The sequence below is a fragment of the Phoenix dactylifera genome, unplaced genomic scaffold (genome assembly GCF_009389715.1).
Source record: "Phoenix dactylifera cultivar Barhee BC4 unplaced genomic scaffold, palm_55x_up_171113_PBpolish2nd_filt_p 000146F, whole genome shotgun sequence".
In the NCBI taxonomy this organism is placed as follows: domain Eukaryota; kingdom Viridiplantae; phylum Streptophyta; class Magnoliopsida; order Arecales; family Arecaceae; genus Phoenix; species Phoenix dactylifera.
Genome location: NW_024067700.1, coordinates 904657 through 1031653, shown reverse-complemented (window position 1 = coordinate 1031653; position 126997 = coordinate 904657). Strand labels below are relative to the sequence as shown.

The 126997-nt window shown below is 38.0% G+C and overlaps 3 protein-coding genes across 8 annotated transcripts; 2 read left to right on the top strand and 1 right to left on the bottom strand.

Annotated features, from left to right (window-relative positions):
- The first annotated feature begins 26057 nt into the window (after positions 1-26057).
- LOC103698726 lies at positions 26058-35677 on the top strand. 4 transcript variants are annotated; one of them, XM_039116955.1, is made up of 5 exons: positions 26058-28548; positions 28743-28812; positions 28919-29051; positions 34367-34461; positions 35261-35677. In XM_039116955.1, exon 1 carries the CDS (start codon positions 27242-27244, stop codon positions 28214-28216), a length of 975 nt encoding a protein of 324 aa, XP_038972883.1. In that variant the 5' UTR covers positions 26058-27241; the 3' UTR covers positions 28217-28548; positions 28743-28812; positions 28919-29051; positions 34367-34461; positions 35261-35677. The 4 variants fall into 4 exon arrangements, with proteins under 4 accessions (XP_038972883.1, XP_038972885.1, XP_038972884.1 ...); XM_039116957.1 differs by lacking the exon at positions 34367-34461; XM_039116956.1 differs by lacking the exon at positions 34367-34461 and having other exon boundaries at positions 34799-35677.
- Positions 35678-47000: 11323 nt separating this feature from the next.
- Positions 47001-55429, top strand: LOC103697000 (U4/U6 small nuclear ribonucleoprotein PRP4-like protein). Of its 3 annotated transcripts, none has more exons than XR_003383430.2 (6): positions 47001-47858; positions 53142-53595; positions 53723-53920; positions 54026-54107; positions 54555-54886; positions 55169-55429. XR_003383430.2 is itself a non-coding variant. In XM_008778761.4 (5 exons), the coding sequence occupies exons 1-5, from the start codon at positions 47098-47100 to the stop codon at positions 54647-54649; spliced, it is 1590 nt and encodes a 529-aa protein (XP_008776983.2). In that variant the 5' UTR covers positions 47001-47097; the 3' UTR covers positions 54650-55030. The 3 variants fall into 3 exon arrangements, 1 of the variants encoding a protein (XP_008776983.2); XR_003383431.2 differs by having other exon boundaries at positions 54555-54895; XM_008778761.4 differs by lacking the exon at positions 55169-55429 and having other exon boundaries at positions 54555-55030.
- A 1269-nt stretch (positions 55430-56698) lies between these two features.
- Positions 56699-68855, bottom strand: LOC103696999 (UDP-N-acetylglucosamine--dolichyl-phosphate N-acetylglucosaminephosphotransferase). The gene is made up of 11 exons (XM_008778760.4): positions 68447-68855; positions 67799-67886; positions 66502-66593; positions 66259-66377; positions 62860-62975; positions 62614-62741; positions 62414-62500; positions 58188-58248; positions 58066-58106; positions 57869-57989; positions 56699-56999 (listed from the first exon to the last, which is right to left on the bottom strand). The coding sequence occupies exons 1-11, from the start codon at positions 68788-68790 to the stop codon at positions 56940-56942; spliced, it is 1257 nt and encodes a 418-aa protein (XP_008776982.1). The 5' UTR covers positions 68791-68855; the 3' UTR covers positions 56699-56939.
- Between the last annotated feature and the right edge of the window lie 58142 nt (positions 68856-126997).

The window sequence follows — 126997 nt, the reverse complement described above, 5'->3', positions numbered from 1 at the left end:
GAACAATAATAGATGTTATGGATTTTTACAAGCTTTATGTATGTAGATAATGACTATTTATTTGTAATAAAATTCAATTCATCAGAAATTATAGTTATAAATGGTCATAAAATATTTTCGTCACTATATTGTTGTCTTAAGTTTTGCTAATGAAATTTATTCTTGAAAACTCAATAGTTGATGATTAAACATGATGCATTACGAAATTATCATTATATTTAATGACAAAACATTCTTGTCACCAAATGTTCAGCATAAACGTAGATCTATGTAATGAAGCTTTTTTGGTACTAAATTCAATATTTAGCGACATAATTTGACTCATCACTAAATCACCATGATATTTTGTAACAAAGAAAAGTTTATCACCATATGATCATGAAAAATTCAATATTTTAGTGAAAAACTTAGTTCATCATCAAATTCAACATTCTATGATGAAAACTCGCTCGTCACAAAATTACAATAACATTCAATAAAAAGTATTTTCGCCACCAAATCCAAACCATTGCATCATATAAACTTCACAAAAGATTTATTATTGAATCTTTTAATGGTGATGGTATACCCTTTACAGACGAATTTCTTCTATTTTTTTTCTTTTAATTCTTTTAATTTTCATGATGAATAATTTTATCACAAAAATATGACATCTTTGATGACAAATTTGTTTACCACACCAAAATTTAATCTTTGGTATTGAAAAATATGTCATATCGTGACAAAATTTGCAATTTTTTGTGATGGAAAATATCATCACCAAATATTTTACCATTTGGCAATTATATAGTTTTGTTGTAATTAGTATATATTTGTTGACGAAATATTTCTGTTGTTACCTTATACATTTAACGACACATTTTTTCTGATGAGTGTCGTGATAATTTTTTTCATTACCAAAAGTTTTCTATGACAAAATTAATTTTTTGGGTGATGATTTTTTAATCAAAAATATTGTTTTTGTTTGTAGTGAGCCACCACTATTGCCACTGTCATAGATGCTATTACCATCACCACACCTCCGTTACCATTATCATCACTATCAAATAGAATTGAAGTAACTGCCAAACAAGTTTTGGGTTTCGTTTTCAATAAAAACTAGAAATTGGTTTCAAATTTCATAACTAAAAACTAGAAGTGATGCCACATGCAACCCAAACCTTACTTGATTAGCAACATTTAGAAATCAACTTGAATCCAAAATTCCTACATAAGCTTACGAAATGTATTAGTCTAACTTAATCCACAATATAGACAATCTTTGTGAGACCGAATATAAGTCCAAAATCAAGCATACAATTCCTCCTTTTCCATGTTAAATAGCATCTACTTGAAATCCAAAAACAATCTAGAGAAAATAATTAAGAAAAATCATTCCTCTCATTCAAACTCAAGTTTCTTTCTAGAGGTGTGGTTTGGGACTTGAGCAAATCAAGGCCAACCCAGCCTAACCTGATCAATAAAATATGCAACATAGCCATACATGACCTGACAACAAACCTGATTAACAAAACTAGAACCCAACTTAGATCCCTGATTTTGAATCTATATAGTATTCAAACTGAGCCAAATTAGGTCAAGTTGAAACGAAATTAAAATTTGGAGGGGTAAAGGAGTTCATATTTTACAAAATACATATTTACACCTCATCCTGACAACCTGAATAATTGCCTCGAGTATTTGTCATGCGGACAAACCTGAGGACCAAGACAGGTTAGTAGAGTTGCCACATGATTTTGTTAGGCCAAATGGAGCTCGCTGAATGACCACAAGAGGTATTGATGTGCAGATCAAACAATACCAGGACTTTCATGAGTCAATTTAGTCCAATAATGATTGAAAATCAATTATTTGGCTTGCAAGTGTGTAGCATGGGAAGCGCATGACCTGTTATTGAAACAAGTGGAATCATGGAAGGTAACCAACAAAACTGCTAGGGATACACGATGAACCGATATGGGCAGTTATGTGTATTGAAAAGCAGTGGCTACTTAATATATTAGAGTTACATTGTATAAATAATCACTACAACAAATGTTGGTTTTGCCGACTGATTTTTTCCGACGCTAGGGGAAAGCGTCGGTAAAGTTTGGCCCAGCGCCAACCTTTGCCTACGCTTTGCGTTAGCGTCGGGAAATCTCAACAAACAACGATGCTCTAAAGCGTCGTTAAAAGTTTAAGAAACAACGATGCTTATAAGTGTCGTTAGAAAACTTAAAACCCCCAACCCCTCGCTCAGCCCCCTCTCCTCATTTCCTATCGGTCGATGCCCTAGCTGCGAGCGCGCCGACTTCCCCGCTGCCGTCGACCTCTCCTTCTGAGGTAAGCCACCTCCTCCTCCTTCTCCTCCTCCTCCTCCTCCTCAAACTAATCTCACCTCCATCCCTAGCCCCGATCGGCGATCGAAAATTCCGCTACTCCGCCGCCGTCGACCTTGCCGTCATCTGAGGTAAGCCTCCTACTCCTTCTCTTCCTTCTCCTCCTCCTCCTCCTCCTCTTTGTTTTCTTCTTGTCTTTAACTCTCGCCCGGCCCCGTCTCCTTATCCTCTGCCGGTCGATGCCCTAGCTGCGCGCCGACATCTCACCTCCATCCCGAGCGAGCCAAAGCTACTCCGCCGCCGTCAACATCGCCGTCGTTTGAGGTAAGTGATCCTCATACTCTCCGTATAGAAATTTTCCAAGCCATTCAAAGAATATGCCAATGTTTAGGCTAAGGCTAATTTATGAGTTAAGAGTGCTTGGAACTCTTAACTCGGGAACCAAATTTATCTAATAACCAGTTTAAGTAGGATTGAACATTACCTGTATCTATTTATGCCAAATCAAAATTTGCTTATTTTAGTTTAGCTATCTGTCAGATTGATAGATTAGATCATAAATTACCCCTCCCAATCCATATGTCAACCTTGTGGATAAGGTAGTTCAGCTGGATCAGCAACTGTTGAAAGTGAATCAGTTACCAAACATGAACGTCATGGCCTGACAAGTTTTACATTCGTATATTTTTGAAGTATAGGTTTATCACAGCAATGTAACATTCATGTTAATATTCATAATTTCATCTATATGAATGTCTTACAATTTTTTTTTTGTTTTAAATATCTCTTCTAATGTCAATTCAGGACGTTGACCAATACGATTCAAAAGTCATGACAGCAATTGCTTGTAATTAGGGGACCTGTTTAGTAATCTTCTGTTGAAGTAAATAATTCCAGTTTTCATGTTACTAGCAGAATTCATTACTATTTGTATGGTATTTCTGATGATTCTGTCATAATAATGGAGTCTATTTCATTCCTTAGCATCAGGTGGTCTATTTTATCCAATTATTTCATTGACAGTCTGATTTGGGTCCTAACATAAAATTAAAATATGTGGGAGAATAGATGGTGTTTTCTTCGAGAGGTAGATTTCTACCTTTTATTTGCCATGCTTGGGGCTTGCAAATTTAGGGCATTGGTTGAAAAGTTGCTTTGGAACAAGGTTACCACTCCGATCAGGGATATCCTAGGTTGGGTGCTATACTGTGCAAGCGATTGAGAAGTTTGGTTTTTATACTTGATGGAAGTGTAATACTAAGGAAAATGTAATGCAACCTTCAATTCTTTTCTTCTGGCTAAATGGAAGTGTGTGTCTATATATATATATATACACACACTACAGTAAAAGAGGAAAAGGACGACGCTTAACTGCCGACGCTAGGAGAAAGCGTCGGCAATATCTGCTCCCGCGCCAACTTTTCCCGACGCGTTTTATGAGTGTTGGTAGGTAGAAGCAGTGAACGACGCTTAGAAGCGTCGTCGTAGACCAAACACCAAACGACGCTTTAAAGTGTCGTTCGTTTGACCTAAGATGACGTTTATAACCGTGGTCAATTGAAAGCTAATACGACGTTTATAAGCGTCGCCGAAGCCCCCTTAAAACCCAGCGGCCGAACCCGAGCCCGCATACTTGTCCTAGCTACTCCCGAGCCCCCCATTCTCCTCTCTGGCGCTGCCCTATGGCCTTCGTCTTCCTCGTCTCCAGCGCTGCCTTAGCCCCCATCTTCCTCCTCTCCGGCGCGGACCGTCCGACTTCTACCTCCCTCCTCTCCAGCGTCGACTGACCGACCCCAAGCCGCTCTGCTCGAGGTAGTTTTCTCCTCCTCCCTCCTCTCATTTCGTCTCGCTTGTTCTCCTCCTCCTATTGTTCAGGTGTTCGTGGGTTTTTCTCCTTCTTTAATTTGTTCGAGGTAGTCCCGATCGATCCAGGCCCGCCTCCGCCCCGCCTACGCCCGAGGTATTTTCTAAAACTAGTCTGTCATGTTTCTATTGCAATTTAAGGTTCTATAGCACTTCATGTGTCCCTTCTCTCTGATTACATCTTAGATCTTTCTATTTATTTTTGTTTGATTAAATGTTCTGTTATTCATGTAATCATCGACTGTAATACATTGCATCAAACCTGCTAAACTATTCTAAACAATTAAAACTACGGATTGTCAAAGTTAGGTGAGATTCTTGATTTAGTAGAAATGACTTCGATCATTTCTTACACGTTCTGCTCTCCGGTTAAATGAAGAAAAGAAAAGAATGCTACATATAAAATACATAGTTTTGTACATAATTATCTATGGTAAAAGAGCAAAGTTATAACAGAACATAACTTAAAAAATCCTGCACTAATCTATGCATATCCACCTAGAATCTTGTTGGTAATACGTCACAGGAGTATAATCTCGGATCATGTCACAGGAGTATGAGTTTAACTCTTCTGCATACATCTAGCTTAACTTGAGCAGTCCCTTAATCATGTTGCTAAACAGTGAAGTTACATCCCAGCCATTAAATAATGACTATTTGGATTGCACTAGACACTATTGAGTCACAAGGAGAGAGAAAATATCTTGGTTAAGTCCTTGACCACTTCAAAATCTTCAAATCTCAGCTTGCCAATACAATCACCTCTGTCTCTCTCTCTCTCTGTTCTTTTTTTTGGTTTAAAACATTTTACTTTATCCCTAGTGTATTTTGCAATGTTCTTCTGTATCCAACTACTTATGTTTTGGCTTAGATGCATACTTGACTAATTGAAAGCCATTTTATTGATCATGAACTAGTAATTGGTGAGTTTTTACAAAAAAAAAAAAAAAAGGAAAACAACTGAACAACTTAATTATGCCAGTGTTGGTAGGAGTTCTGCACATGCTATGCATGCATGGAGGGAAGATAGACAAAGGCTTTGCACAAGTATGTAAAAGCAGACATAAGAAATAATTATACAAACATAAACTATAAAAAGTTTACTTATTAGAGTTGCGAGTTTCTACGTAATCTTGTCTCTCTAGTTTTCTTAAATTGCCTTCCTCCCCAATATTTTGAAAATTACAAAATTATCTATCTTCAAGCATATAGAACCCTCCATTTGGTTAAATTAAAATGGGATCACTGACATGGCTTTTTTTTTTTTTGATGTTAACGACCCTTTTAGCCTTATTATGGGATCGATCATATGATTCATAGGTGAGGGCATGAGAAAATTTTTTGGTTGTTTTACAAAAATCAAGGAGATAGACTGTAATTTTGAAAAGCCGAATACATCCCTGACATAATTTTAATATTTAGTTTTAGATAGTAGAATCAAAGAGATTTCAAAGTTACTTGGACAAGTCGTCGAATTAATAGGCAAACCATACAGAATGTATTTACAGTCTAGAATGTCAAGGGATTTTCTAATACCATTATTTTAGGGTATGTTGCTTAAAAATATTCAAGTAGCTTATGACTACCATTTTAAAGTACATTGTTTCATATGAATATGCTGCTGGAGTTTGAACTTTGAAGTTTGAACATGTAGACTGATATGCAACTATTGTACTTGTATTGGGATTAGATTATAGATTGAAGGTGACAGCGTTTTGTCTCTTTGCATGTTTTAATCTCTTGCAAGCTAGAATGCTGAAATGAGATATCAATGACCAATTAGGATAGACATAGTTAGAATAGCCGTAGAAAATTTTGCACCACTTTTTCAAATTGAATTTAGTATTATATCTTTCAAAGACTTCAGGTCAAGAAAAACTTTGAAGTTTGAACATGTAGACTGATATGAATATACTTTGAAGTTTGAACATGTAGACAGATATGCATATACTTTAAAGTTTGAACATGTAGACTGATATGCATATGAAGTTTGAAGATGATATAGTTGTATGATGATCCATGTTCTAAATGCCTTAAAAATCAGAATGATTGTGATGATCAGCTTGATATGGCTGGTTGGTGTCATATTGTCCTAAGAAAAATATCTCTGGCGATCTTCTAAAGTAAAATTTGATCTTCTCTTTTATTAGCCCTTTATTTAGTATAAATTTATCATTTAACCAAATATTGATTCTTTTTTGTGCATACCAGGTAACAATATGCCCCGAGAGAGACGATTTAGAGATGTGGAGTTCCAGCATTCTTAAGTGGGATCTACTTCTGAGCAGTCCCTGCAGTCCCAGCAGCCATGTGATCACCAGCAGCACGAGTCAGGATCTCAGCGCGAGCCTCCTGCTGATTGTCCGGAGAATGAGCTCCGGATCCAGGGTAATTCGATTTAAAGTTCATATTTTATGTTCATATTTGTCTTCAACTTTTTAAGACATTTTATTTAATTTGAATAGATGGACAAGGGACAGTGAGGACGAGACGGGGACCCACTCAAGCAAAGGATGTGTGGAAGCTTTCTCCGGGTGAGAAGATCATCATCCGATGCAACGAATTAGGGCAGCCCATCAATAGAGCTGGAAGTCTACTATCAAACTTTTTAGGATCGGTTGCACGCAATGACATGCTTCCTTTGTATAAGGTTGAGCTTCTTAGACTTATACAGATAATGAATTGAATTTATTCTTTTTAATTCGACACCTCATGTATGTTAATTTGCTTAGTATCATAATTTTATTTTAGATGTTTAATATTATTATAACATTCTGTATCTTGTTGTAGGGTAAGTTTGTACTCCCTCCAAAGAGCCATGATTGGGTGCTAAAGTCCCTCAATCGCAAATGGAAAGAATATAAAGCAAAATTGAAGACGGACTTCAAGCGCGAGGGTATGACAGAGGAGGAGGTTGCTCGTGTGACTCCTCCTGATGTATACCCTCAGCAGTGGAGGGAGCTTGTTCACTACTGGTTTTCTGAAAGAGGACAGGTCATGTATATTGTTTCAATATCTTCTATTATCTTTATTATTAATATAGATTGCAAATATATACATTGAATCATATTATACTGTGTGCTTTTATTTTGGCAGACATATTCTAATATTGGTAGAGCTGCACGAGCATCTCAAGCAGTTCCTCATACTTCAGGCTCGAAGAGTTATGCGAGACGTAGAAATGAATTCGTAAGTTCTTTTGAAACTATTTGAAACTCTACTAACATATAGCACGTATCATGATATATAGTTTGCCCATATACTTTCCGTATGTGTAGATAGTAGAGCATGGAAGGGAGCCTGGTGAGGTAGAGTTTTATAAGATGACCCACACTCACCGAAATGGCAGCTTTGTCCGGGACGAGTCGAGAGATATAGTTGTATGTATTCATTTTTTATTTGATCATAATTTTTTAATTAATTTTACTTCATTCAAATTATTAATGTGACTGTTTATTTTTTTTAAGAGAGATATAGGAAAGAGCTACAAATCTTATTTCAGAGCGCGTCGGGGAGTCATCATCATCCGACGCGGCCAGTCGCGTCGAGGCTCAGGTCTATGCCGAATTGATGGGCCCAGAACGTTATGGTTGCATGAGGGGTTACGGTATCGGAGTTACTCCCACTCAGCTGTCTGCAGTGAACCGATATACCCAAGATGCCAGACAAGGTACTAGCACTGCAGAGGTTTGTAGTTTGAAGACAGAGATGGCACAGATAAAGCAGTCATATGAGACAAGGATAGAGGAGATGAGGCAGAGTCATATGACTGATATGGCGGAGTTGAAGCAGAGCCAAGAGTTGAAGATATAATCTTTGCAGGATCAGCTTGACCATATTTCATCTTTTTTGCAGAGATTTGCTCCTCCGGTATATAACTAAATATATTTGAATATTTTATATAATTATAATGTATTCTTGTATTAGCGTGATGATTTTCGTATTTTTAGTTTCTAAAGTATTTTTTTTCTTGTAGGTTGCTGATACTTCATCTACTCGTAGAGATGATGCCGTCGACTCTTGATACATCGTAGATTGTGTACTTAGGAATTTGAGATGGATGTTTTTAGAATGTTTTTGAAGTACAATGTAATCAAATATGATAATATTGAGATTTTGAATGAAAAGTTCTTGTCTGTGTTGTGTATTTTGTTATCTATGTGATTTAGTGTATGTGTTTTGTTAGAAATTAATGTATACAGAATATTAAAAATTGCATATACAAAATTTTTTTTAAAAAAAATGCCATTGCGGACGCTATTTAGCGTCGAAAATACCAACCGGCACGGAATGTGAAACGCCTTTAACGACGCTTTATTACGTCGGTAAAGTCACATAGGCCGACGCTTTTAAGCGTCGGCATAGTCCAACGGAAACTACGGTGGGAAGCGTCGGTTGAGGTACGCTGACGCTTTTAAGCGTCGGATTCCTATAAGAGGAACGACGCTTAAAAGCATCGGCATAGACCGACGACGCTTTTTTGACGCGTCGGGTTAAACCCGACCCATGCCCACCTGCCCGACGTCTGACCCACGCTTTGCGATGCGTGGGCTGGAAATTCGCCGACGCTTAAAAGCGTCGGTAGAGACAAAAAAAACCGCTGGAAGATATTCTTTCTTTTGTAGTGAATAAGATGTAACTAGAAGAGAAAATCCTTTAGCCAATCCAATATACTTCCTCTTTATCTTCATCTTTATTTTATCATTGTATTTATCTTTAATTTTCTTACTTTAGTTACCTTGTTTTACTCTAGTTTATTCGTAGCTATTAGAATAGAATTGTAGCCTCAGCTACATCCTGCCTCCTCTTCCTTCGGGCATAGTGAAAGTCTTTAAAAGTTAAGGCATTAGGATCCGCTCTATCAACCTTTCATTCTATCTTCTTTTCGATTATCCACACACGTGGCATGCCTATGAACTAGCACGAATCTGCCTGAGGGACGTAGGTGCCACTCATCCTTCCTCCCTTGTAGAGATTCCGATGGCTAATAATGTGGATCAGGTATCAAATCATATAATGTTAGAAACTTTGGAAATATGAGCTAAACAAGAATTAGGCCAGCTTAAAGTTTGAAATATGGACTCAATTTGTCTTATGTTGCTCGAAAGCTCTATCACAAGAGTTTAGTTGCGCGAACTAGGCTTCTAAAGCCAGCACCAGCAAGAGCCCACTTTGGGAGTTTTGGTTCGCTTGATGCGTGTTAGAGATAGTTTCATTGTCCACAATTGGGAGAAATGGCTCAAAGTGACAGGCCCAAGGGAGCTGAGGTCAGTTCAATGAACTGGGCGCCACTCATCCCACTTACAACAAAACAAACATGCCTATAATATGATAGGCTTGTTTGGATTTTAGTCAATCATGATCCAACTTGGCATGCAGTTAGGTTGACATGCTCCGACAGAAGCCCCACCATATTTTTATGTCATCTCGTGTATTTAGTGCCAAATCTTAATTTTATGCAACTTCGTATCCCTTTACAATACTTAAATCCATGACGTAGCAATGAAGGATGGGTAATGCATGGATTATTAAATTATAGAAGAGTTTGCATGCCAAGCAAAAGAACATGATCATGTAAATTTACCACAACTGTCTCCATTAGACATTACATATCGAAGCATGTAAATATAGATTGTCACGTTAATTTATTAGAATCTTTGGCTGCTTTTTGAAATTTTCATTTTGGTTCAAGGATTTTTTTTTCTTCTAAATTGTATTTAGCAACTTTTTTGTAATATGTGGGTTTTAAACGTAAAAATTTATATTTATTATTTTCTTTTTTCTATTTTTTTAATTTTGGACTTTTTCTTCTTCGTCTTCCTCACTATGCATTAGAGGGGCATTTTACTTCTTATCGTACAAGTGGAATATTGATGCACTTTCATGTTTAGTTGGTGCACTCTTTTTTTACTCTCTCTTATAGAAAGGCATGAAGTGTATTTTTAGTCGAAAAGCAAAATGTATATAGCACCTCATAGGCAGGTAATTACACTTTGCGAGTGATTGAGAAAATATGCGTTACAAAAATAGTGGAGGTGGTTGAAGCTTAATAGTACTTTAATGCACTATATTTTGGCATTTTTCTTTTTCGGCCATGCCCATACATTGCATGTGAGACACATAAAAAAAACTCAGTACAAGCAATCACTCAATTGATTTCTTTGTGTGATTACTGGGTCCAAACTAGCATTTAATAGAGGGGTCCTAAAAATAAAACTCATTTATGAGTTATAAATTCAAAACGGAATGATACAATGGTTTTATAAAGTCCTAATAAATTTGGTTATGATAATTAAAGGATCATGTGATTGAATAAAAGGTTTCTTTTATTGTTGTTTTTGTTCTCATTTGGTTGCATTTATAAGTGTAAGAAGTATAGAAAATTGGAAAGTGAGTTTACAGGGAAGTAAATAATGGGGGAAACATTTTTTTGTTTTTAACTACTCAATGTGTTAGAAGTAATACTAGACATGAATAAAATTTTAACATGGATCCTCATGAATAAAATTTTGACATATATCCAATCTTACTCTTCCTTTAATAGATATGTTAGAAGTGATACTAGCCGAAAACCCTTTAGGCAATCCGTCCACTTAATTGCGCGAAGGTTGTATGAACCTTTAATCAAGCCATGTCTAACATATGTCATTGAAGAGTAGCAGTATTAAATTATCCATACAACAATTGAATTACATCCATTCTAAATCAAAAATCACTTATAATATATGTTTGTTATTAGCAACAAATAACCTTTTCTAGCTTGTTAAAAATGTATTATACTCAAATAGTAATATCAAATATAATTATTAATCAATATTCACGTGCCCCGATGAATGTTTCTAGACAACCATATCTAATTTAGGTTCCCTTGCTGCGCATGTATTAGTCCAACAAATGTTTTGTATCTCATAGTGTCCAACATCGAATAATAACAGCACGATATATATTAAAGTGACCGGTCAAGCTAAAATAATATTTTTAAGCTTGTTATTTCTTGATAAAGCCTCATCAACTAATAATATAGGATTAGAAAAAGTAGAGAGAGTTTTACTAAATATAACATCCAAAGGACTTTGACATCCATGTTGGAACCCAAGATGATAACCAGTATATCAATCTCTTTATTTTTCTTTTAGCATATAATGTAAGATTATCTTTTCAAACATGAATTTTCAATTGATAAAATCTTATGTCATGTCTTAAAAACTATGAAGCTTAAAAAAGAACTATTATGCTTAGTATTGTTGCCAACAAATTTTCTCTTGACAATAAATGTCTAATTATCAGGTATTATAGGAGAATCATATCCATTAAATATAACAACCAATTAAGTTTTGGTGTCTTGCTTATTCGGCCTCAACAAAGCTTTACTAGCAAGCAATGATTAATTATCATGAAATAATATGATCATATACATCAAGCACAACGTCAAGATTCACCAATTATGCTTGGTATTGACCTCAACAAACCTTTACTAGCCAATGATGTCTAACTATCAAATAAAAAAAGAATAGCATCCATTAAATATAATGACAATTCAAGATTTACCTAAAGTACTTTATTATCCCCAAAAGACCTCCACTAGTTGTTATTAATTATGATAATTGATCAAAGTTCTCGTATACCACTTGTTATTAGCACCGACAAACCCTTATTAGCGAACAATGCTTGATTATCGGATACTAACAATATTATCATATCTGCTTAGTATGATAATTGATAAAGATTCACATGCCCAACTTGTTATTATTTGTAATGAATATTATTTGATGTTTGTGCAAGTCCAACGATTAGATATAACGTACTCACAACCGATACGAAGCAACATCAATCATGATTCACATCTCATACTTATTATTAGCCATGAGAACTATACTAGCCAATCCTAGATTATCAGGTAATGACATGATGACATCTATTAAATGCGATAAATGATCAAAATTCATATTATGCTTTGTACCATGATAATTAGCTAATATGAGTAAACCTAATGTTACTAAATGCCGCAGTTACTAATATCCAACCCATCCAAGTAACGGGGCCTTGTACTAGAACTTGGTATGCATGATCAAATCTTCATCCCAATCTAATTATCAAGAATTAGATAGCAAGCCTCGACAATTATACTAATTGACGATGTCAAATTATCAGAGAACAAAATCACAATCCTACAAACTAACCAATAATGCTAGATTTTCAAATATAGCAAGAACATATCCACAAAACATAATAACTAGTAAAGATTCACATGTCCAGCTTGTTATAGGTCCCAACATACCTTACTTGCTAATAGCTCATGTTTGACAATTAGATAATGATAAAATCACATCCATTGGAAGCAAATGTCAAATCAAGATTCAGTATCTCACACTTATTATTACCTGTGATTGCCAGACTAATCAATAATCCTAGATTATTGGATAATAATATAATGATATCTATGTGATGATTGCTCGAAATCCACATATCACAAGTTTGACTACAAGAACCAGGCTAACTATAACTAAACTTCACTGAATCTTGCACTTGCCAAAATTCACTGTATCCAAGTAATACAAGCCCTACACTAGAACTTGTCATGCATGCCTGTTTTCCTATTCTTCTTATCGAGATGAGGGGTAACAAGTTTTATGGCTAGGTTGTCGTAGATGTACGGTCGTGCCACCAGCATTGGATTATCCAGAAATAGAAAAAATCAAATGGTGATGATGAAAGTAGCATGGGTCTAAGTGCCTTGACTTTCAAGGACTTTTATTACCATTACACTATCCATTTGAAAGAAAAAAGGATAGAGTGTAATCGGGGCTATAACTAAATTACTCTACTGCTCCTCCTATTGGTAAATTAGAGTCCTATTGAAGAATTAATTTAAAGATAAAGATAAATTAGTTTTATTGATAAGCAAAAAAGCTTTTTGCTCAGATTACAATCCATTAATTATAACAAAAATTGTAGAATAATCGTTGAGTTACTATACTCATCTGTGTTGGCTCATCACGATTTTTAGCAACTGCAGCAATTTGTTCCATGATTTTATTCACTTCATGTGCAGCATAACTACAAGACAAATCCTATTCTAAGATAAAATTAGCATCCTTCAGCTTATGCTTGCATGCATCATAGTTGAGTCCCATTCCTTTAGCCTATATTCCTACACTTATCCAGGTTAGACTGTCATAGCCCAATCATGTTAGGTTTAGTAGGGATCACATGACTTCCATATGTTCTTATCCCTTAACTTCGTCTGTGTGGCACTTGCTCGGGGTTGTCATCTAAGTTGTTGAGATGATGTGTACACAATGCCCTCCACATCTCACTGGCTCATAATTGAAATTCTAATAGAATGTCTATATCATCATCCCCTTGGTAGTGCAAAGTGGAGACCCGCAATTATTGTCTCGATTCGATGACCAATCATTTTCCATTTACCGAAATACCATCATTATCCTAGGCAGTTGGCAATCTACTCATACACTTTTCAATTCATCTAAACTATATGCTTCTGCTATATACTTTTTCTACATTTAATGTTCTCGTACACTCAATTTGCCTACATGCTTCTCAAAAGATCTTCAGGATTTATGGAAATCTTACCTCTATCTCTTGATAAAACATGCTCCTTTATAAATTGGCCTTACATACTTTTCTTGATGCTCATCTCTCACCCTTCTAATCATACTCGTATCTCCCTCCATTCTCCTTCTAGTCACCATAGCGAGTGAAAGTGAGTATTGGTCAGAACAACCTAGCTGCTTTGATCTGTTGGCTTCTAGTTGGCTCACTATATTGGAACGTCATCAAAATTGAATTCCTCTAACCCAAAGCCTCCAATCGATAGGTCAACATCTTTACATCCACCCTTCAAATAATTCTTCACCTTCACCATCTTCAGGCTGATTCATATAGACCCCTCTCCATTTCAACCTTCAATGACTAGGTTTGTGTAGAAGCTCCATGCCTGTTGTGCCATGGCCACTGTCGTTAGCTTACCACCACTACAATTGATGAACTATCGTGGTGGTCAAAATATCTGATCGTCCTAAAGATTATAGGACTTATAGGACAATAGGCCGACAATAGCAAAAGATTGTCTCCAAGTTGTTAGCCATTAGGTCAAAAGAGTTGAGTGTGTACCTTGAGAGTATCAGACAATCGACCTTATATTTGTATTTTCATTATACCATTTTATTAGCGACAAGTGAAAAATGGTGGCCTTCTAAATTTGTACCTTTTGATGTGCTTTTCAAAGATGAGATAATATTTCTTTAAATACTTTCCATTAATGGATTGGCCATAAACTTCACAACCAATATTCCTCAGAGTATAAACTTTTTCAAGCTGTACTTGATGAACGATATATGGTCCTTCTTAATTTAGAGACTACTTCCTAAATCGAGTATCTTGTAGCTTGATAGGGAGTATTCTTTTCCCTAGTAGGTATCCAATGCCCAAAGACTTTGGCTAAACCTTTTTATCATAGGAACAAGCAACTTTAAGCTTCTAAATATGCAATTGGTCTAACACTGCCAACCTCATTTCATCCAACTCCCCCAACTTGGCCATCATGAACTGAGCATAATCCTAACTAGTCAACTCAAACTAATGGGCCACCCTATATGATTTGACAATTTTGTAGTACTACATCATGACTATAAGTTAGGGAATAGGAAGTTGTTTTAGTGGCCAATCTCTTAGAAGTCCTATACACTATAATATTTTAGAAAAGACTTCATGCCAGTCAACGTTTCTCTAACAGATTTGTAAATTTTGGCCACCAATATCTTATTAGTTGATTCGGCCTATCCGTTACCTTAGACGTAATATGGTGTTGAATGAATAATGCGGAAACTAATCTCCACAAATGCCAAGAAGGCTTGACTAGTAAAATAGTCCCTTGATCAGTTATGATAGTTTCTAGTAAATCGAATCTATGACTTATATGATGCTTAATGAAGTTAATGATACCAGACTCATTTGCTAACCTCATAGGCATCAATTCTATCCACTTTGTAATATAGTCTATAATCATGATGATGAACTCATGACCTCTTGATAAAGGTAGATGAATCTAACCAATCAAGTCCATGTCCAAACCTCTGAATGGCCACGATTTGATGATAAGATGCAATGACCCATGTCTTTAGCATACCTAGCACCTCTTAGCATGTCTCATGCAATCTTCCAACATCTTCGACCAGCATTAACCGTATCTAATGATTAACCATCATATTTTTGGACTTACCTAATGGGTCCTACAAATATTTCATGGAGTTCGCCCACTACTAGTATGGATTCCTCTTCATTAAGACACCTCAGTAATGGTTCATTTGGCTACATCTTGTACCATTAGAATATAATTGATGGCCTTTAGCTTTACCTTTCTTTCAGTTTTGGAGAATGGTTCATCAAACACTGGATAAGGGGGCACCTCCAATCCTTCTAGCCGACATCTAAGGCACCCACCTCATATCACAGTTGCATATCAACTTGTCTTTCGAATACAGATGGAAGAAGCCTCTTTTCCATAGTAATGAATTTAACGTAAATATCCACAAAAATCTTAACTCTTGATGTTATCTGTGCCAATTCATTAGCCTCTTCATTCTCAATCTAGTGAATAAATTCAGGGTCACTTTAATGAAGCCCTCCATCAACTTCATAGCCTTCATGTAAAATCACAAAAGTGTAATCTCGGTATAGCTGTTTAATTACTACTTGAGGGTCACCTTCAATTTTAACTATTGTGATCTCCATGTCAAATAGTATTTCTAGAGCAATTATCAAGCTTCATACTTAGCCTAATTGTTTGAATAGAGGAATCCCAATTAGAAGGAGAAAGCTGTTATTTTCTAGTAGGAGAGTTGTTCTTTTTTAGTAGTAGATTTGATAATGACCCTTACTCTAGCAGGCCCTCGATCTTCTAGCTATCGAATGATAACCTCCAAGAGTGAAAGCTGATCTCTCCAATCTCTTTATGCCACATAATATGCTCATCAATAGTTACACATGGGTGATTAGCTAGAAAATCGGTCGAGGCTTGATCCTTTATAGCCTTCTAAGGTGCATACTACTAAGAGAACTAGGATGCCAATCCTTCCATGTATGATCGGTTTAGTCAATATATACTTGATCATATCAATGATACAAATTACTTGAACAGAAACTGAAAGCATATAATATCTTAGCTTTATACAAATATAATATAATACCAAACAAAGCTTGTTGACCAACATATATTTCCATTCAATTTTTGTCAATGTTATGTTCAAATAGTACATGACTTGTTTGCATCCAGCTTCAATGTCATGAGTCAAGAGGAACCTGACAGAATCTTCAGCTGTGCAGATGTATAACTTTTATGGAACTCCCACTCTAGATAGAATTAGGGCAGGAGGGTTGGCAAGATAGTCTTTTATCTTCTTGAATACACACTGATGTTTATCGATCTACCTAAATTCATTTCCAATTTGAAGCTTCAATAGGGGCAAAAATTATCAAATCTTTTCAGCAAAGTTAGATATAAACCTCCATAGAAAATTTATTTGCATAAGTAGCTTTTGTAATTGCTTCTTATTGCATGGTGGTTTTTTTGTTGGGCTTGAATGATTGCCTTTGCGTTATTGTTGTCCATATCTATTCCTCTTTGGTGCACCAATAAACCTAAGAAATTACCACTAATAACTCTGAATGCATACCTTAGCATATTCATCTTTAGATGATGAGATCTCATCCTCTAAAATGATCTTTATAAACACACCAGATGCTCGAGCATACTCTATGACTTTACCACCACATCATCAATATAAATTTTTATAAATCAGCTAGCATTTCATAAAAGATTACATTCATCGCCCTCTGATAAGTGGCTCCTGTGATTTTGAGGTCGAAAGGCATCATCACCTATTCAAAGATTCCAATTGATTCTGGGTACCGAAAAGTGGTCTTGTGCACATCCTTTTTCACAATGAAGATCTGATTATTGCCAGAATGGCCATCCACTAATGATAGGACTTCATATTGACTTGCTGTATTAATCAACATATCTGCGACTAGCATAACATATTGATCCTTTAGGGTGGTCGTGTTCATATCTCAAAAGTCAATGCACATATGTAGCTTTCCATTCTTCTTGATTATCGGTACAAAATTTACCAACCATTTAGTATCTAAAAACTTTCATGAAGTTGGTCTTGAATAATCTCTCAACTTCTTCTTTGACCGTTCAAATTACTTTGGCCGACATCCTCCTTTTTGGGCTATTTATAGGGCTTGATCCCTTTTTTGATTAGCAATCTATGCTCAACTAATTTTTGGTCCAAGCCTAGCATCTCTATATAATCTCGTGCAAAATAATTCAGGTACCTCTAAAGCATGTCTACCATTTTCTCCTTGTCTTCGGAATTCAATAGCCCACTGATAAATATCAATCATGATTGAGAGTTGATGCCCAAATTGACTTCTACCAGGGGATCTTACACCTTGGCATTTGTATCTTCCAAATTTGGTAGAGCATGGCGGAGTTCCTCCATCTAGATTTCATCAAAATTCTCTCCATATATGAATTTAGTTATGCAGGCCAAAGTTCAACTCCGTTCTAACTCTACATAGGCTACTAACCTCACGAGGGTTTCTTTCATAGCCTTAACCCCTTTTGATGCTTCATCCATCGGTCTGGTCTTCAATAGATGGTCGTTCGACACCTATCGATTGTGGCATCTTCAATATGTATGCCAGCCTAAAAGAGTTAGTCCTCATTATACGCGAGGCTATAGGACTTGTTAGACCCTCCTATTTATTTTGCCATAAAAGTTCGATAGAGCCAAGTTTAGGATCATAAAGCTATGTATCGACTATATTAGCACATCAAAAAAGGCTTGTTGATTACAATAACAACCTCCACCTCGTTCTGGCTATCATCTACATCTAAATTCTATCCAATCAATAGTTGGTGTAGGGAAGACGAGATGCAGTAATTGGCATGGATCTAATTTCTTTCTAGTAATATGTTGTAACTAGAGACTGCTTCAATTACAAAAAAGAAATAGTCATTGATACTCTGATTCCCGCCTAAATATGGACTGGTAACATCTCTTTTAGTTTACAAGAGTCACCCATGAAATTGGTCACTATTACATTTGCTGCCAACAAATCTTTCTTCTTCTCAAGCTTTCTCATCATTGAATTCAACATAATATTGAATGCTACCGTATTATCCACCAACACTTGTCTTAGCAGCTTGTCGAATATATGGACATGTTATACAAGGGCTTAATATGTTTTCCATCTCCCTTGTAGATCTCTAAAACACTTCTATGGCGGCCTCAAAATGCTGATCATTAGTAGCAGTCTTCTGACTTGTCAAGTAGAAGTCATCTCTTTGGTGTCTGAGTTAGCCAAGATCTTCAGGCATTCTCCTTGCTCCTTGATATTGCCTTCCATGCTTATCGGTTGACCGATCTTCACTTAAAAGATATAGGGCAATGTAAACACCATGTTCACCTCCACCTTGTTTGGTAAGGAGCCAAACTGGATCTTGGTGTTAGTGTCTTTTATTCCCAAACTTTCAAGAATATTGGCCTTCATGGCCAAAGTATCAATAATTTTAGCTTGAGGGTGCTGGACTTCCTCGATCACCTACACCTTTTCTTCTACTTATTTTCTCTCCAGTACCCTTGGTCTTCATCGTTTCTATGCCTTTGTCATATACTGAGTATAGTAATAGTGATAGAGAAAGTAATACTTAAATTGAACCTTGTACCACTGGTTAGGAAGAGTAACTAGTGGTTTAATAGTCTTGGGCCTCCATTTGAATCTAGGACACTACAATTCTTGGACAACAACTTAATCTTTTGCCATCTCCATCAGCTTGACATTCCCTTGAATGGCCAAGTCAAGAGTTGTCGGCCTTCTTCGGTCATCTAAGTCACTCTCAGACTTAAATAGAGCATTGTCCTTTGATACAGTAATCTTAAGACCGATCTTTCTAGAATGATTGAAAGTCTCCATCACTTGACATTGTTCGGGGGGGGGGGGGGGGGGGGGGGGGGGGGGGGTGGGGGGGGGGGGGCTTCCTTTTATCCTTGAATTTTAGAGACTTGATTGGTTTGGTGTAACCAGTATTCACAATATTAGACCATGATCTTACCTTATGGAAGTTTAATGCTTTCAGCCTCTTGAATCCACTCCAAAAATGCTCCTGCCTAAACTAAATCCTCTAGCCATAATCCATTCCATCTTCTTGTACCCTAGCAATAGCAATGTGCTTCAAAAAACAAAAGGTCTTCACTCTTCGATACTAACAATCTCAAACCTGCCGAAGCCACATTTACCTCTACCTCAAGGAAAGGATCATCATCTATTAGAATGATGCCCTTGTCCTTCTCATAAAACTTCAATCTACCATTCACAATAGCTTTCTAAATGGTATTTCAGAGGACTATGCACTTGGTAGTATGATGGCACCATTTGTGATACCATTTGCAATAATTTTTTTGTCCTTCAACTCCTCGAGCAAAGAGATTTTATTTCCCTCAAGTAGCCATGTTTGCTTGTCCTTGAACAAATGGTCAAAAATCTGTTTCGTTTTCGTGCTTTATAAAAGAATACTTCATATCACGTTTATAAAATGGTAGCCCACTAGCTGATTTTGTGAGGCCAGCTTACTCAATGCCTCGTAGACATACAACTTGCTAGTGAGAATCTCCGCAACATCAATCTTGTTATAGTCATCCCTCTCAAAACTACATTGATCAAAATCATCATCTTCCAAAGCTGAAACTTTATAATTCAAGTTCCTCGTGAATGCCCCTTTGGATGCCCTTCTCTGCTGCTCCTCCCACAAGATGGTCTCATAATTAACTGCTTGAGTAGTCAATTAAAAGAGGTTTGCAAACTCCTTCCTAGAAAACTTCTCTCCCAGTTTCATATTCAAGTCATTTGATGCAATCTTTACATACTTGGCCTTTTTCAGGCAAGTGTAACAATGGCTTCTAGCCCCCTTAAATTTGGCAATAAACTGCTCCACAAACTTGCCAAGCTATTGAACCAATCTAGCCAAATTAGCTACCAATACCTCGAGCTTGATTCGATAGAATTGCACGTAGAACTGAGACTTCAAATCCTGCCATGTGAGGATGGAGTTGGGAGGTAAATTCATGTACTAAGTGAAGGCCAATCCAATTAGTGAATTTGCAAATAAACAAAGCTTTAGGAAGTAGTTGGCACTAGGTTTGCCACACTGGATTGAAAATCGGCCAATATGCTCGATAGTGGATAGATTATCATCTCCTAAAAATCATGAGAATCTAGAACTTTGTAACCTCTTGGGAACTTATAAGCCTATACCACTCTAGGTTTGGTTTCTGGTACATTGACCATAAGAAAAGTTGATAGGCGCATTGTCGTTGGTCTCGACCATCTCAACCAATTGAGCCACATTCAGGAAGTTTTCCCTCTCTACTTCATAATTAGCTAACTAAGTAGGAAAAGTCATCCTCAACAAGTCTGTCTGTTGCATGGAGGGTAGTTCGTCGAATTGAAAAGATAAATGAATGAACGGATGGTTAATCGCCTTCTTTCCATTTTCATTTTTCTCTAGGTTCCCACGAGGAGAGCGCTATGTGCTTTACAAGTGGTCTTTCAGTATCAATCTCCTCCAGCTCGGAAGCATGTTTCTTATAGTGGATGCTCCGCTTGGTCTAGTTTCGATGAAAAATTTATTATCATGGAAGAAAGCTCTGAATGAGAAGAGATCATTTTGGGGCAAGTCATTTATCATAAAGAGGATGATTTTCAAGAGAATGATTCGAAGTTCTTGCAGAGCGGAACCATGCAGTACCAGGCACGAGATAGATCTTTCAATGAATAAGGTCCGGCTACACTCACTTCTATCGGGTCACTATCCTATGGCTAGAAACACAATTGTAAATGACCTCCATCATCACATGCATTGAGTAGGGTAAGGATCAGCAACACAGACCAAAGGCACCGCGCTACCAGTCTCTACTATGAAGTTTAATGCTCTTTGGGCTGCTTCAACATCTGCTGTTGAGTTTGTAAATGGATAAGACCAGAAGGTGTACACATTCAATCCTATCCAACCATTTTGTATAGCCTGCATTTAAGGATGTTAGCAATATTTTGTCTCTTCCTTTCTGATCTAAAGCTTGTGTATGGTGTAACTTTTATCGATAATTACATGGACATGTTCTTCAAATAAGATGGAAATGTTGTCACCACCACCTTTTCTCTTCCCTCCCTTGCTTCGGATAGAGATAGAGATTTTTCTATTCCACCACTTAGAGAGCATATAGTTGCCTAGTCAGACATGTTGCTAAATCGTGGTTGGTTCCTCTTTGCTATTGACTCAAGTCTATTGGACTAAGGGGAGACTGAACTGCAATCAAAAAATCATACTGACTAACTTACGTACCAAACATAGAAGACAACACAAATAGGACAGCTAAAGATAGAGAGATTTCCAACAACACTAGCTATGTTAGGTTCTTCAACCATTGCTGTAACTTACCATATGTATTCCATACCCTCCTATCCATACCCAACTATGATCATAGTATACAACTTTCATTGTTCACATATCACATGCAGTTTGATTTTCAACGAAATAAAAAAGACATATCTAATAGAATTGTAACCATAGAATTCCACCCTACTCAAAATGCACATATTTGTCTCACACACTATGGGGATGGTGATAAGAGATATATTTTACATCCCAGAGGGGCTATAATTGGAGATACTATTGTTTCTGGTACATAAGTTCCAATATCAATAAAAAATGCCCTGCCTTTGAGTGTGGTTTGAATTATTGAACAACTAGAACTGCAGAGGTAACTAATCCTATTTGCTTTCCTAGCTTTCATCTCTCAGTGTCAATGTTGCAGCTCGGATAAGTTGTGACATATCTTAAGGGTACCTTGATTACATTATTGTTTCCCCCCGGTATGGAAGTTCGGTGCCATGGTTGTTAAGGCAGAGGTAGTAGCACCTCCTTGAGGAGGCTGCCTCCTAGCATGGAGATTGAGTGCTACAGACTACTGTAGTGGTAGTGGAGGCAACCATTGAGGAGGTTGCTCCTCAGCCCATGATGCAGGCATGGGTTGGATGATGGATATTTTAAAGTCCTTCATTAGCCCCAACAGGATGACCAACTCTTGTAATCAGGACTAGCATTGGTAAGACTCCACCAATATTTCTTCGAATAGAATTACAAGGATCAAGTTGGCTAGCACCCACCCTAGGCTCAAATGATAGTCGTGAAGGAATCACATTATCACTAGCTATGTGCTCGATTTGGCCATCGGAAGAACTTGCCCTCGGATCAGTTTCTTTGTCACTCTGGTCTTGAAGTCGCAAGGTCCTACCATGATAGAGTTTGGCGTTACCTTTCTCATAGGCCGAAAGTTTCTAATTAGTGATAAATGAAATAAGTCATTTGGCCTATTTTGCCACTGATGCATAACAAACTTCATATTGTTCTATGAATAGCCTTAACACCGTGGCCATCTAATTGATAACAGCCTTCAAAATGTTATGTTGATTCTCATCCATATGAAACTTGATTTGTGCGACCATATCACAAAGAGAACCAGCTGGTGAAGGAGACCTCTCTGCCTAAGGAGTATAGCTTTCATGGTTAAGCTTCCTTGGTGGAGTTGAGCTCTCTTGATCGCCAAAGTCCTCGACTCTCTATGAAGCTAGAGGAGGTAATTCGAATGGCCTTGCCTGAGAGTATGGAGGCTCCTCAACGTGGTATGATGGATTGCTTGGTATTCAGCTACTAGAACATCAATCTTCTTTAATGGTGGCATGATAAGAGTTATGTGACTGTCCCACCAGCCATGCTAGAAACTTTATTGGCCTTTTTTCTCATCGAGATGAGGGTGACAATCCTTGTAGCTAGATTGTGTTTAATGCATGAATGTGCCACTATCATTAGATCAGCTAGAAATAGAATGATCAAAGGATGATGTCGAAAGTAATGCAAGTCTAGATGTTTTGATCTTTAAGTATTTTTATTACTATCACACTATCAGTTTTAAAGAAGGAAGAAGAGGGTATAGCTAAGGCTATGATTAAATTATGCTTTTACTACTCATGCTGGTAAATTAGAATTCTAGTATAAAACTAAAAGCAAGTAATTTAAAGATATATAAAGGTAAAGATATAAATCAACATGTTTCATTGATGGGTGAAACAACTTTTTGTTCAAATTACAATTCATCATTTATAACAAAACTATAGAAAAACCATCGAATTCTTGGCACGTCACTATCTTCAGTGATTTCAACAGTTCGCCCAATGATTCCATGCACTGCACGTTCAGCATGACCACAAGACTATTCATATTCCAAGATAAAATCAACATCCTTCAGCCTATGCCTGCACACATCATGGTCGAGCCCTATTCTTTTGGCCTGCATTTTTTATACTTTTCCTGGTCAAACTATCGTAGCCAAATCTTGTTAGGCCTAACAAAGATCACATAACTTTCATCTGTCCTGATCTCTTAGATTTGTTTATATTGATGGCACCCAGGTTATTGAGATGAGGTGTAAACAATGCCCTAACTATAACCAAACTTAATGCCACTAAATTCTGCAATTGTCAATACTTCATTCTATCTAAGTAATACAAATCCTGCACGAGAACTTTTCATGCATGCCCTAACCATCAGCCCCACACAATGATCAAAAGAGATATCTCAAACCTTAACAGCTATACTAGCCGACAATTCTAGATTATCGAAGAACCAAAAAAAAAATTCTAACAACTATAATAGTAGTTAGTCATATCTAAGTAATAGAAACTTGTACTAGAATTTGTTATTGTCATAACCAACATCTTGATCAAGCCTCAATAACTATGCCGGTTGACAATGGCAAATTATCGAAAAATAATAAAAGTACCAACCCTAACAATTAAAATATACGCTAGCTGGCAATGCCTCACTATCAGAGCAAGGTAGAATCTTGTCCATTAATTATGCAACGACGAATCAAAGTTTACATACGACACCTACCCCTTATAGTAATCAAACATCTTTAAATTTGTAACTAAACCTAATGCTACTATTTACCTAACTACCATGTTCTCACTCCCACGGTATACGGTCACCTGCGGTATCGTTGCCTCTAGTCTGACCTAATTGCACCGCCACCTACCTAGGCTAGCCAACGACGTGTCCTCGAACCTTACCATGGATTGTGATCCTTGGTGCGTAACGTAAAGCGCCACCCCCAACTCTGACAAACTCAAACTAAACTCTCGGATGACGTCTGGTGTCAGAGTGGACCCAGCAGAAAGCGCCGGTCGGTAACAAAATAGAGATAAAAAAAATAAATCAAAACAATGACATTCCACAATTAATTTCCTAGCTCCAAATCCAACTCTCCACCTGCCAATTAACCTTTAAGACAACAATCCTATTAATTCGAGTAATATGTAAAAGGAAAGGAATTAAGGAGGAGAGAGAAATTCTTTTTTAAAGAAGGAAAGAAAATTAATTTAGTGGGAATAAGACGTAGAGAACATTCGCCACGTAATACGGAATACCGCTTCATGAAGCGCCTCGTGTTCGGCCCCGTATTATTCATCTCCCAAAAAATCGAAATATTCGCCACTTTTTTTCCTTTAAATACCACTTAGCTCCTCCATATTCCCTACACAAGACGTCTCTCCACCCTCACTCTCTGAAAATTTTCTCCTCCTTTTCTCTGTACTTCGCTTTCTTGGTTTCTGACAGAGATTATCTGGTTTGAGGAAGGGGGGGTGTTCTTTCTCTTGAACATTTCTCCAAATCCCCCCGTACTCTATCAGTTGTCTCTCTAAAAAAAAATATTTACCTTCTATCTGGCAGATAGAGCGGGGTGGTGGGCCTCTCTTTCTGTCTAAAATATTTGGTGGGTACTGTCATGGGTGGGGGATAATTTTTTCTCTTTTTTTTTATTTTTTTATTTTTGTTTTAGGTATAGAAAGGGACGGGGCTGGGGATGCGGTCCATGCGGAGGAGGGGGGCGTGGCATGGAGGGTACCAGCAGCAGCGTAGGGACAGGGGGTGGGTGGGGGCCACCGCGAGGCCGCCGCCACGGTACGGCAGGCCGCCGCCATCGCCATCGCCTGGTAGTATACGCACTCTTTGCCCCAACTCTCTCTCACACGCGCGCGCGCGCACACACATAAAAATCGCGACTTTGGCGTGCGTTTTCTGGGCTTCATTCGAGGGTTCTTCGTGTTTGCTTTCTCCCAGAAGTGGCAGAGTTTAATACTTTCGTTGCATCTTCTGTTGCATGGACGACTTGCTGGGTTTTTGATACTTAAGTATTTGATCTTGCTTTTGTTTTCTTTCATTTGTTGTCGGTCAAATGAGGGATTTGAATGGGTTTTGCTCTCTCTTGCTTTGTCTTTTTCCTCCAAAGTTCATATTTTGCTTCTACATATATTTTTCCTGCTGCATGGGTGATATGAGCGAAACCTATGGGTTATGAGATGCTTGAAGTTCAGAGTTTTTTTCTTTTTTTCTTTTTTTTTGGATGTTGTTTTCGATCCGGTATAGGCATGTGTGGATGAGTGATTCCTGAGGGGTTTTACCCTCATCAGCTTTTGGTCGTGGGAGTGTTTATCATTTGCCCCCTAGAGCTTCTCTCTTTTTCTGGATTTTTTTCGTTGCTGAGGACAGTGAGCGAATCCTTTGCGTTTATATTCTTAAAGTTTTGGTTTTTATTGATACTGTATTTGATTTGGCTTAAGTAAGTGGAGTTGGGTGACTCTTGGGGTTTTTCTACCTTAAAACAATGGATGTTATACTTTCTTTTCACTCTTTTGCTTCGCAGAGAAGAAAAGTTTGCTCTATTTTTTTGTCCCGAAGTTTTTTTTTTGTACCAAAAAAAAGTTTAGTTTTTGGGATTTGTTTGGGGGTGCTATGACCGAATCCTGTGGGTTTCAGATGCTTAAAGCTCTAATTTTTATTGATGTTGTGCTTGGTTTGGTATAGCTATTTGGAGATGGGGTATTCTCGGGTTTTGATACGGTTTTACTCAATTTATTTATTTCTTTATTCTTTTTTGTGCATGGTATTGTGATGGAATCTTATTCGATTCTGAAAGTTCTATTTTGTTTAATATTGAGTTTTTTTGGGGTATTGGTATGAATTTAATATATCGTTTCTGCATTCTGTTGTGCTTTGTGAATATGGAGTCTGATCTGAATGTCAGGTTTTTCCTCTCCCATTAGGTATTCACTATATGATGTTTAGCTGATTTGTTTATGCTTACACAAAGGGGAAAAATAAAAAGATGTAGAGTCCTTTGATTCATTTCTGTTGTTTATGTATATCTGCATGTAGTTCTTTGCTTATGCCTCTGGCAGTAATTCTTTATATATGGAGAGCTTTCCGGTCTATTTTGATTGTTCCTCTATGTGATTGTGGCCAAGGATCAAGTTCGGGATGGCTATCTTATTAATTGGAGTTGTTTAGGAAATTTGATTTTGTTACGTCGTATTTTAGCTGAAAGCTGAGCTAGTTACTGTTTAGGGACTGAAAATGGAACGTAGTCATTTTGCCACAACTGAATACCATTTAATGTCTTGATGCAACAATAAAGGAGAACGGTGGAAAATGATTGAATTTTTTTTTTTAAACATAAATAATTGTGAATGGTTTCTATCACTTATATATTTTCTTCAATAACCTGAATTATAAGTTAATATCAATGCCTTTGGTTCTCTATTTTCTTTAATCGCTTGAACTGTGGAGGTTCTCTAGAGAAGTATGCTTTCGTATTTGTATTTTATGGTAGTTGTGTCAAGAATTTGGATATATTTTTGGCATTTCAAGTTCAGATGGGTTTGTTCTCTTAGAAAATGGAAATGCTTAATGTTTCCTTAACTGGTTGTGCCTTTTCTTCTATTTTCAGTAAAGTTTATTCCTTTTTGCAAAAAAAATAGGGACATCAGAGTGTTCGGTTCCTCTGTGGGAGAAGAATTTCTGCACTGAGGTGTGCCGAATCCCATGGCATAGGATTTGTGATGTCAAGAATGTGATGGGGTGGTATGATGACATTGTCAAATGGAATGATTCAGCAGGAGAAGAGGCTTTCAGGAATGCAAAGGCCCGGTACTGGGCAGAGATTAATGGTCTCCACTGTAATCTTCCTCTGCCTGATCCTGATATGCATATTGACATGGTTTCTGATGATGCATATATTGATCCTCAGCTAGTAGAGGATCTAGAAGATGTGTATAAACAGCCATCTGGTGCAAGTTCTCCTGGAGGTTCTTCTAGTGTTGCAGATAAACCAATTCTGGCAACTGGATGGTTTCAATCAAAGGATCCAGGTCTGCATGAATGTCGCATTCCATCGGTGGTGGGGGATTCTGATGATCTATTCCCCATGAATGACACCAAACCTGAGCCTCATACTGTAAATGCTGAATGTGGCGATGCATCAAAGTTAGTCAGCAGGGATGAAGGTAGTGGTGAGAATGGTAACTCTCTCAATATGCCCATTCCTACTGTTGCAGATGAACTAGTACCAATGATTGGATGGATTGACATAAAGGATATTGTTCCAGAAGGGTGGGGAGATGACACTGAAGCTGAGCCTGTAAATGGTGATAATAATACTAACTCTGGCAATGCAGCAAATTTCATTGAATGGATTGACATAAAGGATATTGTTCCGGATGGGTGGGGGGATGACACTGAAGCTGAGCCTGTAAATGGTGATAATAATGGCAATGCAGCAAATTCGATCAGTTGGGATAAAGTCTCTGACAATTATGTTGGCTCAAAGAATAGTGGCTGGGGTAGTAGAGCTGTGCAGGATAGTTGCAATGTGTCGAATCAGAGCAGTGTTTGGGATGGTGGAGTTTTGCGGGATGGTTCATGGGTCAATCAAGGGGGATGTTCATGGGGGCATTGGGAGAACAAGACTAATGGCAGAAAGCGGAACAGAAACCGCTTTGGATCAAGATATGCTAATCTAAGATTCCAGGGGGAAGATCGCCGCACATAAAATAACTTGAGAAACTGCAGGGGAAAGAAGTGGACACACTATGGTTATGATAGTGTGAGATAAACCACCTCATGCTATGGGACAATGGAGCTCCATGCATTGTTTTGGTCCAATAAATCATCAAAGATCAGGCGAATCAATCCATGCATGGCAATGAAGAAATATTGTCCGAATATGTTTGATCATGTTTGTTGATTTGTCGATCTTTCTCATGAGAACCTGCATTAAGGGACAAGAAAATTGCTTTACCTTTGACATGGAATTGGGCATACAGTGTCAACCTATGCTGTTATTGAAGCTTTGTATTTTGCTTTCTTGCATGAGAAGTCTATGTAATTCTTCATTTGTTGTAATTTGGTATTATTGTGCTATATAGTATTCAGTGAGCTATTTTGAGTGCCTACTTGTCTGTGATTCACATATTTTTCACTCTTCTTCTTCTTCTTCGTCTTGGCATGCTAGTTTTGCATGTTCAAGTGTTCTTTCACTAATTTATGCACTGAGCTTATCAAATTTCTCAATGCAGATGCTGTTATCTACTGGTCTTTGTTTCTTGATATACATGGATCCCAGAAAACTAACATAAATTTATGAAGGTGCTGTATATCTTACCATATTTATTGGTATCTAAAGGTTGTTTATGATACCAAACTTTGTAGAGTCCCACATTCTTGAGTAATGTCTTCATGCATCTTTTTGCAGGCCATAGTATGCTCTGTTAGTCTGTCTTGTAGCTTCTGCAGTTAGCGCACAGTCAGCCTGAAAGTGCTGGTACAAAGCTGATGAACCTTTTGATGGTCAAACGTTGAAAGATTGACAAGAGGACAAAAAACGGGTAACAGTGTTAAATTATTGGATGACTCTGTCTGTGGTCAAACATTGAATTAAAGATTGGTGAGAAGTGTTTTTTTGCTGCAGGGTATCATGTTTAGTATCATTACAGTGAATACTTGTTACTGACAAAGATTCCCAAAAAAATGTGTCTATAATGTTAATGCATGCCATACATGCATTTTGTTGAAACCAGGCAAATATGATAGAGATAACATATACAATGGATATGTTTTTGTTGAAATTATGAAAATATGGTAAAGCTGTCAACAATTATAAATGTCTGTGGGTGTTATATTGCTTTAATAACAAGTGTTTGGCATTCATTCAGTTGACTGCCTATGTGGATTTTCATTTGCTTTGATGGCAAGTGTTTATGATAAATTCAGTCCCATGTTTAAGCACTTCCTAATCTCATGCCTTTTCCATCCTTTGCATTTGCACATGACAAAGAAGTTATATCTTCTACTATATTTCATGTCTGTGGTCTGCATGTTTATGCTCATCACTACTATTCCCAGTACGAATCATGCATTAGATTTAGTTTTCTGCTATATGTCGTGACTGTGTACTGAATATTTATTCTCATCACTATGATTCCCAATATGAATCATGCATTAGATTTAACCTCTAGACTTGAATGCATATCACGTATATGTAATTACCTATTGGTTTATGTGGTTGTAGGCGAGAATTTTAATTATTACAAGTATAGTGGAGTGGAAGAATTAAGGCTCATAAATATGCTGAAGATGTGGAAGGGGAAATATTCTGCTTCTTGCTTATTATCGAGATGAAGGGATTTTGAGATAGATTAAGGCCAACAGAAGATTGTTGAATTTTAGGATGTGTGGGCTCAAGTCTCCAAAGAGACAAAAGAGTTAGTTCTTTGTGAATTTGATGTGTATGCTGCAATTGTAGCAACCAAACTAGGATAAGGGCTCGTTTTAACCATAGACAGCTTCTTGCTTATTATCGAGATGAAGGGATTTTGAGAAAGATCAAAGCCAACAGAAGATTGTTGAATTTTAGAATGTGTGGGCTCAAAAGTCTCCAAAGACACAAGAGACAAAAGAGTTACTTCTTTGTGAATTTTATGCCTAAGCTGCAATTATAGCAACCAAACTAGGATAAGTGCTCATTTTAAGCATTAGACAGCATGACGCCAGAACCATGGCAAGGATACAAGTGTTGAAAAGCTTAACCACTTGCAGTTAATGTACCATAGCTTAAATACTTCGTTCTCTTTGCTTCGTATTTTGAGAATGAAAATGCTTCATCTTCCCAAAAACCTCCTCAAAATGGCTGTAGACCACATCCCTTTAGGAACTGCCAAGGGCAAAGGTGGCCCCTAATTAACAGGCAAACCCCATGTATCATACCATAGACCAGGATTACACTGCACATTTTCTGGTGGTTCTTCTAGAAACATGGCAGCAATGTTTTGGGAATCTGAAGGGGATTTTTGAAGATGGCAGCTTTTCTAGATGGTAAAATCTGTTCCTGCTATAAAATCCCATATGAGAATAGGCCCAGAGAACTAAAATTATGTCTATGATGGAGGGTTCATGGTTCTAGGATGAGGACGGGGCCAAGCCCAGAATGTATGGGTGACACATCAGCCACAGGAGTACTCCAGCATATACACCAGGGCAACTAATGTCCAGCATATGACGATGTATGGAAGTCCCCGGCAGAGGAAAGGTCTGTAGGTGATGGCGTGTTCTGCTTCCTAGGGCTCAGAAATTGTTCCTATGGGGTGGTGCATGGCAGCTGGTATAGGTGAGGAAAGGCGGGCCACTTGAACCAGGAACCACTCTCTTAACAGGTGGCAAGAAAAGCTGAATAGGAAAGGGGATGATTGATGAAAGCCTTTGTAGTCATAAATAGAAAAAGGGTTCATATGGAGCTAGCATTTTGAGAATAGACCAAGAGACTTAAAATTATCTCAATGATGGAGGGCTTCATGGTTCTAGGTTGAGGATATCCTATGGGCTTTTGTAATCCTGCTGGAATCTTTTTTCGTTTTTAACTACCTGGTATATGGTTCTTTATGGAAAATCGGCTTCTATTATTTTTGCTTGCTGTTTTAATTAAATATTACAATTGCTGAAAATGGGGTAGTCTAGTTTTGTTTAATGAGGAGTGTGGAGGCTGTTGGTTTCATTGCTACATATCTGATCTTCTATATATTGAAGTGATTTAGAAATCATAATTAAAGAGTAGGATTGCTGAAAACATGGTAGTTTTGTTTAATGGGGATTGGAGTTTGTTGATTTCATTGTTGTATATAGAAGGGATTTAAGAATCTTACAGAATCCATATCATTAATAATTGTTCTACCTTTCTAGGTAGAATCTCCAATAATGTTTCTGGCATATTGCACTTGGAATATTTATGCTATTTATCCTGCTTGTAGAGGCCCATATTATCTAATTATAGGGTGCATACATTTGTCTAAGGTTGTTTGCTTGCAAGTTCTCCTCAACGCTTCACCTCAACCCTTCACCCAACACACACTCATGTGTATGCATATGCATGCATGTATGTGGTGCGTGTACATGTCAACTCCAATGGTTAGAGGAGTATCCTATCATTCATATTGCTTTTATATTAGTAGCCCTATGTATACAATAGGGGTGAAAATAGGTCGGGTCAGGTAATGTGTGACCCTGACCAAATCTGATTTCTTGTTCGGGTCCTAATTTTGGACCCAAACCCGACCCGATAGAAGATCGAGTTGGGTCAATTGGGTCCACCGCTATAATTTTTGACCCAACAGGTCATTCGGGTTAGATGGAGTCCATGTATAATCCGGACCCAACCCAAAAAATTTGGGCCTGATTTGGGTCCGGGTTGGGTTAACCCATCTATGGCTTCAAAACTTGTATTTGCACCCTCACGGCCTGCAGCCTGCAGGCCTAAATAAGTTTACAGATTCGGGTTGGGTTGGTTGTAACCCGCGAGCCCAAATAATTTTACAGATTCGGATCGGATCGGGTCAGGTCGTAGAATTGAAAATCCAAAATTATCCAAATTTCAAATGGGTCGAGTCGGGTCGGGTTTGAATTCAATAGACCCAGACCCAATCCGAAAAATGAAACGGGTCCAATTTTAGGACCCTGCCCCACGATTCCTCCAAAATGCGTCGGGTCGGGTCTAAGTGGGTCGGATCGGGTCGGGTCTCGGATCAACCCGACCCAGATGCAGCCTTAGTATACAACTATATGCATATATTGTCATCGTATAGGATTATTGGATCAAACTGCCTAATTTATTCCTTATCGTATCTTCGCAACCACAAACTATTCTAGTTCATGGTCTCTTCATAGGCTGAGAGTTGTTGGAAGCCAAGCGATTCCATGTAGTTCAGCCCGATAAGGGCATAGTTCGGGCCCTTAAACCCTCCCTCCCTTGATTATTGAGGACGAAAAGGTCATCAGACCCTTTTCTCTCTCTATTTCGCTCATGAGCAACATATGAGAGGAGAAAGAGAGCAATACGAGAGGAGAAAGAGCGGAGAGGAGGAGAGGGAGAGAGTGTAAGGGGGAGCAAGGAGAACTTTGGCCAAAATTTTGTATCTTGGCATAATTTCATGATATATCATAGATCTTCGTTAGGTTTACACAATGGTATAACTTTTAAAAATATATTTTGGATTAAAATTAATAAAAAGTAATGGAGATGTTGGATTCCAAAAATTAGTATCATGCTTGAGGTCTAACATGCGATATGGTTATCTATTTATGACAGCAATTTGATTGGTTTTCAATATATTAATTGCTTTTGAATAAAATTTCAATCTTAAAGTAATTTCTAGATTAATTAGGCTATTAATGCTTAATGGCTGAAAAATAAATGTGGTACCTCTTATCAGAGGCTATATTAGCCTTATTTTAAAATTTAATTTTCAAGATTTTATTTAAGTTAACATTATCAATTCAAAAATTCATGCAATTTGAATTGCATGTAAAGATATTCTAAACAATTTTTTTGGAGCATGTATTATATGTTAGTCAACTATACATACTTTTGTAGATTTAATATGAAAATAATACAATAAAGTATTTTGAAAATTTAAAATTATATAATATTGTTTAGAAGTAATTTTTGAGACAAATAGGAATTTCTAGAAATTTGTAAAATTATAAATTAATTAATTTAAATTAAAAAAATAACTCATGAAAGATCATGGATAATTTGCAAATGTATGATGATAATATATGCAGCCTTTTTCTTTTGTTGATAAGGAGTGGTTTTAAAAATTTCAGGATTAGGTGGTTAGTGATGGAGCTGAAAAGCAAGAATTTTAATAAAAGCAAGGATTAGGTGGTGACCCTGTCCACCATGACAAGTGAGAATTTTAAAAGCCATGCTTGCCATTGCTGAGTTCTGAAATGTTAGTCAGCATCTTTAATATTGTCACAGAAACTTCTCCCCCTTGAGGGTAGGAGAACCACTGTCCTATCACTCTTGGAATCCAGCAGATTACGAGGTCTACGACCTAGATGACATGGAGGAGACCAAGTTTCCGGCTGCCATACGGGCTAGTAGGGAGCAATGGGGAATGAATGAGGTGGCTACATGACTAGAAGGCAAATATTGGCAAAACAATTTAGGGATATACCAAGGTTCGCTATTAAAGAGATGGTTTACTAGGTGACCCTGTCCACCATGTCAAGTGAGAATTTTAAAAGCCGTGCTTGCATGCTTACCATTGCTGACTGCCGAAATGGTAGTCTAATGTTGTAACAGAAACTTCTTTCATCTGTGAAGCCAACCCACACACACCCCAAAAAAAAAAGTTGTCAAATATATGATGGTAAGAATGTGTGAACTTAAAGTTCAAAAGTAATTATCAAATCTACGGTAGACTATCTTGGTCGATGGAATCAAGGCCATCCATCAGATGTTTCTTCTTGAATAGAACATAATGTGATAGAATGTTTTGGACGCCTCCAGATGGTGGCTGTTATTGGTCCACTGTTCAGCTGAATATGATAGAACATATTTTAAATTCAAAATTCTATTTTATAATGTGAAAAAGTGGCTTGAGCAAATAATCTGTTAATTTTCAATTATTAGCTTTTATTTTCTGTTATAATGCCTAAAACAACCATCAAAACAGCTGATTTTTATTCTCAAGTGTACCTACTCCAGATTAATCTGGGTAAAAAAGTTATTCTTAATTTCTTGTGTATGGTAAATGATGATCTCAGTGAGGATTCATTCTTTTGAGAATATCAGTGTTATTGAAATATTGTCTTGATAGGCCACTCTAAAATGGTTCTAAAGGTTGTTCTTTTAAACCTTGCGCAGCTATAGAGAGACAAGACTAATAGGCTTCCTTAATCGCTTTTATTGGCTAAATCACAGAGATTGGAGACCGGCCCATTTAGGAGAGTCGAAGCGAGGTGAGTGGTCTAGACTTTATTGTTGTTTTCAGAGGTGTGGAGAAATCTGCTGTTGAGCAGCCTTATATTAGGTTATAGATGAATATTTCGGATTCCTGACTACATATATTTTAGTCTGCTTGCTATCCTTCACCTACATTTTTGATAGTAATTATATAGAAATCGAGTTCTGTTGCTTGACATGTATGTGAGGAGGAATGCAAGATTAGTGTGAGCTTTGCTGATGATACGGTCTAGTATCTTTCCATGTAATCTTAGCTCAGTGTTTACTTTTGTTGCTTTTACCTGTCTTGTCTTGTATTCTGTGGAGTTAGTTTGGATTTATTTTTGTTGATAGGATGGTGGATCTCAGGACATGGTTCTCCAGTTTTATAATTCCTCTATCACCTCAATTATAAGGCAATACTATTATCGTTTAGGTTGTGCTTTTGATGGCGCTTGTTGCTTTCTGGTGCTGCTTTGTACTCGGAATTTTTGTAGCTTATCCTTGTATGAGTCCTAGTGGTATAAAGTTGTATTTCTTTCATTTGATGTTAAGATCACCTCTATTGTCTTGCAAATTTCTGACTTGATTAGAACTACGGTTTATTAATCCAATCCTATCAACTTTTGCAAAGAAGTTTATTCCTGATACACTCAAGTTTTTTCTCATTACATAGATGATTAGATAGTTGCCTCCATTTTGTTTATGTGAATTCAAGTCTACCAACTGACATATAAACTCTGGGCTACGGATTGCTTGCAACCCATGCTTGTGATAACTGTTTGAAGTTTGTCTATGATCTCTTTACTTTTGCAGTAAATGGGCAAGACAAGCATTATATTCATAGGTTAAATTCAATTCTCTTCAGTTAAAGTTAGCAGAGGAGCAGCGGTCTTCAAATTATGTGTTTTTAAGCAGGTGTTTAGAATTCTTTTTTAATGGCACATGAAGCATGGTTTGAACAGTTGTCTGCGCCATCTTATGTGGCATGTACTGATGATGCGAAGAGAAACACAAATGCATATTGGATGATCTATGCCATGGATCTTGGAAACTCTTCACTTTTATCTATATTTTGTTTTGTAAATCCCGTAACTTATATGGATTATTGTTTCAGCCAGGACTGGAGCTAGTATGTAGTTAAATTACTGATGTTCTGTCTGTGCTGGCTATATGTATATGATGTCTCTGTCATTGAAGTTAAGAAAGATCTAAGTATGATTTCATTTGGAAGGGCGGTATCTGATTTTGTTCGGGAGCTTGTAAGTAGGATAGATGGAAGTAATATATTGTGTCGACTACGCAAGTGTAGAAAGCCTGTCAACAAGCGTATCCTGTATATATATAAAAGAATCAATTATCCTCCTGTGTAAAAAATCAAACTCATAGTTTTTTCATGTAAGGAAAAACATATACTGTTTGCTGAGTGTGCCTAACTTATTGCTCTTTTATTTTTTTTCTTTAGGGGAGGACGTTGTTGCATTCATGTTGGAAAATCACAGTTTTCCATATCTCCTTGCATGGAGCATGGTGCGATCATATCAAAACTACCCAATTTATTCGCGCTTTTGTCTCGTTATTTAATAAAGGACGTTGTTGCATTCATGTTAGAAAATCACAGTTGTTAATGCCCCCCTGCATGGAGCATACCAAGTTTATATTAAAACAAGATGGTGGAGAGTTGTAGTAGATGAAAGGTTGGTAATTGCTATGGTTTAGTGCTGGCACCATGGTGAATGTCGCAAGCTACAGAATCAGAATCATCCATCACCAAACTCATTCATGTGCATGCAAAAAATTTCAGTCATTTATAGGAGATAATTGTTCTGAGCCTTAAAATGTTTCTGTTGGTGACAAAATGCCGTTTTGGACTCAGAAATCACACTAATCCCGAGCTGAGTAGCACGAAGAACACCGTTCATGCTCTTTCCAGGCACATTCTGAACAACGTTTATTACCAATTTATGGAATTATGGTCAACCATTATCTTTTTAGGTGGATAAATTCATTTTTCTTGCATGCGAGAAATACTAGCATGGTGAAGGCACCTTGGTTGCTGTACTGAGAAGCAGTTGCAGTCTTTGCTCACGGCTGTATTTCTATTTGAAGTTTCACATTGTGATTGTTTTTAATAAAAAAAATTGTTGGATCAAAATAAGACAAGCCTGTTATTGCTGGTATAAACAGCAAATAATAGTAGCAGCTTGATTAAGCTTTAGAAGTTTCCTCAAGAACATAATTCTTAGCAGAACTTTGTATCATGCCTTGTGGCTCATGGCCTCATGGGTAAGGATGATATTTTCTTATGTAGACTTAACCCGACAGAGTGAGATTGACACACATTGATTACACCATCTGTTTGACTGACTGCAGAGCAGAGGGGATGGTTTCTTTGGGAATTTCGGGGTGTATCCTTGGATCTTTATCTTTTTAACAAAACATACCAACAGAACTGGAAAACTAGATCCATAAATGACAGTTTTGAGATCAGGAAATAGTCTCTTGACTCCATATATCAATTTTTATTCCAAGGGTATGCTTTCTAGTAATTTTAAGAATATGCCAATTATCTTACTAGCTTTCTCACCTTTATAAATATTATAACACCACCCCTAGAAAATTTTTTCAATAAACTGAATCTATTGCTTTTTTTCTAATTCAACTTTCAAATAGATTAGAAACTAAGATTCCTGTTTCTTCCCTCGAATATACATTGCATATGCTTCATTGCTAGTTTTCTAAGAATAATATACCTGATTAGCAAACTATTTTATCTCAAGACTGCGAATGATACTACAATCTTTGTACGGAACTTGGAAAACTTACAAATAATTTGAGATCAATTAGCAGTCCTTTAAGTAATATTTTTAGTTGATAAACTCGATTGTCCCTCAGCCCCTTTTTTTAGTTGATAAACTCTTACAAGAGATTGCAAACTGTTTTAGTCCGTATCAAACTCAGAACTTAGAAAAGCAAGTTTTTATTTTATTCAATAACTAATTATATTTTGAGAAAGGAGTGGATTTTTTTTTTGTAGTCCTTAGAAGAGATTGAGAGACTTCGAGTCCATTTGTGTCAACCAGAATTTTTTGAGCCGAAAAGCGCTTGTGCTAGTTAGAGAAGGTGGTTAGGGCATTTGAGTGGGAAAAAAAAAAAAGGTGAAAATCGCTATGGTTATGATAATTGATGCATTGTGAGATTTTTGAGGTTTTGAAGTTTTTCACCTGTTTCTATTTAAAAGTGTGTATATGAGTATTTATTATTGCTACAAATAGCATATTCGACACAAGCAATAATACACCTCTTGGAAAACCTTTGATTAATTAACTTGGAGTGAGCTCTCAAGGAGGGAGATGAAACCTTACCTTATTTTGTAGAAGGGAAAGTGGAGGACAAGATAGAGATGGAAATGGAGTGGAAAGAAGAGGACAACAATGAGGATGTCGAGGAGATAAGAGAGCTGCATTAGTATCTTGAGAGATGTGTGTTCTGATTGAATGGGAGGCTTCGCCACCTTTGGTTTTACTAAATAAGCATTATGTGTATATTAGGTTGCTTTGTCAGCGATACGATGCTGGCCGAATTCATAGTTATTGAGAGAAGGTGTTGTCAGAAAAATCGAATAACCTTTCCCTCCAACTACTTTTCTGATATTCTTACATGGGCTGAGCGATTCATGTATATCTCCAAGGGTGTGATCAGTCCATGAATCACTCCTAGTTTGTTGTTCTATTAACACTTCTGCCTCCTATATGTACCTCACAGTTCAATAGGAAAGCATAGAGATTTCATCCGCTATATGGTATCAGAGCTCTCTTTCCTCCAACGAGAAGAAAGCGATCTTTTCTTTTTCTCATGGCTTCCAGCGATTCCTTTAATGCTACCCTTGCTGTTGTTAATAACCCCACCACCACTACTCCATAGCTAATCTCAATCAATGAAGCAACCCAACTTCCTTCGAAGCTCACGTCATCTAACTTCCCCTCTTAGCGTGCACAATTTGTCTCCCTCCTCATCGGCTATGATCTCATACGCTATGTTGACGGTACAAACCCATGTCCACCGAAGGAAGACATGTCCTACTTCTCCTCCTCAGCCTCAACATCTCCATCTCCAACGTATCTTCTCTGGTTTCGGCAGGACAAGCTCCTGCTTCATGCAATCTTGGCTTCAGTTTTCAAAGCCGTTATCCCACTGATTGCTATATCGGAGATGTCTCATATAGCTTGGTCAAAACTTACTCGATTCTATGCCAATCGTTCTCGTGCCAGAGTCATGCAGCTAAAAGAGGATCTTACCCATATCCAACGTGGTTCACAATCTGTGATCGACTTCTTGCATGCTGTGAAGATTATTGCTAATGAGTTAGATATTATTGATACTCCTCTCTCAGCAGACGACATCAGTCTTCATGTCCTTAATGGACTCGGACCAAATTATCGAGATATTGGTGCTCCAATCCGTGCTCGTGAGAATCCTCTCACCTTTAAGGAACTGCATGATTTGTTGCTCGGCCATGAGAGCTACCGTCAACTGGAGACATCCATTGCCACTATGGTTGTGACTGCCCATTCCACTCAACGCCGGGCTTCCAACTTCCACAAGTTTCCGAACAAGAAGAACTCTCGGCCTCATTCTGGCAAGTCTAGGCCTCATCATCGTCATGATACGGTCTCCATTACTTGCCAACTTTGTGACATACCAAGACACTCTGCTAAAACATGTCGTGTGAAGCCGCGACCTAGCGCCTCTGTCAACTGCGCATCTCCTACCTCTTCTTCTTCGAACAAGAAATGGCTCGTTGATTCGGCGGCATCCCACAACGTCACTTCCGATCTTACCAATCTCTCAATTCAGTCAGAATATGATGGCACCGATGAGGTTGTCATCGGTGATGGATCAGGTTTAACACATGTTGGCTCTACGACCATCCCCTCCACCACTCGTCCATTCAAACTTTCTAATACTCTTTGCATTCTGTCGATTAATACAAACCTGATTTCATTTCATAGCTTCACTAAAGACAATGATGTCTTCTTGGAATTTCATCCGTTTCATTTTCTTGTGAAGGATCAGAGAACGAAGGTGATGCTCCTTCAAGATAGATGTCAGGACGGGGTTTATCCACCACCGGCATCAGTGAAATCTACTTCTGCTACTTCCCTCGTCTGTAAATGCACCGCCATTGATGTCTGGCATCGTCACTTAGGCCATCCCTCCAACAAAATTCTTTCAAGAGAACTTAGTCGTTTTCCTATTCCCCTTCTATCTTCCTCGCATGGGAACTCTTTATATATTTTCTGTCAGTGCAATAAAAGTCATCGTCTTCCCTTGTGCCAAACTTCTCTGACGAGTACCCGTCCCTTATAATACCTTTACACTAATCTTTGGGGTCCAATGAGCCACTGCTCCATTGATGGCTACCGCTACCATGTGATCTTTGTTGATCACTACACCAAATACTACTGGCTCTTCCCTCTCATTCGTAAACCAGACGTTTTGTCTATCTTTCAACAACTAAAACCTATGCTCGAAAAGCAATTTGGCTTCTCTATCACCAATCTCTACTCTGATAATGGGGGTGAATTTACCAAGCTCCAACCCTATCTCCTGCTCCATGGCATCAGTTGGTATACAACTGCACCCCATACCCCCCAACAAAATGGAACGAGTGAACGTTGTCACCGACAAATAGTCGAAACTAGCCTCACTCTTCTTCATCAAGCCTCTCTCCCATCGTCTTTTTGATCTCATGCTTTTCAAACTACCGTCTACCTCATCAACCAACTGCCTACTCCTCTCCTCGACAATAAATGTCCGTTTGAAGTGCTCTTTGGCCGACCCCCTAATCCAGCCAAACTCAGGATCTTCGGCTATCAGTGTTACCCTTAGCTCAAACCCTATACATCCAGTAAACTTGATCCCAAGTTGAGACCCTGTCTTTTCCTTGGATACTCTATATCCCAAAGTGCCTACAAATGCATGGATCTTGACTCCTCCAAAATATACATCTCTCGGCATGTTGTCTTTGATGAGGCTCTCTACCTGTCTTCCACTGCTTGCTCCTCACCTTCGGCCTCTCCAAGGGAAGCTGTAGCAGATTTTCTGATGCCGCTAGTGCCACCGGTAGTTACACCTTCAACTGACATGTCTTCTCTTGTAGGTTCGCGCTCCACCATTCTCCTTGGCACCTCTACACGACAATCTGAGCCCTTATCTTCTAAGGCTCCCATCCTCGAGTCCAATCCCTGTTCCCGTTCATACTCCTCCACCTCCCACTCCTACTCGTATACACCCAATGATCACCAGATCCTGCAATCATATTTTTAAAACTAAACAACTTTATCTTGTCACCAAGCACCCCCTTCCTCCACCCATCGAGCCCACTTGTGTTACACAAGCACTCAAAGACCCTCACTGGCGACAGGCCATGTTCGATGAGTTCAATGCCCTCATCCGCCATGGGACTTGGGACCTGGTACCACGTCCGGCTTTCGGCAACCTAGTTGGTTGCAAGTGGGTGTTTCGCATCAAACGACCCTGATGGATCCATTGCTCGGTATAAGGCACGACTCGTTGCCAAGGGCTTTCATCAACGCCTGGAGATTGACTACACCAAAACCTTTAGCCCTGTTGGGAAGCTGGTTACAATTCGGACAGCTCTCGCTATTGCAGTTTTGAAGGGTTGGCGTTTACGGCAATTAGATGTTAACAATGCCTTCCTTCATGGCACTCTCACTGAGCAAGTGTATATGGCTCAACCTCTTGGTTTTCTTGACTCCGCTTGTCCTTCTCATGTCTGTCGGTTGAAGAAATCGATCTATGATTTAAAATAGGATCCACATGCCTGGTACCAGGAACTCAGCTCGTGTCTTCTTAATCTTGGTTTCTTCAACTCCAAGGTAGATTCGTCGTTGTTCATCTATCACAAGGACTTCATCATCATATACATCCTTGTATACGTGGATGATATCATCATCACTGGAAGTCACCCAGCAGAGATCTCCCATGTTGTCCACAAGTTAAGCATTCACTTCTTTCTGAAAGATTTAGGACCGCTGCATTTTTTTCTTGGCAGCAAAGTTCTGTCTACTACTCAAGGTCTATTTCTTTCCCAGCACGAATACATTCGGGACCTATTAGATCATTCTCACATGAGTGGCACTAAGGCTATCACCACTCCTCTTAGCACAAAAGAACACCTGTCTTTGGATAATGGCTCCGGTGTCGTGGACAGTACTGCATATCGCCGCATAATTGGAGCTCTTCAATATCTCGGCTTCACCAGACATGATATTACCTTTTCCATGAACAAGCTCGCTCAGTTTATGCACAAACCTACCGTGCAACATTAGATAGAAATGAAGCGAGTCTTGCGCTATCTCAAACACACTATTCATCACGGTATTCTCCTTCGTCGCGACCCAAATTTTACTCTTCATGCGTATTCAGATGCCGACTGGGCTGGTAACTTGGATGATCGAACTTCTACCACAGCTTACATCTTTCTTAGCGACTATCTGATATCCTAGAGCACAAGGAAGCAACAAGCTGTTGCACGCTCTTCTACTGAAGCAGAATACCGGGCTCTTGCTACTGCCTCCTCTGAATTAGTCTGGATCCGATCTCTTTTTTCGGAACTCGGCCTCCAGATTCCAGCTGCACCTACGCTATTATGTGATAATATTGGCGCTACTCAACTCAGCTTTAATCCCATCATGCACTCTCGCATGAAACATATTGCCATTGACTTGCATTTTGTTCGTGATTTGGTCGCCAAGGGAATCCTGAATGTCTCTCATATTAGCACCGTTGATCAGCTCACGTACCTGCTCACCAAGGCTTCCTCGCCAGCAGTTTCACCTGCTTAGTTCCAAGATCGATGCAGCTCATGGTACCAATGTCTTGCAGGGGCGTATCGGGAGCATCGAATAACCTTTCCCTTCAACTACTCTTCCGATATTCCTGCATGGGCTGAGCGATTCATGTATATCTCCAAGGGTGTGATCAGTCCATGAATCACTCCCAGTTTGTTATTCTGTTAACACTTCTTCCTCCTATATGTACCTCGCAGTTCAATAGGAAAGCATCGAGATTTCATCTGCTATAGGTGTAAGGGTCTAAGTGAGGTTTAGAAAGATGGTACGACTAACTTCCAACCTTTATGAGACATAAGTCTGTAGATTTATGACTTCAACTATCTCATTCTTTTAGAGTAATGTGCTTTATTGTCCTTTTTTTTTTATATACATCATGGAACTCGTGCACGCAGGTTTTCCTCTATTGCTTCTGTAATAGTACTGCAAATCTTTACGATTGTTGTTTTTTTCGCTGCACCATTGTAAAAGGATCGAGTGTAGATAAGGGTCTGCAGAAATGCCCTTATCTTAGTGTAGATGGTGGTGGTCCATGGTGGTTTAAATCTGGATCTATTGTGAGAGTTTACCTGCTCCAACAAGCTGGGGAAGTCACACTCCTACCAGGGTTAAGATGAAGAAAGCCGGGTTTTCGAATTCTTGGTGTGATGCAATAAGAGAGAATTGACTTATCCCAGGGAGTCTATGTTCACGAGGCCACCACCATGGACAAGGGAGTAAAAATATTAAGAATATTATTTCTACAAGATCAAAAATATTACGAATATTATTTCCACAAGATCCACTTGCAGGGGTGGATGCAGAGCGGGTATATAACTATGGCATACTACGCGACTTCAAGGAGAGACGAAATGGTTTACCTCGTTGTGCGCACAGCACGTAGATAGAGGAACTGAGGAAGGAGCAAAATCATCATTCAGATGACTATACGGAATCTGAAAACATAAATAGACAATGAAAGTGGCTATTCATGCAAAGATGGCATCTTTTCTAAACTTTTATATAAAACTAATGTATGCGCATGCTATGCTTGTGGAGAATCACTTAAATCATTTAAGATGAAGACTTTTTACCATTTATATTTTAAAACTCTTAAAAAATTATATCTTAATAGCTCTATTAATTATATGTATACAAATATATGTAAATACATATATGTAAATGCACATGTATGCATGCATATATATATATTTAAGTTTATTTATAGGAATGTACGTACATGCTTACTATATACATGTGTGTACATATTTATGTATATATGTATATATACATGTTTGTATATATATATGAATGTATGTATGTATGTATGTTAGAATTATCATAACTAATAACTACATCCAAAAATATAAATTATATAAATAATTTATACATATGAGTATATATGTTTGTGTTGTGTGTGTATATAATGTACACTTATGCTTACTGTGTACATGCATATATACAAACATGTATATATGTATATATATACTCACATATATTTGTGTGTGTGTGCATATTTATATAGTTTGCTCATATAAATTATTTAATAGAATTGTTAAGACTAATAATGGCCATACAAAAACATGAAAAGTACTACTTTTAATTTAATAATATATGATCAAATGATTTACTGTAGTTTTAAATAATTATTATATTATCATTTGATCTCATTGGAAAATATATAATTTGATATACAGCGGGATTTTGCTTGTGAGTTTTGCTCTTGTAATGGAAAGAAGTAGAAGAAGAAAACAATAGTAGTAAATTTAAAAAATATCAATCAAACTAATAATTAATAAAAGTCTCTTATACTTTATTTTCTAACAATTTGAAGAAAAAAAAAGCTTAGTTAACATTAAAAAAAAAACTTTACAGTTTGACGGCAATATATCAGATATTTTCCAAGATTTTTTTTTTCAGGAAAAGACACTATTATTTTGATATAATATTTTTAATATTTTTAGTTTGTTGTTATAAGTTATTAGAGATTGTTACAGTAGTTGGTAATATCTCGTAAAACATAAAATATTATAATCTAAAAATAAAGTACTTTATTTATGAATGAGAAAATATAATAAATTATAACCTTAGAAAACTTATATAATGACTTCTTAACTTTGATCTCGTGATACTTAGTCGCTCATTTTTTCTTAAAATTTTAAATTAAATTCTTGAAATCTATTCTATTGCAATGCGAGCCTTCTACGCTGTTCCCTTCTCATCTTCATCAGATTCTTATGCTACTTGGATTTCATGAAGCTATATGGCTGACTCCGGAGCAACTGTATATATACCATGGGAGTGGGAGTGATACAATTGGATTTTGAGAAGCACCGGCTAATCACGAGTGCAGGAGACTGCTGCCAATCTTTGTGGTTGCAGTGGAAGTATGGAAGCCACTGCGAGGGTTGGCTGCAGCAGCAAGGGAGCAACTGCAGTGGCTAGGGTAGGGTGAAGGCAACACTGGAGGTGGTAGCCTTGGGGTGGCAGGGGCAGGGAGGAGAAAGGAGAAAAGTGCAGCCAATGAAAAAATAAGAAATGTTTCAATAAAGAGGTGGTCGTGGTACCTTGGAAGGTAGTTGTCCTCAGCTCTCTAGATAGGGGCAAACTGCATCATAAGTTGGTTGGTTAGTTGTCCTCCATTAGGAGATGCCTGACTTTAGTAAAAAGGACTAGTGTCAATATGATTCCACCAACATTCCTCCTAACAACTATCTGCAGATAAGGATGACCAAAGCCCACCTCCGAACATTGGTCTGACCGAAGCATTGTTGATTATCTATTTGGCAAAATCTACTCCTACATCCTCTTGTAGGTTAATTTTGTCTTTACCCCAGTGTGTGAATCCTGAGGATTCCATAGGATAGTATTCAGTCTTATCCTCCTAGTAAGCTAAAGCCTGAAGGAAAGATGTCTTAAGAGCTTCAGCATTCTTATGCCGTAGCAATTATAAAACTAATTCATCTGCCATAAAGACAGGATCAACTAATTCTACCACAATATATACTGAAACATGTTATGGTGCATATTACTGGCTTTGAATAACGTAAACAAGTCTTTCGACTTGTTCTACCATCGAAAATGAAGATACCATGTACCTCTTCATAAGTAGCCTTAGCATAGTGGCTATTTTACTCACAACCACTTCGTTAATCTTTGGACGCAACGACATGATAGCAGTTATGCAATAGTATCCTACTAGGTATGCTATGAAACTTGTTTGCGCAAAATGTCTTTCACACCGCCGAAGGAGATGAATGTACTAGAGAATTTGTTAGTATAAGTCAAATGGCAAGTTAAATAAATGTATGGGCGTGCCACTAGCATTAGAGTAGTTAAAAAGATGATGATTGAAGGCAGGATAAGAGAGTAGCGTGTGGGTTCAAGTGCTTTAACCTTCAAGAACTTTCACCACCGTCACACCACTGTTTGAAAGGAGATGATTTTAGACAAGGATGGATCGAGTCTGGGCTACAATGGTAAAGATCTAAATTAAGTTAACACTATTTCTAAGGGAGAAAATAAAGCTAAAAATGGACCGAGCCTCAAGCCTAAACTCTAATTATCTTAGTTGGGCTTCAGGCCAAGCTTATGTAAAATTTGATATTTTCTAGTACTCAAGCTCGACCCAATGATCAACTTTAGTAAAAAATACTGGTAAGCTAAAATAAGATAAAATATATTGATATATTAGATTATTAAAGGGTTCTTTTCAACATTACAATTTGATATTTATAAGTAGCTTTTCGTAAGTGGTAAGACGAGTGCCACTATTCCTGTTGGACATTTGTTTCGCATAAGTAGTGTTATTCCTCTTCTCAGATCATAGACTGTGGGAAGATGGGTGTAACTATTCTACTCCTCCTATACTATGAATAGCAAGATGATGGATGTAACCATCCTCCTTGGGTTCCACTCTATTAAAACCTCATCATATGCCGACAATAAAAGTCACTTAAATTTTATTTTCTAATATTTATGAAAAAGCTAATTTAATATAAAGAACTTTGCAATTTTATAAAAATATATTTAAAATATTTTCAAGATTTTTATTCCAAAGAAGAGATAGTTTTACTTTTACTTAATCTTTTTAGTATTTTTAGTTTGTTATTATAAGTCATTAGATCTCATTACAATAGCTGGTAATGGCTTATAAAAAAAATTATAATCTGAAAATAATTTTAATTGTTAATAAAATATGTAATAAAAGTATAGCCTCCTATAGTTAGTATACCGTAGCTATTAGTAGTTATAAAGTCATTATTATGTTTGATATGGAGTTTTATTTGTATTTTCAGAAAACATAATTTTATAGTAATACATAAATATAATAAAATATTATAAATTTTGAAAGAAAAGCCTGTAAAATATCATTAATTACATTTTTTTACTTTTCTAATAATACTGAAACGATAGGAATTAATGGAAGGGGAGTCCAAATTGTTTGATAAGTTCATGGGGGACTTCTAATATGGATAAATTTAAAAGGATAAGTTATTAAAGAATAATGTAGTGACTTATATTGATATTAGAAGAGGTGAGAAAAATTATTAAAATTTTTGTTTTTAGAAATAAAATATAGATTTTCTAAATAGTTTGAGGTCGAGAGGGAAATTTCTGAAAATGCACTACTGGGATACTCTATTCTATATTTCTATGTGCACAGAACTCAGGAACATATAAATAATTGAGGGTTCCATTCAGTACAAATCGGGGGCTTTTCCTTCCTCTCTCTTCCCTCTTCTCACCAAAACCCTAACAAGTCTCTCCCTCGATTAGCTTTCCCTTCTCGAAGCCATGGAGGAAGACGAACCCCAGACACTAACCTCTTCCCCGGCCCCTGCGGTCGTCCCCCCAGCGGCGGCTCCGCCGCCCATCGCCCCCATCCCGCCGCCCCCCGCCGCCGTCCTCCGCGCCCGCGCCGGCGCCGCCCGCGCGGACTCCGACTCCGACCGCGAGGGCTCCTCTCCTCGCCCCTCCGCTGACGACTACGAGGTCTCCGAGGAGAGCCGCCTCGCCCGGGAGCGCCAGGAGAAGGCCGTCCAAGAGCTCCTGATGAAGCGCCGAGCCTACGCTATGGCCGTCCCCACCAACGACTCCGCCGTCCGCGCCCGCCTCCGCCGCCTCGGCGAGCCCGTCACTCTCTTCGGTGAGCGCGAGATGGAGCGCCGCGACCGCCTACGCTCCATCATGGTCCGACTTGACGCCGAGGGCCAGCTCGAGCGCCTCCTAAAGGCCCACGACGACGAGCAGGCCGCCGCCGCCGCCGCCGCCCCGGCGGAGGAGGAGGGGCCTCAGCAGTACCCTTTCTACACCGAGGGATCTCAGGAGCTTCTCCAGGCGAGGATCGACATTGCGAGGTACTCGCTTGCTAGGGCGGAGTCTAGGATTGAGAGGGCGAGGCGTAGGAGGGATGATCCCGACGAGGACGAGGATGCCGAGGCGGAGTTCGTTGTGAACCAGGCGGGTGGGTTTGCTCTTGAATGCAGTGAGATTGGTGACGACCGGCCTCTCTCCGGGTGTTCCTTCTCCCATGATGGAACAATGCTTGCGATAAGGTAATCATTTCCTCCTTCTTATACTCATCTTATAAGTCAATTCCAATTCTTCACCCCTGAATATTGGTGCTAAATATAATCTTAAAAAAGCAAAGGGATCTAAACTTTCCATTTTGACCCATGAGACGTTTTCACATCTTTCTAATGATATCACTGAATGCATGATGCTCGTCATATTGATCTTGTTCCTAGACACATTGGAGATTGACAAGGAAGATTCATGCAGATTGGGAGCTAGGCAAAGCCTGCCTCTTTGATGGAAAGTTAATGGTGTTGTCAACAGAAAAAGTCTTTTCTTAGTAGACTTATCTGATAGCAGTGTGTTTCATACTTTCTGGTCATATTAACCTACTTCATTATTTCTCTGCTGACTGTTGATAATTGCCACCTACATGCTCTCTAGTTGCTTGAATAACAAGCATGTTGATTTCCATATCCTTTGAATCCTGCCAAAGTAAGCCATTTATAAGCCAATTATCCATGTTTTGGATTAGTTGCCCTTGTTATGGACTTCTTGATAGAGGATTTCATAGGATGTTGTTGTGGCCAATATCATGGAAGTTTTTGTTTCTTTGCATGCTTATGATCACTGTTGTGAAAGGCATGCCTAGGCCTAAAGCACCAGCAAGGTGCACCCCTAGTACCTCACTTTGGCACAGGTGCAACCATTTCAAACAGATGTGGAAAAGGCGCAGAGGCATGCACCTCGTTGAAACCCTAAAGCACCAATCCTTATTTAAAGGAGGCATGGACACAAATCTCAGCTTTCTACCAATCAATTAAGTGGCTTCTTTAGTCGGGGAAAAGGGGAAGAAAGTAGTTCAAATTTAGTGTTGGGTTTGTTATGGCGTTCTCCTTCTCCCACCTCTCCTCTCCGGCAGCTTCTAGCCTGCTCCAACAGTAGCAGGGACTTCTGGTAGTAGCAGGGAATCTTCCTGCAGTAGGGCAGCAAGCCTCTCCTCTATGGCAACTTCTGGACTCTTCCGGTGGTAACAGGTAGCAGGGCCTCTTTGCATAATTTTCTTCACCTCCTCCTCTTCCCTCGTGTTGGAGTAGGGACTAGGTCCCTGTTTCTTTCTCCTTCACGTACTTCTCCGCCTGCTTGAAGGAGTAAATCCTGTGCTTTTTCTCCCTCTCCTTCTCCCCCCTCTTCTATTGGAATAGGGACTGAGTCCCCTGTTTTTCTCCTTTCAGTTCTTCTTCCTCTACTTGAATAGAGTCCTGTATTTTTTTTCTCCATCTTCTTCATGTTCTTCTTCCCTTGTTATAAAGGGACCGAGTCTCCTCTTTCTCCTTCCTCTCCCCCACCAGCCCGGTGTGTTGGAACAAGGACTAAGTCCCCTCTTTTTTTTCTCCTTCTTCTCGTTCTTCTTCAGCTGCTTGAACAGGGACTAGATCCCCTATTTTTTTCCTCCCCTGTCGTGTTCTTCCCATGCTGGACTAGCTCCTCTTCCTCCTCCCTCTGCTACCTGCTGCCTGTTTCTTTTTCAACCTCTTCTTCTTTTTCTTCTTAGTGATGATACCAAAGTTGTTCTGGTACTAGTGTTGATGTGACTGGCAGGGTTTTTCTGCTTAAGTGATGATTCAGACTCATCTTCTTCTTTTGATTCTAAATGATGATTCAAACTTATCTTCTTCTAGTCCTAAGTGATGATTCAAACTTAAGTGTTGATGCTAAAGTTGTTGTGCTGGTACTAAAGTTGATGTAACTGGCAGGCTATCAGGATTTAAGATGTGACGCTACTTATCTGGAATGGAGAAGTGAGAATTGAGGTTGGCTATTCTATAAGTTCAAAGACATAAAACTGACAATGAGTTGTTATTAATCAATATAATTTGAAGAAGTAAGAGTGTTTTCGAGCTCCAAGGAGTTGTTTAACTACAAAGGATGTTTTTGGTTACACATTGCTGAAATGCTACATCGTCCAAGAACTGCAGTTACAACTTTTTGAGTGTTTCTTTTGTTGTAAATGCGACTTCAACTGTAACCAGATCTTAAAACAGTTGCCAAACTTTGCATCCTGTCTTATGACAAAAAGAACTGGCAATTGAGTTGCAATTCTAAGGGCAATTGAGGGCATTTATTAAAACTATTGTCAAATGTAACTAGATTCTCATACTTTTTTAAAAATGTATTTACTTTGCATCTTCAATCGTTGTAATTAGCACATGCAGGTCCAATGAACTAATGAAAGCTCTTTTGATGAATATCTTCCAACCCATTCTAAGGATAATTATATCTTAGAAATAGAGGATCATAAGTTATTTGTTTTCATCATGTGTATATATAGAGCACTATTCTCCAATCCAAGGTCTGCAAAACCGATACTAGATGTCGTACTGGCCAGGAACTAGGTTGATACGGTACCATATCATACCTACTAACATGGTACATAGTTTGGTGTCGCTCTACTAAATCTAAAGAGTGAAGGGGAAGGGATGCCGCCACAATGGGGCCATGGGACTTGGTGGTTGCCATGGCAGTGGGGATCCTATCACCATCGAGCCATCGCTATCGGTGAAAGGCAAGGAGGGCGAAGCAAAGAGATCAGACAAGGAAGGAAGGAGGGTGTCGTCAGACATGATTGCCGAAAGGGAGAGAGGAGGGCATTATTATCAATTGTTGTCGCTAGAAGGGAGAGAGGAGGGTGTCATCGTCGTCAGAAGTTAACGGGCTCAAGAGGAGAGTGAGGTGGAGGGATCAAGGCGAAACAGTGCAAGAGAGAGAGTGGGTGAGGATTAGGGATTGGTATAGGATGGAAGCTCGTGGGGATCAAGAGCTCGAGGTTCGGAGGAGGCATCATAGTGCCAGAGGAGGGGAATGGGATGTGGTGGCTAGGGTTTTGAAGAGGAGAGAAAATAGAGATTGATCAATTGATTGAATCGAATTAGGGGATCAAGAATTTTGTATTAGGGCCCCGATTCAACCTAGGCGATCTTGGTCAAAACCATCTGGAATCGGGCTAAACCAGTTGTTCACCCTTGTTTGGACCTATTCTTACCAATGTACCCTTTACCCCCCTTTTTTAGGTGCCTAAACCATCACGGTTCCTATCTAGTTCAGTTCAGTATGCTCCAAATTGACCAGTTTAGGATGGTTCAAAAATCATTGCTCCCATCAATGTATTATAAAATCAAAATAGTAAAATATTTTGTAATAATTTGGTATCGATATATTGAAGGTTCTAATGCAATAAATGAAAATATAATATGGTTGTAGCAAATCTTGATATTTGGTTGATGAAAATGGTCAGTGGCACATGCATATGTGGTGAATTAGCAAAAATTCAAATGAGCAATCTCTTCCATAGTGCATTGTATTCCCATGATTATAGTGTCCTACCGTAATAGTGCATAATCTTTAAAGGTTTAGTGAACATGGATGTTTACCTATGAGACTAGAGTCCGTTCTGCCCTTACATCTATAAAAATTTCTAATTAAAGGTTTAGTGAACCAAAAAAGGCATAAATAATAATCCCTCCCACCCCCCTCTCTTTCCTTTCCCACAAAAAAAAGCACGAAAGCTGAATTTAGTATTTGAAGTAGCCATGTTCACTGAGTAGCCATCTCAACAACAATATAGAATGTCTTTTCCCTTCTAGGACTACAATTAAAAAGAAATAGCACTATCACTATACTAGTGGTTCACATCTAGGTCTGCAAACTGGTCAAGTTACTAGGCCTGCATGGTCCAGAACCAGCCACCCTTCTGTAGCCAAGGATAGTATTGCAAGGGAGGAATTTAGACCCATCTGGTTGGGCTTTGCCATCAGATCCACACCCAATTTATCAGTGATGTGTTCGGTCAGGTTTGGGTCTAGATAGCTGTTAGAAATTCAGCCAATAATGTCCCACAGAATATACATTTATAGAGTTAGTTGAAATTGTAATAACACTTTAGATTCATGAAACCTCAGAATTTTGAACCTGGCATGAAGACTTGAGAAAAGATAATTCCTAGGGAGCAGGACTATCACCATGTAACTTTTTCCATAATGCCACTTTCAGGGGATGTTTCAGGAAGAAGAAACTTCTGGTTCCCTTAGTTAAATGTATTATATGGACAGTTGCTTTATGCTAAATTTGTGTCATGCCCCTGCTGAGGTTGTTCTGAGAAGGCACATTTGCTCCTGATGATTTAGCTGATGCTCATTAATGTTGCTGATTACAGTTCGTGTACATGGCACATACCCTGTGCTGCACGAACTTTCAATTTCCAAAATGCAATATCTTGGATGATTTTTGGAAGAAATTTGTCCATAGGTTTATAAAAATGGGCATGTATGAAACATGCCCATTTCTATTAAAATGATATAACTCCGGATAGAAATATTGAAAGAGTTAGAAACCTAATTTAGATTCATTTGGATATGCAGATACAAAATTAAACCTGGGAGTCCATGTACATCATATACATTCCCAGGAATTTACTTGCATAAATACCATAGCAGTCAGGAAATTTATATATAAGTTAGGTACGAGTCTGATTCAGATTTTTAGGTCAAGCTGGGTCAGAGCTGATTCTCAACTTCGGGCTTCATCTTACCCATATTATGTTTCAGATAGGCTTCAACTTAATTGAGTAAGGCCTAGATATGACTGAAGCTAGCTTCAGGACTTGATTTTGACTCTGATTTGATAAAGCAGTACATTTTTAGGTTGAATTGCCTAAATTCTGAATTTTATTCCGGATGACCTGGCTTATTTGCTGCTTGACTTGCAATGTATTCTGAAACTGTGGTTTTATTAGTTCCAATAATGATGTTGAGTTGAATATCAACACTGGTTTCCTAGTACAAGGGTTAAAGAGCCACTGAGCCAGCTGGGCTGATAGGCAGGTAGAGGCGCAAAATATGTCCAGGCTTGAACCAGGATGTGGTGTGGCTTCGTGCCTGTGCATGCATGCCAAGCACTGGAATGAAACAGTGGTACCTGCACATCGTAATCAGTTGAAATAATCCATGTTTTGGTTGTTTTCACGTATTTTCTTTACTATTTTCTTCTAGTATGCACAATATGCTGGTAACATTTACTTCTATTTTGGTTAATCAGTATTTGTAGATTCTTAACATGCAAACCATTATGAGATGTTATACAGAGGTTTTATTCTCTTTTTTCGAATTTGCTTTTTGACATGGCTTCTTTTCCTACTTTGCAAGATGTCCTTCTTGATGCCTTTCAGATCTAGCTAGAGTATAATCAAATCCTTTGTAACTTTGATAAAATGTATGCATTTTTTCTCTTTGTTAACTTATATCTATGTCATATGTCTGTTCCTCTAGTTCATGGAGTGGGGTTACTAAGATATGGAGCATGCCAAAGGTAGAAAAAGTTGCAACCTTGAAGGGTCACACGGAGCGTGCAACTGATGTGGCATTCTCTCCTGTGGATAACTGTTTAGCAACTGCATCAGCTGATAGAACTGCGAAATTATGGAACATTGATGGTTCTCTTATTAGATCATTTGATGGTCATCTAGATCGTCTTGCAAGGATTGCCTTTCATCCATCTGGAAAATACCTGGGAACTGCTAGCTTTGATAAGACATGGAGACTGTGGGACATCAATACCGGGACAGAGTTGCTACTTCAGGAGGGACATAGCAGAAGTGTGTATGGGATTTGTTTCCATCCTGATGGATCCTTAGTTGCCTCTTGTGGTCTTGATGCTCTTGCTCGTGTATGGGACCTTCGTACTGGTAGAAGCATTCTTGCCTTTGAAGGCCATGTTAAGCCAGTAAGTTTTTCATGCCCTTCTGATTTTCCTTGATCATGCTAATTGACTTGTGGGTGAAAATGGTTTCCTAATGTTAAATGAGTACCCTTTTTAACCAATTTTTTTACTGTCTTGTGCATGTTTGCAGGTCCTTGGCATTAGCTTCTCTCCTAATGGTTATCGTTTAGCCACTGGCAGTGAAGATAATACATGCCGAATATGGGATCTGAGGAAAAGAAAGAGTTTGTATACTATGCCAGCTCATTCGCACCTTATTTCACAAGTGAAGTTTGAACCCCAGGAAGGGTATTTTCTGGCAACTGCATCGTATGACACCAAAGCAATGGTATGCTTCTCCCATCTCAACTAATTGAAAATGATAGACTTGCACTTCCCTCTGTTTTTATTATTTATACTGCAGTCTTACCTATGATACATCTGTCTGTATCAGGTATGGTCAGCTCAAGATTTTAAACCTGTCAAAACTTTGGCTGGACATGAAGCTAAAGTTACCAGTTTGGATATTACAGGAGGTGAGTGGCATATGCTTATTTGACTATGTTACAAGCAGGGGCACTGGAGAACATGTTCCCATTTACGTCATTTAGTTGTCTGTCAGTTTTATTACAACTGGTAACTATAAAATGATTGCGTACAACAGGTTTCATAAAGAACAGTCTAGACATCTTTTGCATAAATTGATTTTTTTTTTGAAACTTCCAAACCAGATTTTATGAGAACTGAGAAGTAAATGACGAAACAATTCCATAAAACTGATCTATTTTAGGTTTTGCATGAACTTGTTTTAATAAATACCTGGTGACCAGACAAGCCTTCAATGTTCTTCTTTGGCAAGCACTTTGGAAAGACATATTCTATCCCTTCAAGCGGTTCCCATTTTTTCATTTTTCTTTTTCCGTTTTTTGACATCTCTGGGCATTCTTTGTCCCTCACTTTATGTTGGTATTGTGTGCATGCAGATGGACAACAGATAGCAACTGTTTCACACGATCGGACTATCAAGATTTGGACCAGCCGATGCAAAGAAAAGGAGAAGGCTATGGACATCGATTAAAATCAACTCAATCTTGGGATTCTTTTCTCATTATGTTTTGGCTGGAGCGCTCTTTGCTTCCCTGTTTGCTTGAGCTATGGATACAACTCTAATCTGTTGCTGCATGAGCAAATCTTGGAGTAGCTCTTAGCTTTGTTTCTTAATATGTATACTGGAACTGATTACATGCAATGCATATGAAGGACCAGGTGGATTCCTAGATCTCAGCGAAGAAATCATATGGTTGGACTCTGTTAGGTTTGTCATGTGACCACCAGCATGTCTTCTTTCTTTAGATTTCTTTCCCAAAAGATGAGCTCTAGATGGATGGTTATGACCTTCCATGAAAGAAATTATAGTTGGACTCTGGATTTTTAACATGTTTTTCTTTTGATTTTCTGATGAGACGTTTCTAACATGTTTTTCCTATTACACCTTTTCCAATTTTGAATTTGTGATTGATGATTGTGATCTCCCTTGAAAAATTCGCAGAATTAGATCAGTGCCCCTTAGCCTTCTATTTTACTTCTTTTCTTGCAGGTGATGGGTAGATCCACGATGCTTGACTTCTTTTATGAGCTCCTGTTTTTGCCTTTTTTCCCCACAAATTTCTGGAAAAATGAGAAGAGAAACAGGAGGATGCACGGGTGGAGAAGAGGGATACGTTTGATGAGGCTTTTGGGAACATGAGGAGCGGGATGTATGGAAGCCTTGGGACAGCTTGAATGCCATTCTTTGGCTGTTGCTGTAGTAGTAGATATACATATTTTCATGTATTGTAAGATTCATTGTTTTCCTCTACTTTCCCTACTGAAACTGAAAGGTTGTGGCCGGAAAATTTTTCTTTTCCCAAAAAAAAAAAAGGCTTGCGTTACTTAAGCCGCTGGTAGAAGCTGAAGGGTTTTACGAACTTAGTGTCAAGATGGGTTCTGGTGGCCTAGAGTAGATCTGACGGCCCGTGTGTACTTCCAGAAAGGGGCCGATCTCTGGGATCGCACCCTATCTTCTAGCCAATGGGATGGTACCCTCCAAGCTTAATCCATCTGTAGTTTTTCTATAGTTCAGGTTTCTCTTAATTCTCATCTTTGCTATCCTACACCTTCTCAATTGAACCAGTTCCCCTTTGTCAAGTGACAAGGGATGATACCAACCGAGCACTTGCTTGGAATTTCTAAGGGAACGGCTTCACATTTAGGTTCTGTTGGGGGTATTGCTCCAAGAATATCCAAAAGCTAAAAAGGCCTGCGGATTTGTATTTCCTCCACAATAAATGGGCACAGGTGGAGTCTGCTTATTGCAATAAAGTGCCGCTGTCAGCATAAATCCAGCGGGATTGGTCTGGGAACTCACCAAACAGGCCCTTGGTAGGCTGGTAGCTCGTAAATTCCTCTTCTCTCTCTCTCTCTCTCTCTCCTCCGGACCCGGCCTGGTTTTTCAATGGGTTAGCTCCGGATCTAAAATCAACATCCGGATTCCGGGGGCAAAAATTCAAGTTACTCGCCCCCCCCCCCCCCCCCCCCCCCCGGCCTGGTTAAGGGGAAAAAACGAGAAAAAAAAGATTGGAGCAATAAGAAAATAAACCAGAGAAAATAACGAGAGACGGGGATACTCACCAATCAACGTATCACCGTAAAAGTCTATTATGGTCTCAAGTTCTCTGAGGTGTGCCTCACCAAAGGGTAAAAGCTCGTAAGGGCCTGCTTGGATATTGGTGGTTTGAAGATTCTTCGAAGACAACTAGCACGCGTAATCTTCTGGTATCGCATCACGGCGGATGCGCCACCTCCACGTGCTCAGCTCGGTTCATAGAAATAATTCTCATTAAAATATTTTTCTAAAAAACTAATGGCTAAATATATAATACCTAAAAAAATTAAATTTTACAAATTCGGTCGACCATGAAAAAAATGTCACAATCTAAAATAGTTTACTTTTCTTAAAAAAAAAAGCATAAAATACCTGTCATACCTTAAAAAAAAAAAAGAGAAAAACCTTACTCTATTCTATCTAAAAGAATAAAAATATTTTTTTAAAAAATTACCATAACTTTTAGGAAATTGAGCTTTCCCATGAATAAAGTGAAATGCTTTTAATGATCTCAACCATGTCTGGCAAGCTGCATGATAATTTGTATAAATCATCACAGACCAATTAGAGAACCACGCATCTCATGGGCCGAGGAAAAATTGACAACGAATGTGCCATTCTGTTTCTAATATTACAAGCCAGATTACAAAAATTCCGATACCGCTCTGCTAAAATTCCTGGATATCAATGAAATCAGCAAGGAAGGATGTAGCTTACAGTGGTCTCATTTGTACCATCCAGCAAGGAAATGCCTCAACCCGAAACATAGAAGGCATGACAAAGCCTGCGTGGGGCCATTTAGATAACGTCAACATCACTACAAACAGCAGATAGGGGAAAACCAAAAGAAAAAAAAGAAAAGGAAAGAATGCAATAAAGGAGGTTCTTTGCAGCTCCAGTATGATACATGAGGGCAACAAATCAGAACAGCATAAATGAATGAATGAAGATAGAGATGTCCTTAAGGCTCGAATATCACAGCCTAGTGCAACTAAAAGATAAATGAGCAGAGGGAATATATCATGCATGGCACTGAGATCCAATAACCGCTGACATGGAATTTCAATAAATGGTGAGTTATCATAGGGGTGTGATGGAGATAAGTATTAACAAAGTGGAAAACAGAATTCCCAGTAAACAGCGACATGTTTGTCTTGCCATAGTAAGAGGGTCTTGTAACACCAAGTGGTGGTTTTTGACTGAGATTGCTAGGCTATGTGATGGCACAGTGCAATAATAGAACTATGGCAAGCCATCTCAGAAGCCAAAATATTTCATCTATTTTCAGTCAAAAGGCCATCTGTAGTTTACAGGATGTTTATCTCACTACGAGCAGAAGGTTCTATAACACAAATAATGGTTTTTTTATGGGAATTGCTGGGATATGGGAGGACTGAAAATACTAACAAGGTGAGTGAGATCTAAATGGATCGGGAATACCCACAGGGAGTGTTAGCCATCTATTTCACCATCTATATGTTATAATAAATCGATTTATGCAATTTTAAAGTTATCATCCATCCAAAAAGTGACCTTGGTTGCTGAATGGTGCTTGCAGATCATTAGTCCAGCATACAGCCATATGAACATGGGAGTAGTAAGTACAATTACAGTTGCACCTAAGTATGAAAGCAAACTGTCGTATAGAGTTACCTGAAAAATAAGAAGTCTAATGCAAAGCGACTTCTCTGAGCACCGGCCAAACAATCTTAGGAATAGGTTTACAAGGGTCCCATCCTTCGTCCCAGTCAAAAGTCCTGTCTGAGGATCAAACCTGAAGAACCAAGGTTTTTTGTCATGGAGAAAGCACAATATAAAATGCTTGAGGATTAAATTTAAACAAAAACTACCTTGGCAGGCGATGCCTTGGACAAGGAATGATCTTAAAAAGCTGCAGGGTAATGAGAGTAAAGAAAGAATGAGAAGCCTGAGCAGTAGTAATAGATAAATTTATATTTAGATTTATACAGACTTGAGGACATGAGTACAGGAAATTCAGAACTTGAGGCAAGAAGAAAAGCAAGAGCGTCTCACTGCAAGTACAGAGATAATGCTGGTTAGTATATACCAAAATAAACATCGCTGGGATATGAATATATAGCACAATCATCCATGTAACAAACATAAAAAGGAAAAAGCTGCACGCATATGCATACATGTGGAATTGACATCCCAGAAATACTAAAGCATATTGGTAGGCACATGCATCTGTGCTTGTACAAACACACATGAATTCTGTCAGCCATATAAACGTAGCTCGTCAATCACTTCCGTAGAACTATGGAAGACTCTTCCCATCAACTTTTAGTAGTTCCTATTCTAAACAGGAAAATTCTTTAATTTTGAATTCAGAGCTTGCATGTTGTTACACATAAACCTTAACTAGAAAGGCAATAATAATATTCTCCAAAGAAGAAACGGAATCCATGCCCTTCCGGACCAGATAGGGAATCCTATAACTCACCAATCCCACAAGTATCAAAACAATACAGGGTGAGCCCTGGCGTAATGGTAAAAGTTGCTCCAATATAACCTAGAGGTCATCGACCGGAAACACGAAAACAACCTCTCTGTACACGGAAGTAAGGCCGCATATATCTGACTCTCCCCAAACCCCACAATGATGGTAGCCCATGCACTAGACTGCCCTTTTTCAAAAAAAAGGAAAAAGGTTTTTTTTCCATGTATTAGTGGTGTTTTCTGGAATCCCACACCTCATAGATGACAGAAATATCACCCAGATATGAGGATTCAATTGCAGACGAACAAAAACACATATATACACTATAAATACAGACATAAGATTTATGCACACACACACACACACACACACACACACACATATATGCATATATATATATATGTACGTATATATATACATACATACGTGTGTGTGTGTGTGTGTGTGTGTGTGTGTGTGTGCGCATGTGTAAAGAGAGAATTAAGGTAGAGTCTTACCAATAGGATTAAATCATCAATTCTATCGGTGTAAAATTTCTGATAGGCCCCAAAGTTGAGCATTTACACTATTGATAATGATATTTTAAAACATTAATAAATGAATAGTAATTTGCTTTAAGTCTTCTTTCCCATATACTGCGAGACAAAAAATGTACAATACCAACAAAAGATAGCATCACGAAATATATTGTAAATCATAAATATCACAAAATAAAAATTATCAAACAAGATATAGAAATCTTAAAACATAAGCAACAAAATTCAACTGATTTTGATGCCTCTAAACCATATATCAAATCAAAAAATTGTAGCATCCCTCCTCTAAAATTTTCTATATCATGACCACTTGATGCACTAGGAATCCTGAAAACAATTGATTCTTCACACATGGACTGAATTATCAAGTTAGACATTACATCATTAATTTTGCGCAGATAGGATCGAGCCTTCAACCTGGCTAGGGAGGAGGAGAAGCAGAATTTCTATCAGAAAATCATCATTGCCAATCACAACCTCCAATATATAGAAGGCAGAGGGATGTGAGGCAACCAAGCCTAGCTTTCCCCTCCAATGTAACCACACCCTCCCCTAGAATATTGACACCTAAGCATGACAGGAAAACTGACCCTTTTCTGTTTATTCATGAAACCAAGACGTCACTCCAAAAGTAGCCTCAAGGACCTTTCTAGTTCCAATGCAAGTTACACAAGCCCCCTTCTCTCTATCAACAGTCATTTCCTCCCTCCACTTCTCTCTCTATCTGTATACATGCCCTCCTCTCTCTCTCTTTCAGAGATACACTGGCACAGAAACGCACAGAAACAAGGAAAGAAATAGATGCATGTATTTTGCTCTCCCATTACAACTAGTTTGCCATTTTCATTTTGAGAATTAATGTAACCAGCAAGTTATCCCTAGTCCACAATGTAAAGATGAGCGCTCTTCTTTATTTTTACCAAACACCAATCCCAAGGTGCTTCTGTTTTAAATTGTCACGTGGTAGCTTTATATGTTGACCACAGTTTTATCTCCTAAACACTATCATTCCACAGTGATCCTATATTAGTTTGTCCTAGGATGCACTCGTATATGAGGAATGCTGCTGTGATTTATTCTCCTAAACACTATTGTTCACAAGGTGGATTTGCCGTAGGGGAGGAGATAGCACAAGCATGGGTTGCCATCTCCCAAAACAGAAGGACATTAATGATTGTTGTGGTAGTAATTGTGGCATGAATTTAGTAAATAATTGAATAAAAATCACAACCAAGATGAATCAAAGACCAAAAAGAAAAAAAGAAAATGCGAATACAAAGAAACCTATGGATATGATGGTGCTTGAGACGAGCAGTAGGGAAGGAGTGGAATCTACGAGGAGGGTTCGCCCATGAAGGAGCATATGGTGGGCATTTGGGGAATTATGATTCCATGTGATATAGGTTATCCGTAGCAAGGGAGAGCAGGGAGGAGGGGTGGACTGTGGAAGGTAATAAGAGAAACTAGATGGGAAAGCAACAGGTGGAAAATCAAAGGAAAGAAGTGAAGGTTACAGCCGTGGCTCTCAAAATTTTTCTCTTGGTTGTCTTGTTTTATAAGAATCACCTAAAGTTATGGAAGACAAGGAAAGAATGTAATGATTGGGAAGTAACGAAACAGAAGGAGCACAGGAGAAAAAAGCAAGTTAACAATTTAAATGGATGTGGTTGATCCTCTTTCTAAAACTAAATATAACATTATAGACTATATATCTTATATTATATATTGTGTATCGTATATAATAGATAATATATTATATATTATATATTGTATATTATATTTTACATATTATATACTATATACTATACATTCTACATTATATACTATTTAATATATATTAATTATGATGTACTATATATATTGTATATCATACATTTCCAAGTAGGGTCATTTATCAAGATGGAATGACCCAAACTTCAACCTGATTCAATTATTGTTTAGTCATTATATGGAAAGTGGATTAAATTCTTCCCCAGATCAGATCACGTTCAGATCAAAACGCAACCTGTTGATAAAAATACATGGTACAATGGAAACTTAACTTAAACTAAAACTGGGATTTGGCAAGTGCAATTGACATGATAAAAGGACAGATGGCATGTGTAGTATGAGAAAAAAGATGGAAAACATATGATCCACTCTAGTAAAAGGTTTATTATCAACATGCAGATTGATAACTACACTCCAAAAGAACGAGATCTTAACCAGGTGGGGTATACTAATTATGGAATAAAAGGTATATCTGTAGATAGGATAAACAAACAAGATAGAGTTTTTCATACAAGTGAAGGACGGATGGAAGGTACAGTCAAGCTACCAGAGTTTACAATAGAATAATAGAATAATAGAATATGGGTGATCTTAAGTTGGATCACTGACTTTAAAACAATTAAGAAAACATGCTAACTCCTAATAAACAAATTGTAGGACACAAGCATTTCTTGATAACATGCTAAATGGCATTTCTTCAGATATAAACAGAAATCTATACTGCCTTCCACAATTTCCTATATTTTTTAAATTTCTTTTATTTTAGATTTAGGTTTTATACTTCTATAAATTTTTAAAATTCTGTGGTTTTATGAGTACACTCCTCCTTCGATGATCTCTTTCTTCTGTCTATTTTGAAAAACTAGATTGGAATGAATAGTAAAGTGTTTTGCATTTATTATAAAAGTTGTATTAATGCCATGAGTGGAAGTCCATGATCATGAAGCCAACTTTTCAAGGCTTTAAAGCAAGGTATGCCATACCGTACTAAACCGGATGGTACAAGATGTATGATACCGTACTAGTTCGGTACCAGTATGTGGTATGAGAGCCATACCGACACTCGATACACCGAACCGGCGCCGTACCAGATGCACCGATATAGAAATAGGGTGGCACTGGCATAGGGCCCGGTACCGAGACGGCATACCTTGCTTTAAAGGATAGCTTGAGTTATATGCGCTAACAAACTGGAGGGGCATTCACATAAATAGAAATCAAATTTATGCCAGACAATTTTTGAATTTATCATTTTTTTAATTTTGAAAAACCTTTACAAATCGTTATATAGTCATATAACGGCTTGTAAATTTACCATATATTGGTCACTGCAAATTATAGTGTCGGCACAGAGCATTTACTGACTAATAATTAATGGTGCATAGCAAGTTAGATAGATAACAAACTTAAATATAATGGAAGGCAATTTACCTAAAATGGCCAAGTATTCCTACTACAGCCATAGCCATTCCAGCAAAGTAAGTGTAGGTATCACCAACAAAAACCGATGAAGGGTACCTGATATAAAAAATGAACCAGCAACATTCAGCTTTACTGAGATAAACCTTTAGAAACAGGTTATGCAAATATGAATAATAAGTGTACAATGAATATTCCCTTGTTGTCATTACCAGTTATAAGAAAGTAAAGCTAATGAAGTAGTCAGCAGAGGCAGAACAAGGTAAATAGAGAATGCATGGGCCTGTTTATATTCAGGGTCCGCTGATGCACCAATTTGCATTATATTGTGTATTAAAATCTGCAATTGAAGCTATGGCTTATTCTTTGACATATCAGATATCCAAGCATGACAAAAGTAGCATAGCTAGAATCGAACAATTGACAGAGTTTAATGTTGCATTCAGCCTTGTTCTTACTGCAGCTGATATAACGACTGTCTGCCCAGCTTCAAGTCCATTTAGCCCTGCATGTATATTTATAGAGTTTGTACAGAAGACTGCTAGCATGCCCATATATAGCTTGTATATCCAACCTGTCCTTTCAGAACAATAACAAAACCATCAGACTAAAGGATGTTGTATCTCTACCCAAAAAAATAAGGATGTTGTATATGATTAAAATAAAATTCTAATAATCAAACACAGGATTGGTGCGGATAAAAAAAAGAGTAAAACACACCTTAAACCCCTGGTTTTAAAATTATTATATCATGTTAAAATATTGTCATCCATACTTTTCAGATCCAAAAAACACATCTTGAAATAGCTTTCGTAACAAGTCATGAATATCCAAATGCCAAGCCGTGAAAATACTCACAGTGTTGCATATATTTAATTTGGTCAAAATGCCAAATTTAGTTATAAAACAACAGATAAACTTCAACAAGAGGATAAAAAAAATTTCTTTAATTTCGTGAGCAAACAGCATCCAAGTGTAATTTCCACATGACAAATCTTTTAGGAGACACACCACTGTGCCTCAATGCATTTTTTCTTGTTTTTCCAGAGGATCGCTCGTAAATCATTTGCACTTTGTCACTCATATGCTTGTCCTTCCTCAAGGGAACTAACACCTAATCTTTTATGTACGAGTCACATTTTTCCTGATGCCCACTAATCTGCTATCTCCTTGCATTCATTATTCACTTCCTCCTTGTTCTCCCAAAATGAACACTTGCCTACCTATATCTTTCCAATATCCTTTGTACAACATTTTATCTTTTCTTGATTCTGATTTAGCAACAGAAAGTCAACAGGGTCGAAAGCTGAAGCAAATCAGTTCTAGTGTATATCAATAAACCATTTGCTAACTCGCATTAGAGATGTCCACCTAGTAACTTCACCAAAGAACACAACAAGGACATTGCCAATATCTTTATCAATATCAACTCTCCCTAGAGAATTCAAATTCCACCTACTTAACTGTGAGGAACCGTGCGGGCGTGTGTTTAGTTCCACATCGGTTATTCACTGAGTAGATATTGCTTACTTATATAGCATCAAGAAATCCAAATAATATCTTCTGACTAGATTTTTTGGGTGAGGTCCAGGTTATGACAAATGGTATAAAGTGAACTCGGCCCATAACCTATGTAGACTAGGGGCTATTACAGTCGGGTTGATGGAGGTTGACCACGGGCCTGTCATGCTTGTGATTAGATTTGAACAAATTTGAACCCTTAGCCTGACGAGGACATCAGGACTTGAACGGAAAAAGTATGTGAGGACCCGTGTGGAAGTGTGTTTAGTTTCACATCAGTTATTCGCCAAAAAAATTTTGGGTACTTATTCAGGATCAACGAACCCAAATAATACCTTTCAGCTAACCATTTTGGGTGAGGTACTATGTTGTTACATTAACACCCCAAACATCTCCCTCCTTTCCTCTATGTCACATATATCTGGATTTCAAATCTACACTCTTATAATCATTAGTCAACATTCTCTTTCCTTATTTCCTTAGCCTTCACCAATAAACATAGGCCTTCCTTGTCTTAACCTCTCTATTCCACAGATGGAACAGTGTGGATTTCCTGCTGGATATTTTTCCTGCATTCATCAACATGATTTTCAGAGGGTCTCTCAGCTCCCCATATGGCTCAGATTTCAGGTTCATGCACATTAACAATCGAAGACATGTCAAGCATCAGAATCAATCTTAGAGAGCCATTTCTTGAATCTCAAGTGGATCCTTCAGAAAATATAGGTCATGTATGACAGGTGGGGTGCATTTTAGGCTGGGAACATAATAATTCAATAATTAATTAAGAAGTGTTATGCAAAATGAAGCTATTCTAAATTTTTATCTGGTGCCATCACTGGCATTATTTTTCTATTGGGATCCACTTAGTTGCTTGATAGCTTCAGGAGCAGCATGTTTAGCGATGTGAACTAGATCATAGTTGTTGAACTGCTTATTGTCAATGCCAAAGAACCCTCAAAGTTAACCTTGACTGCAACATAATCAAAGCATTTCGAACTGACCAATTCTAACCTGAAAAGGAAATCACTGTTCAAAGCTTAATTCTTCTTACCTTCCATCCATGTTCTATCCTGTTGTTGTGCTATATTGTAATCCTTCATGATGTTACTCTGAACACAACTATGCTACCAGACTCGACCTTTATCGTGAATGTGATGTGGTTAGCAATCACGGGTTTGAAGATTGCTCCATAGTGACATAGAAATCATGGGTTTGAATCATGGATACAGCATCTCCGCAAGCGGGGGTAAGGCTAACCTTTTTGTAATTACTTTCATTCTGTTTGCCAATGTTGTCCACTTATAAGAGATTCTTTCAATCCCTATTTAATATTCCTAAAGTTCCTGGTAAATTTTTGTCTCATAATAATTTCTTTAGAAGTTTTAAGTATAACCTCAATCCTAACACTTTAAATTCCGGACATCAATGCCAAGACAAGCAACCTATCCTTAAGCATTACTCTGGAATCTTCAAAGATTTTTTTTGAGCCTATGTTGTAAGTAGAACATCATCTTTTAAACCCAAACTGTAAGTAGAGATTCTGAAGCCTAGACTTGACTCTTGAAAAGATAACTCAACATTTATTCAAGCCACATCATCATTCAAGGCACTGATAGATTATCAAGACTACAACTTCAAAGAAGCAGGATTCAACATGCAAATATCATTGTCCAAAAACCTTGGCAAAGCATGTTTCAGACTAAATGAAACTTCATAATCGTATCATGATAATGACCATACATAGAATACGTACGATCATGGAAATAGCATCTATGCACCCGAACATCTATGATAAACAACATTATGGATATCACATCTTTGGGCGCCATATTTATTGCTTGACATCTAACGATTACAATAACAGAGGAACCAAATTGTACATGAATGTAATCAGAAAGGAAAAACTTATTTAAGCTTGTTCATTGCAAAGAAATTGTAATATGACACTTAGGTTTCCTAGATCAAGTTTCCTTGATGAGTGTCATATCTTGATTTTAGGTACTAACATTTTTCCAATTTTATACCCAACTTGGAGGGCATTATGATTAAGCGGAATTTAGATTAATCACACTTCATGACAGATTCTATTCTCATATAAAAAAAAACGTCAAAGAAATTCTATCAACATGAAAAATCTATAGAATGCAGAGGAAAAATATCATGAGATATCTGCGCCCTACCAGAAAATTCACATAATAAAATAGAAATCTTTTAAAAAACAAAAGTTTGTATTCTTTATTATATTCTTTATCATTCACAAAGTGGCAACTGCAACTGATGGATTATAAATTAAAAAAAGGAAAAAACATAAGCTTAGCAGATTATGAGCTCACCTAAATCCAGAACTGCTACTCCAACATACTGAACAAGAGGCTTTGGTATGATTATAGTAGTATGTCCAGCATATGCCATCAAAAGGGGAAGTGCTGCAAATGAGGGCAAAACCAATTTTCTGTTCTCCGTAGTGAAATCTAAATCAGTCTTGCAATCACAAAACAACTTTTCAAATAAAAAAGCTGAACTACACAAGTAGATGAAGGAAACTTGTGTAGCTATGAAAGATATCAAGGACTTACATTCTCCATGGAATATCGAGAACATCATCAACAAATCCAAGAAGAATCATGAAGCAGATAGATGCTAGTGCTGCATTGTATTCGACAAGCCACTGCATTAAGTGTGCAATACTTAGCCAAAGTCCAACTCAAAATCCAGTATGGATCAGAACATGTAGATATTTTCAGTGAAAAGAATTAATAAAAACTAAATGGTTTCATTATTTTAGAGAAAGTCAGAGCCGGGGCCCTTTAAAATTCAATACACATGTTTCCATATTTAAACATGAAAAATCTATATATACTAAGCGAACAAGTGAGAAAAATATTGGATGGAGAGTATTTATCTCATTTTTCCTGAAAAAAATGAAAAAGAAGAAAATCTGTTGCTCTTTTCCTACTTTTTAAGTTTCCATATCATCCTACTTTAGGTGGATAATAAGGGTTAGTGACTAGGAGTCCCAGTTGGCACCAACTCTTACTTTTCTCTGAGATTCCCAAGATCATGCATATTACCAAACAGGAGATATGCTAGTTTCAAATCAAGCTAAGCTCATATAACTTTAAATGATTGAAATTGTTAAGCAAAACAGTGCATTGAAACCAGAATGGATACAAGTTTTCATTGACATGTTATTCAATTGTTAAGATAAATGGCTTACAAGTAATAAGTGAAATTACAAATTGTCATCACATTGTCGAGGATGTACCTTCCACTATACTGATTCTTATTCAATATGAAAGACATAAATGTAAAGGCTATAAAATTGCATTCCATCTCATGCCAAAAAATGTGGCATTCTGTCGAATCAACAATGTCACAGTTGAACAGCTTAAGTAGTGTCTGCAGAAAATATACCATAATCGAAGTAGTGTGATGTTTCAAATTTTACAAGGGACTCAATGTTTATAATCTTGTCGACAAAGCCAAGTTTCCAACATCCAAGGAGGCTATTTTAAAGGACTATTTTGTCACTAAAAGGAGTCACAAGCTGCCTACAATTTGCTTCTCTTTTTTTTTGGCTCTAAACAGCAATCAAAATCCAGTACAAAGAGTAAAGCATAAGCCCACTTTCTAACAAGAACTCATGTATTACTCAAATTAGATAGGCTTCTATATTTTAACACAAAGTGCACAACCCTTTGCCAAAAAATCATGCAGTCACATTTCAAAATCGGCACCTAAGGTTTCATTTATAAAATAGGAATTAAACAGTATACAAACTATTCCACTTGGCTGATTTAAATTTTACTAGAAAAAATAGACATATATGATGCACCAACATATTGCCCACACAACAAAGAATAGATAACATACACTGGAGTCTGATGTGAAGTTGAAATGCTGAAACAGAATAGCAATAACCAAGTAGACAATACCAATCACAATTCCCAATGACTCAGGCCTGAAAAATTCAAAGAAAGAAATATTAAGATCAACTCCACCGAATTGGTTACTGAAAGACAAAGAGCAAGGTTAATTTTCATTAAAGTATGTGTTCAACAATGCCCATTGCACAATTAGTAATGAGCTCATGTAGCATTCTTCCAGTAAACTCATTCCATGTCAATATTCATTTTACCTTAGTCTACATATGATCTGCATGAGAGACTTAAATGTGGGGATTATAAAGGAAAATTAATTATAAAAACACTCGAATTATAGAAAATATATACATGTTAGTTCACCAAGGTTATAAAAAAGATATCGATCAACTCAATTAACCTACTAAACTCTTGCATGGCTCCAATGCAATGTCCAAATTGTACTTTCAAATCAAAGAAAGGCTAACCAAATTGCACCAACAGTATTAAATAATTCCGATATCTCTACTCAAGTTGAAATTTAATAAAGATAGAAACTCAAAAGCAATCAATTTACCCAATAAAAGTAGACGCATCAAGTTATGCCGTACCATAAACTAAAATATGAAACGTAAATGGCAGATTTTATCAGAAAACTGACACTTTGATGGCCCCTTGAGGAGTGCCCTTCTTGTTGATGTCGTAGCCGAACATATTCCTTCTCAATACGTAGCGGGCGGCTACCGGGATCATCCTGACGGCCACGACGAAGCCACCGAAGCTCATGGCAGCACTGATGGCGATGGATCGCCGCAACTCGGGCTCGATCTGGTAGTGATAGAAGAGGAGGTAGAAGAAAGGGGCGAAGAAGAGGGCGGAGGCGGAGAGGATGAGCCCTAGCTTCGGAGACGCCAACGGAGGGTCATCAGGCGAGGCCTTCCGGTCTTCGGAGAGAATCTCCTCGGGTTTTCCGGCGGTCGAAGAGGATTTCCGGCGCGTCGCCATGGCGGCGGAGAGGCGTCAGGGAACTACACGTGAGCGAGTTAAAGGGCTCCGCGGGAACAAGTTTGGGTGGAAATAGGAAGAAGGGGGGGGTGCGGGGAGTCTGCTGACGTTGCAGGTGGGGATTCGACAAGCTCGCGTGGTTTAGCGTATCTGGATGTGTGTGATGACGTGTTTGATACTGATTGGACGTATGATGTGTCAAAAAGTCCGCTATAGAAGAAGGGTTTGGCGCCGACCCATTAGTGGGCCCGGATAGGGGTTGTATCTTTCGCTCGAAAGAAGGATCCATCTTCTTTCGCCCAAATCCAACGTTTGATCTTGAAAAAGCCGCTTTGAGATTTGTATAGTGAGAGTGATGAGAGCACAAAAGTACGTTCTACACGTTGCTTAAATTAATATTATTGCTAATAAATAATGATAAAAGGGCTGCATTAATTTTATATTTTATTTGGCACAGATTATCGTAAATCAAAGTTTAAATGTGCATTTGGTCGACTTCAAGCCTGATTACACTAGAACAGAATTGAACTTGGTCAAGCACACTTGCACCCGAGGGACACATGGCAGCCACCTGGAGGCAATACGTAATGAAACATCCAAGGGCTTAGATTCATCAAGCCAAGAAGATCTGCAATTGGATCTCCCAACTTCCTTCATCATCCCAGCCGTCCACATTCACAACGTGGTGATTTCCTTCCTTCTGGATTCGCCATCATCCCAACACCCACGGATCTCCGAGCTTCCTCCACAGCGTCCGCGAAGCAAGCCTTCCGCGATCAGCCCCGTGTCCGAGATTTCAGCATTCCGGATCCGTGACCTGCTCCTCTACCGCCCATCTCACGCTCCTCCCAACCGTCCGTGCAATCACCGCCTCCTTCACAGCGTCCGTGTGCAGCCTATCCTCCTGCGAGCCACCTGTGAAGCCCCCAGCATCCCGCTCTTCTCCCACGCCCATCCCGCTGATCCCGCCTGCAGCCATTCAGCAAACCGAAATCGGCAGCCGCTTCTTCCTCCGTTCCAGCCATTCATGAGCATCTCGGCGACCACCCAGCAGTCCGCGATCAGCTCCCTTCCGGGCGTCTTGCAGATCGACGACTCGTCCCAGCGTCGATCCCACGCAAGTCCAACCTCCTGATCTGCCCGTGATCACTCCCAGCTATCCGTGATGATTTTGTGCATCCTCTTCTTCCGCAAGCCATCCCCACGCGCAGCCCCAGCATCCGCCTGAAACCATGATTTCGTGCTACCGGACCCGCATCAGACGCCTCATTCGCCCGTGATCCCAGCTCCCGCATCAAGCTCCCAGCATCCTGATCCGCCCGAGATGCAGCCCTTCCGTCGAGTGCAAAGGGAGGGATTGAATGCCAACTATATAGCTCTCTCGGCTGGGAAAGGCAACGGGGCCATTGAAGAAAAAAAAACAGGAGAGGAGGCTCATTCGGGAGGAAGAAGAGAGTAACCTGCTGAGCCATTAGGAAAGAAAAAAAAGAAGGAAGAAACAAGGGATGCCCTGTTCTTCTGAAAAGAAAAGAAAAAGGGAGGGAGAGTTTAATGTTTTAATGGAGGGCTGATTTCTTTTGGCAAAGGGTGATGGATGAGCCCTTGGCATGTTGCTTTCATCAAGTATACTCTAAACTTGTATTCTAATTGTTTAATATCCATTGGTATGTTTTTGAGTCTTGCATACTCATCTATGAGATAGATCTTGTATGGTTTATATATATTGATGCATGGATTGTTTTGATGCTTGATTTGTCGTAGACGTAACCGGCACGATAAATACTTTGTGGAGTGATTGATTAAAACCTTATTTGATTTTGATGAGCTCAAAGCATTTGAGTATATCTTTTGTTTACTAATGAATTCAATTGAGTGTTTCAGTGAAAATCTTGTCTAAGTGTTTCTAGACTTAGTTCAAGATATTTTGGATAAGTTAAGAAGTCAGTTTGAACCAAAGTCTGAGACTCGAGTCGACTCCGGGATATTACGAGTCGACTCCAAGCGTATCAGAATCACTGGCACGGGCTCGAGTCGACTCCGGATCATTACGAGTCGACTCCGACTGAGAACTGACAGACGAACAGAAAGACTCAACTCAAAACCTGTCAGCGAGTCGACTCCTGAAGTGCGCGAGTCGACTCCGATGATTACCGAGTCGACTCTGGAGTAGTATGAGTCGACTCCAAGGAGTTACAGACAGAAAAGTCAGAGAGCGATTTTCGACCCTGAGATTCGAGTCGACTCCTGTGGAACGCGAGTCGACTCCGATGGTTGGCAGGTCGACTCTCAGTGGTACACAAGGCAAAAGTCAGAGAGCAGTTTTCGAACTCTGAGATCCGAGTCGACTCCCGCAATGCGCGAGTCGACTTCGAGACAGCGCGACCCCAAAAAGACAGAAGACCGAATTATTGTCTCTGGGAGCCGAGTCGACTCCCAGACAGCTCGAGTCGACTCCAAGGCAGCGCTACATCAAAAAGGCAGAAGGCTGTGTTTCGGAAACTGAGAGCCGAGTCGACTCCGGAACAGTTCGAGTCGACTCCAAGACTGGACGAGCCAAAAGACAGAAGATCGGGAGTTCGGGCTCTGAGCGCCGAGTCGACTCCCAGGATTGTCGAGTCGACTCGAGTGGGCCAAGTTGAAAAATTAGCTCCATGGACTTCATGGGATGAGCCGACTCCCAAAATGGCAAGTCAGCTCCAGAAGTTGGCGAGTCGACTCCGGGTTAAGTCGAGTCGACTCCCAGTCGCGGAGGTCACTTTAATTCAAATCCGGAACAGTTGCCGAGCCGACTCCAGAAAAGCATGAGTCGACTCCCGCTACAGCCGAGTCGACTCCAGATCGCGCGAGTCGACTCCGACCCCAACGGACATATTGTCAGGATGTGCAGAGTGTGCAGAACGGGCAGAAAAAGGTGTCTAACGGCTAGTTTCCGTGGGGGATGGCTTAAATAGCCACAGAGGACTGTAGCAAGGCAGAGAAGCACTATTCCACTCAAAGAAATCAAGCATCCTATCTCTGCCAACTGGTTTTCAACAGAAAAGAAGGAAGAGCGCCATTAACTCCATCCAGCTACCTCTTCCCAGCATTTAAAGAAGTCTCCTCCTGCCTTCAAGTGGACCAGACATTCAAGAGGAGACTCACAGTTCAAGAAGCCCTACTCTACTCCAACTCAAACGTGTTTGAGGGCTCTTAACTTCTCTTTAGTTTATATTGCTGTATATCTATTTTTTAGAAGCTCTGTTTTTCTGTTTTTCCTTGTTCTTTCCATCTTGTCTTTGCTTGATTCAATCAGGGGATTGAATCAAGAGTGTAGAGGTTGGTTGGTGAGCCGAGGGTAAAACCAACGTGTAAGGGTTCGATTGTGATCCCGGAAAAACAATCGGGGTGGTTCTAGTCGGTGAGCCTGGGAAAACCGACCGAGTTCGTTGTGAGCTCGTAAAACAACAAGTTGGGTTGTGAGCTTGTAAAACAACCGGCTGTAATCCAAGGAGTTATAGTGAATTCCCAAGTGAGACTTAGGGAGTGGACGTAGGAGCAAGGTTTAGTTCCGAACCACTATAAACATTGTGTTTGTGATTGCTTGTGTCTCTCTCTCTCACTCTCATTTCACCACAGCACATAGCAACTAATTAATCATCTTGCAAAAATATTAATTAGTCATCCACAAACGTTTTAATTGCAAAATTATTTTAAAATCCAATTCACCCCCCCTCTTGGGTTGTCTATCTGGGCAACAAGTGGTATCAGAGCCTAAACTCTTCTACCCTAAGAGTAAAAGATCAAAATGACAACCCCATTTGGATCTTCCCACATTGAGGGTCAGTCCACCCAAAGACCCCCATTCTTTAATGGATCCGACTACTCATATTGGGAGGCTACGATGAGAATATTTATCCAAGCCCAAGACTATGAGATGTGGACCATTGTAGTAAATGGACCATACATCCCATCCATCTATGTAGAGGGTGTCACTGTACCCAAACTCGAAAAGGATTGAGATGACCATGACATGAGAAAGGCACAACTCAATTCCAAAGCAATGAATGTGCTTTACTGTGCATTAGATAGGAATGAATTCAATAGAGTCTCTACTTGCAATTCTGCAAAAGAGATTTGGGATAGACTTGAAGTGACCCATGAGGGCACGAATCAAGTCAAAGAATCCAAAATAAACATATTGGTTCATAAGTATGAACTATTTAAGATGGATTCTAATGAAACAATCACTTGCATGTTCACTAGATTTACTGACATTGTCAATGGCCTAAAAAGCCTTGGCAAAAACTATACTAACAGTGATCTTGTCAGGAAGATTCTTCACTGTCTACCAAGGTCATGGGAAGCCAAGGTGACGGCAATCCAAGAAGCCAAGGACTTGAACAAGCTACCACTTGAGGAGCTTCTTGGATCCCTAATGACGTACGAGCTAACAATGAAGCAACACAGCGAAGAAGAGTCCTCCCATAAGAAAAAGGTAATAGTTCTCAAATCTACATCATCTAACAAAGACTTGTCTTGCAGTAGCTGAAGAAGAAGATCACGAGGGAGAGGATGATGAGGCTCTTCTCGTACGTAAGTTCAGAAGATTCATCAACCAAAAGAAGTCCTTTCATCAAAGGAGAGGCCCCTCAAATTTCTATCGAAAGGATAAAGGTAAGGAAAGGAAAAATGAGGGGATTGGATGTTATGAGTGCAAGAAGCCGGGACACATCAGAGCTGAGTGTCCTTTACTGAAGAAGGGGAGCAAGTACAAGAAGAAGAAAGCCCCTATCACCACCCTATCGGACTCCGACACATCATCATCATCATCGGATGAGGAACAAGGAGAAAAGGCCAATTTCTGCTTCATGGCCAATAAAAATGAGGTAACATCCGCACCACATTTAGATTTTACTTTCGATGAATTATATGATGCTTTCAATGAATTAATGGATGAATACAAAACAATAAACGTTAAAAACAAAGAACTAAAAGTAACTAACCAAACTCATCTCCGTAAGTATGATTCATTAGTTAAGGATAATGATGTTCTTATCAAAGAAAATGCAGAACTTAAAACAAGCAACCAAATCTTGATACAAAAGAATAATACCTTAACTAAAGAAAATGAAAGGCTGAACAAAGAAACATTAGAACCCAAAAACAATAAACATATAAATGAGAGTCTCACAAAAGAACTAAATGATCTAAAAGCAGAAAAACAAACACTAACTAAAGCACTTGAAAAATACAAACCCTTGGTTGAAAAATTTACATATAGTTCTGAAAAATTGAATATGATACTTAATAGTCAACGAGCGGTATTCAATAGAGCGGGTTTAGGGTATAAACCTAAACATAAGCAAAAACTTCTTAGTAACTTCTTTGTTAAAGCAAGAGAAAGTAAAACTAAGAAAATAACCTGCTTTTGTTGTGGAACTTTAGGACATAAAGCAAATGTGTGTAATTATAGGAAAGGAAAAACTAAAAGAAAAATTAAGAGGGTTTGGGTTCCAAAAGGAACCAACATTACTAACCATGAAGGACCCAAGAAAACTTGGGTACCTAAGATTATATGATTTGCTTGTGTAGGAGTGTCTTGCAGCCAAGGTCGACAAAAATTGTTGGTACTTGGATAGTGGCTGCTCAAGACACATGACGGGTGACAAGGATCAATTCTTCACCCTTGAAGCTAAGAAGGGAGGTGTTGTGACTTTTGGAGATAATAACCAAGGTCACATCATTGGTATAGGTAAAGTACCAATTACCCCTTCAACATTTATTGATAATGTTCGATATGTTGGTGGTCTTAAGCATAATTTATTAAGCATTAGTCAATTATGTGATAGAGGTTATGTTGCCCAAGGTGACAAGCCAAGAGGGAGGGGTGAATTGGTTTCTTTTAAATTTAAACTATCTTACTCAAGTCAAATGGATGGTTAGTAAGCTAAAGCAAATTACAACACAAACAACACAAAGTATAGTGGTTCGGTGCTCTCCTTAGCACCTACGTCCACTCTCCAAGCGACCCCTTGGGAATTCACTATAATCTCGCGGATTACAGTTGGATTGTTTTCCGGGCTTACAATCCAAAAACCTTTGTTGGTTTTACGGGCTCACCAACGAACCTTTACAATTGGTTTTCCGGGTTCACCAATCAACCTACTCCGTTGGTTTTCCGGGCTCACCAACCAACCTTTACAAGTTGTTTAACAAATAAAGAAAGAAGATTTAAACTCCTAAATGAGCAAATGAAACAATATAAACTACAAAGAAGAGTATAGAAAATATTTATCGCTTTGAAGTGACTTCTCTCTTCTTTGTCAAGGATGCTTCACTCTACAAGGGAGGATGGAGCTCTTGATGACTCTTTGAATCTGCTCAACCCCTTTCTTTGATTCTTGAATGAAGCACTTGGATGAAGAAGATTAGGGCACATTTGTTTTCTTGTGTACTCTTTGATATTCCTTTCAAAAATTGTTCTATCTGATGAATAGTGCCACTTTAAATAGTCTCCTACATCCATTGGACAAGCCCCAATGGTTAGAATTCAAAAACTAGCCGTTACTGACTTTGGGAAGGACAAAAAGTACATCTGCAGAACTAGCCGTTATGCTTCAGCCCGTGTTTGGGTCGGCTCAACCTGTCCTTGGGTCGACCCAACTTTTACTTGGGTCGACTCAAACATTCCTTGGGTCGACTCTCTCAGAAAACACAGAAACTTGAAATTCAGCCTTCCTTCCCTTGGGTCGACCCAACCATTCTTTGGGTCGACTCAAAGTTCACTTGGGTCGACTCAACTTCTTCTTGGGTCGACCCTCTCAGTAATTCCAGAGAACCATTTTCTGTCTTCTTTTCTGTCTTGCCTTTGGGTCGACCCTCTCAGGGTTTGGGTCGACTCAAGCTTGGGTCGACTCAACTACTTCTTGGGTCGACCCTCTCAGTGAATCCAGAGAACCATTGTTCTGTCTTGTTTTGAGGATCTTGATGTTTGGGTCGACTCATGCTTTCCTTGGGTCGACCCAACTCACTGTTCATCTGTGCCATTTTTGCAGAAGTATGCCAAATGATTTCTTGATGTGCCGGGGTCGACCCAATCATCCTTTAGGTCGACTCAATCCATACTTTGCTGCATCTCAAGGTTAGATTCATTCAAATAAACAATGAAATGTATCTATATCACTTTATACAAATATCCTGAGAATAATAGTCTTATGAAGTATCAATTTAACTTATAATATACTCTAGATAATTGCTTGTTAATCATCAAAATAACACTATCATCCTCAATCTTCCCCTTTTTGATGATTACAAAATAAAGAGTATGAGCCTATTGATACTTGTCTTTAAGATCAGTTTTTGAAAGGGCTTAACTTGCTGAATTTCAGCTTTTCATATATAAGAGTGAAATCTCCCCCTATTTCATTTAAATGTTGCCAATTTGACTTTTTGAATTGCTCCCCCTTTCATTTATAATTCATTAACGATGAAACTTCAAAAATTTGAGATAAAATATGAGTTTCAGGTTATGTATCGGGGTGCGAGAGGTGCGTGCCAAATTCTGAAATTATATGTGCCAAATTCTGAAATTTGATAGAAATTTTTGATTTGATGATTTTCATTGTTACAAATTGCTCCCCCTTAGATGTATAAGCTTTCTTATATGATTTTCAATTTGTTTGCCCAATTATTTCTCTTTTCTTGCATAAGTTCTTATTTCTCTTTCTTTACATAACTTCTTATTTCTTTTTCTTTACTTCTCCTTTCTTTAACTTTCTTTACTTTTGCTCTTATTATTCTTTCTTTACTTACTCTAAAGATATCTTTAGTTCTCCCCTTTTTGTTACTTTATTTACTCTAAACAATATCTTTACTTCTCCCCTAAGATCTTTACTTCTCCTAAAATAAATACTCTTTCTTTACTTCTCCCCCTTTTTGTTATCATCAAAAAGATACATGGGAAAGATGCAATAAATACCAAACTTCAAACTTCATTGATCAAAATGGGAACATTTTTATACATTCATGCCAAAAACAAAAACAGATACAATGTTCCTGAATCAAAGTTTAAAGATACATGATAAAAGCAAAATACATATGAGAACTAGATATCTAGCCTAGGCTCTAAACATAGATGCTAAGATCAGCCTAGGGAGACTCTAACGGCTGGGATCTAGTCCTCATCCTCCTAGTGTATGTGGCGAGGGAAGGTCGAGCCTGGTGAGACTGTGTCTGGCGTGGAGCACGACGAGCTGGATGACTCTGTGCCGAAATCTCTAACTCAGCAGCCTGTGGCACAGATGGTCCATGGGTCTCTCTCTCTCCGGAGTGCTCCTATCTGCTACCTCAGATCACTGATCTCAGCAGACATGACGTCCAATCGGGCGTCCAATCGGCTCGTCAGCCCGTCAGTGATAGTCCTCGCCTGAGCTGACATGAGCTCAGTCATCCTGCTCCAGAACTCATCCGTATCTCTCGGAGGAACGGATGATGATGGTCCAGCCTCTGAAGGTGCAGTAGGATGATCCATATGCTCCTCATCCTCATCCTCTGGTGCATCTCCCTCTGGTGCCTCACCCTGAATGCCTGCTCCAGTGTGAATCCACTGCCCGTTCACTTTCTCATATCCCATGCGTATAAGTGTCCGTGCAATGTATGTGTCAGTATGATGCAGACTCTTGGATGCCTCCTCCTCGAGAGCTAAACCGTGCTGTCGAAAAATCAAGGTGAGTATCATACCATAAGGTAGTGATACCCTGGAGTTGCACATCACCTTCCTCATCTGTCTCAGTATCATGGCCGGAAGATTTAGGGGAATCCCCTGAATCATACACTCCATCACTGCTAGATCTCGCTCTGTGATGAGATCGAATCTCCCAGTCTTTGGAAATAAGATTCTATTTATTATACTGAGCAGTAATCTCATTTCAGCAGTAAGAGAACTAGCTATTACCTTCGCGGAAAAGTCGAAGTTCTCATTTTCCATGATCAACTGTAGAGCTCTCATTTTGTTTTCAGGCTTTTCCAGAGTGGCTCCTACGCAGGGTAGATGAAGTAGCTCACTCAAGCTCTCCTCAGAAACTCGAACTCGAACCCCTCGAACTTCTGAAACAAGCCCTCCCATACCAGTTTTGAGGAAGGCATAGAACTCCTGAACCAATCCGGGGTAGATCATCACGTCTAGGGAGCAAAGATACTCCCAACCTTGCCTTTGGATCCATTCCCTCAACCGAAACCCTTCTTGATCAAAAAACTCAGAATGGATCCTTCTCCCCGTTGTAACCGGTCTCCCCGCAAATCTTGCAAGTATCACTGAGGGGGAAGGAGGAGGAGGGGCCTCCGCACGTGCCTCACGTCGTGGAGACACAGTAGATGGCTCCATAGGTTGCCTTTCCTCCCGTTGGATCCGTGTGACTCTTTCGGATCTCTTGGCTACGGCTCTTTTGGGTCCCATTTCTCTAAGATCTCAAGGTAATCTAATGTTTGGAGGAGTTTGGAGGAGTTTGGAGGAGTTTGGAGAGTGGGGATTAGAGTATTCAGAAGAGGACAAGGGCAAACAGTGCCCTAACAATGCTCTCGGATCCCCTTTTAACAGTGGGGTCCCGACGTTGGGTCGACTCAAGATTTTTCTTGGGTCGACTCAACGTTGGGTCGACCCTATTCTGGGTTGGGTCGACCCAAGTGCAGAATTTTTTCTTTTCTCTTTCTTTTTGCTTCTAAGAATTTTTCTTGCTTCCAATCCTTGTAAACTCTTTATGGGACAATGATACATGAGTAAGGAATCTCTAGATAACAAATTTGACTCATGTTTCATGGGATTTTAGAAATTGGAAGAATGTATCATGAGACTACTAGCTCCCTTTTATATTTCTTCAATAAAAAGGATCACATATGCCTAATTCCCTCCTTAGCATGCAGAATCTATCTTCACTCAATGGTTTCGTAAATATGTCGGCTAATTGTTTTTCAGTGCATATATGCTCAATACATATATTTCCATTTTGCACATGATTCCTAATAAAATGGTACCTTATTTCTATGTGTTTGGCTTTAGAGTGCTGAACTGGATTTTTAGTAAGATTGATGGCACTAGTATTATCACACTTAATAGGAATATTATCTAGTTTAACTCCATAGTCCTCTAGTTGTTGCTTAAGCCATAATACTTGAGCACAACAACTACCAGCAGCTATATATTCAGCTTCAGCTGTGGACAGTGCCACTGAATTCTGCTTTTTGCTAAACCATGATACTAAGTTATTTCCTAAGAATTGACATGTGCCACTTGTGCTCTTCCTATCTAATTTGCATCCGGCAAAATCAGCATCTGAATACGCAAGCAAATTTAGACAGGAGTCCCTTGAGTACCATAGCCCTATATTGGTAGTTCCTCTTAAATATCTAAGGATTCTCTTAACAGCACTTAAATGTGACTCCTTAGGATCCGATTGGTATCTAGCACATATTCCTACACTAAATACGATGTCGGGTCTACTAGCAGTAAGATAGAGCAAGGATCCAATTAGTCCTCTATAGAGCTTGATATCAATACTCTTCCCTTTTTCATCCTTATCTAGCTTGCTAGTAGGATTCATTGGAGTGCCTACTCCCTTATGATTTTCATTCCCAAACTTCTTTAGTATTTCCTTTGTATACTTAGTTTGATAAATGAAAATGCCTTCTTTAGTTTGTTTGATTTGTAATCCTAGAAAGAAGCTTAGTTCTCCCATCAAACTCATTTCAAATTCTCCATGCATTAAATCAGCAAATTCTTTGCAAAGAGTATCATTTGTGGCACCAAAGATTATGTCATCTACATATATTTGTACCACTAATAGATTTTTGTCCTTTCTTTTGAGAAAGAGAGTTTTATCTACATTTCCTCTACTAAAGTCATTATTAAGCAGAAATTTGCTTAATCGATCATACCAAGCCCTAGGTGCTTGCTTTAATCCATATAATGCCTTATGTAGTTTAAAGACTGTTGCCCAGAGATGGTCACCCAAGAGGGGGGTGAATTGGGTGTTTTAAAACTTTTTGACTAATTAAAACAAAACATATAAGTGTATGTGCAAAGGTAAAACTAAAGTAGCAATCACAGTCAAACGCAAACACACAAAGATTTATAGTGGTTCGGAGCTTCCACTGCTCCTACATCCACTCTCCAAATTCCTTTGGGAATTTCCACTATAATCAGCGATTACAGTACGGTAGTTTTGCGAGTGCACTACCCAACTCGTTCTTTTACACCGGGCTAACAACGAACCCTACAATCTGGTAGTTTTTCGAGTGAACTACCCAACTCGTTGTTTTACCCCGGGCTAACAACGAACCCTACAATCCGGTAGTTTTTCGAGTGAACTACCCAACTCGTTGTTTTACCCCGGGCTAACAACGAACCCTACAATTCGGTAGTTTTTCGAGTGAACTACCCAACTCGTTGTTTTACCCCGGGCTAACAACGAACCCTACAATCCGGTAGTTTTTCGAGGAAACTACCCAACTCGTTGTTTTACCCCGGGCTAACAACGAACCCTACAATCCCCCAATTTTAACTTAGGCTTGGGACACCTATCCTTTGTTCCAAGTCCCTTGACTGGAACAAGCTCAATATTCAAACGTTTTACAAAGATTTAAAAGCTCTTATGAAAGCAAATATAGCAATGAGAAACAATAAAATCGGAAGAACCCTTTTTGCCGTTGGAAGCGTGGATGATGGTGGTTCTTTCGATGTGGATCACGTTGGCTTGAATGCGAGCTTTGATTGCCAAGTGGGAGTGAGTAGATGAGCACGAAATCAGATGGGAAAGCTTGAATGCACTTGATTTCTCCTCTTGAAAGCACTAACTCCCTTGAACCTCTTCTTCTTTCTTCTCTCTTGAATGATCTTGTGTTTGGTTGGTGAGATGTTGTTGGAAGGCACTTAGGAGCTCCCTTTTATAGCCCAAAAAGCAATAGATCCGTTAGACACAAAAATATAGCCGTTTGAAATTCAAACAAACCTGCAAAAGTGTGTCAGTCGCGTCCCAGGCGCTCCGGAGACGTCTCCGCTTGATCGCGAGACGCCTCGGCTGTATTTGACGATGTTGGAGTCGACTCGGCGCTTTCTGGGGACGACTCCGAAGAAGAACAGCTCGACTTCTTGTTTTTCTGTTTTTCTGAGAGAGTCGGCTCGACACTTTACGGGGACGTCTCGGGATGTTTGTGCTTTATGCATGGGGACGACTCCGCGACGTCGGGGACGACTCCGCGACGTCTTCATAATGAAAAAGCAAGTCCTCTGGAATCGGCCTTTCTGCCGTCTCTGAGAGAGTCGACTCCGGAAAGCCGGGAGTCGACTCCGACTCTGCGAGACGCCTCGGCAGGTGCTGGGGACGTCTCCAGACGTGCCAGTTTCTCCTCTACGTTTCAGAGACGTCTCTGGAACAAGCCGGAGACGTCTCGGCTGCCCCTGATCTGTTTTCTTCATCTCAAAAATCTTCAATAAATCCTCCGAAAAATATGGGAACATGCCTTGACAATTCTTAACAATATTCTTAGATAGACACCTGAAATGCTCAAGTAAATTGTTAATATAAGGGGAATTATACTCTAGTGTTTTGTATTCATCAAAATCCATTAGGAGGTCAACAATCTCTCCCTTTTTGATGATGACAAAACACTGAGTATATGCAAAATTTAAAATTTAGACATATACACAGTATTTGATCAGATGTACAAGTATTGTGTTTTGGTTAGAGCTAGATACAGTATGCATAATTCAATATAGTCAACTGTCAGTTCTATCCTTATGCATAAGTATTGATCTTAGTAGCTCTTTGAGCAATTTTGGCATATCATCTATCACTTTTAGATTTGAATCAAGTTAAAGTGTAAATTGATGAAATATTGATGCTAACAACAATTAAAACCCAATTCTTTTGACTCCCCCTTTCTTTTCCAGAAGGACAATTGTCTTAAAGCCAATATTCTTCAATTTTATCTTTTCATTTTGTTGATTCTAATTAAACTTTCAAGTATGAGTTTAAATTTTGCATTTTGCATTCCATATTGGTTCTACTCCCCCTTTTTGTCATCAATAATGAAGGGGACAAATTTTCCTTAGGTGCCTAAGAACGCGATGCAACCTTTTAATACCATGAAACATACAATGATTTCCAAGTTATTTCCATCAATGAATTCAGCATTCATTTTACTCCCATTCATTTCATACCTTTTAAATGCAGTTATTACAAGTTGTGCTCCCCCTGTTTCATATGCATTGTCAAGTTGGCAGAATAGTAAAATGGTTGCACATTGTCAAATTTGAATATTCAAGGTATGTTATGACATTTTCATGGCACATCACAGAATTAGAAACATACACCAAGATTCAAAAAGAAGGGTTATGTCATTCATGTAGTATTACAATCATTTGAAGCCGTTACAAGGATAATTTCAGAGCAAATTATGATGAGAGCACATCGAGTGTGATTCCAAGGATAGTTTTCAACTCAAGTGTAGATGGAATCTTTCTTAAGTTAATTCAAGAAGTACCACAAATGATATTCAAGGAAAGTACGAATGGAAATCTAACCTCTCTTCAATAATAAGTATGAAAGCTTGTTCATTTAAGATCTTTTGCCCAATATATTAAGTATTTTATCAACATGAGAGCAATTTAACTAATTTTCAGAGTATAAGAGCAGTATATTAAGTATGATTGCAAAGTTCTTTTATGGTGTAAAAATATTGTGGCATAAATGCCAAAAACATGAATTCATGCAATTTATGATATATCTTAGAGCATACATAAAATTCAAAGCTTTGAAGATTCTTATAAAGACTTTAATCCTTTAAAAAGGAAGCACATTTTGGTACATATAATAACGAATTGGCAAAAAAAATTGAAGTTCTAGAGAACAAGCCAATAAGAACTCATCAGTAAATTCCAAAAATAGGTTTTCTAAGAGATACTCAAGAAAATTCAACACATTATTCTCCCCCTTTTTCATTAAGTTAGAGGCTCTTAAGATCAACTGTTTGAATTGCAATTTGGTTCATGATTTATGCATAAGATATATTAACCAAATAACAAGCCTCAAGGTGTATCATAAATATTTTCAGATTTAAATTTCAGATGATACATATTGAAGAGCATTAGGATCACTTTTCATTTAGTATGCTTTCTCTCTCCTTTAGTTATAGATTTATGCGATTAAGTTCCATAAGATCTCTCCTTCTGAGATTTTCTTTCTCCCCCTCAATTGATTATTCCATTTAAGAGTTTAGAATTTGAAGATAATGTTCAATAAAATTGTCAATCTCAAAAAAAATATATTTTCTATAAGTTTCAGCTTATTTTCATAAGACTCAATGTTTGAAATAAGACAACCTTTATAGAACTCATCACAAGGTATAAACTTATTATATAATTAAAGCAAGTCTTGCAATATACGGAGGTTCATCAAAATCAATCCATAAAAATCAAGGTATGAGATACTGAATATCTAAAGCTCCCCCTCAAAAGATGCATTCTTCTTTAATCATTCTTTTCTATTGTTGAATTTCAGATTTTAGTGATAAACATGAATAAAACTGAAATTCTATGATATCGAGAATGTAGAGTAATCTAGTATTATTCAAAATTTGTAGCAATTACTCTTTCTAATCCTTCAAGAACAAGTTATGCTTTCTCTTAATCTTAGAGAAAATGTATAGAAATATTAATCAGAAAATGATTCATTTGAAGCTCAGTTTCTTTCAAAAGCATTTACATTTTCTTTCTTTTAGAATCGTTTGAGTGAGCTGAAATATTTCTAGCTTTAAGATCCTTCACTCTATATATATTCTGATGGAAGTCTTTAAGAATGCAGAAGAGAAAAACATATAGATTACCATTGAGGTATATATATTTATAGAGCTCAATCACAGTTTTTCAGCAATGTATACATGAAACACAATAAATTTTTTTTTAATATCAAAATAAAGTCATATATTTAGAAATTTTTGTTTGCAGTCAAGATCATCGAAAGACACATCATTTGGACCAATATTGGTACATTCTAAAGATAAGAAATGATATGTTTCGGATGCGTATCGGAGCAATCAACCAAGGCATCAAAATTAATTCTGTTTTTCTTACATTAAGATTTTATTTAGAAATCATATTGAGTTTAAGCTTTTATACAAAATCAGATTCTGAATTTCATAAAGATTTTCAATAAAGGCTTTCAAAGTCATAATTTGAGATATGTATCTTCCACATTGTAGTCTCATCTTAAATCATTATGATTGAAAACACATATTTCAAACATATAAGAGCATATTCAGAATATTTGTATTTATGTTGAGTTTTGGTATGAGTTAGAACATTATATACCAAGGTTATTGCCTAAATAGAGATATCCTTCTCTTCTCCTTTTTACAAATTTATTCAACTTTCAGATTTTGACGATGATTGTGTACGACAAATCTAGAATTTCTTTTCAATATTACCAATCAAAAATTTTATGTAGTATTTCAAACATTCAATCAAATTGTCCAAGCATGGAGCATTACAAAATATTGAGAACTCATAATTCAAGACATCATGCCACATGCAAAATATATTATGTGTTAAGTCAAGCATTAAAATAAAAAAAATGTCAAGGATCAAAATCAATTCTTTTCAAATAAACTCCTCCTATTTAAATATAATTTTGCACTGATTTCATCCTTGAAATGTGTTTTCAAGTGATTAATGCTTGACTTGATTCTTCTTATATACTTTCATTTACTTTGTCATTTATTTTTACTTTCTTATGCTCTATACTCTATTTGCTCCCTATCCGGTGGAGTTGGAAGGGGCACGAGGTACTACCACTAGCCTTCCTCTTGTGCCGTCCCTAATATGCCCTACACCGAATAGTTGGGTCAAATAGTGCCGGGTACTACCACTAGCCTCCCCATTGGCACCATCCCTATGATGAGCAATATAGAAGGTTAAAATATTTACTTTAAACTCTTCCTCTATTTAAGTGTAATTCATTACGGATTTTATCCTTCCAAAAGAATGCTCACACAAGTCTTACAAATGTGCTGAATATATTACGCTTGTTTTGCTTTTTCTTAAGATTGGAGTATTTGCCTTTACTTAGATTTTACTTCTCTTGAATAATATCCATTATCTTTTCTTTATCTCTCTTTCTTTTTGTTATTCTCAAGTAATTTTCTTGAAAGAGCAGAATAAAGAAATAATCAAATGTATCATATAGAGGTATATCATGCAAACACATTTTCATTATGCTCAAGAATTCATAGCTTCTCACAAGTCATTTTAAATCAAAATTTTAAGCATAAACTTGTGTAGTTCATGGTTGTGACATAGGTAAAGATATATTTTAGTTTGGGCAAACCATGAAACAATTTCTAAAAGCACAAGTCAATCAATACATATATAGACATGATATTAAGAAATTAATAATTAAAGACTTTAATCATGCCATAGTAAGATTTAAGTTAATGACTTTGCTCAGCTAATTTATAAGAGAGGTATCTAAAATTACCGAATCATTCTGCATTCTTCAAGTCAAATACCTACTAGATTTCTTATGTGTAACCTTTTGGCTGAAGAAAGTCCTCTCTCTTGTTTGCATGTGAATGTTTATTGTACCTTTTATGGAGGTGTCCTTCAAGCTGAAATCTCTCATTTTCTTGCTCAAGGATCCTGCAAACTCCTTTTCTTTCTTGAAAGAAAGTCATTAGTTTCTTCAAGATACAAAACATTCATCTACCATATTTTTAACTAGATGACTCAATACAAGATATGACACTAGTTGAATGTTGAGTCACTTTACTCAAGAGATTGCCTAAGTATAAGCAAGCACATATCACTTGAACTAAAGAGATAGTTTCATTAACCAAGATGGTTCAAGGACAAGCATGTGAGGCAAAAGGAAGATTTATCAAGGTCAAATCAATTTCTTATTTTCAAAATCAATTTAGTTTAGATTTTATTTGCTTAAGATAATTATCAATAAGACACGCTAGCTAAGTTTTAATCAACTTATCTTAAACAGTTGTTTCTATCAAAATTCAGTTTATGATTTATTTGTTATCAATAAATTATGATTCATTAGAGTTAGATTGAGATCTTGCACATAATGAGCATACAATCTGGTCTACTAGCTGTATGATAAAATAAGTATTCTATCATGCTTCAATACAGCTTTAAAAATAATAGATCTACCTTGCTCATTCTTTTCAAATTCTACAAGATGAGGTCATAGAATACCTTCTTCATGCCAATCTTCTATAAGAGTTTTCTTGTGGACTAACTTTGGTCAATGAAGATCCTCTTTCTTGTTTCTCTTAATTTGGAGTTTGAGAGAAGATGTTAATTCATTCATCATACATTTTTCAAACTCACCTTGCATGAGCTTAGTAAAATCTTCATATAAATCCTCGTTTGTAGAACCAAAAAGTGATATCATCAATGTATACTTTGAGCAAATAAGATATCACAAATTCTTCTTTTTGATGCATAGATTTATCACTATTACTTTCTATCAAAAAGTCACTCAAGCTTTTATGTCATGTATATTGGTGCATGTTCCAAATCACATATTGTTTTATCATATTTATAATGAGTGTTTTCTATACATTCATTTGACAGACTATAAAGCTCATGAAGCAAGCAAATGATAATGGTGATCTTTACTTCTAATCATGCAAGAATTTCATCAAGATCTAATTCATCTTTTCTTGATTGAATCTTTTAGTAGTCACCAATTTTTCTTCATCAAGTGCATTTCTGAAAACTCAATTTGGTTCTAATTATTAACAAGTTTTCAGATTTTATCGACAAGATTTCAAATTCTCTTTCTTTTAAAAATGATTTAGTTTAACTTGACCAATTCTAATCTTGTTCATTCTTCTTAAGGTGTTTTAGTTTTAGATTGTTATATGTCAGAAAAAAGATTAACATATACATATATAATCTGATTTTAGTGACTTGATGAAAGATCATTAGTCTCATAAAATGAATTGATATTTCTACAACTAGGATCTTTTCATTGAATATTCTATATGCATTGCTTGATGAATGATACCCAAAGATAGAAGTATCTTTATCAGATTTGGCATTATTTTCATAAGAACATATCAAGCATAACATGTACGACTGAAAAATATGAAAGATATGCAATAGTTTATTTTCTATTTTTCAGAAGATCAAATGGAGTTTTCATCAAAAATAGACCTAATAGAAACCATATATATGACAAGCAATGATGATAGCTTTTAACAAAAGAAAAAAAATTAAGTAGATGACTATCGTACAACATTGCCTTTTTTATTTCTTCAAAGATTCTATTAATCCTATTTTACTTATGGTGTTCTTGGTGCAGAAACAATTGTATTCAATATTATTTTCTATGCACAAGTTAATACAAAATTGGTTTTCAAAACTATGCCATGATACTTCGTTATTTTCATAGTTTGCAAACCTTTTTCATTTGAACCCTTTTTGTGAGTTTGTGCCAATGTAGAAAATATTTCAATTTGAGTGCCAAGAACAAAGCCAATGTAAGCTTTTGAAAACTTAGTGTTGGAAACAACATCTTTAGATTTAGAGATTGGTTTTTGTTTGTTTCCTTAGTTAATATGCATAGCAAACTTTGACCTTGCAGAAGATAATCTAAGTAAACCAATGACAAGATCTTTTGAGATTAAGTACATACTAGCATGAGTTGATTTTATATCCCAAGGATGGTTTCTTTAATCTTGGTATTCATAGTGCATATATTCAAAGGCATACCAAGTGCACATTTTCATATCTATGATCGATAAACAATAATGCCATGGATAAAAATTCTCAATCAAGCATATAGAGAATTCATAGAGTTATTCTTAGCAACTTATCCAATAGTGAGTAAATCATACTACAAAATGAAGTGATTTGATTATATTTCCAAAAGTATTTTTCATATCACAAAATTGATCAATACTTGCAATTCATATTTTAATCAAATACTAAAGCAAAAATAATGATGAGATGCAAGGGTTACTGATTTCATTATTATTATTTTTAATCACTTTTCATAAGTATATTTTAAGTTTCAATTTTTTGACGTGTGTCTAGAACACCCATTTGTATGAAAGTTCTATTTGTTCCATGGGTATCTTGGCACACCTACATCTATATCCTCATATTTTCATTTTGGGTACCCAAGCTTGCTTGGGTCCTTGAGAGTTAGGACATATGGTTCCTTTTGGAACCCAAATTTGTTTAATTATAATAACTTTACCACTTGATTTAATTATGTTAGAACGATAGGTAAAGTTATTATGTCCATTCTTTTCATGTTTGAAATAAGTTATCTTATTTAATGGTTTGCTTGATGCATTGATAACCTTTTTCTCTAGAGATTTATTGTTAAGTAAAGGAGTCAAGCCAAGTTTTGGTTTATCATAAGCAACATATTGGCTTTCAAACATCATTTTTAATCGTTCTGAACTTACAGTAAATTTGTTAATAAAAGATTTTAATTGATTAATTTCTTTACTTAAGTTTTGATTTGTTTTGATTAAGCTATGATTTTTTTGAATCAATTCTTCTGAAATTAACCCTAAGCTTTTATATTCAGAATTTAGTTTGTCATGTATTTCAGCAATAGAATTTCTTTCTTTTGAAATTTCCAAATTAAGTTTTTTAAGATTTTTATTTTTCATAGCTAATTCTTTACATTCACCATACAAATCATGAAAAGCATTTAAAAGTTCATCATAAGAAAATTCTTCTTGAAAATCATTTGATGTAAAAGTAGATTCAGATTTTACCTTATCTTCTTGTGCCATAAAGCAAAAGTTAGTCACCTCTTGTAGTTCTTTAGAGCTAAAATCATCGTTGTTGCTCCTAGCTTTCATTTTCTTGCTTGACTCTTCCTTAGTCAAAACTTTCTTCCTTTTTATCTCTTTCTTTCTTTCTTCTTGTTTCCTCTTCTTCTTTGTCTTTAGGAAGCTTTTGAATGTTTCGGTGTTTGGGAATGGATCCTTGTTTCCATTACCGAACTCTTTGTTTTTTGAACTGATCTGCCTTTCAGACTGTTCTTCTCTAGGAGTCGACTCGTACAAATTGGGAGTCGACTCGGCTAATGTGGAAGATTCTGCAATCTCATTGTTAGTACGTAATTGAAGCACATGTGAGCTAATCTGAGATTTATCATAAATAATTGTTAAAGTATCCCAGATTTCTTTAGCAGATAAGCATGCAGAAATCTTATGAAATATTGATTCATGGATAGCACAATATAGAAAGTTCATAGCGTTAGCATTCAATTGTGCTAACTCTTTTTCATTGATATTTTGAGAGAGCGTGTGAGGTCCATCTATAATGATATTCCATATTTTATAGTTTTGTGATTGAACAAAAATTTTTATTCTAGCTTTCCATTGAATATAATATGTTCCATCAAACAGTGGAGGTCTGTTTATGGAAAGTCCCTCGGCAAATAATATGTTATGTGGGGTTGTCATAATCTTTAGCTCTAGTCGGTTAAGACTATAATTAATAGAAGAGCACCTGCTCTGATACCACTTGTTGCCCAGAGATGGTCACCCAAGAGGGGGGTGAATTGGGTGTTTTAAAACTTTTTGACTAATTAAAACAAAACATACAAGTGTATGTGCAAAGGTAAAACTAAAGTAGCAATCACAGTCAAACGCAAACACACAAAGATTTATAGTGGTTTGGAGCTTCCACTGCTCCTATATCCACTCCCCAAATTCTTTTGGGAATTTCCACTATAATCAGCGATTACAGTACGGTAGTTTTGCGAGTGCACTACCCAACTCGTTGTTTTACACCGGGCTAACAACGAACCCTACAATCCGGTAGTTTTTCGAGTGAACTACCCAACTCGTTGTTTTACCCCGGGCTAACAACGAACCCTACAATCCGGTAGTTTTTCGAGTGAACTACCCAACTCGTTGTTTTACCCCGGGCTAACAACAAACCCTACAATCCTCCAATTTTAACTTAGGCTTGGGACACCTATCCTTTGTTCCAAGTCCCTTGACTGGAACAAGCTCAATATTCAAACGTTTTACAAAGATTTAAAAGCTCTTATGAAAGCAAATATAGCAATGAGAAACAATAAAATCGGAAGAACCCTTTTTGCCGTTGGAAGCGTGGATGATGGTGGTTCTTTCGATGTGGATCACGTTGGCTTGAATGCGAGCTTTGATTGCCAAGTGGGAGTGAGTAGATGAGCACGAAATCAGATGGGAAAGCTTGAATGCACTTGATTTCTCCTCTTGAAAGCACTAACTCCCTTGAACCTCTTTTTCTTTCTTCTCTCTTGAATGATCTTGTGTTTGGTTGGTGAGATGTTGTTGGAAGGCACTTAGGAGCTCCCTTTTATAGCCCAAAAAGCAATAGATCCGTTAGACACAAAAATATAGCCGTTTGAAATTCAAACAAACCTGCAAAAGTGTGTCAGTCGCGTCCCAGGCGCTCCGAAGACGTCTCCGCTTGATCGCGAGACGTCTCGGCTGTATTTGACGATGTTGGAGTCGACTCGGCGCTTTCTGGAGACGACTTCGAAGAAGAACAGCTCGACTTCTTGTTTTTCTGTTTTTCTGAGAGAGTCGGCTCGACACTTTACGGGGACGTCTCGGGATGTTTGTGCTTTATGCATGGGGACGACTCCGCGACGTCGGGGACGACTCCGCGACGTCTTCATAATGAAAAAGCAAGTCCTCTGGAATCGGCCTTTCTGCCATCTCTGAGAGAGTCGACTCCGAAAAGCCGGGAGTCGACTCCGACCCTGCGAGACGCCTCGGCAGGTGCTGGGGACGTCTCCAGACGTGCCAGTTTCTCCTCTACGTTTCAGAGACGTCTCTGGAACAAGCCGGAGACGTCTCGGCTGCCCCTGATCTGTTTTCTTCATCTCAAAAATCTTCAATAAATCCTCCAAAAAATATGGGAACATGCCTTGACAATTCTTAACAATATTCTTAGATAGACACCTGAAATGCTCAAGTAAATTGTTAATATAAGGGGAATTATACTCTAGTGTTTTGTATTCATCAAAATCCATTAGGAGGTCAACAAAGACATGATTTGGCAATTCATGATTCTCAAAACCTGGAGGTTGTTCTACATATACTTTCTCCACAATAAAACCATTTAAGAATGCACTCTTCACATCCATTTGATATAATTTGAAATCCATGAAACATGCAAATGCTAGAAGTAATCTAATAGCCTCTAATCTAGCTACAGGAGCAAATGTCTCATCAAAATCTATTCCTTCTTCTTGATTGTATCCCTTAGCTACAAGTCTAGCCTTATTTCTTATAACTAATCCATTTTCATCTAATTTATTTCTAAATATCCATTTTGTTCCAATTACTGAATTATGCTTTGGTCTTTCAGTTAATGTCCATACATTACTTCTTTTGAATTGATTTAATTCTTCTTGCATGGCATTTATCCAGTTAGTATCTTTTTCAGCTTCTTCATAAGTCTTAGGTTCTAATTGTGAAACGAAAGCAAGATAATCATTTAAATTCCTAAGAGATGATCGAGTTCTTACCCCTTAAGATGGATCACCAATGATTAAGTCTTTAGGATGTCCATATGCATACCTCCATTCCTTTGGCAAGTTTTGGGATTGTGGTGGCACGCTATCATCTCCCTTATCTTGATTTGGCACGTCATCAATATTCAACTTTTCAAAGTCGATAATTCCTGTATCATCATCAACAATATTTTCTTTCGTAGCAGACTCACTATCAGACTCATCAAATATAATATTGACTGACTCTTCCACTACTAAGGTTCTTGAGGATGATAGTGTTATTTTGATGATTAACAAGCAATTATCTAGAGCATGCTATAAGTTAAATTGATACTTCATTTATAAGTTCATTACTCTCAGTATATTTGTTTAATTGAAAATGGATAAATGGCCTTGTTCATTTGGATGAATCTAACCTTGAGAATGCAGCAAAGTGTGGTTTGAGTCGACCCACAGGTTGATTGGGTCGACCCCGGTACATCAAGAAGTCATCTGGCACACTCCTGCAAAAATGGCACAAATGAACAGTGAGTTGGGTCGACCCAAGGTAAGCATGAGTCGACCCAACCTCCAAAGAACCTCAAAACACAACAGAAGAATGCTCTCTGGATTTACTGAGAGGGTCGACCCACACAGTGGTTGAGTCGACCCAAGCTTGAGTCGACCCAAACCCTGAGAGGGTCGACCCAAAGGCAAGACAGAAAGACAGACAGAAAATGGTTCTCTGGAATTACTGAGAGGGTCGACCCAAGAAGAAGTTGAGTCGATCCAAGTGAACTTTGAGTCGACCCAAAGAATGGTTGGGTCGACCCATGGGAAGGAAGGCTGAAATTGAGGTTTCTGTGGTTCTGAGAGGGTCGACCCAAGGAGTGTTTGAGTCGACCCAAGGCAAAGTTGGGTTGACCCAAGGACAGGTTGAGCCGACCCAAACACGGGCTGAACAGTAACGGCTAGTTCTGCAGATGTACTTTTTGTCCTTCCCAAGGTGAGTAACGGCTAGTTTTTCAAATCTGACCATTGGGGCTTGTCCAAGGAAGGTTGGAAACTATTTAAAGGGGCACTATTCATCAGAGAGAAGAACTTTTTGAGAGAAATATCAAGGAATACACAAGAAAACAAAAGTGCCCTAATCTCCTTCATCAAGAGCTTCATTCAACAATCAAAGAAAGGGATTGAGCAGTTTCAAAGAGGCATCAAGAGCTCCATCCTCCCTTGAAGAGTGAAGCATCCTTGACAAAGAAGAGCAAAGCCACTTCAAAGCGATAAATACTTTCTAACTCTTTTTTGTAGTTTATATTGTTTCATATGCTCATTTAGGAGTTTGAATCTTTTCTTTTTGTTTGTCAAACACTTTGTAAAGGTTCGTTGGTTAGCCCGCAAAACCAACAAAGGTTTTTGGTGAACCCGGAAAACCAAAGTGTAAAGGTTCGTTGGTGAGCCCGTAAAACCAACATAGGTTCGTTGGTGAGCCCGTAAAACCAACAAAGGTTTTTGGTGAACCCGGAAAACCAAAGTGTATAGGTTCGTTGGTGAGCCCGTAAAACCAACAAAGGTTTTTGGATTGTGAGCCCGGAAAACAATCCAACTGTAATCCGCGAGATTATAGTGAATTCCCAAGGGGTCGCTTGGGGAGTGGACGTAGGTGCTAAGGAGAGCACCGAACCACTATATATTGTTGTGTTTGTGTTGTGCTTGTGTTTACATTTATTCTTGCATTATCTTCCATCTTTGTTCTAGTTTAACTCATTCAAATAATCTAAGAAAGCAACCACCGCACTTAATTAAGAAAGCTTTTAAAACACCAAAATTGAGAAGAAACCAATTCACCCCCCCCCCCCCCTCTTGGATTGTCACCTTGGGCAACAAGTGGTATCAGAGCAGGTGCTCTATAATTCCTTGCCTTTTTGATCTTGACCTAACCGTCAAAGAGCCAAAGATCATGACAACTCAAATAGACAGTTTTCTAGGAGAGGGACAGTTAATTGATCGACCTCCACTATTTAATGGCATAAACTACACACATTGAAAAGCACGCATGCGCATTTTCATTCAAGCACATGACTATGATTTATGGAGTATCATAGTCAACGGACTACACACAAACACTAATCATGATAAGAAAATGGCTCAGCAAAATGCAAAAGCCATGAATATTCTATATTGTGCATTAGATGATAGTGAACTTAATAGCATATCTCTTTGCATAACTGCTAAGGAAATCTGGAATATGCTTGAAGGTAAATATGAATGCACTAACATTTTTAGTGAATCTGCAACCAGCTCTGAAGAAGAAGAGCAGCAAACTGAAATTAAAAATCCTTGCTTTATGGCACATGAAGATAAGGTATGTATTGGAACACAAAGTGATTTCTCATTCCAAGATAAAGTACATGCTGAAACTCAATCTGATTTTATATTTGATGAACTTCATGATGTTTTTTCTGATCTATACTTAGAATATAAGAAGCTTAGTTTAAAGAATAAAAAGCTAAATCAGAAAAATCTATCTCTTGCTGAAAGCTATGATATAATTCAGAAAAATAATAAATTGCTTTCAGAAGATAATGAAAGGTTAACTAAAGAAGTTAACAAATTTAAGCCTATAGTTGAAAAATTTACTACCAGCTCTGAAAAGCTGAACTTAATGATAAATAATCAAAGAGCTGAATTTGAAAAGGATGGATTAGGATATCAATCTTGGTACACACAAAAATCCCTTAATGACATGTGTGTTAAATCCTCCACTATCTATCCTAAAACAGATTCTAATTTATCTGATGAACCTAATAGGCAAAAATAGAAAATTGTAAGTTTATCTACTACTCATGTTAAATCTATGTTTGTTAAATTTAACAAGATGATGCAGAAATTCACTCCTTGTAATCCTAAAATTTGCAAGCCTATGGACAAAATAGCTATTAAGAAAATATGGGTTCCAAAAGGAACAATAATAGCTAACCTACAAGGACCCAAAAGAGCTTGGGTTCCTAAGTTGAAAATCTGAATATTTTCTGTAGGTGTGTCTAGCACTCAAGGCTCCAACAAAAGATGTTAATTTAGACATTGGGTGCTCTAGACATATGCTAAAGAATGAAACTTAAAATATACTTAAGAAAAGTAATTGAAATGAAAAGAATAATGAAATTAGTAATCCTTGCATCTCATCATTCTCTTTGCCCTAGTATCCAATTAAAACATAAATTGCATGTATTAATCAATTCTGTGATATAGGTAATATTTTTAAAAATATAATCAAATCACTTCATTTTATAGTATGCTTTACTTACTGCTGGATAAGTTGCTAAATGATTAATCAATTTATTAAGAATAACTCTATGAATTCTCTATATGCTTGATTGAGAGTTTTTATCAATGGTATTATCTTTTATTGATAATAGACATGAGAATGTATACTTGGTATGCCTTTAAATATATGCACTATGAATACCAAGATTAAAGAAACCACTTTTGGCATATAAAATTAACTCATACTAGTATGTACTTAATCTCAAAAGACCTTATCATTGGCTTACTTAAATTAATTTCTAAAAGGTCAAAGTCTGCTATGCATGTCATCAAAAAAAAAAAAAAAAAACTAGAATCATTTCTAAATCTGAAAATATTGTTTTCACCTTTTAACCTTTGAAAATTCTTCATAAGAACTTATTTGGATCTCTAGGATTGTGAACCTAGAAGATAAGCTTTTCGATGTTGTAATTATGGATAATTTCTCGAAGCTAACATTGGTTTGGTTCTTGGCACTTAAATTGAAATATTTTTCTGCATTAGCACAAACTTACAAAAGGTTTCAAATAAAAAAAAAGGATTTGTAAACTGTGAAAGTATCATGGCACAGTTGTGAAAACCAATTTGTCAATAAGGTTTGCACAGAAAATGGTATTGAATACAATTATTTTTGCACCAAGAACACTATTGCATATAGGGGTTATAAAAATATAAAAATAGAACCTTTGTTTTATAAGGTTTCTATTAAATCTATTTTTAAAGAAAACCCCATGTGAACTCATGAAAAATAGAAAATCAAATGGTGCATACCTTCATGTTTTTCAGTTATACATATTATGTTCTCAAGAATGAAATATATGCCAAATCTGATAAAACAAGTGTTTCTTTGGATATTACTCTTTAAGCAACGCATATAGAATATTCAATGACAAGATACTAGTTGTAGAAATATCAATTTATATTATTCTTATTAAAACTAGATCTTTTATTGAGAATATAGTTTATCATTTTGATTCTATGTAACAATCTGAATTTTGATAGAAACAATTGTTTAAGATAATTTGATTAAAACTTAGCTAGCATGTCTCATGATAATTATCTTAAACAAATAGAATCTAAGCTAAATTGATTCTGAAAACAAAACAAAATTGATTTGATCTTGATGAATCTTCCTATTGCCTCACATGCTTGTCCTTGAAGCATTTTGGTTCATGAAACTATCTCTTTAGTTCAAGTGATATGTGCTTATTTATATTTAGGCAATCTCTTGAGTAAAGTGGCTCAATATTAAATTATTGTCATATCTTATGTTGAGTCATCTAGTTAAGAAATATATTGTATGAATGTTTTGTATCTTGAAGAAACTAATGATTTTCCTTCAAGAAAGAAAAGGATTTTGTTAATAATGCAGGATACTTGAGCAAGAAAATGAGAAATTTCAACTTGAAGGACACCTCGATGAAAGATACAATAAACATTCCCTTGGAAACAAAAAAAAAGGGAGATTTTCTTCAGCCAAGGGTGTAAAGAATCTAAAAGGTATTTGGATTGAAGAATGCTAAATGTACTGGTAATCTAAACTCTTCTCTTGTGAGTTAGTTGAGCAAAATCAATAGTCTGAAATTATATGGTAGCATGATTAAACCTTTAATTGCTGATCATCTTGATATCATGCTTCATTCTCATGCTAGTGATAATTGTTTCATGGTGTGATTAAATTGAAGTTTACTTTTTCCTATATAATGCATAACCATGAAATACATAAGTTTATGCCTCAAATCTCTAATTCAAAATAACTTGTGATAAGCTATGAATCATTGGGCATAATGAAAATGCTGTTTGCATGATATACATTTATATGCAGCATATTAGATTAATTCTTTATTCTGCTCTTTCATGTAAATTACTTGAGAATAACAAAAAGAGGAAGAGATAAAGAAAAGAAAATGAACAATTATTCAAGGAAAGTAAAATCTAAGTAAAGGCAAATGCTCCAATCTTTAGGAAAAGCAAAACAAGCATAATATATTTGGCACATTTGTAAGACTAATATGAACATTCCTTTGGAAGAGATAAAATCCGTAATTAATTACAAGAAAAGTTTGAAGTGAACATTTTAACCCTTCTATATTGCTCATCATAGGGATGGTGTCAATGGGGAGGCTAGTGGTAGTACCCGACACTATTTGACCCAACTATTCGGTGTAGGGCATATTAGGGACGGCACAAGAGGGAGGCTAATGGTAGTACCTCGTGCCCCTTCCAACTCCATCGGATAGGGAGCAAATAGAGTATAGAGCATAGAAAAGTAAAACCAAAAGAAATGAAGATTAGAATGTTCACTAAGTGGTTAAAGGAAGAAATTCAAAAATGAGGAAATGAATGACAAGATAAATGAAAGTATATAAAAAGCTTGTGAAAAGCCAAATAAAGTTTCGATCACTTGAAAATACACCTTTAGGATAAAATCAGTGTAGAATTATATATAAATAGGGAGAGTTTATTTAAAAAGAATAAATTTTGATCCTTGACATGCTTGCTCTTAATGTTTTAATACATGATGTTATGACTTAATGCATATTATGTTTTGCATGTAACATGATGTTATGAATTATGTGTTTTCAATATTCAAATAACAAAGATCTTTCCTAAATATAACTTGTAATGCTTCATGCCTATAAAATTTGATTGAAACATGTTATTACCAACAACAACATCATTTTGTTTTAATGAATATATTTTGAAAAATAAAAGAAAAGAATAATTTGAATTTGCAAATTAGGCAAAATGAATTGATTCTGATTTATCTTTTATCTTGTCTAACATTAGTACATAATGTCCTCCAATTTGTACCAAAATTCAATATGAATTACAAAGATTCTGGATGTGCTCTAATGTTCTTGAAATATGTGTTTTCAATCTTAATAATTTAAGATGAGCTACAATGTAAAAGATGCATATCTCAAATTATAATCCTGAAAGCCTCCTTGAAAATCTTTATGAAATTCAGAATCTGATTTTGTATAAAAGCTTAAACTTAATTTAAAAATGCTCCTATCGTTGCATTTTTGTAACTTTCATTATATGCTTCAATGATTGCATCATGCTGGAGAATAATTTACTATGATTCTTAGATAAAAACTACAGCTTAAGAAAAATAGAATTAATTTTGATACCTTGGTTGTCTGCTCCGATACGCATCTGAAACATATCATTTTTTATCTTATAAGTGTACTGAAATTGGTCTAAATGATGTGTTTTTTAATGATCTTGATTGCGAACAAATGGTTCTAAACATATGATGTTATTTTGATATTAAAAAGATTTATGGTGCTTCATATATACATTGTTGGAAAACTATGACTAAGAAATTAATATTTTGAATATACACTCCTGCATAATTAAATGCTTCTATCATTAAAAAAAAAAAAGAAAAGCTATTTTTAAGAAGAGAGTTAATGATCCTAAAGCTTAAAATATTTCAACTCACTTCAATAATTCTTATAGGAAAGAAAATGTAATTACTTTTGAAAGAAATTTGAGCTTCAAAAAAATTATTTTCTGATTAATATTTCCATACATATTCAAAAAAAATAAGAGAAAATATAATTTATTCTTGAAAGATTAAAAAGAGTGATTGCTATAAATTTTGAAAAAAATTCTGGATCACTCTACATTCTTGATATTATAGAAGAACAAAAAAAAAAAAGTTTGAAAGAAAATACATCTTTTGAGGGGGAGCTTTAAATACTCAATCTCTTTATTGAAAATTATCTTCAAACTCTAAACTCTCAAATGGAATGATTAATTAAGAGGGAGAAAGAAAATTTCAGAGGAAGAGATCATATAGAACTTAATCGTATAAATTCGCATCTAAAGATGAGACAAAAAAAAAATACTAAATGTAAAGTGGTATTAAACTTTGTGCTTCATTGAATATCTTTTGAAAGTTGGATTTCCATCTATATTCATCGGTAAATCATTTATTTCTGAAAATTAATGAAAAAGGATTCCATCTGTCTTAGTATCGAAAATTCATCTTGGAATCTACTTATGAGTTCTTATTGGCTTGCACTTTAGTGTTTCAATCCTGAGCCAATTCATTTTAATTGATTTTGATGCTATGATCTTTAAAGGAGTAAAAGAAAGTCTTTAAGAGAGCTTTAAAAGAACTTTCAAAGCCCTGAATTTTATATATCCTACATTGCATAAATTCATATTTTGGTATCTATGCTCCAATACTTTTATATCATGAAAAAAACTTTGAAGTCATTAAGAATTAAGGATTCAACATAATCTTATGTTTTTAGAGTATATAAGTTTTGATCTTTATCTGCTCTTATACTATACTCTAAAAATTAATTAGATTGCTCTCATGTTGCTATATACTTAATATATTAAAAAAAAAAGGTATTGAAGTTTCATTCGTGCTTTCTTTGAATATTATTCTTGATACTCCTTGAAATAACTTGAAAAAGATTCCATCTACACTTGATTTCAAAACTATCTTTGGAATCTACATTTAAAGATCACTTCTGACTTATATCCTAAATATCTCATTCCTAAAGCCAAACACATAGAAATAAGATATGATTTTATTAGGGATCATGTGCAAAATGGAAACATATGTATTGAGCATATATGCACTGAAAAACAATTAGCCGACATATTCACAAAACCCTTGAGTGAAGATAGATTCTGCACGCTAAGGAGAGAATTAGGTATATGTGATCCTTTTTATTGAAGAAATATAAAAGGGAGCAAGTAGTCTCATGATACATTCCTCCAATTTCTAAAAATCCATGAAACATGAGTCAAACTTGTTATCTATAGATTCCTTACTCGCGTATCATTGTCCCAGAAAGAATTTATAAGGATTGGAAGCAAGGAAAATTTTTAGAAGCAAAAAGAAAGAGAAAAGAAAAATTCTGCACTTGGGTCAACCCAACCCAGAATAGGGTCGACCCAACGTTGAGTCGACCCAAGAAGTTTCTTGAGTCGACCCAACGTCGGGATCCCACTGTTAAAAGGGGGACCCGTGAGCTATCTAGGGCACTGTTTACCCTTTGTCCTCTTCCGAAAACCTTATTTTCCACTCTCAAATCTTCTCCAATCATCTCCAAACAGTAGATTACTTCAAGATCTTGGAGAAATGGGACCCGAGAGAGCCGTAGCCAAGCGATCCGGGAGAGTCTCACGATCTTGTTTAGAGACTAGGATATGTATCTAGTTCTCATATGTATTTGGTGGTTATCATGCATCTTTAAACTTTGATTGAGGAATATTGTATTTGCTTTTGCTTTTGATATACTAAAATGTTCCTATTTTGATCAATGAAGTTTGAAGTTTGGTATTTATTGCATCTTTTCCCATGTACCTATTTGATGATAACAAAAAGGGGGAGAAGTAAAGAAAGAGTAATAGGGGAGAAGTAAAGATATCTTTAGAGTAAATAGAGTAACAAAAAGGTGGAGAAGTAAAGAAAGAGTAATAAGAGGAGAAGTAAAGAAAGAAAGAGAAATAATTTGTAAAACAAATTGAAAATCATATAAGAAAGTTTATACATCTAAGGGGGAGCAATTTGTAACAATGAAATTGATCAAATCAAAAGTTTATATCACAATTCAGAATTTGTCACATATAAATTCAGAATTTGGCACGCACCTCTCGCACCCCGATACATAGCCTGAAACTCATATTATCTCAAATTTTTGAAGTTTCATCGCTAATGAATTATAAATGAAAGGGGGAGCAATTCAAAGAGTCAAATTGGCAACATTTAAATGATATAGGGGGAGATTTCACAAGTATATATGAAAAGCTGAAATTCAGCAGTTTAATCCCTTTTATAAACTGATTTTAAAGACAAGTATCAATAGGCTTATACTCTTTATTTTGTAATCATCAAAAAGGGGGAGATTGAGGATGATAGTGTTATTTTGATGATTAACAAGCAATTATCTAGAGCATGCTATAAGTTAAATTGATACTTCATTTATAAGTTCATTACTCTCAGTATATTTGTTTAATTGAAAATGGATAAATGGCCTTGTTCATTTGGATGAATCTAACCTTGAGAATACAGCAAAGTGTGGTTTGAGTCGACCCACAGGTTGATTGGGTCGACCCCGGTACATCAAGAAGTCATCTGGCACACTCCTGCAAAAATGGCACAAATGAACAGTGAGTTGGGTCGACCCAAGGTAAGCATGAGTCGACCCAACCTCCAAAGAACCTCAAAACACAACAGAAGAATGCTCTCTGGATTTACTGAGAGGGTCGACCCACACAGTGGTTGAGTCGACCCAAGCTTGAGTCGACCCAAACCCTGAGAGGGTCGACCCAAAGGCAAGACAGAAAGACAGACAGAAAATGGTTCTCTGGAATTACTGAGAGGGTCGACCCAAGAAGAAGTTGAGTCGACCCAAGTGAACTTTGAGTCGACCCAAAGAATGGTTGGGTCGACCCATGGGAAGGAAGGCTGAAATTGAGGTTTCTGTAGTTTCTGAGAGGGTCGACCCAAGGAATGTTTGAGTCGACCCAAGGCAAAGTTGGGTCGACCCAAGGACAGGTTGAGCCGACCCAAACACGGGCTGAACAGTAACGGCTAGTTCTGCAGATGTACTTTTTGTCCTTCCCAAGGTGAGTAACGGCTAGTTTTTCAAATCTGACCATTGGGGCTTGTCCAAGGAAGGTTGGAAACTATTTAAAGGGGCACTATTCATCAGAGAGAAGAACTTTTTGAGAGAAATATCAAGGAATACACAAGAAAACAAAAGTGCCCTAATCTCCTTCATCAAGAGCTTCATTCAACAATCAAAGAAAGGGATTGAGCAGTTTCAAAGAGGCATCAAGAGCTCCATCCTCCCTTGAAGAGTGAAGCATCCTTGACAAAGAAGAGCAAAGCCACTTCAAAGCGATAAATACTTTCTAACTCTTCTTTGTAGTTTATATTGTTTCATATGCTCATTTAGGAGTTTGAATCTTTTCTTTTTGTTTGTCAAACACTTTGTAAAGGTTCGTTGGTTAGCCCGCAAAACCAACAAAGGTTTTTGGTGAACCCGGAAAACCAAAGCGTAAAGGTTCGTTGGTGAGCCCGTAAAACCAACATAGGTTCGTTGGTGAGCCCGTAAAACCAACAAAGGTTTTTGGTGAACCCGGAAAACCAAAGTGTATAGGTTCGTTGGTGAGCCCGTAAAACCAACAAAGGTTTTTGGATTGTGAGCCCGGAAAACAATCCAACTGTAATCCGCGAGATTATAGTGAATTTCCAAGGGGTCGCTTGGGGAGTGGACGTAGGTGCTAAGGAGAGCACCGAACCACTATATATTGTTGTGTTTGTGTTGTGCTTGTGTTTACATTTATTCTTACATTATCTTCCATCTTTGTTCTAGTTTAACTCATTCAAATAATCTAAGAAAGCAACCACCGCACTTAATTAAGAAAGCTTTTAAAACACCAAAATTGAGAAAAAACCAATTCACCCCCCCCCCCCTCTTGGATTGTCACCTTGGGCAACAGTTCTTTTATTGAATACTCTGTATGCCCTACTAGATGTGGAGTATCCTAAGAAGATACCTTCATCTGACTTGGCATCAAATTTACTTAGATCCTCCTTGCCATTGTTTAAGATGAAACATCTACATCCAAAAACTTTAAGATATTTAGCAGTTGGTTTCTTATTCTTCCAGAGTTCATAAGGAGTTTTCTTGGTTATAGGTCGTATTAAAACTCGATTTAGAATATGGCAAGCAATGTTTATAGCTTCAGCCCAAAAGTACTTTGGAAGATTTGACTCACACAACATTGTGCATGCCATTTCTACCAATGTCCTATTTTTTCTTTCAAAAACCCCATTTTGTTGAGACGTTCTAGGTGCTAAAAATTGATGTGATATTCCATTTTTAGTGCAAAATTCTTCAAAGTGTTGATTTTCAAATTCCGTACCATGATCACTTCGAATTGCTACTAAGGTGAGTTTCTTTTCATTTATGATATTATTATATAGTTTCAAAAATTCTGAAAATGCTTCATTCTTATGTGCCAAAAATGAAACCCATGTATACCTTGAAAAATCATCAACAATAACTAGTCCATATTTCTTTCCTCCTAGACTTGTAGTTCTAGTAGGTCCAAATAAATCCATGTGTATGAGTTCAAATGGTCTAGTTGTTGATACTACATTCTTCAATTTGAAAGATGATTTAGTTTGTTTTCCCAATGAACATGGTCCACATATTTTGTCCTTTTCAAAGATCAATTTTGGCACATCTTTTATTAATTCCTTCTTAACTAGTTTTGATATTAATTCCATACTAGCATGTCCTAATCTTCGATGCCAAAGCCAACTAGTTTCATTTTTCTTTTCTTCATTAGTAATTAAGCATAAACTATTTTTCCTGCCTAACTCATGAAGATCTACTAAGTAAATATTTCTTTGCCTTTGTCCTACAAGTACAATGCTATTATCTTTAGGATTAGTGATTATGCATACAGATGCTTCAAATGTAACTTTAAACCCTTTATCACAAAATTGACTTATACTAAGAAGGTTATGTTTCAAACCCTTAACTAATAAGACATTTTCTATAAAAATAGATGGAGCAATGAAAATTTTACCCTTTCCAATGATATGCCCTTTACCATTGTCTCCATAGGTTACTACTCCACCTTTCTTTGATTCCAAGGTGACAAATTGATCTACGTCACCGGTCATGTGTCTTGAACAGCCGCTATCTAGATACCATCGTTTTTCCACTTTATCAGCTGTAAGACACACCTGCAATCAAGATCAAGAAGAAACTTTAGGTACCCAAACTAAGTTGGGTCCTTTAGGGTTAGTACTCCATGTTCCTTTTGGAACCCAAACTTTCTTGAATTTAATCTTTTGATTATAACTTGATTTGTTTTGACTGGACTTTCTAAAGTTACATTCATATGCTCTATGTCCTAACTTATTGCAGCAATAACAAGTAATATTTTCACTTTTAGCTTTTACAAAAATGTTCTTTAAGAATTTTTGTTTCCTATTTGTTCTATATCCTAAACCAGCCTTATCATATACAGCTTTTTGGCTATCAAGAATCATATTTAATTTGGTAGAACTAAGTGTAAATTTATCTACCAAGGATTTATATTTTTCAGCATTTTCTTTTAGCTTGATATTTTCAGTAATTAGATCCTTGGTTTCATTTGTAAGTTTCCTACTCAAAGTTTCACAGGTATGAGACAGTTTTAACTTGTCCTTAATAAGAGATTGATTTTCTTCTTTTAGAACTTTATTTCTATTAATTAGTTTCTTATGTTCTTCCATGAGTTCTAAGAATGCATCATGTAATTCATCAACAGTAAAATCACAGTCAAGTTCAGAATCTACCTCATCGTCATTGGCCATATGACACATTTGGGCCGTCTCTTGATGATCTTCCTCCTCCGAACTTGATTCCTCACTTTCACTCCATTCAGCCATGAAATTCTTCTTTTTCAATTTTCTTGCCATCTACTTCAAATCTGGGCAATCTAGCTTATAATGCCCGGGTTTGTTACACTCATAGCAAATGGGAGTTTCTTTTTCCTTTTCTTTGTCCTTATCCTTTTCTTTGCTTGAGTTACCTTTAAGGAAGGGTTTCTTTTTATAGAACCTATTCTTACCTCTCATAAATTTTCTAAATTTTCTCCCAAGCACAGCCATCCCTTCTTCATCGATTTCTTCATTATCATCTGAATCTTCTGATTCAGTTAGTTGTTTAGGGGTGGTAGTCTTTAGGGCAATGGGCTTTCTTCTCTTGACCTCATCTTCTGAATTTTGCCTCATTGTCAACTCATGGGTCATGAGTGATCCTAGAAGCTCCTCTAACTGTAGTGTGTTGAGGTCCTTTGCTTCTTGAATAGCGGTTACCTTGGCCTCCCAATTTCTTGGTAGAGACCTGAGAATTTTTCGCACCAAATCAGAGTTAGAGTAAGACTTTCCTAAACTCTTAAGCCCATTTATAATGTCAGTAAAACGAGTAAACATATCAGTTATGGACTCAGTAGATTCCATTTTAAACAATTCATACTTGTGTACTAATATATTTATCTTTGACTCCTTAACTTGATTGGTCCCTTCATGTGTGACCTCAAGTCTGTCCCAAATTTCTTTGGCAGTAGTGCAAGTAGATATTCTATTAAATTCATTTACATCTAATGAGCAGTAAAGTACATTTATAGCTTTTGCATTTAACTGTGCTAATCTTCTATCACTTTCATTCCAATCCATTTCTGGTTTGGGTATGATAGTGCCCTCTATGTTGAGTGTGGGTGTGTGAGGTCCTCTAGTGATGATTTTTCATAGTTCATAGTCTGAAGCTTGAATGAATATCCTCATTCTAGCTTTCCAATATGTGTAGTTTGTGCCATTAAATAGAGGTGGTCTATTTGTGGATTGCCCCTCACTCATAGAACATCCCACTTGGGTTGTCATGATCTTTAACTCTTGATTGTGAGATCAATGAGTACTATTAGAGCACCTTGCTCTGATACCACTTGTTGCCCAAGGTGACAAGCCAAGAGGGGGGGGTGAATTGGTTTCTTTTAAATTTAAACTATCTTACTCAAGTCAAATGGATGGTTAGTAAGCTAAAGCAAATCACAACACAAACAACACAAAGTATAGTGGTTCGGTGCTCTCCTTAGCACCTACGTCCACTCCCCAAGCGACCCCTTGGGAATTCACTATAATCTCGCGGATTACAGTTGGATTGTTTTCCGGGCTCACAATCCAAAAACCTTTGTTGGTTTTACGGGCTCACCAACGAACCTTTACACTTTGGTTTTCCGGGTTCACCAAAAACCTTTGTTGGTTTTACGGGCTCACCAACGAACCTTTACAATTGGTTTTCCGGGTTCACCAATCAACCTACTCCGTTGGTTTTTCGGGCTCACCAACCAACCTTTACAAGTTGTTTAACAAATAAAGAAAGAAGATTTAAACTCCTAAATGAGCAAATGAAACAATATAAACTACAAAGAAGAGTATAGAAAATATTTATCGCTTTGAAGTGGCTTCTCTCTTCTTTGTCAAGGATGCTTCACTCTACAAGGGAGGATGGAGCTCTTGATGACTCTTTGAATCTGCTCAACCCCTTTCTTTGATTCTTGAATGAAGCACTTGGATGAAGAAGATTAGGGCACATTTGTTTTCTTGTGTACTCTTTGATATTCCTTTCAAAAGTTGTTCTATCTGATGAATAGTGCCACTTTAAATAGTCTCCTACATCCATTGGACAAGCCCCAATGGTTAGAATTCAAAAACTAGCCGTTACTGACTTTGGGAAGGACAAAAAGTACATCTGCAGAACTAGCCGTTATGCTTCAGCCCGTGTTTGGGTCGGCTCAACCTGTCCTTGGGTCGACCCAACTTTCACTTGGGTCGACTCAAACATTCCTTGGGTCGACTCTCTCAGAAAACATAGAAACTTGAAATTCAGCCTTCCTTCCCTTGGGTCGACCCAACCATTCTTTGGGTCGACTCAACTTCTTCTTGGGTCGACCCTCTCAGTAATTCCAGAGAACCATTTTCTGTCTTCTTTTCTGTCTTGCCTTTGGGTCGACCCTCTCAGGGTTTGGGTCGACTCAAGCTTGGGTCGACTCAACTACTTCTTGGGTCGACCCTCTCAGTGAATCTAGAGAACCATTGTTCTGTCTTGTTTTGAGGATCTTGATGTTTGGGTCGACTCATGCTTTCCTTGGGTCGACCCAACTCACTGTTCATCTGTGCCATTTTTGCAGAAGTGTGCCAAATGATTTCTTGATGTGCCGGAGTCGACCCAATCATCCTTTGGGTCGACTCAATCCACACTTTGCTGCATCTCAAGGTTAGATTCATTCAAATAAACAATGAAATTTATCTATATCACTTTATACAAATATCCTGAGAATAATAGTCTTATGAAGTATCAATTTAACTTATAACATACTCTAGATAATTGCTTGTTAATCATCAAAATAACACTATCATCCTCAGGTTATAATGTTATATTTAAACCATCACTATGCATCATAACAAACCCAAATGACAATAGTTTAGTTTTTAAAGGAATAAGACGTGAAAATGTGTATGTTGTAGACCTTGAGGATCTTGCCAAACACAATCCATGTTTAGTTGTTAATGAAACTAAGGATAATGATGCTAGTTGGTTATGGCACCGTAAGTTAGGTCATGCAAGCATGGACACCATATCTAAACTAGTTAAAAGAGATTCTGTGATAGGTTTGCCAAAATTAAAGTTTGAAAAGAATAAAATATGTGAAGCATGTCAATTTGGCAAACAATCAAGGAACTCCTTTAAATCTATAAATTGTGTCTCTACCTCTAGACCTCTAGAACTACTACACATGGACCTATTCGGACCAACTAGAACCACAAGTCTAGGTGGAAATAAATATGGTCTAGTTATCGTAGATGATTATTCTAGATATACTTGGGTCATGTTCTTAGGCCATAAGGATCAAGCATTTTCAATTTTCAAGAAATTTCATAAAGAAGTAACAAATGCTAGAGATACTTCAGTAATAGCTATTAGAAGTGACCATGGTACCGAATTTGAAAATCATTTATTTGATGAGTTTTGTAGTAAAAAGGGGATAACACACAATTTTTCTGCACCTAGGACACCACAACAAAATGGAGTTGTGGAGAGAAAAAATAGAACTCTAGAGGAAATGGCTAGAACTATGTTGTGTGAAAGTAACCTCCCTAAGTACTTTTGGGGAGAAGCCGTCAATACTTCTTGTCATATATTAAATAGAGTTTTATTAAGACCCATCATAAAGAAAACACCTTATGAACTTTGGAAAAACAGAAAACCAAAAGTGAACTATTTTCATATTTTTGGATGTAGGTGTTTTGTTCATAATAATGGGAAAGATAATCTAGGAAAATTTGACTCTAAATCTGATGAGGGTATATTCTTGGGGTACTCCACAACTAGTAAAGCCTATAGAATCTTTAATAAAAGAACCCTAATTATAGAAGAATCCATACATGTTGTTTTTGATGATTTTAGTGATATCTCTTCTAGCAAGAGAGTTAATTTTGATGATGATGGTGAAATTCTTGAAGAGAAGATAGATGAGATGACATTACAAGATGATAATCAAAAATTAATTGGAAATGCATCATCAAGCCAAGAGGCTATTATGGATCATGGGCTGACTAAGGCTTGGAGGTTTGCTCACGGACATCCTAAGGAATTAATTCTAGATGATCCATCTCAACCTGTTAGGACTAGAGCATCTCTTAGGAACTTAAACAATCATCTAGCTTTCGTTTCACATTTTGAGCCCAAACACATAGAAGAAGCTGAAAAAGATGTAAATTGGATAAATACAATGCAAGAAGAATTAAACCAATTTACTAGAAACAAAGTATGGAATCTAGTTGAAAGACCTACTGAATATTCAATTATAGGTACCAAATGGATTTATAAAAATAAACTTGATGAAAATGGAATTGTAATAAGGAATAAGGCTAGACTAGTAGCAAAGGGTTATAATCAAGAAGAAGGTATAGATTTTGATGAAACCTTTGCTCCTGTAGCTAGACTTGAGGCAATTAGACTTTTACTAGCATTTGCATGCTCTAAGGACTTCAAATTATTTCAAATGGATGTAAAAAGTGCATTCTTAAATGGGTATATTAATGAGGAGGTATATGTAGAACAACCTCCTGGTTTTGAAAATCATCAATACCCTAATCATGTATATAAATTGAACAAGGCACTTTATGGTTTGAAACAAGCACCTAGAGCATGGTATGAGAGGCTTAGCAAATTCCTATTAGAACATGAGTTTTCTAGGGGTAATGTAGATACAACATTGTTTCTAAAGAAGAAAAACAAAGATATGTTGTTAGTGCAGATTTATGTTGATGATATTATTTTCGGTGCTACTAACAATCGCCTCTGCGAAGAATTTGCTGACTTGATGCAGAGTGAATTTGAAATGAGCATGATGGGAGAGCTGAATTATTTTCTCGGGCTTCAAATCAAACAATCTGAAGAAGGCATCTTCATCAATCAAGCTAAATACATCAAGGAGATGCTTAAGAAGTTTGATATGGAGGGGAACAAGTCAATCAGCACCCCCATGAGCTCATCATGCAAATTAGACCAAGATGAATCAGGTAAATCTGTAGATCAGAAACTATATAGAGGTATGATAGGATCTTTATTGTATCTTACTGCAAGTAGACCTGATATCATGTTTAGTGTTTGCATGAGTGCTAGATATCAGTCTAATCCTAAGGAATCTCATCTAATTGCAGTCAAGAGAATCTTTAAATACCTAATAGGAACAAAGAATATAGGATTATGGTATTCTAAAGAATCTAGCCTAAACTTAATAGGATACACAGATTCAGACTTTGCTGGATGTAAACTTGATAGAAAAAGCACCAGCGGGTCATGTCAATTCCTAGGAGAAAACTTAATCTCATGGTTTAGCAAGAAACAAAACTCGGTTGCATTATCTACTGCTGAAGCTGAATATGTTGCAGCCGGGAGTTGTTGTGCTCAAATCTTGTGGATCAAACAACAATTGGAAGACTATGGCATTAAACAAGATAAAATTACCATTAATTGTGATAATACAAGTGCCATTAACCTAACTAAAAATCCAATTCAGCATTCAAGAACTAAACATATTGAGATAAGACATCACTTCATAAGAGATCATGTACTGAATGGTGATGTGACACTTCAATTTGTTTGCACTGATGATCAATTAGCTGACATTTTTACAAAATCCTTAAGTGAAGAGAGATTTAGTGTGCTTAGGAGGGAATTGGGAGTGATTGATCCATCCTAGTGGTATTTTCCACTAGTTCATTGATTTTGATGATTAGATTGTGGCTAATTTAGAGTTTCTTTACAATGATCATCAAATCAGATCATAACTTAGTGATTTTTCCTCATTCGGCACGAACATAGCATGATTTTTAGGTGCGTGCCAGAGTTCGAGACGACTCGAGCAAGTTTCAGAGTCGGCTCGTAACGGGGAGTCGACTCGCATACAGTCGGGAGTCGACTCGAGGTCAATAGGCGCATAAGGAGAGTCGACTCGCGCATACTTTGGAGTCGACTCGAGGTCGAGTCGACTCGCAACTCAGAGGAGTCGACTCGCAGTCGGGATCCGATTTTTTAACCCTAACTTCATCGTTTACTCAACACTTCTATTCACCGCCGCCACTGTTCACAAGCCCTAGAGCCGACTCCTAGAGCGTCTCCGGCCGACCTTAAGGTTTTTCCCGTCCATCTTCCTCGCTTCTTTAGGTTCCTTCCTCTTCCCTAGGTCAAAATGCCTCGTAAAGCCGTTGTTCGGAAGAGACCCCAACCCGCGACCGGTGCCGAGCGGCGTTCCAAGGCTCGGAACGATCCCGCGAGGCCACAACCTCCGGCTCGTTCCCCGCCGAGGGAGGTTCCCTCGAGGCCGTGCGCCGGGAAGGCGGTCTCCACCGGGAGATACGTCGATTTCGACTATCTCTCCCGGGAGGGCTTTACTATAGGAGAGAGACTGCGGGCCCAGGGCTTAGAGTATTTTTGTTCCCTAGATCTTCCCACATACCCTGGCCTAGTTAGGGAGTTCTACGGTACTGTACATAGGGGCGATGGGGGTATCGAGGGCACGGTAACCGGTGTCCCATTGTTCATTTCGGAGGATATCATTGCTCAGGTCCTCCATCTTCCACAAGTAGGGGTGGCTCCCACACACCCCGAGGATAGGACTGAGGCCCTTACGGCCATTCTAGGACATCCACCTCAGTCCCCCTTAGATGAGGTGTCCGCTAGCTCACTTTCAGTTGAGATGCGGCTCCTCTTGAGTATCATCTCAAGGTCCCTCTTCCCGAAGGCTGGCCGCTTCGATTTTGTATCTGAGAGAGACCTAGCTCTTATGTTCTACATCCTCCAGGACACCCCAATCAACTTTCCCAAGATGATGTATAGATACCTATGTGAGCCACTAGATAGACCTAGGCTCACCCTCCCCTATGGCATGATGTTCACTCTTCTGTTTAGGGAGGCCGAGATTTCCATTCTTGAGGGGGAACCCTCTCGCGCATTGCGATGGACAGATCGCATGCGTCCGGGAACCCTACACAGGATGGGGTTTCGAAAGGTCGAGGGAACCTGGGTTAGGAAATCATCCACCTCCACACATACCACCAGACATTCCCCCAGTCCTGACCCAGACTCAGACTATCCTACCTTTCCCTCCACCTCTGCTCCCACCACCTCTGCCGGACCCTCCTCCTCAGCTCCACCTACTCAGCCCATGGAGGTCCGAATCTCTCCTGAGCAGCTCCGGGAGTTGCGGCAAGAGATAGTTAGAGATCTCCGGGACGACCTGCTTAGGGAGCTCCGAGGTACAGTGACTGCTCCCTCTCCTGCACCTTCTTCAGCGTTGGTCCCTTCCCTGTCAGCCGTGACTGAGATGACGGCCCATGTGCGGGAAGAGATCTACAACGTCAGGAGCTTGATTCAGGCCCAGTTCTCCAGTATGAGCGATGTCACGAGCACCACTCGGAAGATGCGCGATGACATGCGACACGACATGGGAACCACTACCCAGGGGGCCGAGCGCTTAGCGAATGTGCTCATCGCCAAGCTTGACACACTTCAGCAGTCGGTGACCGAGTTCGATACGACACATAGCAGGGCCACCTCGGCCATTATCCGACAGCTCGAGCACGTCACCAATGCAGTCACACTACTTGCAGAGCGCATGCCCCGGGGAGCCGCACCCTCCTCGAGGAAGCCTTAGATATCTTTTTGTATTTTGACATGTATTCTTTTTTGCTTTACTTATTGTATTCACAAATGTATTTACATACACATCAATACAATGAGTAGACATATTCTCTTCAATTTTGTGCAATTTGCTCTCTAAATGATTGAGTGTTATACTCACTTCCTTTTTGATACGATGACAAAAAGGGGGAGAAATATTTAATAGATATGTAAATGGAATCAACATAAAAGAAATCAAAAATTAAAACATAATTTGTTCTTAGTGGATTTGGTACCTCGAGGCTCATTATCTCTCTGTTGGGGCTCCTAATGGAGTAATCTCCAGAATCTATTCAAGGGATATTCAGAGATTAGTTGAATCCTACTCAAGAACAAATTGACAGATTTTTCCTCTAAAAACCAAAAATTTCAGTTCAAAAACTTCAATGCATTAAAAGAAAATTTAGAGAATCAAAACAAAGTAGAATGCATATGTTGAGGAGAAGAATCTGAATTTTTAAGAAAGTCAAATCATTAAATATATATAAGCCAAACAATTGAGTGCATGACATGAAGGCTTATATAATTCCAAATGAAAGGGGGAGCTTTAACTCCAAAATTTATTGTTTCACACCTTTCAAGTTTGGATAAATTAAAAAACCAGACACTTGAATTCATTTATAGATTTCATTTCCTTGTTTATTGAGCAATTCACTTTATATATACTCAATGTTTTGTCATCATCAAAAAGGGGGAGATTGTGGAGTGATTGATTAAAACCCTATTTGATTTTGATGAGCTCAAAGCATTTGAGTATATCTTTTGTTTACTAATGAATTCAATTGAGTGTTTCAGTAAAAATCTTGTCTAAGTGTTTCTAGACTTGGTTCAAGATATTTTGGATAAGTTAAGAAGTCAGTTTGAACCAAAGTCTGAGACTCGAGTCGACTCCGGGATATTACGAGTCGACTCCAAGCGTATCAGAATCACTGGCACGGGCTCGAGTCGACTCCGACTGAGAACTGACAGACGAACAGAAAGACTCAACTCAAAACCTGTCAGCGAGTCGACTCCTGAAGTGCGCGAGTTGACTCTGATGATTACCGAGTCGACTCCGGAGTAGTATGAGTCGACTCCAAGGAGTTACAGACAGAAAAGTCAGAGAGCGATTTTCGACCCTGAGATTCGAGTCGACTCCTGTGGAACACGAGTCGACTTCGATGGTTGACAGGTCGACTCTCAGTGGTACACAAGGCAAAAGTCAGAGAGCAGTTTTCGGACTCTGAGATCCGAGTCGACTCCCGCAATGCGCGAGTCGACTCCGAGACAGCGCGACCCCAAAAAGACAGAAGACCGAATTATTGTCTCTGGGAGCCAAGTCGACTCCCAGACAGCTCGAGTCGACTCCAAGGCAGCGCTACATCAAAAAGGCAGAAGGCTGTGTTTCGGAAACTGAGAGCCGAGTCGACTCCGGAACAGTTCGAGTCGACTCCAAGACTGGACGAGCCAAAAGACAGAAGATCGGGAGTTCGGGCTCTGAGCGCCGAGTCGACTCCCAGGATTGTCGAGTCGACTCGAGTGGGCCAAGTTGAAAAATTAGCTCCATGGACTTCATGGGATGAGCCGACTCCCAAAATGGCAAGTCAGCTCCAGAAGTTGGCGAGTCGACTCCGGGTTAAGTCGAGTCGACTCCCAGTCACGGAGGTCACTTTAATTCAAATCTGGAACAGTTGCCGAGCCGACTCCAGAAAAGCATGAGTCGACTCCCGCTACAGCCGAGTCGACTCCAGATCGCGCGAGTCGACTCCGACCCCAACGGACATATTGTCAGGATGTGCAGAGTGTGCAGAACGGGCAGAAAAAGGTGTCTAACGGCTAATTTCCGTGGGGGATGGCTTAAATAGCCACAGAGGACTGTAGCAAGGCAGAGAAGCACTATTCCACTCAAAGAAATCAAGCATCCTATCTCTGCCAACTGGTTTTCAACAGAAAAGAAGGAAGAGCGCCATTAACTCCATCCAGCTACCTCTTCCCAGCATTTAAAGAAGTCTCCTCCTGCCTTCAAGTGGACCAGACATTCAAGAGGAGACTCACAGTTCAAGAAGCCCTACTCTACTCCAACTCAAACGTGTTTGAGGGCTCTTAACTTCTCTCTAGTTTATATTGCTGTATATCTGTTTTTTAGAAGCTCTGTTTTTCTGTTTGTCCTTGTTCTTTCCATCTTGTCTTTGCTTGATTCAATCAGGGGATTGAATCAAGAGTGTAGAGGTTGGTTGGTGAACCGAGGGTAAAACCAACGTGTAAGGGTTCGATTGTGATCCCGAGAAAACAATCGGGGTGGTTCTAGTCGGTGAGCCTGGAAAAACCGACCGAGTTCGTTGTGAGCTCGTAAAACAACAAGTTGGGTTGTGAGCTTGTAAAACAACCGGCTGTAATCCAAGGGGTTATAGTGAATTCCCAAGTGAGATTTGGGGAGTGGACGTAGGAGCAAGGGTTAGCTCCGAACCACTATAAACATTGTGTTTGTGATTGCTTGTGTCTCTCTCTCTCACTCTCATTTCACTCACAGCACATAGCAACTAATTAATCATCTTGCAAAAGTATTAATTAGTCATCCACAAACGTTTTAATTGCAAAATTATTTTAAAACCCAATTCACCCCCCCTCTTGGGTTGTCTATCTGGGCAACATACTTGGATGTTGAATTCATGTTCTCAGATTATATACTCCATGATTAGAACTACTTTATCATATTAATCCTTAATCAAGAATCGCCGAGTTTATTTATTGAGAGTAATATTGTCAAGGAGGATTCCGGATCCCTAGCCTTCTCTATATCATTGAACTTTATTTATTGATCTATTATTCTTTGCTTTTAATTTCTGAAAATCAACTGAAAATTACATTTAAAAATTACGCTAATAATTCATAGACCGTTTTCTGGGGAATCGACCTCGGACTTCCGAGAATTTATTACTCGTACGACTCTCCTATACTTGGGAGATTAGTTTCGTGAACGCATTTTTGCAAGAGCACCAAGTTTTGAGAGTTTGAAGTGCTGTGAGAGGCGTGAAGAAGCGATCCAACGGTTGATGCTCTAAAAGAATATCAATCATTCTTTGGTGCCAAATATATCCAAACTCGTTGGGTCCCGGTTGCAGGTAAGAGGCCCACATCCCACCAAGATGTGAAAATTCTCATATTAACTCTAGCAAAAAAACTTTAGCAAATTCTGTACATCCCCTCTAGTGCAATAATCTATAATTCCTATTTTTCAGCTATGGCTCGTGAATGGAGAACATGGATTCAAGTCATAATGTACATATTATCAGACATGAATTGCTTGTGGTTGTATGAGAATGAAGTGTGATTGTTTGGTAAAACGGGCGTTAACTAATAATTGGTTTTTGTAACGGCTCTCTAGCAATATAGTGTTTATAGTTTCTTTTCTTCCAACATTATGACACCAATATCGACCAAATTGGTAAAACTAAAGATGACAATTTACTCCATCCTATTAAGTACTTGACATGATCCGATCTTAATGAGATGGGTTTTATCCAACCTGCAGCGAATCCAAAGTAGATATAGGTAATAGTAGAATCCGATCTAGATATATATATAACCCTTCACAAAACTCTTGTCCCAAAAAAAAAAGAAAAAAGAAAAAAGAGAGAGAGAGAGAGAGAGAGAGAGAGAGAGAGAGAGAGAGAGAGAGAGAGATTTGTATGAAAAAAAAAAAATTTTAAGCTTTATCTAACCCAATATGTCTAACTGGCTCTGTCTAACTTCATCCATCCCATCCCATCCTAAGACTTTACACACTGCGCCCCGCTTCAATGCAAGTACAAAATGGGTATCGGTAATGGCTTATCCAATCCATTGTCAGTCCTCCAAACCAAGGCCACCCACACGCCCTCGAGGACCCGAACCATGAATGGGTTGGGTCGACCCAAACCGATCCGATCCAAATCTAAATCGGATCCGAATTTCTTTGATTAGATCTATGAATCCCATCTAAGCTCAAGCTCGAGCCCGACCCATGCCCAAGCCCAAGCCCGAGCCCAATCCCAACCCAATTGGGCCAGCTCGAATTACCCATTTGGGCCAAAAATAGTTTTGGCAAGAATCTGATTGAAGTTTAATATTTCATAATATTGCTTCATAAGTAAATGAACTAACTAAAAATTGAGCTCTCTCCTATAACACTAGTAAATGATACATGATAGAGTACTCCCAGCTAAACCCATTGTAATTTATCCTTTACTTTTTCATTATTCTCTCTAAATAACAACATACAAAAATAAATTGATACGGACGTAAATTTGGGCTCCATTTCAGGCCATGTTTGAGCTCGCAATCGGGTTTCAAGCTCGGGCCGGACCAATGGCACACTCGAGGCCTGCCTCAAAAACAAATGAACTCTATATTTAAACCCAAACTTGGTCTAAACTCTCTCAAGCTTAGCCCATAGTATGCTCAAAGTCGGCCCGACCTAATGGGGCTCAGGTCAACTCGAGCCTATTTCCAGCCCAAACAGTAGTAAAAATCTAGTTAATACTACTCATAAGGTATAATTCTTCTAGTAATGTAAGCTAAGATAAAATAAAATTCATTGATAAGTTGGATGTCGAAAAATCCATTCAACATACAAATTCACTTATTTATACTAAAAGATAATAACTGCTCACTCTAACAATTGCTACCCATGTTTACCTTCCACTCCTAGCTATTCTGGTAACTGACACTAGCTATCCTTCTACTACTCCGCATCCTGACCTTATACCACCAGTCAAGTCAATAGTCATGCTTAATAAACTAAAACACTTAATATATCTCCATCCAACCTACTTTATATTAGTGCACTTTCGGTCATTTTTGCATATTCACTCTCTAGCAGGGTGCCTTCGGTTAGCTTTTATACGGTGCTCATAGGATGTTCTCTTGAAATTCATTATATATATTCTCACTCCACCATGTACGTCCTATCTTCCATTAATGTAGCATAAACGCTTATCCTTATTTATAATGGGAAATGTTTGGAGACCAATTGTTGACGTTCATTCTTTCTTTCTAGCAAAATATATTAGAAAAAATGTCATAGAAAAACACTAGCCGGTAGTTAATGATGGGGCAAAACATGATTTTTGCAAGACACCAAACACATTTGTCATTATTCATTCTATCAACTACATAAACATGTCCACCTTGGACGACATCCTTGGCACTGGCAATTTCATGCCACAATTGGTCTCACTCAAACTATTCAAGGTGTAATCTTTGGTTGTCAAGGATATCCCATTTCCTTTGTAACCTCCACGGATCAAGCAGTTATAGATGTCCTGCTTTTAGTACTCAAAAAATTGACACATGGTCCTAATTCCAAAAGTTTTAGAAAATATTTTATTCGTTAAAATATGGTCAATATTATATTTGTGTTGGAAAGCATCCAGTAAGGAATTCAACATATACCATTTCTCGACACATGGTCCTACTATCAAATTTTTTCTAAAGTATTTTACTTATTAAAAAAGGGAATATACTTCATTTTACAACACTCAATTCTGAGCTCCGGAATGCAAGTTATACCTGACTTTTTGAATATATACTGCACGGATCAAACAGATTCAATGCTAGAATATTGGTGTAAATGGTTTGGATGCTTGCTATCAGAATAGCTTCTGACGTTCTCTAGTTGTTTGAATGGCAAGATTCCTCCAGAGTGCAAGAGCTATGGAGAGGCCCTAGCATGGGCTCTAGTTCTGAGAAGAGTAGAGGATCCCTGATGGGGCTGTGTCTTTTTCCCGTAAGCGTTGGCAAGGTGAGAGGCTATAGGGACTCTTTCATCTTCTCCATAGCTTAGCTTTCTTCCCGTCTCCCTCTCTCCATCACAGTTTCTCCTTTTCATTATTTTGTTATTTTAATTTCAGGTGTTTGTTCTGGTTAATCCTTGCATAATATGGCTTTCATTTATATTTTTCATTATTTGAAGGCAGCCTCTCCTTCTTCCTCTCTGGCAAATGGTGCCGCTGACTGGATTGCCTCCTTTGCAGCTCACCACTGACAGACTTTCTGTCACGCCCCCGACCCGAGATCGCGAGCCGGGGGTCCGCGCCAACCGCCGCACACCCGTAGGAAACTCTCCCCACGAGCATGCAAGGCATCTTAACCAAATCTCAAAAATGTAACTAAAATAATTCAGCTGTAATAAATGCAATCTTATTCCATTGACTGATACAAATTATAAAGTCTCACAGTTCTAAATACGCAACGAAACAATAAAGATAAAACATCAATGTAAATAAACCCTAATCTAAGATAACTTGTGCCACAATCCTTTTAGTCGCTCTTCCATTTTGAAACCCCGATAGGTTAGTTCTCGGAATCTGTAAAACAACAAAAAATTGTATAATGAGCTAAACAACCCAGTAAGTAAATAAACACCTTAACTAGTCAATTCATATAATAACATAAAATATAAATTACAAATTTCGATGAATCAACATAATAACATAATCAATTCATTTTCAAACACAAATTTATTGAAATTTGTATCTTTCAAATATCCATATGCATAATTGTAAATCTGATTCGAAACAAATCACATTCATCTCAACAGCCTTTAACTACGACCACATTTAGACCCTGTGGCTAGGGCAGAAACAGAACCGCACTTATACCCTGCAGAGTGGGTCAGAATTCCGTACTTATACCCTACGGAGTGGATCAGAATACTGTACTTATACCCCGCGGAGTGGGCCAGAATACCACACTTATACCCTATGGTAGGGCCAGAATTGTCAATGCATAACCTTCAATTGGCAGGGTTCAAAACATAGTCAGGCTGAGAGTTCCAAATCCGATGCATATCAAATTTTTTTTGTAACATAATAGATATATCATAATCAAATCTAAATATGCATATACGAGGCAAGAACAGTAAATATATCCGAAAAATATTATTCCAATTCACCTATCTATTTTTCATTCAAATCATCATCTCGTAAAATTTATAAATCACATATAAATTCATTAACAATTTATTCGATGCAAAAATAATATTATATAAATGAAGAGTCTAGAAAAGGCAGTTCATTACTTACTTCGAATGCGATCCACAACAAATCCAATTAATCTCACAAATCCCTCGCAAAACCTAATATCCAAAAATCATACTTTTCTTTTAAACTTCATCACAATATATATATATATATATATATATAAAACTTAAATCTTAACATTCTTTCAGAGCCGACCCTGCAGAAGTGTCCAGCACCCCGGGTTCGGGTTCGAATTCGGGTTCATACCCGTAAACCACCCTCTTCCCTTTATTATTATTATTATTATTATTTCTTTTCTTTTTTTTTTTTTCTTTTCTTTTCTTTTCTTTCCTTTCCTTCTCTTTTCTTTTTCTTTTCTTTTCTTCTCTTCTTCTCCAGAAGCTTCTTCCGACTTCTTTCTTCCTTCCCCCCCTTTCTTTCTTCTTTCTTTTTCTTTCTCCTCCTCCTCTTCTCCCGACTTTTTCTCCTTCCCCCCCTTTCTTTCTTCTTCTTTCTTTTCTCGTGAAGGGAGGTCGGCGAGCTCGGGAGAGGCCAAGTCGAGGCCGGCGGCGCCCGCGATGGCCAGCCCTCTCCTTCTTCCCGCGAAGGACGCATGCGGATGGGAGAAGAAGAAGAGCCTGCGACGGTCGGCCTTCTCCTTCTTCCCTCTCTTCTTCTTTCTTTCTTTCTTTCTTTCTTTCTTTCAAATGGTATAACAAAGAAATGAAGGATAGAAACCCTTACCTCAGCCCCGGCGAAGATCCGGCAGCTTCTTTCCGGCGACAATGAAGAAAGAGGAAGACCTGTGCTGTGGCTTCTCGACTCTCTCTCTCCCCCTCCCTCTTGGGCGGCTGCACGAGGAAGAAAATCGCCCAAGGAAGGAGGTCTGGAGGCTCCTCTTCTAGTGGTCTCAAAGAGAGGAGGATGGAGCCCTAAATACAGGGGAGCCGGCTTCTTCAGGATGGCTCCCCCCTCATCACACGCCCTCACGTGCGCCGCACGTGAGGCCGAAATCCTTGAGCTGGGCCGGTCAATGGACCAAGCCCAGTTTCAGGGTCTCACATCCTTCCCTCCTTAAAAAAATTTCGTCCACGAAATTTTCATACATGCAGTTCAAGAGTAAAGAATACTTCTTCCAAACTAAGTCATAACACTCTTCAAATCAAAGTCGTCTTGTCTGACCAATGTTAAATAATTTCATTCACCACACTAACGTCCCAATGTCCCTAGTGTCTACCCACCTACTCTCATGTCATGTCAGATTTTCTTATCTTAGAATTTATCCATTCACACTCTGATACCACTTAAGTTGTCACGCCTCCGATCCGAGATCGTGAGCCGGGGGTCCGCGCCAACCGCCGCACACCCGTAGGAAACTCCCCCCACGAGCATGCAAGGCATCTTAACCAAATCTCAAAAATATAACTAAAATAATTCAGCTGAAATAAATGCAATCTTATTCCATTGACTGACACAAGTTATAAAGTCTCACAGTTCTAAATACGCAGCGGAACAATAAAGATAAAATATCAATGTAAATAAGCCCTAATCTAAGATAACTTGCGCCACAGTTCTTCTAATCGCTCTCCCATTTTGAAACCCCGATAGGTTAGTTCTCGGAATATGTAAAACAACAAGAAATTGTATAATGAGCTAGACAGCCCAGTAAGTAATGAACACCTTAACTAGTCAAATCATATAATAACATAAAATATAAATTACAAATTACGATGAATCAACATAATAACATAATCAATTCATTTTCAAACACAAATTTATTGAAATCTGTATCTTTCAAATATCCATATGCATAATCGTAAAACTGATTCGAAACAAATCACATTCATCTCAACAGCCTTTAACTACGACCACACTTATACCCTGTGGCTAGGCCAAAAATAGAACTGCACTTATACCCTGCGGAGTGGGCCAGAATACCACACTTATACCCTGCGGAGTGGGCCAGAATACCGCACTTATACCCTGCGGAGTGGGCCAGAATACCATACTTATACCCCGTGGTGGGGCCAGAATTGCCAATGCATAACCTCCAATTGGTAGGGTCCAAAACATAGTCAGGCTGAGGTTCCAAATCCGATGCACATCAAAATTCTTTTGGAACATAATAGATATATCATAATCCAATCTAAATATTCATATACGATGCAAGAACAGTAAATATATCCGAAAAATATTATTCCAATTCACCTATCTATTTTTCATTCAAATCATCATCTCGTAAAATTCATAAATCACATATAAATTCATTAACAATTTATTCGATGCAAAAATAATATTATATAAATGAAGAGTCTAGAGAAGGCAGTTCATTACTTACTTTGAATGCGATCCACAACAAATGCAATTAATCTCACAAATTCCTCGCAAAACCTAATATCCAAAAATCATACTTTTCTTTTAAAATTCATCATAATATATATATATATATAACTTAAATCTTAATATTCTCCCAGAGCCGACCCTGCAGAAGTGTCCAGCACCCCGGGTTCGGGTTCGGATTCGGGTTCATACCCGGAAACCACCCTCTTCCCTTTATTTTATTATTATTATTATTATTATTATTATTATTATTTCTTTTCTTTTCTTTTTCTTTTCTTTTCTTTTCTTTCCTTCTCTTTTCTTTTTCTTTTCTTTTCTTCTTTTCTTCTCGAGAAGCTTCTCCCGACTTCTTTCCTCCTTCCCCTCCTTTCTTTCTTCTTTCTTTTTCTTTCTCCTCCTCCTCTTCTCCCGACTTTTTCTCCTTCCCCCCCTTTCTTTCTTCTTCTTTCTTCTCACACGAAGGGAGGTCGGCGAGCTCGGGAGAGGCCAAGTCGAGGTCGGCGGCACCCGCGACGGCCGGCCCTCTCCTTCTTCTCGCGAAGGAGGCATGCGGATGGGAGAAGAAGAAGAGCCCGCGACGGTCGGCCTTCTCCTCGCGAAAGAGGAAGAGCCGTGCCGTGGCTTCTCAACTCTCTCTCTCCCCCTCCCTCTTGGGCGGCTGCACGAGGAAGAAGATCGCCCAAGGAAGGAGGTCTGACGGCTCCTCTTCCAGTGGTCTCAAAGAGAGGAGGATGGAGCCCTAAAAATAGGGGAGCCGGCTTCTTCAGGATGGCTCCCCCCTCATCACACGCCCTCACGTGCGCCACACGTGAGGCCGAAATCCATGGGCTGGGCCGGTCAATGGACCGGGCTCAGTTTCAGGGTCTCACATCTTCTTTGAGCCAACCATAGGTCCGTGCCTGAGCCATTGCTTGACCTCCTTTTTTCTGATTTTGTTGGTCGCATTCATACCCGTTGCGTGTGAGCCATCGTTGTACCAAAAAAAAATCCTATTCCATATAGACTAGCATCTCTCTCTCTCTCTCTCTCTCTCTCTCTCTCTCTCTCTCTCTCTTGCAGCCATCCCACAAAGACCCCTAGGCTGACTGAGCATGCTCTAAACCACCAGAGAAAAGTGGCAAGAGAAATCTACAACCATCAATCTTGCTTGTTGCTCTAAAGAAGGCGAGGACCTACAACACATCTCCATTTTCCACCATCTCATCGCCATTACACATGTTTCACTGGTTCATTTGGACCAACCAAGAGATAACACCTTCACAGGTCTAGGTGATCCTAATTAATGGTGGTTTAACACCAAGCGGTGCCAAGGATGCCTTTGTTGGTGGACTCGCCTGTTAACTAGCAAACTGAGTGTTGAGAAAGTGGTTAATGCCTTTTAAAAATCATGTTTTTGCCCCATCATCAACGAGGGTTTCGCTATTTTTGTACATTTTTTAGAAGGAAATAAGAATGGATGTCAACAACTAGTCTCCAAACCCCTCCCTTTATATGGTGAAAATGCTTATGTGATATCCATTATGCAATGGATAGAACACGAGAAAAGATTAAAAAAAGTAAAAGAGAGTGAGAGAAATATTACATGATTTGGAAATGACATATCTCATTGATGCACTCTCCTTAAGGTCTGCTAAAATGTTCACATACGATGGCAATGCAAATTTTTGTACATCTAGGATGTAGCGGGAGGGTATGGAGGGTCATACTATGGGAAACATTTGATGGAGATGTTTCCTTGGATCCATGTTTCACTACTTCACACTAGGTTAATGTGTGCTACTCAATGCCTAACATATCTATCCGATGATCCAGAAGGATCACCAGACTCAATGTGGATCATTTTGACTACTAAGAGCAGGGTTAGACCGGGTTCTGGAGTGAGATCTGCAATATCTGAAAGCCGAGTCACATGCCAAACTTTATGACGCTATAATTTGATCATACGATGTTTTTTTTGAAATTGGATATCTTTTTGAAATTTACAACTTTGAGGGAGTTGAATCAGGCCGAAATTATATCGTTTAGGCTCTGAAATGAGTTAGTGTGGAGTAATTGAGTATTCCCTAATTGATTTTGATGAGCACAAAGCATTTTGAGTATATCTTATGTTGTACAAATGAATTCAATCTAGTGTTTCAGGCAAATATGTGTGAATTTCTGTTAAAGTGCCTCGAGCTTTGGTTCAAAGTAATTTGGCTAAGTGTTGGACTCAATTTTAACCAAAGTCTGCATCACGAGTCAACTCCGGAACTTTGTGAGTCGACTCCGGGTAGTTTGATGTTTTTGGCACAAGCTCGAATCGACTCCGGAACTTCTCGAGTCGACTCCGACTGAGAACAGACATAAAGACAAAATGATAGTTTTGAGACCCTGTCAGCGAGTCGACTCCAAAAGGTTGCGAATCGACTCCGATGCTTGGCGAGTCGACTCTAGATAGTCCCGAATCGACTCCAAAAGGTTGCGAGTCGACTCCGATTCTTGGCGAGTCGACTCCCAGTATGTCCGAGTCGACTCCTAGAGAAAAGCAGTCTGAAAAGGCAGAGACTCACTTTTGGAGACCCTGTAAACGAGTCGACTCCAAGTGTTGCAGAGTCGACCCCCAAGATAGTCGAGTCGACTTCAGTAAGGTCCGAGTCGACTCCAAGGCAGAAATGTTCAAAAGATAGAGAATCGATTTTTCAGTCTCTGAAAACGAGTCGTCTCCCGAGAATATTGAGTCATCTCTCAAGTCAGTCGAGTCGACTCCAAGTAAACCCGAGTCGACTCGAGGAAGAAAAACAGAAAGTTGAGTTTCTGAAACCCTGAGAACGAGCCGACCCCTAAGTGCCCGAGTCGTCTCTAGCTGTTGGGGAGTCGACTCCAGTTTGGTTCGAGTCGATTCCAAGATGAGACATGCACTTTAATTCAAATCTGGAACAGCAGGTGAGTCGTCTTCAGTAAAGCACGAGTCAACTCCAGTAACAGTCGAGTCGACTCTAAATCGCACAAGTCGACTCCGATCCTAACGGATATATTGTCAGGATGTGCAGATGGGACAGAACGGCTCCAAATCACTCTCTAACGGCTAGTTTTCGAATGGAACCACTTAAATAGCCAGAGTGAACAGTAGTAGACAACAAGAGAGCTATTCCATCTGAGCATTAAAGCATTTCAACTACTAAGAGCTTCCTAAGAGAAAATACAAGCAAAAGAAGGAAGAGGTGCATTCAACTCAAATCAAAAAGTGCTTCACTCGCATTCAAAGCTGTGCTACTGTCCTCTATTCTTCGGCACATTCAAGAGGAGACTCAAAAATCGAGAAGCCCCCACTTCCTCATCTAAAATCTGTTTGAGGGCTTCTAACTTTACTTTGCTTATATTGTTCCCACACTTGCTTTTTAGAAGCTTTCTTTGTGAACTCTTAAACTTTGTCTTTTTCTTAGTTGATTCAATCAGGGGATTGAATCAAGGATTGTAAGGTTTGTTGGTGAGCCAAAGATAAAACTAACGGTGTAAGGTTGTGGTTGGTGAACTGGGAAAAACCAACTGAGTTTGATTGTGAATCCGGAAAAACAATCGGATGGTTCTAGTCGGTGAGCCTGTCAAAACCGACCGAGTTCGTTGTGACCTCATGAAAACAACAAGTTGGGTTGTGAGCTTGTAAAACAACCGGCTGTAATTCTAGAAATTATAGTGAACTCCCAAGTGCGGCTTGGGGAGTGGACGTAGGAGCAATAGTTGGCTCCGAACCACTATAAATCTTTCTGTGTTTGTATTGCACCTTGTCTCTTTCACTCTCTTCACTCATTGCATCTAGTGATCTAACTAATTCACTTGCAATATATTTAGTTAATCACTCACCTTATTTTTAATTGAGCAATAATTAATTAAAATCCAATTCACCCCCCCCCCCATCCTTGGGTTGCCTCCTTAGGCAATAAGTGGTATTAGAGGAGGTGCTCTTATATCGATTGGTGTTCCAATCCTTGAAAAGAGTAAAAGATTAAAATGATAATCCCTTTTGGATCTTTCCTTAGTGAGGGGCAATCCACCAATAGGCCTCCATTGTTCAATGGAACTAACTACACCTATTGGAAGGCTAGAATAAGGATATTTATCCAAGCCCAAGACTATGATGTTTGGAGCATCATAGTTAATGGACCATATATTCCTTCTATCTATATAGATAACATTGCTATACCCAAGCTTGAAAAAGATTGGGATGATAACGATAGAAGGAAGGCACAACTAAATGCCAAAGCAATGAATGTTCTTTATTGTGCCTTGGACCCTAATGAATTTAATAGAATCTCTACTTGTAATTCTGTAAAAGAGATATGGGATAGACTTGAAGTGACCCATGAGGGCACACATCAAGTCAAGGAATCTAAAATAAACATGCTAGTTCATAAATATAAACTATTTAAAATGGAATCTAATGAATCCATCTCTTGCATGTACTAGATTTACTGATGTTGTCAACAGCTTAAAAAGCCTTGGCAAAAGTTATACTAACAGTGACTTTGTCAGTAAAATTCTTCGCTCTTTACCAAGGTCATGGAAAGTCAAGGTCACGGCAATCCAAGAAGCAAAAGATTTGAACAAGCTACCACTCGAGGAGCTCCTTGGATCTCTAATGACGCATGAGCTAACAATGAAACAACACAGCGAAGAAGAATCTTCTCATAAGAAAAAGGTAATTGTCCTCAAGTCTACTTCTTCTAACAAAGATCTATCTTGCAGTAGCAGCAGTGAAGAAAAAGACAATGAGGAAGATGAAGAAGAAGCTTTTTTTGTGCAAAAATTCAGAAGATTCATCAATAGAAAGAAGCCCTTCCATAAGAAGAGAGTTCCCTCGAGTTCCTTCTACAAGGATAAAGGTAAGGAAAAAGAAAGTGAGGGAACCGGATGCTATGAATGTAAGAAGTCGGGTCATTTTAGAGCCGACTGTCCCTTGCTGAAGAAGGGCTACAAATACAAGAAGAAGAAAGCTCTTATCACCACCTGGACTGACTCCGATAAATCATCATCATCATCGGAAGAAGAACAAGAGGAAAAGGCCAATTTCTGCTTTATGGCAAACGAAAATGAGGTAATATCTGAAACACATTTAGATTTTACCTTTGAAGAATTGTATGATGCCTTTAATGAACTAATGGATGAATATAGGTCAATAAACCTTAAAAACAAAGAATTGAAGCTAACTAATCAATCCTACATTGATAAAAATGATAAATTGATTAAGGATAAGGACTCCATCGTTAAAGAAAACTTACAACTTAAAACAAACAACCAATTGCTAACTCAAAAAACTGATACCTTAATTAAAGATAAAGAAAGACTAACTAAGAAAATTTCAGAACTTAAAAACAGTAATCAAACTCTAAAAGATAACTTTACAAAAGATTTAAACTTACTAAAAACAAAAAAACTAAACTTAACAAAAAAACTTGAAAAATATAAACCTATTGTTGAGAAGTTTACCTATAGTTCTGAAAAACTAGAAATGATCCTTAATAGTCAAAGAGCTGTGTTTAATAGAGCCGGTTTAGGGTATAAGCCTAAGAATAAGCAAAAAATTTTCAAAAACTTCTTTGTAAAAGCCGGTGAAAGTAAAGCTAAAGATGTAACCTATTTTTGTTGTGGTAAAATAGGACATAAAGCTAATATGTGTGACCATAAAAAAACAAAAGCTAAAAGAAAGATTAAAAAGATTTGGATTCCAAAAGAAACCAACATAACTAACCTTGAAGGACCCAAGAAAACTTAGGTACCTAAGACTGTATGATTTTTTTATGTAGGAGTGTCTTGCAGCCAAGCTCAATGAACACTGTTGATACTTGGATAGTGGCTGCTCAAGACACATGACGGGTGACAAGGAGCAATTTTTCACCCTAGAATTTAAGAAAGGAGGTGCGGTGACTTTTGGAGACAATAACCAAGATCACATCATGGGTATCAGTAAAATACAAATCACACCATCAACCTTTGTTGATAATGTTCTGTTTGTAGATAGTCTCAAGCATAACTTACTTAGCGTTAGTCAATTATGCGATAAAGGTTTTGATGTTTTGTTTAAGCCATCTATGTGCATCATAACCAATTCAATTGACAATAGCTTAGTTTTCAAAGGACTAAGACGTGGCAATATTTATGTAGTGGATGTTGATGATCTTGCTAAAAACAGCCGCTGCTTAGTAGCTAATGATACTAAGCTCAGTGAAGCAAGCTGGTTATGGCATCGTAAATTAGGTCACGCAAGCATGGACACATTATCTAAATTAATTAAAAGAAATTCAGTGATTGGTTTGCC

Bases quoted from the DNA above. Each gene is read 5' to 3' on its own strand.
- LOC103697000 (XM_008778761.4), top strand. From the start codon at position 47,098: ATGGAGGAAGACGAACCCCAGACACTAACCTCTTCCCCGGCCCCTGCG. The intron at 47,859-53,141 runs GTAATCATTTCC...CTGTTCCTCTAG, and splicing joins GGAACAATGCTTGCGATAAG to TTCATGGAGTGGGGTTACTA. The intron at 53,921-54,025 runs GTATGCTTCTCC...TGTCTGTATCAG, and splicing joins CGTATGACACCAAAGCAATG to GTATGGTCAGCTCAAGATTT.
- LOC103698726 (XM_039116957.1), top strand. From the start codon at position 27,242: ATGGGGTGGTATGATGACATTGTCAAATGGAATGATTCAGCAGGAGAA.
- LOC103696999 (XM_008778760.4), bottom strand. From the start codon at position 68,790: ATGGCGACGCGCCGGAAATCCTCTTCGACCGCCGGAAAACCCGAGGAG. The intron at 57,990-58,065 runs GTAGTTTTTGTT...TTGGTTCTTCAG, and splicing joins CCAAGGCATCGCCTGCCAAG to GTTTGATCCTCAGACAGGAC. The intron at 57,000-57,868 runs GTAACTCTATAC...GGCCCCACGCAG, and splicing joins TTAGACTTCTTATTTTTCAG to GCTTTGTCATGCCTTCTATG.